At 35.3% G+C, this 121,896-nt stretch overlaps 1 long non-coding RNA gene across 2 annotated transcripts; it reads left to right on the top strand.

Moving 5' to 3' along the window:
- The first annotated feature begins 20,195 nt into the window (after positions 1 to 20,195).
- Positions 20,196 to 68,266, top strand: LOC131424775 (uncharacterized). Of its 2 annotated transcripts, none has more exons than XR_009228309.1 (4): positions 20,196 to 20,542; positions 21,756 to 21,816; positions 29,331 to 29,439; positions 61,921 to 68,266. It is a non-coding gene; the product is annotated as an uncharacterized LOC131424775 (long non-coding RNA). The 2 variants fall into 2 exon arrangements; XR_009228310.1 differs by lacking the exon at positions 61,921 to 68,266 and adding an exon at positions 55,988 to 56,832.
- Positions 68,267 to 121,896: the final 53,630 nt, after the last annotated feature.

The raw sequence follows: 121,896 nt of genomic DNA, 5'->3' as shown, positions 1-121,896 counted from the left end.
TAGTGTACTTCCATCTTCTTAGTGATAAGAAGGAAAGTCCCTGAAAAAAGATGCAAGACTGCTCTTGCCCCACACTAGGGAAAACAATCAAAATGTTTAAAGTGGCAGCTTGGATAGACAGTGGAGATGTGAATCCAAATGAGTCACTTTTGAAATAGAAGAGAAACATAATACTGTCTTAGCTGCTAGATACTTATACTTCATGTTTGTACAAATTAACACGCAATTTATAGTAAAGAAAGTAGAGAAAACAATGGTTTTTCCATTATCTTTTTCATGTGTGAAGTTTACTACACAGGGTGGGCATTTGAAAACAAATGACATTTGATTAAATTTAGTTGTTAAATACTAGACTTTGCTTAGTAATCATAGACATTTTTCCTTATTTTCAATAAACCATACCTAAACATATCAAAAATATTCTTTTGAGGTGAGAGTGATTCTTGAATAGTCTCAGATGTATTTGACAGGAATTTGTTTCCTTACTGTGACTCTTGTTTGCACTTTTCTTTACCAGGATAGGGTCATCTAAGAAACTGGTACTCATCAAGTTATATGACTTTTCAGTAAGTAGATAACTCATAAATTTGCAGTTTGCTAAAGTGGACAGTGAATGTAAATTGATTATTTTATGGAGACATTGAAGCCTCTGATAACTTTCTGTAAAGATGATTTGATATAAGTAAAAAGCTTTGGCAGAGCTGATTTATTTGCCTCCATTGTTCTTCACCCTCTGCACCATAGGCATTAAAAAATTACTTGAGTGCTAACTAAATCTAGAAATGGCTGTGTTGAGGGTGATATGGAAAAATAGCTGAGCTGAATAAAAAGTGTATAAGTATTTCAAAATAAAGTGTTTCTGTGTCTCCTGGGCTTTGGTGATAAGAAATTTGTCTGAAGCAAATCTCAACAGGTTATAAAGTAGAACTGGTTATTTTCAATGTCCTGGCTCACCTCCAACCTGAAATTGCTTTCTCTTCTGTGCACTTTACTTTCGTCTTTTTTTTTTTTAACACTTCACCCATTTTGTTGTGTATTACAGTTAGTGGTGTAAACGTCTATCTTTTTTGATAGGGCTTGAGGTCTGTATAGTAGATATCTGATTTCAACTCCAAAAAAAGTTGGGTTACAGATAGTAGCCTTTCAATCAATGCTTTTTGAACTGAATCTTGAAAAATGCCTAGCCTTTCTCAAGAAATGAGCGGACTGTTTTGAACCTAGGATGCTATTCCAGTTTTGTTACTTGCTATCTGAGTTTCCTTGGAAAAAAATTATTCAAAGTTTCTAAATCTTAATTTCTTCAGGTATAAAATAGGGTAACAATAGTACCTGTTCATCAGAAGTATTGAATGAAATCATTTATGTAAAGACATACAACAATGCTTTCAGCCACATGAGAAGTCACCTGGAACTTGAATCAAGTAAAGCATTTTATAAATTTAATTTTATAAATTTAATTTTGGTAGTGGTATCTTCATACCGTTATCGTGGAATACTTAGCAGGGTTATAGATTACCACAACAAGAAGAAAACCACTAAAATCCAGGACTGAATTTTTTTTTTTTTCTTCTTCTTTTGATACTAGGAATTGAACTCAGGAATGCTTAATCACTGAGTCATATTCCCAGCTCTTTTTATTTTTTTTTATTTTGAGACATGATCTCATTGAGTTGCTTAGGACCTTGCTAAATTGCTGAGGCTGGCTTTGAACTCAAAATCTGCGTGCCTCAGTCTCTGAGGATTATAGGCCTGCACCACTGCACCCAGATCCATCTTATTTCTATGGGTATTTATCTAACCTTCGCCTCACCAAGAAGCATTTCTATGTTCCAGTTTCTTCATTTATAAATAAAGTTGTTTGGACTTGATATCTCTCAAACTTCTTCCTGTTTAACAGTTTTATGACTATTATTGGTTTTAGTCAATGAAAGGGTGTTTTTAAACTAAAAGTTAATGTATTAATCTTCAGGAGTAAATTACATATCTATGATAGATTATACTTGATTAATAGTTAAACATTATTAAGGACTTACTGAGGCCACTGTAATTAAATAGTGTTTTAACTTACACAAATTTTAAATAAGAAAGTAAAAGTAAGATACATAATCATTTTATACGATCTGATTTTTTTTTTTTTGTCTGCTTAGCAAAACGTGAAACTGAGTAGATGATTTAATCAGGCAAGGTTATTAAACTAGATATTAGTACAACTGAACAAAATGCCACACAAATTTAATATATGTGTCATCTTCCAGGAGAATATTTAGCTAACACTTTGGTGACTTTGAATCTTTTAATGCCTTTATTTGAATGACTGATGTATACTTGAGATATTATTCTGGAATTCTCTACTTGATCCAGGTTCCAGGAAAAACTGACACTTAAATCTTTATGACTAGAATGTGGAACTGACCCATTCCACGGGGTTGTTCTTAAAACCCTGGATTAGAACAGATTATGATGGATCTTTCTTGGCTCTGAATCACATCACAAGACATGAATGATTAAATCTTTTTATTCCAAATACCATGCAAGTATAACCCTTTTCTTTCCCTCTGTCAAATTTTGACAGGTTAACATTTAGTGCTGTTTCCCATTCCTTGCTCCAATTCATTCTTCAACCTATTGCAATCTGATTTCTTCCTTCCTATTCATTTAAACTGTTTTGGCAAGAGTTAACAACCTCAAAATTGTTAAACTCTGGTGGGCACAGTGGCACATGCCTGCAATTCCAGCTACTCAGGAGTCTGAGGAAGGAGGATTGCAAGTTTGAAGCCAGCCCCACCAATTTAGAAAGGTCCAGTTTCAAAATAAAATATTTTTTTCATTTCACTGCTTTAGACAATATGGCTACATTAGCTTTTGTTAAACTTTTATAAAATAGACATCCTTTGCCCTGTGCCTTTTTTTCCCTTCCATTTCTCACTCATTTGAGGTATTTCACTATTGTTAGACTTTAACTTCATCCTTTCTCATATTCTTAAACATAGAAAATCCTGTGAACTGTATTTCTTATTATCATTCTAAACTACCTTTGTTTTTTCCTTAATTAAGGATGTAGCTTCTTGTATTCATTACAAAACCATTCTCTGTTTTTCCCTTTGCCCCGTAAGTAGATTATATAGACAAAAGGCAGAGTAAGTTTATTAGAACAAAAATCACATTATTTTTCAAATCTGAATTTTTAATGGCTTTCAGTATTATGTAGTGTAAAAACTGAAAATATACCATGATCATTTAGGCCTTTCTTAATTTGGTTCCTATTATTTCTCTGACATCACTTCCTTTTTCTTTTTTTTAAAATATATTTCTTTTAGTTTCAGATGGACACAATACCTTTATTTTGTTTATTTATCTTTATGTGGTGCTGAGAATTGAACCCAGTACCTCACACATGGGAGGCAAGCGCTCTACAGCTGTGCCATAACCCCAGCCCCTCCACAGTCCTTCTTGATTGATGTTTTTTATTTACATTTCCCCTTTGTTGTTCCACAAATATCCCAGATGTACTCTTACCTTGGCTCTTTGCATTTTCTTTTTCTTGGAAAACTCTTTCCTAAGATATTTATATGACTCACCTTTTCACTGCTTACTTAAGTTCTATGCTCAAAATCACTTTAAAATTACAAGACTTCCCGACCACTTTTTTTTATTTAAAAGCTCTCCCTCTCCCCTTACTTTGCTTGATTTTTCTTCATTGTATTATACTGTTGACAGCTGTTAAATACTTAGTCTGATTTTTCTCTTCCTGCTTCCTGAAAAACATTTCTACTTAATCATCCCACAGACCCCTTGAATTCACACGTCCAAAACTGAAATTCATTTTATGTGCTGGTAGTACATGACTACTTATAACCTGAACAAAACCTGTGGCTTTATGCTTCTATGCAATTACTTATGTTATTTTTGCACCTGTAACACTCTACTTCACCTGATAATTTCTACTCATGCTGCAAGATCAGATTTCATTTCTTCTTGTAGTCTTTAATAAACATAATTTCCACCCTGAGAGTCATTAATTGTTCCTCTTCTGTTTTCATAAAACCTTGAGCTTATCTTTAAACACTGTATGTACTGAATTATAATAATATGATTCCTTTAATTATCTCTCTCCTTTAATAAACTGTAAGCTTCTTAAGGATAGAGATTGTGTTGTACATATCTTTCTATTCTCAGCGCTATAGTATTGCCGGCATAGAAAGCACTCTAGGAATGTTCAGTGGTTGATGTTTCCATAGGTAATAATTACAGAGTTGGACTAGAAATCTACTTCTGACTCTATATATTTCCTTTATAACTTTGTGATTCTTCAGAAAGAAGAGTCCAAAGGCACGTTTTCAGGTGTTGGTTTTATTCCTGACTATCAGTTAATTTTTTAAAAATTCAGTTTCCTGATCTTGAAAATGAGAACAATAATATTTGTTCTACCTAGTTCCCAGGGTTGTTTTGGGACTCAAAGGAAAACTACAAAGTGCTATGTAGAGGTACTGTTTTTAAGATAATCATGAAAACAGGAAGTCATCTTATTGGTATATATTAAATCAACTTCATTTAAAACCATATTATTTGATGTTTGGTGTCTTAAAATGACAAATATATTTAATTTATCCAAATTGATGCTATTTTGTTATTGTTACTTCCAGAATGACTAATATGCTTGATAAATTTCTTATAAGTAAATTAGAGCTTGTCTCTAAGACAGAGTCCTCAGGGTTCACACTCAGAAGCCAATTATAGATGAGCACATGTTCTTGTATTTCTGCTGGTGGCTTATTCTTCCTGAATGGATTCCCAGCAGGAAGCATGTTATATTGATTTCCTATCTCTAACAGGTTGTTGTATAGTTAGCTTGGAAGATATACATGGTTGTAGGAATTAGTAGTATTTGTTGGAGGAAGCAGAATATCTTTATAATAAGTTCTCTTTGCAAAAGCTTTATAAGGAAAAAAAATATTGTGAAAGCCCTGACTAGTGATTTTAAGTGCATGTTTCATATAGTCCTCTAGTGGATCATTGGGTGGGATAGAAAGTAGAGCCACTCTTGCTTCCACCATTGATTCCTAGTCCCCCATGAATTCTTAAGGGAAGGTCATAGCGTTCTCTGATTTAATGGATGCATATACTGCATCCTGAAGTAAGGCACACCCTTTCCTCATAGAATATTTCTTCTGATGTTGCAATTCTATCTTCAACAGGATGTCTATTGTATGAAGCCCTGTGCTTTTTATATATACCCCTTTCCCTTTTAAGTTGGTACATTATCTACATGATTCCTTGTTTGGAATGCTATGTTTATAAATTGAATGATCTGTACCTCCACAAATAATGGGCTTGGCTGAAGGAGAGGCAGTGGGAAGGAAAGGCTCACTGCAGCTCCGTAAAGGAAGGAAACTTTATTTGGAATATGTATATTTTCCTGTAAGGAATAATTATCAGTACTTCCAGGGAAGAATAGGCCTATTACAGTCAACTGGTCATGGGGACTGGTTGATTTCCTTGAAGACTGGTTTAATGTCAAGGAGTCAACACTTGTTTTTGTTGCTGACAGATTAGATACTCTAAAGCAGTTAATATTGGTCTTGATAAGTGGATTCCTGAACTGTGGGATCAAAATGTAGCCTCCATTTCTGCAACTGTAGTCATTCTTTTCATGTGCAGATTTTGTTATTTTTACGATGATCAATGGTGGAGGCTAGTTAAAATAAGTTGAGTTACTTTGTCTGCTTGGTTATTTTGTAACTATTTCATGGTGAATAATTTCAGTGATTGTTATTAAATGATGTTAAAATTTTCATGTGGGAATTCCTACTTTTATCAAATGAGAATATCGTTGAATTTTCTTGAAAAGCAAATATAAGCTAGATGAACTTGATAAAAACAACCCTTTCAGTACTCTTGACCGAGAAACAAGTGCAATAATACTAGAAACATTTGTGCTTGAAAAGTTGATGAAATTTGGATAAAAAGTCTCAAGGTTTTTTTTTTTTTTATAACACAGGTGATAGAGTTAATATAATTCTGGGTACAACTACATATAAATGTCATTGTCTATTCTATATGAATATCAAAATGCTTCTCATCTTCTATATACCTTATAGATAAAAGTGCATTTACCATTTCTACTACTATATACTCTTTGTCTTACATCCTACTAATTTGCTTTACCAACAAAACTGCAACAGGGTATAGCCACTAAGATTGGGGCTACTACTTGGTGCAGTTTGTGGTAGTATTTAGTCTTTCCTCAAGGATCCAGTTGGGAAAGTCTGAGATTTGATTTTTATTGTTGTTCATTACCTTGGTTTGGTTAGGTGAATTTTCAGAGAAGTTTTCTGGGTCTTAACCATTATGATAACTCTTACTTCAGAGGCCAGGGACCAGTGGGGATTATATCCACTGGTGAGTATATCAATCCCTTCACTCAACTTTTAAACATCTCTGGAGCACCATCATTCTATTAAGTTCTAAAGTTGCTTTTCAACTCTGTCCAGTCTTCCTACTGCAGGAGATAAGGGTCTCTTTGTAAACTACCACAGGAAATTTCTGGCTTAACTTTAGTCTTTAGCTGTTAGTTACTCCCCTAAATTTTTTCATAGCATCACTATTTGTTAGTAACTATCAGTGAACTTCACTGTTTTTGTAAGCATTTGCATCTCTAATCTCCCTCTTCCTACCTTTAAAATGTCTGAATTCTTGCACTGCAGGGACATTTCCCCAGGTCATTACCCACAAAATCTTCAAAAATTAAGCTTCATCTTGTGCCAGCAACTGTCTGTGCTACATTCTACTCAGGTTGTGGCATTCCTTGACAGCGAGGAGGAAGTGAGTTAATCTCCAAATCTTTCTTTCTGCCAGTTTTCTTAAACTACTGCTCTTATGGGCTGGGGTTGTGGCTCAGTGTAGAGCACTTGTCTCACACATGTGAGGCACTGGGTTCGATTCTCAGCGCCATATACAAATAAATGAATAAAATAAAGGTGTATCAACACTAAAATACATACATACATACATGCATACATACATACATACATACATACATACATACTACTGCTCTTACCAATTGTGTAAGTTCAAGTTCTCCAAGGGGCAAACATCAAGATGGTATTATATGTGCAAAATATTTATTTAAGAAAATTCCAATGAAGGATATAAGGGAGAAAGTGTGAGGGGGAAACCTTGGACCATAATGCAATTGTGACAATGTGAAAATGAGTGTAGTAAGGAGGGTTGGATAAGAAAAGCTGCAGACTACAGTGGAGTTCTGGTTGATGAAAAATCTTAGAGCAAAAGTGCCTATTAGAGGTGTCCTGTCAGGATCTTAGTACCCCCTCATTGGTTGGGGTTAGTCCTTATGGGAATAGGATGAGCTTGAGGTAGCATAGTCTTGGCCTGCTGGGGTGGATAGGAAGTGTGGCAGCTAGAAGCTGTAGGTCAATTATGCTCCTTGCAGCAAGTTCTCAAGAGGTGAAATCTATGTGGCACACTTCCATGGTCACCAGAGGAATCCCAAGAGGCTAGGAAGAGAAAGGAGTAAAAAGAAAATTTATATATGATTGAGTTGTTTTATTTGATATTATAATAGTAAATTTCTTTTGTAATATATAAATCAACCAAGACCATTTAAAAGAATTAAAAACAGCTGTTGCATGAATAGAAGTATATTTTTCTGTCTCCTCCTTCCAGATTTTAAACTATATAAAATAAAGTTTAAAAATGAGTAAGTCCACAATTACTCCGAAGTACAAGAAGGGAGACTATAAGAGGGATAGAAATATGTGGAATTTCTGATATTCTTATATTAATAGGAAAACGTAGGTCAAGAAACACTTAAGAGTGGAGAGAGGTAAAATTGGTTCTGGAGAGGGCTCCATGCCTGCAGAATGCAGATATGGAGCTGGAAGTTCTCTGGGGCTGCCCCATAGGTCACTGGTATTTGATGTTGAGTGCACTGTCAAGAGTTCCTTAGTTCGTTTCTTTGGATGTGATACTTGTCTTTTACACAGGGCAACACTAGTCATCTAGGCACTGCTGTGCACTTCCTGTCCATGTTTACACTCAGCCCACATTCTTGAACCTGCTTTCTAGCTGAGGGCAAATGCTTCTATTCATAGCTGCCCACAAAAACTGTAGTGGTGTGGCATGGGTAGTAAATGCAGTTCCGATGACTGATATCACCCTGAGTAGAGAGAAAGCACCCACATTTGAAAGGTGAATTCTTGACATCACAGTCAGAAGCAAGCAGCACCTCCCTCCACTGCCCTCCCCCAATCAGTGGAAGCAGATAATGGTTTAAAAGAGTCATAGACACGTGAATAATGAGATGTGTAAAAGAAACACTGAAGGCAAGCAAGTAATCAAGTATTTCCAAATATTTTCACATAATCAAATCCATGAAAATTCATGGATAACATAAGAAGAAACAGAATTAAAGAATGAGTCAGACTTTAAAAAGTATAACTGGTGTACATAAAGAGATTAGAGGTAAGTTAATTCAGCAGTGAAACAGCAAAAGATTATTAAAAGTAATCAGAGATCATCAAAATAAAAGGCACAACAATAAGGGTAGATAATAGAATAATAGTAGATTAAGATTTACTTAGTGATTAATCAAACTAGACAAAGGATTTCACCTAGAATTCAGCACAAAGGAAAAAAAGGTGAAAAGTAGAAAAGAAAAATTGATGTAGGTTTAAATTATTATATCCATCTAGAGATTCTATAGGTAGAGAACATCGTGTGATAGTACCTGCTGTTCTGTATGGTCTCAAACACTGCTGCTTATTTATTTATTTGCAAATCCAATAGATTAAAAGTTGTGAAAGTTTTTAAAATGCATATTTAATTTATATGATGAATTAATGAGGTGGAGCATCATTTCCTGTATGGAGTATATACATATGTTTGTGTGTGTGTATATATATATATATATATATATTTTTTTTTTTCCTCTGTTACCTATTAGTGACTTTTGACTTTTTTATTTTTGTGTTTTTTATACACTGATATACATCTTCTTTGTATGTGAGAACTAATCCTTTGCCAGTCATATAAAATGTGAACATATATCTTAGTTTGTCATTTAAAAAGGTAAGTTATGATATATGTTAGCTTTCTGTCACCATAACAAATTCTTGAGATAATCGACTTATAAAGTGAAAGGGTTTATTTTGCCTAGCAATTTTGGAGATTTCAATATAGGATCAATTGGCTCCATTGCTTTTGGGCCTGTGGTGAGGCAATATTTTGTGATGAGAGCGTGTAGCAGAGCAAAACTGATCACCACATGATCAGGGAGCCAAAGAGAGGGAAGAAGAGGAAGGGTTGGATCCCGCAATCCCCTTCAGGAGTGTGCATCTAGTGACCTAATGGCCTTCTAATAGAGCTCTACCTCTTAAAGGTTCTGTCACTTCCCTAAAGTGAGTTTTGGGGAGACATTTAAGAGCAAACTATAGAATGAAGTATTCCAGAAGACTTGTTTTTCTCATTTATTCTAATATGTTGATATTTTATTAAATGTTTCCTTAGTCATATATGACTTTCTTAAGAACTGATATTATCTTTTGCCTAACTCCCCAGCCTAAGTTACATTTTAAAAACTCCTAAGAACCCTTTTAAAAACTCCTTCATAGTTTTCTTTTTTAACTTTATATCTTAAATTAATTTGAGAATTTATACTTTACTACTATTGTATTAGATATTCATTATTTTCCTATATTAGAAGATGTGCGTTGTGTATTTGTATTTATGAGTATAAAAATGTTTTCTCTTTTTGGTTTCATTGATCTATTTGCTTATTTCTCTCCTCTAGTTACCAGAACTTTAGGTTCACAACTGTTCATGATATTATGCTTGTTTTACAAATTAATTTCTGTGATTCTGTATTTATGCTCTCTAGAATCACTGGAATCTTTGTCAAGTTTCTCCATGAAGTATACATTTTGTTTTAAAATACATACATTAAAACCACAGATGAACAGTTATATAGTTTAATGAGTTAATATAATGTGTTTACTGTTGTAGCTACTACCTGAGTTAGGAAACATGTTTTTTTTTTTTTCCTGCCATCTTAGAATCCATGTGCTCTATTCCATCCTAATGGTACCAATATTAACCACGATCTTGATATTTTTTACTGATCACTTTCTTAAATTTTATTATAGTTTTATTACCTATACATGCATTCCTATATTATGTTATTAGACATTGTTTGCCTATTGGTTATGCCTTCTACATCTTTTAATATATAAATCCTCTTTTCATTTTTTTCTTTGAAATTCATTGGTTGAGAAACACATATCAATTAACCTACAGATTTCCCTTCTGGATTGTGGTAATTTTATACTCTACTGCTGTAGTGTTCAAAACATTCCTTTGCCCTCTCATTTCCTGAAGAATAGCAGCTAGATCCAAGGCCTTGATGAGACTAAGTTTGCTCCCTTTGGTAAATCTGTTGTTGATGATAGTGGTTTTTCCTCAAGATGCAAATAATCTTTGGTCTCTCTCTTCTTGTCTATTTCACTGTCTCTCAATCTTTCATTCTCTTTCATGTTAGCAACCATTGGTGCTTAATGCCTTGACTAATTAATTCATTAGGGGTTGCAAAATAGTCAAGATTTTATATTCATTTTTCAGCTAGAAAAAATTTCCTGAAGCGATGCTTCTCTTCATCTACTATGTAGTGACCCAATGGAACACAGTAGTATATAAGAAAAGCTGTGTAGATGCTTAATTATTTGCCTTAATTTACTAATTTCCAAGATTCTGAATCCAATCATCTTCTGGAAACTCACTTGTCTTTTTGTCCTTATTATTAAAAACTAATTTGTGTGTTTTGACCAATTGGTGTTATTACCTCATTGAAGCTCAAAATGATCTATTTTGGGCCAGTAAAATTTTTTTCTTTTTTCTTTTTTTATTAGTTGCTCATGACAATACAATGATCTTGACATATCATACATTTGAATCAAATAGGGGTATGAATTCTCATTTTTCCAAGTGTACAGGTTGCAGAAAAAAATTTTTCTGTCAGATCCCGAGTACTTCTGTACTTTCTCTAATAAGTTTCTGATTGTTTACCTTCTATCTGATTTGTCAAGATGCTCTAGGCTTATCTTATATATTCTAAGTTCTAGAATCTATCTTTGTCTAAAAAACCAAATTCTAGTTAATTTTAGTGGAAAATTTGACTTCAAGAATAAAATCTAGTTAGGGATTCTGCTTTATCTTAAGATGGTGATTGTTTCTAGGCATTTATTAAGTTATATGTAAACACACCTGCAAAACACCCCCACAGAAATATATATGTATATATGTGTGTATTTATATGGATATCTAAAAATAATATACTTCATATGCCTATATTGATATTTTGAATTCAATGTCACTGTACAGGGATTATTTTTGGAGGGTGGTGGAGTACTGGGGATTAAACTAAGGGCACTGATCACTGGGCCACATACCCAGCCCTATTTTTCGTATTTATTTAGAGACAGGGTCTCACTAAGTTGCTTAACAACTGGCTTTACCTTTGCTGAGGCTGGCTTTGAACTTTTGATCCTCTTGTTTCAGCCTCCCAAGCCACTGGGATTACAGGCATGCGCCACAATGTCTGGCAGGGAGTTTTTTAAAACCTAACTTCTACTAAAAAACACAGAAGATGACAGAATTATTTCATATTTTTATTTTCTTTATCCTGTGTTTTACATACCACTTTCTAATAAAAATAATACTAATATTACCACTATTAGTATGATTATAAAACACAGTTATATAAGTGATTTTGAACTCATACTATCCTATTCCTTGTTCATATTTTAGTAATTGAATATACCTACAATATATGGGTATATAAACATTATGTACAATATTCTTTTCCCTTAAACTCTCCTAGCTCTAAATGTAATTATAAATATAGTGCTCACCATCAGTGCTTATATTGATATGTCTCTAGCTATTTTGGTTGCTAAAATTCTCAGAATGTGCTCATGAGAATATTCTTGAGTTATTCAATATTTAATAAATGTTTGACTTATACTTTTTATATTTGAAAGTCAATTTTCCTGGATATAAAATCCTTGACATATGTATTGTGTCAATGAAATTCTTGAATATGTTATTAGGTATATTATGTATGTTATTATTTTCTCTTATGTCATAAACATTATTGTCCAAGTCTGATGATAGCCTAATTTTCTTTTCCTTTTAAAATGATTGATTTTTTTAAAGAGAGAGAGAATTTTTTAATATTTATTTTTTAGTTTTAGGTGGACACATCTTTATTTTATTTTTATGTGGTGCTGAGGATTGAACCCAGCGCCCCGCGCATGCCAGGTGATCGAGTTACCCCTTGAGCCATATCCCCAGCCCCAAATGATTGATCTTTTAAGAATTACCCAAAGGATTTTTTTTATTTAAAGTTCAGTAATTCTATTATAGTAAGACATTAATGGTAGTAGTCCAAGTCTAAATTTTCAGGTACATATGTGGTTTTTTACTATATAGTTTCCAAATTTACTTCAAGAATGTCTTGAAAAAATTCTCCTTACCAAAGCAAAATCAATCAAGCAAACAAACAAAAGCAAAGAGAAGAAAAGAAAAAGATCCTTGAAGAAAAGTTTTGAGGTTTTAGTTTTTAGTATTTGTTCTATCCCATTGCTTTGGTTTTTTATTTCAGGGATTTTTGAGATCAAAATCTTGATGTCTTTCCAAGATAATGTCTTCAATATTTTCTCTCTTCACTGTAACTTCCTTCTAATCACTTTCTTTTTATTTTTGAAAATTTTAAACTACATACAAATAAAGTAAAATTCATCTGCTTTTGTGTATAGTCCTGTGGATTTTAAGAAATTCATAAAACCTTATAATCATCACTACAATTAAGAACATTACATTGTTTCCAGTTTGAGGTAAGTATAAATAAACCAGACATAATAATTTGTGAATGGGTTTTTATGTAATATAAATTTTTGTTTCTCTTGGGTAAATGTATAGGAGTAGGATTTCTAGTTGACATGGTGAGTGTGTTGTGACAGGTATTCTGCCACTAGAAAGAATTAGGTTAATGTGAAAAAAGAAAAAGAAATTAGTATTCAAGGAAATGACCTAATATTGTTAGTAAGTTCTTGGTCTCAATTATTTCTAACATCCAGGAGTTTGTCTCTAGTTGGTTGTCCAATTGTTGCTTGAATTTCATGAAATAAACTAACATCCTTTAGATAATTCTTTTTTGTTCCTTTAGGCAATTCTAAATAAATATCCATCTCATGCAACCAAAGTAAGACCTCTGATAACTTTTCATAGGCCCCTTAGAAGGAGCTAGCCACTGTGCTAAAACTCTTACATGCATTTTATAATTTGCATGGATTATCCAGCCTATTGGTGGCAATGAAAATTGAACTCATTGTTATGAAAAAGAATGAGGAGAAAAAATGAAAACTAAATAATTTATATGGAAATGACATGTTTACTAAAGATTTATAAATATGCTGTCAAGATTTTCAATGTATTTCTTGTTTTTGAGAAATTTCACTACAAATGGCATCACTGTTTAGTATACACATTTCAATGTTGATAAATAAGATACAAGAGTACTTTGCACAAAAGAACAGGCTACATTGCTATGAATTCATACGTACATATGTAGATTACTTCTTTTATGTATGTTAATAAATAAAATATTCATGAACTGAGGCCTTAAAATGAAAGACTTAACACTATGATGACTAAAGCACTTTTCTATTTCCATTAGTTTTAACAATATTGAGTTTGATATTCCCTTGGGGACAGATGTTTAAAATATAAATGATATAAAAGACCCCTGAATATGACCATGACCTTTATTGAATTATTTAAGATACTTTGATATCTTTTCCATTTGGGGATGAATACTCTCTTTTCTTAAATAAGTATAGGTGATGCATGCTTCTGGATATGGGAAGAGGGAAAATATAATGTGTGGGTTAAAGGGCCCAGGGAAGGCTTCACTGAGAAGGTGGCACTGGATCTGGTTATTATAAATTGTTGGTGTCAGGAGACCATTGGCACTAATGAGAATAAATTTATTAAATTAAATTATGATGCAATGTACTAAACTGGAGTTGAGACAATAGATTCTCCTTCAAAAAGTTATTAAATTTCTCCTTTGAAGTAGTTTGAACATCCCATTGAAATCATCAAAATCTAAGTGGCTATATTATTATTATTTAAAAAAAAATCATGCCTTCTTTAATCCTTCCTCCTGTCACCATGATAGAAAGCAACTTCTAAAAAAATTTTTCCCCTACAAAATTTATGATTGAATATTTTGTATTGTATTTATCTAAGATTCTATACTGTATCTTTACTTGTATTTGACTGACATAAGTTCCAGCAAGAGAGCTGTTTTAAAATTTTAATGACCTCTTGGAAAAAATAATAGGTCATTAAAAGCGAACATTATTTACTCACCAGAGATCAAAGAATCAATGTGGTCACTCAGTAAAATATGCTGTTAGGCTTAAAAAATGACTTTTAAATGGCTTTTTAGAGTGATAAAACAATCTCCAAAGCTATAAGAGTATACTTTAAAGCAGGAAAAAAATATCATGGCATTTAGAAGCAGTAGGAAAAAAATAAAATATAGCATATTTGTAATTGATTACAACAGGCCCTCTGACATTTCTGTGTACTAAGGGGCTTGCTCATGAAGCCAATGCTAAATAGAGAAGTGCTGCTGATTATTTATGAAATATATAAGAAATAATGATTCATCCTTGGCATAAATTCTGAATTAATTTCTTTTTTTTTTATAGGTATTAGTATAGTATATTTTCTTAAACCTTTCCCCTCCCTTGTAGGCATATACATTTTTTTTTCTTTTTTTTAATTTTTTATTGTGGGTTGTTCAAAACATTACAAATTTCTTGACATATCATATTCCACACTTTGATTCAAGTGGGTTATGAACTCCCACCTTCACCCCATACACAGATTGCAGAATCACATCAGTTACACATCCATTGATTGACATATTGCCATACTAGTGTCTGTTGTGCTCCGCTGCCTTTCCCATCCTCCACCCTCCCCCCTCCCCACCTCTCCCCTCCCCTCCCCTCCTCTCTCTCTACCTCCTCCACTGTATAACCCTGAGAGTCTCCTTCCATTACCATGCAATTTCCCTTCTCTCTCCCTTTCCCTCCCACCTCTCATCCCTGTTAAATGTTAATCTTCTTCTCCTGCTCTTCGTCCCTACTCTGTTCTTAGTTACTCTCCTTATATCAAAGAAGACATTTGGCATTTGTTTTTTAGGGATTGGCTAGCTTCACTTAGCATAATCTGCTCTAATGCCATCCATTTCCCTGTAAATTCTATGATTTTGTCATTTTTTAATGCAGAGTAATACTCCATTGTGTATAAATGTCACATTTTTTTTATCCATTCGTCTATTGAAGGGCATCTAGGTTGGTTCCACAGTCTTGCTATTGTGAACTGTGCTGCTATGAACATCAATGTAGCAGTGTCCCTGTAGCATGCTCTTTTTAGGTCTTTAGGGAATAGACCAAGAAGGGGAATAGCTGGGTCAAATGGTGGCTCCATTCCCAGCTTTCCAAGAAATCTCCATACTGCTTTCCAAATTGGCTGCACCAATCTGCAGTCCCACCAGCAATGTACAAGTGTACCCTTTTCCCCACATCCTCGCCAGCACTTGTTTTGCTCTTCTTTTTCTAGGATTTTGAGATGAAGTATGAGATCATTTATTTGTTGGTTTTTTCTTTTTTTAAGGAATGAACTCCAAGCAATGAATTTTCCTCTTAGAACTGCTTTCAGTGTGTCCCATAGATTCTGATATGTTGTGTCTGTGTTTTCATTTATCTCTAAGAATTTTTTAATTTCCTTCTTGATGTCTTCTATAACCCATTGATCATTCAGTAACCTATTGTTCATTCTCCAAGTGATGTATGCTTTTTCCTTCCTTCTTTTATCGTTGATTTTCAGTTTCATTCCATTATGATCAGATAAGATGCATGGTATTATCTCTACTCCTTTATATTGTCTAAGAGTTGCCCTGTGACATAATATATGATCTATTTTTTAGAAGGATCCATGTGCTGCTGAGAAAAAAGTGTAACTGCTTGATGTTGGGTGGTATACTCTATATATGTCAATTAGGTCTAGGTTATTAATAGTGTTATTGAGTTCTATAGTTTCCTTATTCAACTTTTGTTTGGAAGATCTGTCCAGTGGCAAGAGAGGTGTGTTGAAGTCTCCCATGATTATGGTGTGGTAGTCTATTAGACTCTTGAACTTGAGAAGAGTTTGTTTGACGAACATAGCTGCACCATTGTTTGGGGCATAAATATTTATGATTGTTATGTCTTGTTGGTGTATGGTTCCCTTAAGCAGTATGTAGTGTCCCTCTTTATCCCTTTTGATTAACTTTGGCTTGAAATCTATTTTATTTGATATGAGTATGGACATGCCTGCTTGTTTCCGAAGTCCATATGAGTGATATGATTTTTCCCAACCTTTCACCTTCAGCCTATGTATGTCTTTTCCTATCAAATGTGTCTCCTGTAGGCAGCATATTGTTGGGTCTTGTTTTGTGATCCATTCTACTAGCCTGTGTCTCTTAATTGGTGAGTTTAAGCCATTAACATTTAGGGTTATTATTGAGATATGGGTTGTTCTTCCAGCCATATTTGTTTATTTCTGTTACTAAACATGGTTTGTTTTCCTCTTTGATTATTTCCCCCCCCTTTACTGTCCTACCTCCCACTGTTGGTTTTCATTGTTATTTTCCATTTCCTCTTCCTGTAATGCTTTGGCGAGGATGTTTTGAAGAGATGGTTTTCTAGCTGCGAATTCTTTAAACTTTTGTTTATCGTGGAAGGTTTTAATTTCATCCTCCATCCTGAAGCTTAATTTCGCTGGATACACAATTCTTGGTTGGAACCCATTTTCTTTCAGTGTTTGAAATATGTTATTCCAGGATCTTCTAGCTTTCAGAGTCTGTGTTGAAAGATCAGCTGTTATCCTGATTGGCTTACCCCTAAATGTAATCTGCTTCCTTTCTCTTGTAGCTTTTAAAATTCTCTCCTTATTCTGTATGTTGGGCATCTTCATTATAATGTGTCTAGGTGTGGATCTCTTATGATTTTGCACATTCGGCGTCCTGTAGGCTTCTAGGATTTGGGATTCTGTCTCATTCTTCAAGTCTGGGGGTTTTCTCGTATTATTTCATTGAATAGACTGCTCATTCCTTTGGTTTGGAGCTCTGTACCTTCCTGTATCCCAATGACTCTTAAGTTTGGTCTCTTAATGTTATCCCATATTTCTTGGATGTTCTGCTCATGGTTTCTTAACAGTCTTGCTGAGCTGTCTATGTTCTTTTCCAGTTGAAATACTTTATCTTCATTGTCTGATGTTCTATCTTCTAAGTGTTCTACTCTGCTGGTAGTATTCTCCATTGAGTTTTTAAGTTGGTTTATTGATTCCTGCATTTCTAGGATTTCTGATTGCTTGTTTTTTATAACCTCTATCTCCCTGTATAGTTGATCCTTTGCTTCCTGGATTTGTTTGCGTAATTCGTTGTCGAAGTGATCTTTCATTGTCTGATTTTGCTGTTTAATGTCTTCCTTGATACTCCAGATCATCTGAAGCATGTATATCCTGAATTCTTTATCTGAAATTCCATCTGCTGCAGCTGTTACCTCTTCTAAAGTTGCCTTGACCTGCATTGCTTGTGGTCCTTTCTTTCCTTGTCTTTTCATACTGCTTGCGTATCTTTCCTGCAGGTGCGGGCGGCGGCTCTGCTCTCTCCTTATTCCAATTGGGGTGTCGTGGCTACCACGCCGGCAGGTCACTGGGCCTGTTCTGGGAGCTGGCGGCGGCTCTGTTCTGCCCCTACTCCAATTGGGGTGACGAGTGTACCACGCCGGCAGGCCACCGGGCCTGATCCGCCGGTCGGTTGCAGGTTTGCCTACCCTGCAGGCGCGGGCGGCGGCTCTACTCTGCCCCTACTCCAAATGGGGTGACGTGTCTGTCGTATCGGCAGGCCACTGGGCCTGTCCCGCTGGTCGGTCGCAGATCTGCCCACCTTTCGGGCACGGGTGGAGGCTCTGCTCTGCCCCTACTCCAATTGGGGTGTCGTGACTACCCCGCCTGCAGGACGCTGGGCCTGTTCTTGGCACGGGCGGCGACTCTGCTCTGTCACTACTCCAATTAGGGTGGTGTTTGTACCACACCGGCAGGCTCCTGGGCCTGATCCGCCGGTCTGTTGTAGGTCTGCCTACCTTGGAGGCTTGGGCGGCGGATCTGCCCTGCCCCTCCTACCACGCCTGCGGACCCCTGGGCCTGATCTGCAGGTTGATCACTGGTCTGCTCACCCTGCGGGCACGGGTGGCGGTTCCGCTCCGCCCCCACTCCAATTGGGGTCACGTGACCACCACACCGGCAGGGCCTGATCCGGGCGTGGGAGAAGGATCTGCTCTGCCCCTACTCCAGTTGGGGTGACGTGTGTACCACACTGGCAGGCCACTGGGCCTGACCTGCCAGGCTGTCACAGGTCTGTTTACCTTGCAAGCGCGAAGGGCGGCTCTGCCCTGCCCCTCCTACCACGCCCATGTACCACTGGGTCGCGGGTCTGCCCACCTTGCGGGTGTGGGTGGCGGCTCCGCTCCGCCCCCTCTCCAATTGGGGTCACGCGGTCACCACGCTGGCGAGCCGCTGGGCCTGCTCCGGGCGCTGGCGGCGGCCCGGTTCCTCCCCTCTGGCTCGAGGACAAACTGAGGAGACTCGGGTGACTGTGCCTTATCCCCCCTACCAGGAGACCAACTGCTTATGTCACCACTGGTATTGATGAAGTTCTCTCCTCCGCCGCTTTCTGCTGACATCAGATCTCTGCCATGTTGGTATCCTATGCGAATGGCAGCATTTCGTTCCCCTTGCCGGGCAACCAAAACAACGGGTGAGTCCTGACTGGCCCTTAGCAGGACCCGGACCGAGACGCAGTTTCCGCGGGCTCCTAGCCCCGGTCCAGGGAAGTTCCGGGAGCCGGAACTCGGCCGCTCCGTGCTCGGTGTAAGCTCCTATAAGTGTAAGCTCCAAGAAGCAGTCCCCGTGGGCTCAGTTCTGGGAGCCGAAATTCGGTTGCTTAGTGCTTGGTGTATGCTCTGATAGTACAGGGTCCAAGAAGCAGCCTCTGCAGGCTCCGCAGCCCTGGGCCAGGGCGGTTCCGGGACGGTTCTGGGAGCCGGAACTCGGCCGCCCCGCGCTCGGTGTTCGCTCCGATAAGATCAGATTCTAAGAAGCACCCAGGCGCTGAACCCTAGCAATCTGTCTGCAAGCCGCAGGCGAATTGCAGCCTGAAATTACCTGTTCTATGGCTGAATGAGCTACGGTCAGTCGAAAACAGGGAAGGTGACGTCAGTTTACCAACATGGTGGCTGCTGGCCTCCTCTGTGGTCTGACCGGTGTGGAGAACCGAGATGGACCGCTTCCTTCCCCCGTCTCGAACCCAGAATTCAGCCCTGAGTGCGGTGCTTGCACGGCTGGCAGAAACTGCAGCGCTGTAACCCTGCGTCTCTATCCCAGTGCGCGTTGCAGACTCTAGCCGCGGGGCGATTTGCTGAATAAGCAGTTTTACCCTCCGTGCGACAAACCTCTCGCGTTTGAGTCCCCGTAGCCGATCCTCGTGCGATGGAAATCCTTCCTCCAGGTTCTGGCGAGGGGAGTGCATTGCCCCCGTGTGCTGCTTCACTGTGTGGGAGTATGACAAGTCAGGACGGCTAAAGGATATCTTGTTAGGAATTTCCAGCAATAGTGGGGTGCTCCGGAACCTACTCAAAAATTATTTGGCAGTACTGGGGATTGAACCCAGAGCCTTATGCATGCTAGACAAGCACTCTATCACTGAGCTACATCCCCAAGCCACAAATGGATTTTTGAATGGATTCTTTAACTACATGGCATACATCTTTAGTTCTAATGGTCTTGATATTTTATCTCCCTGACCCTGAATGAGGGAGCATAGTCTATGGCTCCTATCCGCTTGAATGAATTTCCATCTGTCTTCTCAGTGTCAGCAGAGTATAGTGATTGTTCTAGGAAACTCATGCAGTACAATACCTCCCCTAACTCATCCACTTACCCTTCAGGTATGCCATATCTTAATTTTCACCTACCCTTTGTGTCTCACTGTTTAGGAGAGTCTTTTTGGATCCTCAACATGTCCTACAGCATTCCAGGAAAGATGATGGAGTGGGCATGAATCTCAAGACACTTTTCTGCCTAGACTTTCCAGTTGTAATTTATACCTAAAAACAGTGGCTCCTTTTAGCAAGCATCATACTGCTAGTCGGCCTCATTTTAGAAATCCAGATATGGAATGGAAATTTTCTGTCTTCATATTCTCAATATTTGGTGGTTATTCTGGACTCCACTTCTCTGGGTATCAAAGCTTCAGTGGAAGAAAGATGGACTCAGGGACAACAGTTGCTTAATCCTCTCTAAGCTATTTCTTCCACCTCATAAATGCCTATCCAAAGTTCTGGACAACTGAGCTTATGTAAGCATACTTCTTCCTTTCACCCTCTGTGGTTTATAAACTAATCTGATATTTTTTCAAAATGTTTCAGTATAAAACTTAGGTGAGAAATACATTTTCATATTAACCTAAAAAATCACACTCTAAGCATTCTAACTAATTGCAGTGCACTCATTTCATTTCATTAGAAAAAAAATAATGCTGATTTAGATCCAGTAAATTGATTTCCTGACCTGCTTGTGGCCTTGACCAACATTTTGATAAAGCAGAGCTATATACCTTTATTCTGAGTGCCTCTCTACTCCTAAGAAGCAACACTAGGTTTTTAGAAACCTTGTAGACATTTTCTCCTTCTGAGTAGATTGGGCTTAAAAATAGAAAGAGCATTGACCATTAGAACTAAAGATGTATGCCATGTAGTTAAAGAATCCATTCAAAAATCCATTTGTGGCTTGGGGATGTAGCTCAGTGATAGAGTGCTTGTCTAGCATGCATAAGGCTCTGGGTTCAATCCCCAGTACTGCCAAATAATTTTTGAGTAGTTTTTTGTTATTGTTCTATATCCCACTCTCCACCTTTGATAATGAATATTTTTAGGTACATGAGTACAGAGTAGTAAGAAAAATGAAAGAAAGAATCTGCCAAATTTATCTGCTACACATAAATCAGACTCAGCAGCACATAATATTAAAATGCCACAAAACCTGAGAGGTATTAATTCTCCCAACTGTTCACAATGAACACTAATCTTCACAGGAGTTATCTGACTTGTCCAAAGCCAATGCCAGAGTTTGTTAGAGCCCAAACTTAAACCCTTGGCTCTTGGCTATCATCTAACCAGGTAATACTGTCCAATCTCTTCTTTCAGAAAATTGGCCAATACAAGTACATAGAGTGTACTAAAATGGGTGGTGTTGATTCCACATGATATGCTTAATGATACGTTTCCCCCCTGACCTTGATGGGTCTGAGATTGAAGTATTCATTATGGTAGACGCAGTTTCCCTAATTTTCTATTTTCTTTCTGTCTCTCTCTCTCTTTTTTTTTTTTCGCCATACTTTAGGTGGAGCATGCTGCCTCTACTTCTGTGGAATCACTATTAGGCCTTGGTCTTAAGGAGTCTTAATGACTTGTGCTATAAAACAAACTTTTGAAGATTAAACTGATTGTTACTTTGCTATTTGGCCAATTCACTCAGTAATATAGTATCATTCTCTATTTTTCTCTTCTTAGGGAAGACATATTTTATACACTGACATGAAGGTATCTGGATAGTTCTGATGATCTACTTCAGGTATGGGCAAAGTGAGGTTTATTTGAAAAAAATATTTATCTTAAGAAAAAGTGCTTAACTCTTTTAGAAAGTGATTTATCAATATGTGTCAAAGATTTTTGAACTACATGTTAGTGTTTATCTCAGAATTGTGTCTAGTAACAAAATACTACATTTGATAAAACTTAAATATTAACATAATTTGATGAAATAGATTATGATACTTGTATAAAATAAATTATTATTAACCCCTGAAATATGATACTAATGATCAGTGCCCAAGAATATGGAGAATGTTTGTGCTTTAAAGGTTTTATTAAGGACATATGAAATTGTATCCTCAATATGAAATTAAATATATAAAAATAATTGCATAGAAAAATATAAGAAGGGGCTGGGGATGTGGCTCAAGTGGTAACGCGCTCGCCTGGCATGCGCAGGGCGCTGGGTTCGATCCTCAGCAACACATAAAAATAAAATGAAGATGTTGTATCCACTGAAAAACTGAAAAATAAATATTAAAAAAAACATGTTCTCTCTATCTCCTCCCTCTTTCTCTTTAAAAAAAAAAGAAAAATATAAGAAGAAATAGATCAAGATATGTCTACCTTTGGGAGATGGAATATGGTGGTCATATTTTCTTCTTTCTGAACTTTAATTTCTTTCTTTAATTATCATGCATTAAATATACTGAGAAAAACATAAATTAATGTAAAAGAATGATAAAATATGTAAAATTGATTTAAAATACTGAAAGCAGAAAAAATAATCAAGTTTAAAATTTTTAAGATTTTTATATTGTGTTTGAGTACAATTGCATTCGAATACAATATTTAAGGGAGTTTCATGAGTTGGGGAATTAGTACTTTTTCAGATGGCATATTCTGTGATGTAAAGTCCATGAATCACAGCCACTATTAGTAACACAAAATATAAAAAGAGCTATTGAATAGAAAGAAAAGATATTGAATAGAAAGAAAAGATATTGAATAGAAAGAACATCAATCTTTAAGGAACAAGTGAAATTATTATTTAGTATTTTGAGTGGGCAGAGTGTTTGTTTATGTCCTGCTGCTATTTAAAATTTAGGACTATTGTTATTAAGTTCAGAATAGAGGGACAAGTTGGAAAAAAAAAATGAATAGCTCTTTTACCTCCTCTCTGAGGAAGTTACCTGCAATCAATCCTGCTAGAATGAGCAGCAGATACAAATAGATCTGCTTTCTTGAATTCACCGACTGCCTCCACAGTCCACACTGCACAAGTTGAAGCAATCTTCCTTTCAAAATATTGATTTCCTATGGAATTGTCATTTGAAATGATGGATCTACAGTTGGGTTGGGACCTAGAGAAAGCCTATGGTTGTGTTTGTGTTGCAGGCATGAATCTTGATAGGCTTTGTCCTCCACACAAAGGACAAAAGGAAAGGAAAGAAATTTTTAGAGTTGGGAGAAAGATTAAGGAAAATACTTTAATCATCTTTCAATTTTATAAAACAACTTCTAAACTTATGACAGAATTATTTTGAACCTATCATTTCATAGTAGATAGTTTTTTTTTAAAAAAAAAACTATTATTCCTAAAGCCATAGTAGTCATACTTACAGTTATGTAGTTTTCAACAGAAATACAGAATGTTTTACTTTATTGGTTAGACTATTCATTTGCATAATTTTCTTTTTCCTAGAGGAAGCCTGAAGGCTGACCCTTGGGTCAGAATGTTAACAATCCTTTCCTAGTAAGTTCTCTTTTCTAGGAAACCTGAAGCCTTGCATTTGAGAAGGGAGGGCCTGCTTTTTCTTTCCTTACATCTTAATGTATTTGAACCTTCTCCCTTTCCCCCAATCTTCTTTTGTGTCTTCTTTTGTATGATATGGATTTCATCCACATGGATCTTCCCTTTTTGTAGTATGTCATTGCTTTTTTCTGTCACAATTCAGCTCAGTTATTACATTGTTCCTTTTATTTTCATGTCATTCCTCCCTTGTTATTTTTTACATCAACAGCAGCCCAACTTCCTTGGTTTGGGGTTCACTAATTAGACTGGTTACTTGCTTGACATGGATTCCTTTTCTATTGTCCTAGGTAGGCATAAAACTATTAATATATCCTTTTCTCCTTAGACTTTAAGAATAACCCACAATGCAAAGTGTGTGCATATGAGTAAATACTCATGTATTTAAGTATATGCTAAACAAATACATTAAGTTCATATCCTAATTAATATATAGCTATCATCAATGAATACAATATTATTATTATTTTTTTTTTTTTTTTTTTTTTTTTTAATTTTTTATTGTTGGCTGTTCAAAACATTACATAGTTCTTGATATATCATATTTCACAATTTGATTCAAGTGGGTTATGAGCTCCCATTTTTACCCCATATACAGATTGCAGAATCACATCAGTTACACATCCATTGATTTACATATTGCCATACTAGTGAATACAATATTATTAATAAATACATTTTCTAAGAACAAAAATTTGGCTTTATTATTAGACAATAGTTTTAAACTATTCTATAGAGAAATTTTCGTCTAAAAGTCACTGATATTTGTCCCTATATCAAGTATAATAAGTCAGATTAAATCATTTGTAAGTGATGGAATATGATCACCGAATACAAAATATCAGGTACTCACAAGAATTTTAAAATTTATGTATCTATGTAGATTGAGATATATCTGTCTATATCTAAATTTATTGCTCTCTATATATCTAGAGAGATATTGAGAGATGTCTATCTATGTATATCTACATATAGAAATGGATATATCAATAACAAAGAATCAGAGTGGTCCTTTACCCTAAGAAAAAAATTACCCAATATCGCCAGATGATTGGGGTAGCTTGATGAGCTGAGTTTAAAGGAGCTGGATGCAGCAATAACTAAGAAAACGGTGAAGAAATCATGCAACGCACGAAAATGAGTTTCTAAGATCAAGGGCCGGACTGCTTAGTGATCCCAAGGGTCAGCTACGCACTGAGCAGCATTGGAGAGAGAGAGAGAGAGAGAGAGAGAGAGAGAGAGAGAGAGAGAGAGAGAGAACCCAGAATCCCCCTATTTATTGGGGAAAAGACATTGGATAGAATATTCCACCCAAATAAGGCAAGGGGTAGGGTTTCAAAGGGTGGAGTCTTGCTTGGTGATGTCTTGTGGTCAGCAGATTGATTGACATCTTGGCAAATCACACCCATCTCAGGTGCTTTGTGGGATCACAGGCAGAGCTAGAGGAAAGGCACACTTGCTTCTCACAGCCCAAACAGTGCGTAATGCCAAACAGTCCCCTAATATGCTCAAATGTGCATAGCTCACATACACAGCCCATGAATGGCTGGAGACAACCCAATGTCTCAGAAATTTCTGAGATCACATGGTAAATATTTGAGGAGACAGATATGTTTAATTTTATTTAAACATTATGCAATGTACACATATATCAAAACATTCTATGGTACCCCATTAATTTGCGCAATTTTATGTTATTTTTAAAATAGTCGTTGATGGACACACAGAATACATTTATTTTATCTATTTTTATGTGGTGCTGAGGATTGAACCCAGTGCCTCACACATGCTAAGCAAGCACTCTACCACTGAGCCACAACCCCAGCCTACAATTTTATGTTTTTATGTATCAGTTAAAATAAATTTAAAAATTTTTATGAGTACCTATTGTATAGTATTCAGTGATCATGTTCCATCACTTACAAATGGTTTAATCTGATTTATTACACTTATATCTTTCTCTTTCTCTTTATCTATCTATCTATCTATCTATCTGTCTATCTGTCTGTCTGTCTATCTATCTATCTATTTTTCTATCTATCTATCGAGTTGGGGAATCACATATTAAAGATTTATATCTCTCACTCACTCTCTCACAATGAAGATACATTGAAAATAGGTGTTTCTCCCCTTCTCTAGTTTGTTGTTTTTAATCTAATTTTGACTACACAAAATCATATCTAAACCTAGAATTCTGTTGTAAGTGGAATTGTCACTGAGTGATATTTAAAAAAAATAACATAACAGTATGAGCTTTAGTACACAGACTTCTGTTTTTGTCTTTTTGAGGCAAAAATAAAGCATCATATTTAATAAAACATTTTGTTTCTTTCTTTTTTGTTGGACATATGAAACAATGGGGTAAGTGTGAAGTTGAATTATTTGATTATTCTTAAGTGATATACATAATAATAGGGAGATCAACTATTAAAATATCCTGAGGATTAAAAGCATCTTGTATACATGTATTTGATACTCAGTCACCCAGAAAAAAGAGTAAGGAAGGGTAGAGAGAGAAAGAAAGAAAGAGAGAATGAGAGAGAATGAGAGACAGAGAGAAAGAGAACATAGCAGAGAAGGGGAATCCTTTCCTTTCTGTGGTGAATGAACAAAAACCTGTAGTTTGAAACTCATTTCATAACCACCTCCAGCTTATTTCCCTAATTTGAATCACAGCTTCGACAACATTGTCAAGCTAGCAGCAACCTTACTCAACCTTGTTTTGTTTAGGGATACATTACATATATTTGTTGTTTTAGAGAATATACTTCATTTGGAGATCAGACTAGGATGTGTGCTGGGTAGATGAACGTTAGGTGGAATAAAACATAAAAACACTGACCTGGAGTTGTGATTTTCTGATTCTGGCAATCAACTGAATATCTGAAATACTGTAAAAACGGAGTAATCATTTGAGGCATGCTTGCTGCTGATACGTTGTCATCATGGCAGCATCTTATATTGAACAAGGGGTAATTTTTGAATGGGGATGACTCTTCCAATTTGGACATGAACACACATCAGGATTCAGGTGCTCACTTCAGTTTCTAGTTAGAGAAATTTTAATTGATCAAAGATCTATCTATTAGGAACATGAATCAAACAGATTTTATAGTAAAATAATTTCTGCTCTAATAATATAATCTAGCATTTTTAAAAGATTCTTTTAAAGATTTAAAAATATCATGTTAAAATTAAAAATAAATGAATGTTTTCAAGCCAGAATTCATTCTTCCAATCCTGGTTTAAAATTATTAAATCATTAATTGGAAGTTTTATTTTAACAGTACTTTTAAAGTAGAAATCTGTCCTCTATCAAGACAGTAATCCTGTATTGAAATTATCTTACAAATAAAATTTTAATTAGACATAGTACAAAAATGAATATGACATTCATTTTCCATATATATAGACAGAAGGATTTTTATGTTACTTCTTTCTGTGCCTGTGCATTGTTAATAGGAAATTAGTGGCATTTGCTAAAATACTCTACTTAGACCCCTTGCGTTCATTTTTACAAAGTAAGTAGTTTACATTTGATGTTGAGTAAAATAGGATAAGTTTTGTTGCTGGTAAATAAAACATGTACCATTTCTCACTCATCTTTGTTGACACAATTTGAATTTCTGATATTTGTCTATCTTATTTGCCAGTCACTGCTATTTATATTAGTAGGCAAAGCTATTTTCTATTTAATTTTGGTATGAGCACTATGCAAGAATAATTTTGAGTTTGGTATTTATGCACTCTGTTATGCAGCAAACAAAACTCCTTTTAGAGAAAGCATTTCAAGAGAGAGAAGTGATAGTGAAACATTTGACAATTCTAAGAGTAAATCAGATTTAAACTGAATTTTTGAAAACTGTTGCACGTCTAAATTCTTGAAGATGCCTCTTGATAGGCATTATAATTGAGATGCTGGTGAGTATAACTGGAGTAGCAGGACAATTTTTGATAATTCTTGGATCTAAGCCTTTAGCTTATAAATATTGAAAACGTGTTAACATGTATTGATGTTTGGTCATGAACTCTGGGGCAGTAAGATACATAAAGAAGACACTGAATACATAATAAATGAAAAAGGAGCTAAGCTTGCTCTTAATTGATGTACTTTCATATGGATTTTTTTCCTCACATGGAAAAGTATTTTTATTGTGAATTTTTGAAAAGGAGCTATGGAATTGTTTAATGTACAAGTTTTCCAAACTTCAAAAATTTATGAATAAAATTTCAGAGTAAACTTCTTAGTTAATATAGTATAATAAGGATTCTGGAGATCACTTTAGTCCTATTATCGGTATTATTTTCTAGCTCAATGCCAGTAATCTATTTTGCAGACTGAGTTTAATGAACTTTTAGGTGAATATTATTTTATGTATTATCAAAACCTAGTAGAAGACTCCCCCACCATCAAATGTTTTGTCTTGTACACAGCAGTAAAAGATGTATGAAAATGATTTGAGAATATGAAATTTTTGAAGTTGTACATTCTGTTAAAAAATAAGGACTTAAATTTCTCTAAACAAGGAGCAATATGAATGTATAGAGGAGGCAGAATTCTTCGTGAACAACAGTAATTAAATATGTGTGTGTGTGTGTGTATACACACACATATACATATATTTACCAATGGAAAACTTACATATCTTACAAATTTTTTTGATTGGTCAAGGAAAAACCAAGCTTCTGATAGTGGAATGAAGTTTTGACTAAGGTCTTGTCTTCCTATCTGCAAAGAGTTCTCTGAGTATGAGTTTCTAACAATATGGGTAATCAGAAATTTTGAGAAGAAAAGAAAAGGCTAGTCTTGCAGGACGTCAAGAAAGGGCATGAACAAGCACTAGACAAAAAGAACACACAGAAAAAAGACCCCTAATTGGATGAATACCCAGCTTGTCACAAAAATGCTTAATGATGGAGTAAAGATAAATTTGTCAGTTTCTCATGTGTTGAATATTCATCATATAGTCTATGCAGCTGTATCTTAGAATGCCATTTCCTTTTGATAAAAACATAAAGCAGATTATGCTACTAGTTTATTCTTAGGAAGTATATTGTATACCTTATATGCCAAAGTGAGCTATTGAAGAACAGCTTTAAATGATTATTTTGTTATTGTCAGTATATTCTTTTTGCCATGTGATCAGACTGGTGGCACAAGGATTACCCAATTCTTTTTTAAGGTAGGCAAAACATTATTATGTAAGTGAGAATATCTCTAGATGGTAATACTGACATTGCAATTGATATTTGTTCAGTGTGAAAACTAATACAATATTTAAAGGATATCTGCATGTACACTTTCAGGTATGAACATTGTTCCTGATTATCCATTAGTAAGGGAACTGGTATTAATTATTACTCTAGTAGAATTTGCTGTCTAATACTAAGTCTACTCTTATCCTCTTAGATGTAACAACATGTGTGATTCAAATTTACAGAGCTTATAATGTCTTAGAAGTAACATTAATAGTATCTTATTGGAGTTTGTAATTCTATATCTTAAAGTGATTTAAATGACCACTTTAAATTTAAAGATATCTGTTCATATATTGCTTCATTTTTTGTGGAAAATATAATATTTGACTTTAAAAGGGGACTTGTAGTGCAGGTGGCAAAGATTTTCTCCCATTCTATAGACTCTCTGTTCATGTTCTTGATGTTTCCTTTGCTGTGAAGAAGCTCTTTAGGTTGATGCCATACCATTTATTGATTTTTTGATTTTACTTCTTGTGCTTTAGGAGTCTTATTGAGGAGGTCTGTTCCTGAGCCAATATGATGGAGAGTTGAGCCTACTTTTTCTTCTAGTAGGCACAAGGTCTAATGCCAAGGTCCTTGATCCACTTTGAGGTGAGTTTTGTGTAGGTGCAATATAGGGGTTCAATTCCAATCTACTACATATAGATTTCCAGTTTTCCTAGCACCATTTGTTGAAGGGGCTATCTTTTTCACCAATTTATGTTTATGGTGCCTTTGCCTTGTAAGAGATAACTGTATTTATATGAGCATGTATCTGTGTCTTCTGTTTTGTTCCATTGGTCTTCAATTCAATGCTATTTTTGTGCCAATACCATGCCATTTTAGCTACTGTAGCATTTTTGCTACTATACTATACCATTTTTGCTACTATAGCTCTGTAGTATAGCTCTGGTATGGTGATACCTTCTGTATTATTTTTCTCACTAAGGATTACTTTGGCAATTATAGACCTCTTATTTTTATTATAGACCTCTTATTGTTTCCAAATGAATTTCATTACTGCTTTTTCTATTTCTGTGAGGAACATCACCATTAATCTCCAGGATATACAAAGAACTCAAAAAAGTTATCACCAATGAAACAAATAAACCAGTCAATGAATAGACAAAGGAACTGAACAAGCACTTCACAAAAGACAAAATATGATTAGTCAACAAATACATGAAAAAATGTTTGACATCCCTAGGAATTAGAGAAATGCAAATTAAAACTATACTGAGAATCCATCTCACTCCAGTCAGAATGGCAATTATCCAGAATATAAGTAACAATAAATGTTGGAGAGGATGTGAGGAAAAAGTTATACTCATACATTGCTGGTGGGACTGCAAATTGGTGCAACCACTCTGGAAACAATATGGAGACTCCTCAAAAACCTTGGAATGAAACCATCATTTGACCCAGCTATCCCACTCCTGGGTCTATACCCAAAGAACTTAATATCAACATACTATAGTGATGTGGCCACGTCAATGTTTATAGCAGCTCACATCACAATAGCTAACTATGGAACCAACTTGGGTGAATGGATAAAGAAAATGTGGCATACATACACAATGGAATATTACTCAGCCATAACGAAGAATGAATTTAAGGCATTTCCTGGTAAATGGACGCAACTGGAGGCTATCATACTAAGTTAAATAAGCCAATTCCCCCAAACCAAAGGCTGTATGTTCTCTCTGATATTTGGATGCTAACTCATAATAAGTGGAGGCAGATGTGGAGAACAGGACTTCACTGAATTAGACAAAGGGGAATGAAGGGAAGGGAGGAGGATGGGAATAGCAAAGAAATAATTTTCCTGTGTTCATGTATGAATACACATCCAGTGTTAACTCCATATCATTACAACTACAAAAAGGAAGTTATATTCCATTTACATATAATATGTCAAAATACATTCTATTGTGATGTGTGACTAAAAAGAACAAATAAAAAATTTAAGAAGAGAAGTAATGGTGATTCTACTAGCATTTGTAACATATAAATATATGTATTTCCTATCAAGTATTTTTCACTTGCTTGTCATGACATTTTGTAGTGGGTTAAATGTTGGCTCCCATAAGATAAATTCAGGCCCTAATTCCTGGAGTTTGCAAATGTTATCTTATTGGAAAAAGGGTCTTTCCAACTGTAATTAAATTAGGGATCTCAAGATGAAAAAAGTCATCCTCAGTATTCCAGGTGGACCCTAAAACTAAGGACTAGAGACACAAAACACAAAAGAGGAAGCAATGTGAGTTAGAGACTAGAGTTGTATGTAAATAAGGACAGCCACAGGAAGCTGAGAGGGAAAGAATGCAATAACCCTGGAGACTCCCAAGGGGAGTGAAATCCCAATACACCTCAATTTCTGACTTCTGGCTTCCCCAACTGTGAGAGAAAAAAAATTCTATTGTTTTTGGTCACTCAATTTGTGGTAACTTATTATGACAGCCACAGGAAACTACTCATCTCATTTTATCACAAACACTTTCTCATGTCATCATTAATATATTATATTGTAACAAAAACAAACAATCAGAAACATATAAAGGAGGTGGCAATAGGGAGTGAGAGGTTTGAACAGAAAAACTTGTGAAGACACGGCAAAAATCAAAAATTTCTACTCATAAAACAAGAAATTTCAAAAATACTTTTTTTCCCTTTCTTATTCTATTTTTTTCCCTGATATTACTATTTACTGTTTTCTACTTGTATAGGGTTATTTGTTTAGGAATAGACCTTTTTTTTCTTTTTTCTTCCTTTCTTTTTTTCTTTTATTGGTGCTGGGGATATTGAACCAATGACCTCACATATGCTAAGCAATTAAGCAATAGACTGTTTCTTAACCCTTTGGTTAAGTTAGTTCCAGGAACTGAGTGACAAGAGAAGTTAAGATGTGGTAGTTACAAATCTTAGGAAACCTTTCAACTTCACAAGGAGGCACAGTGCCTTTTAGTCATATGGAGAATGCCCTGAAATCCATCCTTTTCTTATATGTAGGCTCAAAAATATTATCACAGCATGAAATTATTAATGTTATTTGCCCAAGGTGCAATTATTAATGCTATTTCTTACCTGAATATATGAAAATATTAAGTTTTATTTTTACAACAAAGTTTTATTTTTACAACATGTAAAATAAGCCATCAGTCATTTAAAGACATCTTAGGAAGTATGCTGAACTAATATATATAGAAAGATTATTTCAATTGCATTCAAGAAAGTAATTCAACTATTTATGTTCAATAGTGGCTTTCTGTATATTGAATTCTCACATATCATCTTTGGAATGTATAGTCATTTTTCTTAAAAATTGATGAGGAACTCATGAATTATATCCATTGAAAGTCAGACTTATTGTTCTTTGTAAGAATAGAGATTAAATTCAGTATTATATTTAAAAATCAGATTAAGTGAGAAGCACTGCCTTTTCTATCTTGTTTTATTTTAGAGAACATTATTTTCTAAGAGAAATTGAAAGGATTTTATCAATATTGGCCCAGATCCTGTTAGTAACCTCTGTCTAATAGTAAGATAGGTGGCAGATAAAGGGTTCTCTTCTTTTAGATTAATCTCCCCTTTCCCCCATCCCTAGCTATCCTCTGAATCCAATTTTATTTATAAAAAATAGAAATTGCTTGTTATTGTTCTCAAGGTAAATGTAAGAGTTTTAACATTTGTGAATGAGTCCTTTTTAGTGAAAAGATTCTACTTCTTGCAACTACCATCCCTTTCTGTCCCCTTACTCACCCTTCAATTATTTTATATTCTAATTATATTGAATTATTAACCCATGCTACTCTGTATCTCTGTAAAATTTTATAAGCATAGAGAAGTTCTGGATGAGATGCAATCATGTGCAAACATGATGTCATTTGTCTTGAAAACTGGAGGAGTGAGTGTATATTCCATGCATTTATTTTTTATTTTATTTGTTTGAGAGAGAGAATTTTTTAATATTTATTTTTTAGTTTTTGGTGGACACAACATCTTTATTTTATTTTTATGTGGTGCTAAGGATCGAACCTAGTGCCCCATGCATGCCAGGCGAGCGTGCTACCGCTTGAGCCACATCCCAGCCCTGCATTTATTTTTTATTCGATTTTTTTGTTACTTGCGATTTAACCCAAGGTCACTTTACCACTGAGCCATAACCCCAGCTTTTTTTTTTTTTTTTTTTTTTTTTGTGATTGAGGGGGGTGGGGTCTCACTAAGTTGCTTGGGTCCTTTCTAAACAGTTGAGGCTGGTCTTGAACTTGTGATCCTCCTGTCTTGGTCTCCTGAGCTGCTGGAATTACAAGCATGCACCACCATGCCTGACCACATTTACATTTTAGAATTGCTTGTCCTGAGAGGAATAAAAAGAATGGGTATGTGGTACTAAGGGAACCAGCCAGTGAAGTTCACAAACAACCTTGAACTCAACATGTTGTCCATCATTTGTTCAGATCCCTATTAGGATCATCTGAATTCTATGGAGAACAATGCAAAGAGGGTGGAAGGAAGGAAGGAAGGAAGGAAGGAAGGAAGGAAGGAAGGAAGGAAGGAAGAAAGGAAAGAGAAAGAGTGAATCTACAGTCAGCATTTCCCTAGAATCTATGTTCAAAAAAAAAAAAAAAAAAAGGAACCACAGCACTGTTGCTTTTTGAGTCTTCTCCCTTTTGGGAACTAAACAGCACTCCTTGTAATTTTGATTACATGAGGGCTACACTGGTGACTCCCAGAGAAATGTGGTTCACTATTATGTGATGATACTCTGAATCTCTTGGTACCAGAGATGCTACTGAAAATATACTTTTTTTTTAAGTCTATATAAGATAGTATGGTCTGGGCACCATGGCTCATGTCTATAATTCCAGTGACTCAGGAGGCTAAGGCAATAGGATCACAAGTTTGAGGCCAGCCTCAGCAATTTTGCGAGGCTCAAAACAACTTAATGAGATGTGTCTCAAAATGAAAATTAAAAAGGCTTGGGATGTGGCTCCGTGGTGAAACACCCCTGGGTTCAATCCCCCCCAACCCCCCAAAAGACACTAGGAGTTCTTATAGATGTTTGATGGATGTAGTAGTAGTGGAATTGGTATGGATTGAACATTCTGAATTAGATAGAGCAAAGATACCAGGAAATTGTGACTGCTGTTTGTATTTTCTCTTTTAAAAAGTTCAGAAATTTCACATGCTTTTGAAATTCAAATGCCTTCCCTGTTCATACATACTTCCCTTCACCTGTAGGACAGTAGCTTCTGATATGCATGTGGAGGTCAGTAGAATATCAGTTCCAACCCAGTTTTCTCTTAGAACAAATCCTGGAGGGCTCATCATTGGTCACAGGTTTGGTTTGGTTTATTCAGTTTTCAAGATCACATGCTACTTCTTTCAAAAAAAAGTCTTTCTCAACAACCTTGTTCAAGATCCATAGAGATTTGACCATAATCTCCTTTGGGCTATTTTTGTATTTTGTATTTGCTTCTTCACAGTTGCACATTTTATATACATTATCTTCCTATCTATAGTGTCTCATTTCTACTGTTTTCCAAGTCCCACCCGGTATCTGGCACATACTATAAACTTAATAAATGGTTGAATGAATGAATACACACACTTGTTTTAGTCAGCTTTTTTTGCTGCTGTGACTAAAGGACCCAATCAGAACAATTATAGAAAAGAAAAGGTCTATTTAGGGGCTCACTGTTTCAGAGGTCTCAGTCCTTAAGTAATTGGCTGCATTCCTTGGGGCTTGAGGTGAGGCAGGACATCAAGGAGCAAGAGTGTGGCAGAGGGAAGCAGCTCACATGATGATTAGAAAGTACAGTGAAAGAAACTCCACTGACCAGATACAAATACATACCCCAAAGCCAAGCTCCAATTCCCGCCTCCTCCAATCACACCTGTACTTCAGTTACCACTAGGTTAATCCCTATCAAGGGATTAATTCACTGATTGGGTTAAGTCTCTTACAACCCAATTATTTCTCCTCTGAATTTTTTTGCATTGTCTCACATGTGAGCTTTTGGGGGATACCTCACACTCAAACCATAACAACACTGAATGTTACTTTAACACCAGGAATATTTGTTCAAGCATTATTCAACTTGTAAAGTAGGCATTTTACCCCTTCAGTACCCACTATCTGCTTTAGCTCTTTTTATCCTTCTCAAATATTCAAACCTTGATCTTCTATTCTAATAGGCAAATTCATTCTGAAGGGTTTTTTTTTCTTCTTTTCTTTCCAAACTTAAATATATACTGTCCTGATTAATAGAATCTTGCTAAACAAATGTATCTTTTCTGAAATACTTACCTATGTTGCTATGTTAAATGGCTAAAATGTCTTCCTTCAATTACCATTTAAATGTTATCAAATGATGAAATTTCACTAGAAATAAAGTATGTTAACTCAAAGACCTAAGTGGACTTAGGTTCGGTTTTGTCCCTGTGGCAAGCTTGCTGATCAGATTTTTGATAGGGTGTATTGTTCAGGCATTCCCTAAATCACATCTCTTAATTTCTTATAATGTCAATTCTTCCAAATTTCCTCTAAATTAGTCAATTGCTTTGACTCCAAGATAGCTTATGGCTCACTGAGGAAAGGGCCAGATGTTCCATTTTGTTTCCTAACTCACTTTACTACCCCCATGTACACATGAGAACTCTCACATTTGTCATGTAACATCACTGAGTAGGATAAGATTAGTGGTAACAGTTGCTAGAAAAACCAGTATAAAGTAATTATTAAGAAATATCTGTTATTTGTATTCTTTCTTGTTTTTCTTGATAAAAACTAACAAATGAAATCAAACAAATGAGGAAAGAATCTTTTTATAATGACATTATAAGCTGAGACCTACTGGTTTCATGCAGAACTCTGCTTTGTGCACTGAAAGAACTCTAGAGGCCTGATGCAGTTATTGCATCCCATTAAACAAGAGTACAGTTCACAAACTTACTAGTTAATGATTCAATAAAACTGAGAACATAAACGTGTCTATAAAACTACAAAACTTTCTCATCATTATTATTTTCACTAACTAGCTCTGATTTCCAACAATGCTTTTAATGGTAAACACTTTATTCTTTCATTTCACATACTGGTTATAGAAATGGGGGCATACAGGCAAGTGGCAATGCGATGTGTGGGATAAGATTTTTAAAATTGTTTAATCCCCATTCTCTAAGGAAAAAGAAGAAGGGATATTAGAAATCACCAGACATAATTTTATAACTCTGCACATCAGGAAATTGGAGACGTTAAGTGGCTTTCTGTTTATGGAGTTGGAGCAGACCAGAAGTCAGGTCTTGACTGGGATAGATTGGAGCCAGGACTTTTGTCTGCCTCTCAGGCCATTTATCTTTCCTTTACATCATGCAGTTCCTGACTAAGACACAGAGTAAATGGTCTCTTGTGGTATCTGATAATGCAAATATGGCTAAGGTGCTCTTGAAAGTCCTTGGTGCTTACTTCCCTGTAAAATGGAAAAATGAACCTAAATCCGATTGCTTATTTTGAAGTATTTTTCTAAAGAAATTCTTGGTGGTGGGCATGGAAAAATAAAATCTTTTTGCTTTTTTTTCTTCAGTACTGAGGATTGAACTTGGGTTGCTTTACCACTGAGCTACATCTCTAGGTCCTCACTAAGTTGCTGAGATTGGTCTCAAACTTGAGATCCTTCTGCCTCAGAGTTGCTGGGATTATAGGCATGTGTCACTGTGCCCAACTAAAATCTTTAAAAACCACAGTACATACCAGGGACTAATGTATATTTTTTAAAAGAAATAATTTATAAAACACATAATCAGACATTTTCTAGCTGCATTTGGAAGGGGTGTTAAAATTTGAGTGCATTCTGTTTTCTTTCCCAATAAATATTAAAAAGGAACCTACAAAGTGCCTTTGATACAATAATAACAGTATGGGTATGACCCTTGGCTTTATCAGACCTACAGTCTGGTGAGGGATATAGGTAAAGCAGTAGGTAAGTATGGCAAAAGATTGTGAAAATGTAACATTATAGGGAAAATATAGTTGTCATATGGATATTTAGTGATGGAACCTCTTCTAGATGTGGAGTCTGAGAAGTTTTGTCAGTAGAAATGACATTCAAGTTAAGAAGTCAAGAATGACAAGAAATGAACCTAATTAAAACAGGAGTTGGCTTGAGATGGACAAGTGTTCCAGGTAGAGGGAGCAGAAAGTGGAAATTTTCCAAATTAAAAGAGAAAATAATTTTTTTTTTGTGGTGCTGGGGATTGAACCTGGGACCTTGTGCATGCTAGGCAAACACTCTACCAACTGAGCTCCATCCTGAGCCCTGGGAAAATAATTTTCTAGGAATTGAGAGAGGTTCTGGATTGCTGAAATATGCTTCTCATCAAATTTTCTTTGACTATATTGATTGTAAGCACCTAAGGTTATTTTTTCTTAGGGTATACATATTACTCACCAAATGAGTACATTTTGCAGGCCTGGGCATTTAGGTAACAATTTTGGTACTTTATTTTTTAATGAAGGAACAGAATATTAATCTCCAGATATATTGGGTTTTTTATTATCTTTGCTCAAGATGAGTGAGCTTTCATATGATTTAAAGCCTATGAAACATGAAAAGGGAAATCTTCTTTATCCTGAATTTTGTCTATTGTCACTTGTAACTTAGAATGCTGACATTATGCTCAAAATCCATGTATAACTCATGATATATAATTGTTAACCTGTTTTCAACTCCTAAGATTCCCAAACTTTGTTGTATTTATTTTAGTTCTTTTTTAAGTACAGCAACTCAAAACCCTACTTTTTAAAATATTTTTTTTTTTAGTTTTAGTTGGACATAAAACATTTATTTATTTATTTATTTATTTATTTATTTATTTATTTTTTTAATTTTTATGTGGTGCTGAGGATCAGACCCAGTGCCTCAGATATGCTAGACAAACCCTCCTCTGATGAGCCACAACCCTAGCCCTCAAAATTATACTTAAATGTTTGAAAGTTTCTGAGAATTCTGCAACAATGGAATGTCATACTCAACAATTAAAAGGAAAAAAAATAAAGAAAGAAATGTAGAAAATAATTGTAACCAACTTATGTGTATTCAAGCAAATTGGTAATGAAAAATTGGTCTATTTATGTTTCCTTGAATGGAAATGTCTTGCTCCCTTCTGGAACAGGAGGGAGCAACCTATATGTTAGGTTGTTCAATAATAAAGTGATTATGAAGATTCCTAATGCACAGGTTGGTGCCAATAACGTATAATTATTATTAATAATTATAATTGTTATCATTGTGAATATAAATAGCTAATATCTAAGTCATGTTACTAAATATAAAATATTGTGCTGTTTCTGTGCACTAGTTCATTTAATTTGCATAGCATTCTTATGAGGTAAGCACTCTTTACCTTACAGTTAAGGAAATTGAGGCATAGAGCAGTTGTATACATTGCCCCAAATCACACAGCTAATATATACTGAGAGGAAGAATTTGAATACAGGATGTCTGAATTTTGTACCAAAATGAATCTGTAGCTGAAGATAGTAGCATCATAAAAGATTGCAAAAATTGTAAATAGCAGTATGTCAAGAAACCACTAGAGTATGACATTAATTTAAAGGATAAGTTTTTTTGGTATGATGGACTATGTTCTTATGGGTGTTTTCAGGATACTTATTCGATTAAAATTAACTTGCAGTACTTGTGGATGCTAATAAGCTGCCCTGTTTACCTTTAAGCTGAACTTTACAAATGGTTTTGTACCTTTATAACCTTGACATTTATTAGGGTTTGAAAAGTGCTATTCACTTTTGGAAAAAAAAAAAGAGTAAATGTACTCCCAGTTAGGGTGCAGTGAAAAGAAAATTCAGTACTATATGGGCTAAGTGTTTGTGTGGTTCTTTATGGCATAACAAGCATTTTTATGCTATTTTATTTTATTATTACAGGTTTCCACAAGAGACAGAATGGGTAATAGACTCCACAGTCCTAACACAGAAATAGACTTACTGAGTGAAGGAAGGATTACAACTTAAAAATTGAACTCTCATTATCTTCTCTATATGCTGCCTTTCCTTGTATAATTTATAAGGAATGTATAGAGAATAATAAGTAAGAAGCTGAAACTCTCCATTAGGTAAGCTAGAATGTGAGAATATTCCTTAACTGATTAGCATTGCTGAATATTACTTGGTTGATAATGTCACTCTAGACAGTGACGTTCCCAATTATCGCAACTTTTATTTATGGCACATGGCAATTTGCCAGCCCTACTCTTATGTCAGTAGAAGATGCAGCTTCACAGACTTCAGTTCTCCCCTTTACCGTATCTGTCACCACTTTAGAAGAACAGATGCTTATAGAGCATTGCCTTATAAGCCCTCAGGAAATCTTGGGAAGCTCCTTCATTTTCTCATAGAGAGAACCCATTGACTTTCAGCAAGGATTTTGAAAGAATTTGTCCTTTTAGCAAATAAAGCTATAGTAAAATGTTTTGTAATTAGGAGGAAACTCTCTTTTCACCATTTTAACACTATTCTCTATTTCTTGATAAAATTTGTATTAAAGGAATGTATACTGCATGTTAGAAGATTCAACTCTTGGTCAAAAGTTTTCCACAATCTTATTAAAAAACTCAAATTAATTTAATTAAGTAAATAAGGGTGAGACAAGTGACAAAACAACTGAGTTGATAAATAATGGGCATGAACTGGCAGCAAAGACATTCTGAAGGAAATCTTGGTAACAGACCCAAGAAACAGAGTTAATATAAAACACCGGAAATGATAATTCTCTGGAGATATGTGGCAAGTGAAATCAAACTGAAGAAGGAAAAAAAAGTCCATTCTCATTAGCCAATCAGATGCTAACTTGATAACATTTTTTGAATTAAAACAGTATTAACATTAATTTTGTAATTATCATACATTATAGAAACTTTGTAATTTTCAAATATTGTCATAAAAAGGTATTTCCTTGATTAAAAGAATATTCATTGTAAAGCAAAATCATCCATTGTTTTAACAAAAACATTTGGCTCAATGCAGACCTGGAAGGCAGCAACTTGAAGAAAGTAAAATAACACAGTGGTTGATAGGCTGAATTGAGGCACTTTGAGAAAGAGAGATTGAGGTCTACCCAGGGCAAACACTTCATGACTTTGGTGAGGAGGTCTGGACTCTGCTTCAGAGATGTGGGCTCTAATCAAATTTGTTATAACTGGGTTTAGTTCAGCTCTAGTTTTTTTAGTTACCCTTACAAATATCTATCATGGATCTGCCATAGACTAGCTATGTGACCTTGAACTAATACTTAACCTCACTGAGTCTGTCTCTATAGCACAATCAATACACTTCCTGTTCTTTTTAGGTCTTAACAGGGATGCCTGAGAACGAATACTATAGCAAATGTGAAGTTGTTTTGAGTTTCTCAGAGGAAAAATATGTTGTATACTGGAAATTATTGTTATTATTAAAGTTAATGATTATTATTAACAGGAAACTGTGATAAACAGCACTTCCAATCAAGTTTTGAGTAACTCTCAGTCAAAAATCAACAGAGTTCAGCTGGAGTTAACGTTATGATGATTCTGTTGGAATAGAAACAAAGTTCAGGCATATTATTATTATTTTTTCTAGGAAGGACATTGAACCTTAGGTTGATCTAGAACCTGAAGAAATGTTTTCATATATTATTTAAAAAAATGGAATTGAAAGGTACTCAAGTATCAGATAAAATCTATTATGTTAGATGAGACTTCCTTAATTCCATGACTGCTAACTGGCTACAGTTTTTATTATCTTCCTCCACATACCCTCCCTCCTTCTAGTCTCCTCAACATACAACTGTGAAATAATTGTAAAAGATATGCATTCAACAGTCTCAACTCAGTAACATATAAACATGTAGCATTCAAATCTTTCTAATATCTTGTCAATATTTTGTGTTCCTCCATGCACTGATAAGGCTGAGGAGAGCAGATACATGGTATTTACAGAAAAATACATCAGTACATTTGGTTAATTTGGGGAGTGGCATAATCAACATTATAGTCTGTCTACTTTTAGTGCTTATTCTTTGACTTGGGCTTGCTGAAGCTCAGGGTATAGCTAAGGACCAGCTTCTCACATGAGGGAATTGAGGCTCTTTATGTGGAATTCAGGGCACCGCTGTGGTTGGCCATGGCTCTACTGGCTGCCTTGTTACATTTGGTGCAGCCTATTTCTAAATGTTGGATTCCGGGTGTGACACTTGAGATATGTGTTGACACTAAAAGGGCATTGATTCTATAGCCTTCTACTTTCAGAAATCCTATGGGGACCGTGCCAGCTCTTTCTCCTCACAAGCCCTCATGGTTGGTTGTTTTCTGGGTGGGCTGCTAGGCTTGACCACCAAGTCTAATTCTGCAGCCTTGTTTAGCCCCTGACAAAATACCACAACCCCTACCGTGTAACCTCAGCTCAAAAAACAAAATGAAGAGATCAATTTTTACCCTTTTCCTAATTGTTTGCAAGTCCTGGTGCTCAACAAATAGTCAGTTCTATAATGAGATGCCTTGAGATTGTGTACCTATGCCTGCAAAGGTGAGAATAAAGGAAAAGAGTTCTAGTGCTTTATAAATTCTCACCTTTAATATTACTTCCACAGATACCCCTTCTCTCATATATTGATGCTCTTTATAGTTTATTTGGTGAGAAATTTTGATTTCATTGGAAACTGTTAAGGCCAGGTAATTGTCAGAGAAAATGCTTCTACATTTCTCCTCCCTACATTTCCCTTGAGTGGATCTGCATCTTTTAGAAATGAACTTTAAGGAGTTATTTATATCCATCCTCTTTAGTTTTGCAAAACAATACATAAATATTTCATGGTGAAATCTACATCCTAAGATGCTAAGAAGATATCTGGGAGAGAAAAAAGTCTAGGTTAACCAATTAGAAACAATATTTACCATTTTTTGAATACCTATTATGTTACAGAAATGTGTCATATATTTAAAACACTCACACACCTTTCTCATAAATCAAAATGTAATCATTATTTTCCCTATATAGCTGATTTAGAAGCTGATTCTAGAAATCACCATATTCCTAATAAAAGGCAGAGGAGATGTTCAAGTTCAGGTTTGACTAGCTTCAAATTCTATATTCTTTCTGCTGCTGTAATTTATCTCTTAGTCTGACATTTCTCTAGGTTGTTCATTATCTACACCCTGTTCGTTAGCATAGGAATTGCCTTTACCTTGTAAGTCTTGGAAGAGCCATATCCACCTCCCCCTATAGAGAATGGAAATATTAGATACTCACTTCCCTAATCTTCCTTGCAGCTAGACCAGAGATATATAACCTACATACTGTCAAGTCAGATGTACTTACCACAGAATAGAGGGCACTTCGAGGAGTTCTCTGTCAGCAGTAGCTGTTGTAGAAAAATTGAGTTTCAGGGTATAAGAATAATGCTGTTAGTCTCTGAATCTAAGGCTCAGGGATAACAATGCTGGTAATGAAAAATGCAAAGTCCACTGTCTTGAGATGGTAGGTACAATGTCCTGTCAAGCAGGTCAGTGGCCTGATTTGGGTCATAATTTTGGCTGGGTAAGTCATGCCTCTGTTTCCCTAATATTTCCCATTAGTCTGAGATCTATTTAATATTCTTGTAATAAATACCTTCCCTTTTAATAATTTTAAGCCTATCTTCTTCGATTTTTAATTTGTATTTTCTGGGTTTGAGGATTATAGAGTTTATCAAAGAACTAGATAGCATTACTATTGGATATATTTTACAAAGGATTATCCATATTTCCTTATAAACTATGATTTTTAGGATATAAAAATTTGATCATTGCAACATACCTGACAAAATGCAAGTGCACAAATGTTTTTTTTTTTTTTTCTTGCATCCTCAGAAGTATGAGCTTTGGAACTTATGAAAAGAGAAACAAAATAAAAATTTCAAGTGAGTAATTTTATGAAGTGATGTCCTTCACTTGCCATCTGTCTAGCAATATCTGCTCAGTTCAAGTATTAACTCACATGAAGTATTTCCTACTTTTTTATTCCTTGTCCCCTTTCTAACTACAAATCTCTTCTTTGGCTTTACCTTCACATTATTCTTTACTACTTTATTTTATTGTGTTTTGGTTTTGCTGTTAACATCATTCCTTACACACACATGCACATATTCTTAATTTAATGGTTCCTCGAAAGCACATAAAGTCTTCTCATTTGCATTATTTTCTCCAAAGTCAAGTCCTATTCCTGGTACTGACTAGGCAATGAATATTTATTTGAAGAAAATAATAAGTACTGTAATTTTGGTATGAAAAATTCCCCAAATTTCTTTTTCTTTTTTTTTTTTTGCTTTAGTCAGATTTCAAGAGAGAATTCTCTGGTTGATTTATTTATGTGGTTCCTCATTAAGCTTTCATGATTTACTTGTCTTCTCCCCAAAACTTAAGTTCCTTCCTTTCCACATTTTCTCCCACTCTCAAACCCCTCCATGTAAAACTGCATATAACTCTTGCACCCTGTATAACAAGATAACATAGTATTCGTGACTATTGTTTCAAACTCTAAAGTATTTTCTGAAAAGTATTGATATTATTATCAGCACATTTTAAACTACTTTGTCCTTTTACTTTTTCTGATCTCATTTCATTGTAACTGTGTTTAATCCATTGACATAGGAGGAAGTTTTTTATTGTGCAATGACAGATGGTTTGTGTTAGTTTTTTTTTTTTTTTTTTTTTTTTGACATTTTAAGTATAATGTGATGAAGAGAGAAGTTTAGATTGGATGTAGACATGCCTTTGACTTTATATGCTGAGAGCCTGCCTTCCAAAGTTCTGAGGTACAGTCATTATCCTAGTCTGTCGTGTAAAACACTATTTGTGTTATCTGTCTCAGAATTCTGAATTTCAAGCTGTGAAATATGGGGGTTCCATTTTGTAACACTCCCTTTCTAGAACCTACTCTTTATTTTCAAAGAGAACAAGGGTTGTAGTGGAAGAAAAGAATGAGGATAATAATGGCTCCATTTTTACAAGCACCCTGGAAGGTTTTTGTGATGTAACTTCTGTAAATTTAAGTAAAGGCAGGTGAGAAAGACCCAGGGGCTCCAGCCACACAAGGCTGCCCTACATGTACCTACTGTTCCATCTAACCCTAACTCTCTTCTAGTCTTTTAAAGGAGAAAAGAAAAAGACATGAATAGTGCCTGTCTGTTGTACTGTAGCCTAGATAGAATAAATCAGAGCAGAAATTATACATCTGGGATTTGGAAAACATTCATTATAACTGATCATAGAACAAATTGACATGGACTGGTGAAATGTTCTGGCCTTACAGTAGATTTAAATACATAGAGCAAATGCAAGGACAAGCACTAGTGTGACCTTGATTTCCAGCCAATTTCTTTAAATATCCTTTTATGATTTCTTCTACATTTTGAGTTTTTTAAAAGAAATAACCAACTGAGCTCCTTCTCTAGAAAAAAAAACTATATTAAACATTAAGTTATATAAAAAAGATTATCTTCAAGTCATTTGCAGTTTAGTAGGGGGAGGAGTCAAAGAAATATGCCAAATTGTAAGATTTTTAAACAATCATCTTATGTTAACTAATAACCTTGTGCCTCAAATGATTATAAACACTTTAACCATGTGATCTCCTTTAATCTTCCTAACTCTTATTATTAGCAGCATTTTACAAAGAAGGAAACTGACGCATGGTAAGATTAGGCAACATGCCGAAGATCACAAAACTAAAGAATGATAGAGCAGAATTATAAAACCAGACAGTTTGGCTGCCAAATATGTGTGCTACATGACCCTGCTGTTTTATACAATAACAAGAGATGACACAATGCAGTAGATACTAAATTAATTTGTATTTCAGAGGTGGCAAAGGATGATGTGGGACAAATCTCTTTGTTAGTGTCTGGGCTAAGCTCTGTTAGCCTGAATGTTGTTTATAAACATTTCTTTATGTTTTTAAAAATTTTAGTTAATTGCCAGTAGTTGAAAATAGAGGGATTTTATTCATAAACATCCAGATTTGGACTTCTGATAATTCAGATGATTTGGATATCCTCTTCCCACATTCTTCTGAGAAAACATTGAAGCTGAGTAACTTCTACTTACTTTTAAAGTAGCATTTCCCTTTAATTTGCCATAGTCCTTATTGCTCCCTTTTTAATCCTATGTATCAAGTGTCAGTTGCCATTCGCCATTCTTTTCCTTTAGTGTTTTTCCTTTTTTGATAGAATTAGGGAGGAAAAGTATTTCTTTTGTTTATGTCTATATTGCATGAGAAAAATTAGAAATATATGTAGATATAAGATGTTTAGACTTACTCACTCATGTTACCTGCCAGATTTGTAAGCCTAAGGTTATTAAAGTGGTCATCTATAACACAAGACTCACTTGGGCAGTAAAACTTTGCTGAAAAAAAAATAGTATATTTACTTGGGTCTGAGAGAGTTGGTGAAAATTTGGTAGACAGAATGAGGCAGAGTTAAGTATGTTAGGCAAGGTAGGAAGGTTAAGTGGGTAAAAATCACACAGCCATTTTTACAAAATGAAGGTTCAGTAGAAAAACAAGCATTACTCAAGTTTTTTACTTGTGATGGTTTCTAAGGTTGAAATGCATGGAATGCTTAAGTACATCTGAGAATATTTTAATGGAAGGACCAATCATGTTTTCAAAGTCACAGATACACAAAGGCATTTACACATGAACATACACATACTCAGATATATACACCTACACAAACACATGTGCATCTACATATACTCATAATACACATACATATACAAATGCATACCCATATTTACCCTTTGAATTGTCTAATGGCAATTCATGAAACATAGGTTAATACAATTGCAACAGTAATTGAATTGCTAAATCATAATATATCAAAAGATAATAGGTATCAGAATTAGCTTAATTTCCTTCAGGTAGGCACCTATAGCATCCATATGGTAATGGATAAAGGAAGGACTAAGAGATGAGCCATGATGCTTTAAAGATAAATGACCATCTTGATGTATGACCAGCCATTTTATGGTCTGGCTTTCCAAGTCACTGACCAAAGGTTTTATCCCTGGCAAAACCTTCTATTGTCATCTTATTTTTATTAGACTTGAGTGCAACCTCCTACCACCCTTGCTCCATAGGGAAAAAATAAAGTATTAAAAGATATAGTTTTAAATAAGTTGTTAAACTGGCATCTTTCAAAATGATAGAAAACAATTTCAGAACTGTGCTTGAGTGCATTTGACTGCATATCTTTATGTCCAGTAAACCTCACTGAGCATCAGTTTGCTACACTTCACTGTACTAGAGGTAGCTCTTAATGCCATAGTCCATTCCAATTTATTTTATGCCAGGAAATTAGTACTTCCTAAACTCCAGAGGCACAATTTCCAGGCTTATGTATTCTGCTTTAAAATGTCACATCTAAACAAGAAGCAAATATTTGGACTCCCTTTTGCTCCTCCCCTTTCCTATCTTTAAAAGATTAGCTATCAGAGCAAAGTAATTTGTGGTAACTGTGCAAATCCTTAAGATGTAGCCTGGCTGAGCTACTTCTGTTCAAAACATAAAATATTTCTTAATAAACTGCTTGAAGCAAAATAGAAATTTCACAGGTGTTAAGTCTATTTTCTCTCTTCAGATGTAACTGTTGATTTCAGACATGCAGATTTAGGACCCATGCATGATAAAATTACTGTCCTGAAGGTGCATAATAACAAAGAAACATGAAAGGTTGAAAGCATATGCAAAGCACATATGAAACCAAGTGCTAACCAGGTTTTAGAATTGAGAAGTCTCATAGAATTTGATGCAGGGAAAAGGGCTTAGATATTTTGGGATCTTGTGCTGGAGCCACTAATTTTTATTTGTAAGGAACTCCCTTCCTTCCTTCCCATCTCTCTCCCTCTTTCCTTCCTTCCTTTCTTTATTCACTCCTTTCTTCCTTTGTAAAATTAGCACCTACTCTGTGCCAGTCACTTTAGCAGAAGAGGGGAGCATAAGCACCTTGTACTGGTTTGCTAGGGTTGCCATAACAGAATGCCACCAATTGGGGGATTAAATAAGAGAAATTTATTCCTCACAGTTCTGGGATAGAAGCCCAAGATCCAGGTGTCGGCAGATTTAGTTGTCCTGAGACTTCCTCTCTTATTGGCTTGAAGGTAGCTGTCTCCTTGCTGTGTCCACACATAGCCTTTTCTCTGTGAATAGACATATCTCTGGAGCCTCTTCTTCTTGTCATAAGAACGTCACTCACAATAGATTAATGCTCACCCTTCTGACCTTATTTAAGCTTAATTACTTTTTAAAAGATCCTGTTTCCAAATACAGTCGCATTCTAAGATACTGGAGTCTAGGACTTCAACATATAATTTTTTGGGGTGTGGGGGATACAGTTCAATTCACAGCACACCTTAGGTAAGGTCCCTGTCTTGGAAAACCTTATGATATAATGGGGGTGGGGGTGTTATGGTTTATATATGAGGCATACTCCAAAAGCTCATGTGTGAGATAATGCAAGAAAGTTCACAGTGAAATGATTGGGTTATGAGAGCCTTAGCCTAATCAGGGCATTAATCTCCTGATACAGGAGACTAAAAGGTAAGTACAATGTGTTTGGAGGAGGTGAGTCATTAGGGGTATGCCTTTGGGGTATGTATTTTGTCCTTGGAAAGTGGAGCCCTTGAAGAGTTGGCTCTCTCTCCCCCTTTCTGCTTCTTGGTAACCATGTCCCCAGCTGTTTTCCTCTGCCACACTCTTTCACCAAGATGTTCTGTCTCACCTCAGGTCCTAAGGAATAAAGTCAGCCATCTGTGGATGGCTGAAACCATAAGCCCCAAATAAACTTTTCCTCCAAAATTGTTCTTGTCAGGTCTTTGGTCATAGCAGTGAAAAAGCTAACTAAAACTGGGTGGAGGGTGTAAATAGAGAAATAAACAAAAGGATAAATCCCTGGGTCAAAGTCATCACTCTACCTCTGAATTTCTTAGCAATTTTCCTGCAAATGCAAAGGATACTATGTAGGATTCCTTACAACATTCATAATATTCTATTCCAAGTTTGTGTCTAAAATTAGGCTTAAAACACAAAGTAAAATACATATGGAAAATGGAACGAGGGGCTGTGACCAGGCAACAGATAGTAACTGCTCTTTCTAGGGGTAAGGATGGAATTTCACCTTCATCATTCCTCTTCAGTTTTGAAGAATGGTTCCTTGTCTCTCACATGCTATAGGGAGTTGATGATTATTATCTTTCCATAACCTTCCAAGTTTGAATTCTGACAAAAAGGAATAAAATTTTAAAAATAAAATAAGTTTCCAAACAAAACACTTTGCCTTGGATTTACGCAGACATTTCATTGCCCAGATTCAATGAGTGTTTCCCTGAAAGAATTCCAAAAATATGTACTACCATATCAATAACATAGCTTGCTTCCATCATAATATAGATTGAACACAAAGGAAATCCTTAGTGTTGCATATTCAGTGACAGATATGTAAGGCTTATTTTCATAAATCGTGATTTTTCTCTGTGAAAAATGACTTCCCTTTTCTTCCTTTTACCTTTTATCCAGTATGAAGTAATTTAAAAATCCATTAACACATATTGCCATGTTAATTGGATGATATTCTTCAAGGTCAAGAAACTATCAATAGATATTGAATAGTGACTATAAATAAACTCATCACAGTAATTAGATTTGTCAATTAAAATTGGGAACAGCTAACTCTTTATGACTGGATTAAAGGTGGATCACTTTGGGAAAATAATTTTGTTCAACATAATAGATGAAGATTAGATGATGATCTCATATGCAAGTTTGACCCCGTGAATGAAATAAAATTTTGATTTTTTTATATCAACAGATTCAGAAACTCCTGGAAATGTGGATACTAATGAATTTTCTCAAAAATATGAAAAAGTAAAACTATTGGATAATATTTACCAAGAGGGTACTAACATGTTAAAATCTAACATTAATTAAGACCTTGATCTATGCCAGGTTGTGTACTAAACTTTTAAATGCATCATCTCTTTCATTCCTCATGAAATCTGCATGAGGTATATAATTATCTTCTTTTGCAGGTAAAACTTTTCCAAGGTCACTTACACTACTAATAAGTGATGGATCTGGATTAAAATTTAGGTTCATCTGACTCCAAGCCTGATACTCTCTGCACCTCTCTGCATGTGCATGACTAGATAAATATTTTAATTAGTTTCACTTTGTTCGCTATCCTCTCCAAGTCAGAAGGTTTCTGGTGAAGGAGAACAATTCTTGTTTTTAAATTTCATGCATCTGAAAATGTTGTTCTGAAATCCAGGTCTCATATTTATGGCATATTTTTCTTTTTTTAATCTGGAATTTTGTTGGTCGCACAGAATTATATATTTTCCCACAGGTTTTCTCATTAGAAAAAGGCATAAATTGCAAAGCAACTTTAGCATCCCTGGTCTAGGAGTGTCAGATATTTGGTGCATGGAAGAGAGGTGTGATTATCAGTTCTGTGGCTGCCAATCTGATATATTCACTCAGCAAATAATCAGTAAGTGCCTCTTGTATGCCGAGACTGATCTAGGTGCTATCAATATAGCAGTGGAATTTTAAAAGAAAGTATCTGAACTCAAGGGCTTATATTCTGTGGGTAGAAAAACAACAACAACAACAACAAAAAAAAAAAAAAAAACAGCATGTAACCTCGGATTTGTCTGACCTCAAAGTGCACACTTTACCATGAAGCTATTGTGCCTTCTCCTATCTGCTGAGACAATTTTATTTATTTATTTTTTAAATAAATGATTGTTAGTGGTCCGAGGAACTTTTGGGGGTTACATAGAGTATGTAAGTAATAGCTGGGGAGTAACATGCTAAACTTAGATTAAACTTGGTATATCAAAGTGTCACACTAACACAATAAGGAATGGTTCATAATTTATAATTGTTACAGTAAAATGCCTGGAGTATGTGGTCTTCCAGATCTCCAAGAGGAGTAGCACTAGAAACTTCTACACTGAGTGAAGTGTCACTGTGAAGAATCAGTGCTAAAAGTCAATGGGAATGCCAGATTTTTATTTATTTAGATAAATACTGTTATTGATCACTCAATGTGTTAGGCTGTAGGAAATGGAGACCAAAGATGACAAAGAGAATATTATCCCCAAATAGTCAAGGTTTAGTAGGAAAAATTACTATAAAATAATTAAAACACTATTTGCTAAACATTATTATATAAATGTGTGTGTGTGTGTGTGTGTGTGTGTGTATGTTTAAGGAGATCAGGGAAATTTTCATGGTGGGGTGATATATAGGTTGGATAATAAAGGTTCACTAGAAGTTTTCTAGGGAAGAGATGAGGGTAGGTCTATGAGGGTTTTCCAAGTAATTACAAGCAAATATTTGAAAGCATGACACAATAGGGCACATATAATAGATATCAACTATCTTGGCAAGGATAGAATATTGACCATAAAGGTCACTGAACTGAGGCTGAAGAGAATAGAATGTGTGCTGTGCTGGAATGGCTTTTGATCTCACTAGAAGAAGGTGAACTTCCTATGCTCCACAAACTGAGAAACAGATGCCGCAGGGAATGTATGGTTGTTGCTAATGATACAGACCTGGCCACTTTTCTCAATTGCCTCAAGGGAAAAACAAAACAAAACCAAAAACCTAGAACCCTTGATTTAAAGACACTAAACACAGCTATATTATGAAGAACACAAAATCTAGGAGGCTTAATATTCATATTTATTTATTGAAATATAATATGTATCTTAGAGAAAAATAAAACTCAGTGTAGTGATGGTGAGTTTTCACTGTTGACAACCAATATCCATCAAGGAAAGAGCATTAGCTGCTCCCCGAAAACCCTGTGTTCATTTCCAGTTTCTGCCTCCTTCCAGTAAGAAGGAATACATCCTGTCCTGATTTCTAATGGCAGAAGTCAGTTTGACCTTTGTGTTTACTTGACACACAAGGAATCATATGGTATGCACTCTTATGTATGAATTCTTTCACTCAGTATAAATCTTAGGAGAGTTAAGAATTTGTATGTATTTGTAATTATGGATTATTTATTCCCATGTTGGATAGTGTTCATTGTGTGAATACACTACATTTTATTTATACATTCTGCTTGTAGTTGGCATTTAAGTTGTTTAGAGTTTACCACAAATAGTTGTGCTATGATACAAAACTGTCTTTTCATAAACATACGAATGTATGTATAAGAGCAAAGTTATTCTAGTTTATATAGGTTTACTTTTTTTTTTTTTTGGCACTGGGCATTAAAACCAATGGCACTTTACCACTGGGCTACATCTCCAACTCTTATTATATTTTATTTTTGAGATGGAGCCTAGCTAAGTTTCTGAGGCTGGTCTTGACCTTGGGATCCTCCTGCATCAGCCCCCCTGAGTCATTGGGATTATGTGTGTGCCACTATGCCTGGATGTATGTTTACCATTAAAACACACAGTTTTCCAAAGTAATTGTACCATCTGTACTCATACTAGCAGTATATAAGAATTTTGGTTGTGGCTCAGCAGTAAAGCACTTGCCTCGCACGTTCGAGACCCTGGGTTTGATCCTCATGGGTTTGATCCTCAGCACCACATAAAAATAAATAAGTGAAATAAAGGTATTATGTCCAATTACAACTAAAAAATAAATATTTTTTTTAAATTTGGGTTGCTACAATTCTTTCCAAAAATTTTGTATCTTTTTAATTTTAATTATTCTGGTGGGTATTTCATGGTAACTGATTATGATTTTAATTTGCATTTCCTTAAGGAAATTTTCATAGTTTTTATTATTTGGATATTCTTTTTGTTTAGTGTTTCTTCATATTCTGTCCATTGTTTTATTGCATTTTTATGTTTTCATTTTTTTTCTTATGGATTTGTATGAGTTCATTAGATATTCTGGATAATAGCCCTTGCCAAACGTCTATATTGAACTACCTTTTTTCAGGCTGTGTGTTGACATAAATACATTTTTAAACTTATATGTAAGACCCAAAAGAAATTCTGCTCACATCAGTTCACTTAGGGTTATGTCCCAGTGAAGAATGAAACCTCACTTATGGATTTGCTCCAGTACCACTTAAAGGCTCCACAGTCCCTTGCCTGTCCTAGCCTCAAGTTCTCTATTGTTGATGTTAGAACCAGCAAGATTTGAGAAGCAGCAAATAAGCCAAGTCCACATTGTTTGCAAAAATACTCCATAGGCTTGGGATTATTATAGAGTTCTATATAAAAATAAAATTAGTGCTTATAAGAAATGCTTATGTAGTTGAATTGAGGGCCATATTTTAGGATGGTTAGGAAGTTCTCACCCACAGCCAGAGTGGTTTTTAGGAAGATGTGCCCTTTTTGTTATTAGACATAGGACATGTTTGTAATTCTGTGAGGACTGCATAAACATCATTATGCTAAACCTGGTCTTGAACAGCATGTGGTATTTTGGCACATACCTTCTTCTCTTTATGTACAGTGTAAATATCTTTTTATTTGTTTTACTCCCTCACTCTTTAATCTTATAACACGGTTATAAGTAGCAATTTATTTTTTATTTTGTTGTTTAAAGATTTTATTGGTGTATTATAATTATGCACAATAGTGAAATTCATTATAACACATTTGTGCATGCACATAACATCATTTAGTCAATTTCATTCCCCAATACCTCCTCTTTTCCTCTCATCCTCTCCTTTTCCTCTCATCCTCTCTGCCCCTGGTTCCATTCCTGTACTCTACTGGTCTCCCTTCTGTTTTTGTGAGATTTACCCACACCACATTTTGTTTTTCCTTTTTTCTCTATAGTTTCCACATATGAGAGAGACACTTGACTTTCTGAATCTGGCTTATTTTGCTTAATATAATGCTATCAAGTTCCATTATCCAAGAGGATTAAAGTCAGTGTACATTAGCAATACCTGCATACCCATGTTTATAGTAGTGCAAGTTACAATAACTAAGTTATGAAACCAGCCTAAGTGTCCATCAACAGATGAATGGATAAAGAAAATGTGGCATATATACCCAATGGAGTTTATTTAGTCCTAAAGAAGAACAAAATTATGTCATTTATAAGTAGCAATTTAAATCCTTGAAGGATTGATTACTGGTTCATGAAGCAAGCTCAGGACTGAGAAGCCCAGAAGTGGCCAGGACCTCAAGGTGACCAAGGTCTTGGTCAGCTTTCTTCTTCCTATACGGCTGTCTTTAGTGCTAAGGTCATTGTTCTCAGGGTCACAAAATGTCTGTTGCTGAACCTACAGAAAGAATATTCCCTTCCAGGCTGGAAGAAGCAAAAAAGCAAAACAGCAAAAACCATTTCCTAGTAGCTTCCATATTTATATTTAAAATCTCTAGGAACTTATGCCTGTATTTTATGTTCTGAATTTTGTTGTCTGGCCACAAAGAGCTCTGAAGGAGGCAGGAAAATGAAATATTTTTGCTTTTTAGCTGCCACTTTAGGGACAGTAAATATAAGACAGTTTTTCATTTGTTGATTTCTTTTCCATTGCTGGGTATGTATGTGTATATATATGTATGTATGTATGTATGTATGTATCTATCTGTTTTCACAAGAGGGTTTTGACTAGGTCATAGTACCTTTGTCTCCTTTCCCCCTTTTTTCCATATTTTATCATGAAATTTTTATCATTATTAAAATAAAGAAGGCTTATTAAAGAATATTTGAAAAATAGCAAAGAATGAAAAATTATCCAATAGTTAAACAAAGAATCACTATGAATACTTAAAGTGTATTCTAGTCATTTATATAAAACAATTTCTGTGTGTAAGGAGTACTCATTGGTTTTGGGGTGTGGTTGCTTTCAGGTGTTCTCAGTAGACAGAGGTACTTAACACACACACACACAGAATGCATCCATATATCTACATCTGTCTGTATATTATTAAATCAGTGAGTCCATCCTGATATGTGTATTCAATGCCAATACAACATTACTTCTCATTTTCTCTTTTCTGCATTTGTCATTTTTTTTCCACCGTAAGAATCTGGCCCCTTTATTCTCAGCATACATACTTACTCAATCTCTCTAATATCAAACTTCCCTCAGCGTCTTGCCCCACTTTTTTTTAATATACATTTTTTAGTTGTAGGTGGAATAATACCTTTATTTTTTTAAATTGTTACGTGTTGCTGAGGATCAAACCCAGTGCCTCACGCATGCTAGGCAAGCGCTCTACCACTGAGCCAAAACCCAGCCCAGCATGTTCCCTTTTTGCCCCTATGGGTGACTTCCTCCTCTGCTTAGGCTTCAGTACCTTGTGCCAGCCTGCTCTCTCACATGAACCTAAGTTCTCTTCCTACTGAGCTCAGACACCTCTGTGGGCTTTCCTATTCCTTTCCTGCTTTTGAGAAGGAGTCCTTCTCACAAACAAATGCCCCAACTTCTCACTAGCTCATGAGTCTACCAGTTACCCTATTCTGGAGCCTATTTTGCTTGGACCTATCTGTTAAACAGTTTGGGGACTGAATTATTCAGAAAGGGTAGGGAATGAAAAGAGAGAAGGAAAAGAAAATAAAAATTGTACATTTCTAGTTTGTGCTGTTTTCTGATACTATAAGTTTTCTGATATGATGTCTTATATATTTTCTTTATGTAAGTCAATCTCTTTTGTTAATTTATTATATTACTTTTGAGCTTAAAATATGATATACTAAAGAGAAATTGAAAATGATGATATTTTTCATTTTTTTTGCATTTGAGTATACAATCAACCATGTACTTATTTTGTCATTTAATATGGGTAAAGACCTATGCTAATTTCAAAAATTATTGCTTTATTATCTTCATTTTCTAAAAACTTATTTTCACTTCTTTTATTTATTTTCTTTCTGCTTGGATTGACTTTTCCTCTTTGTACTTTGGTTTCAATGTTACCATAAATCCTGCTTCCAAAGATCACAGTCTCTGCCAGCTCCTCCCTCAGTGCCCTTTATGATCCTCTGTGTCTTACTCTGAATGTTCTCAGACTATGGAGAACTCCCAGCCCTTGAATAGTAGCCAGCTAGTTTTTCAGCAATCATGCTGCTAAGTTATTAATAGTAATTAATGCCAAATAAATCACATTTAAGACTCATCCTAGGAAAGGTTATGGAAAGAAGACCCTTGAATTCTCTAAGAAGATCCTCTAGCCTTAGCTTCAGTATGGAGCAGGATTCAACAGGATTATTTTTTTATTCTTCTCTGTAAGGGAACTGGCTTGGCTAAGCAAAGTATGCCTTGCTATTATATTAGACTTCTACTCCTGGGCATGCTGATTAGTAAAGAGTTCCCATATTAAGTGAAATATGTCACCTGATGAAGAGGTAATTTTAGAAGTGTCAAAAGCATCTGAGAATCTGAGGATACGTCAATCCTGCTTATTTTTCTACTTCTTTTCCTCAGATGAACTGCAAATAAATGTTTGGTGTTAGAAGCAGCCATGGATATGAATGGCTTTATATTTATGTCTTAATATGAGACCATGAAACAACAATTACTCATGTCATGTAGATTTTATATGAAAACATCACTCAGATTTTCTCAATATGTGTCTGATGTTTAAAATTCTATGGCGTAGTTATCCGATCACAACTTATATAACTAGTGATGTAGGGACAGTTTAAAGAAAACGAGTGGGAAGGACTAAGATCAGTGAGTCACTTTTCTTTCCTCTTAATTCTCAAGTGAATTCATCTGCAAGGGAATTTTGTTTTAGGGGGATGTTTATCCTGAGTGCTAAGAGAAATCACTAAAATGATAAGGTTATAATGAGAACATGATTGGGGATGGGGAAAGAAGAAGAACATCTATTTGTGAACTGATTAATTTTCAAAATATGTCTTCAAGGTGAAAGTGATAAGCCAACCCTTTCCCAAAATTTCTGGAACATTTAGTCAACTCTTCATTGTAAGGGACCAGTGGTGTGGATAACTAGCAACGTGTGGATAGTTCCCAATGCTTTTCTATTATCATGGGTGAAGGTGGTGGTTGGTTTAGGTTGTTTAGCTGACAGAGGAGAAGAGGGAGTCTCCTTTCTTCTCAAACCTTTGACACTCCTTCATTCCTTTTCTTCATTAGAAGTGATAACTTTGTTTCTTATTTCACAGAAAAGAAGTAATCAGAAGAGAATTTGCTATCTTCCTGTAATCACATCATTCACCACCCCTACATCCATACACGTGAACTCTACTCTGCCTCCTTCACTGTGGACGAGCTGTGTTTTGAGAGATGGCAACACTCTCCACTCCTCACCACCCCACTCTTTGCTGTTAAGACTCCTTTCCCTCTGGCCTAACCAAGGACATTGCTCCAGAGTCTCTCTCCTCTCCTGCTTCATGTCCTGTTTATTTTTAACCAGATTATTTAAGTGAACAACTAATATGCTTTTCTCCATCTTAAACACAATTAACAGAATCAATAAAAACCCTTTACCACATTTATTGGCTCTTATTTAGAGTAGAAGTTCTAGAAAGGGATGCTTGGTGCATGTTGTAGACCATTTGTCTCCATTCATCTTTGAAGGCAGTTGCCAACCTTGAAACAGCTTTCATTAGGATGCCTTTTATGTGAATAAACGAAATGGTCAATTCCTGGTCCTTATCTTACTGAGGCACAGCATCATTTCACATAATAAAGCACATTCTCATTTTTAAATCATGTTAAATGATTTCTAGGATGCTTCTTTATCTTGTTCCATGCATTACTACTGATTTCTTCTTAGTCTCTTGCCACTGCTTTGACCTTTAAAATAAGAGTGAAATACCCTATCATATGTTTTATTCTCATGCTTTAAATATTACCTGTATGCCAAGGACTTATTTGCATGGAAACTCTCTACTCAGGTATAATCAGCTTTATTTTCCCTTTACCTTCTTGAGGTCTCTGATTAAGTGTTGAGTTTTTAATAGTCTTCCCTGACTTATCAATACAGAAGAGCATGCCTCTTCTTAGCAAACCCTATACCTCATACTTTTTAAAAAAACAACAACAAAAAACAATAAAAACTTTTATTTTGTCCTAATCAACATGTGCCAGTGTGTGTATTTACTAGCCAATATTTATATGAGAATGTGAACTTGCTGATGTCTAGAGTTTTTACTTGCTCAACTGCTGAATCCTAACACTCAGAAGAGCACCTGCCATATAACAGATACTGAGCAATTATTTATTGAGTAGATGGATGATTGATGGTAAAGGAAGCAAGTAGCTTCTTCCTTTTCTTAACAGCTTTTACAGGCTGAAACTGTATTATATTTGAGTAGTAGAATAGCTGGAGAAGGACATGTGTAGAGAATAGGGACCAGAGCTCAAGTGCCAAAAAACAAACCAAATCCTTGACAAGGAATTCCAGTGCTGATTGGTGATAAAATGTAACATGAAGTTAGATTATAGACTTTTTGGCATCAGAATAACCAATGAGGATATTCTCATGTGCAGGTGGACAAACCAGAATTTTTTGTCAGTAGAGAAGAAAACCTGAGATGAACCAGGTAAGAGAAGCTATTATCAGGACCAACTCTATGAATTCTTCAAATCCGTTTGTCACAAATTATAACTTTTTCAATAATGTGTACATTTTTTAAAAAGATAAAGGACTAACTGTCTGTTCTTAGGATGTATTTTTGGCTTACAGAGAGGCAGGAGAAAAAATAACAACACATTATGTATATGAAAATCAACAGCTGCAATGTGATGAAAATAAGGCAATGAGATTTTTAAATTAAAAATATTCTAATTTCAAACCTCCTGTCTCTCACTATTAAAAAAAAAGTTCTTTAAGGCAACAAGATGTGGCTATAAAAGTTCAAAATCAGTTTTAATCTTAGCTATCCTACAAAACTACTGGAATAGCAAAATGGGAAATTACTTATGTTCTTATTTCAGTTTCCTTATTTGTATATTAAGGTTGCTGGACTTGATTAAAGCTTGTAAATTTATTTCTTCTTCTTGTCAACTGTGATGCATTTGTAAGAGCAACCTGGAATGCTATATGGATAAGCATTTGAGGCCACACCGAGGCTCAGTTAGAAAAGAGAGCTGAAATTGATTAGTGCTGTCTGCCTAGAGTTTAGGAAAGATAAATGGCAGCGAGGCTGTATTGTGTTCATGCTATTCTGGACTATCCAGACTTTATGCTATTTTTCACTTCTAAAATTCCATGACTGAGAATGCCTAGTATGTTAAGTATAATCTTTGCAATAAACATAGTGATAAAATTTATATGTAAGCTATCAAAACATTCCTTTTAGTTTATTTTTTAGAGACTGAATGTTTGGTAACTATTTCTTCTAAAGGTACTGGGATTTATATCCTACTCATAATATTTTTATATTGTGTGCTAAGTGAAACATGGAAAGGAGTATACAAGCAGCATATAGAAACAGTCGTGATATTTTTGCCACCAAAAAAATTCAAGTTAGCATCAATGAGTAAAATTCACATAAATCCGGTTTTAGTTTAATTCAAAATAAGTGTACAGTTTTGCTTATTGATTTTGCCTCATAATATGCCCATAGGAAACATGATTTTAACATCCAGGAAGTGAAGCATTTTGACTGCAATCTTTCCAAATTATGGTAGAAACATCTAGAATTGAGGAGCAAAAATGGCTGATCTTCATTTCACTTCTTGGTTACACAGCAGAACAGTGTGTCTAAATTAAAAGAATATCCGAGTGTGACATCAGGGGATGTATGTAGAGATATTTAGAGATATTCAACTTTAATCATGGACCTTAATTATAAGATGCAAATGTGATCTGCTTCAGTTTGTGTTTCTTGACGCAAATCCTTTCTGCCCTCAATCCCAACATACCATGTAAAATAAGGAAATTTTGGGTGACTTACATGGATTTGGTATAACTTCATTTTTTTTTCAAAGAAATTACAAAAATATGGTGCAATTATATAACTTGCTGAAAAATGGCATTATATTTTAAGTATTTTTTAGTTCAGTAACCTAAGTAGTCCCAAGAGAGAAACATCAGTTTATTTATGGAAGTAAGCCTGTGTTTTTAATGTAATGATAAAAGTTTGTACTGCATTTTATCATCAAACCTGGCTGAATTTGGTACTTACTTTCATTTTTTGAATGGAAATAATTTAAATAGGACTTGAATGAATGTGCTTTGAAATACATTATTCCATGTAAAATCCTGGAGTTATTTGTGGTATGTAATGGTCTGAACTCATTTTCTCTAATTTCTGATCTTGGATATGTAATCAAGGGATTTTTTTTTTTTTAAACTGGGAAAGGACATTTAAAAATCAACTAAATCCTCTCTTTTTCCTTTCCTCTCTCTCTCTCTCTCTTTTTTTTTTATTTTATAGTTTACGTGATTTCTGTATTCATTTTAGTCATTCATTTGCTTTGTTTTCCCTGCTGTCTGGTCTTGCTCTTACTATTTTAGAATGTCAGCCAAACACCTGATTCAAAGTGAAATGTTTGTTAAATTAACCGAATATTGATTTGCTTCCATGCCCTGACCAAATTGTCTGATTTTAGTCTGGAATTGGTTGAAAGTTTTTCCACTTAGACTATCTGAGTTAGTTTTTTTAGTAAGCTGATTTGATTAACTGAGTTTATTTCACACACATCTCTGTAATCTCTAGTAATTTCAAGGTGACTATGGTGTGTAAAAAGCTCCTGGGCTTAAGTTTAGTTTGTTTGCCTTTTTGTTTTTTCCCTTTTCTTTTTACAAAAGAGTCATCTCTTCCTGGTAGGGTCCACATTTTGTTCAGTTTTCTTTCCACTTATCATCAGCATCTTGAACAATGCTTTGTACCCAATAGGTTTTTACTTGAGATACAGGAAAAGGGTCTTACCATAAACTAGTACCTCAATGATGTGGTTTTCATACAAATTATTTTGAGTCCTGATTGAATTATTTGGATATTCTTCTCAGTTCTTTCATAGTCTTCCCAAACTTTGTCCATCTTTGACCATTTGTGAACACCTAATGTTATGTGGATTCCCATGACAGTTTTTGACAGTTACAAAATATCCTAGTGTCCCAGGACCATTCTTTTTCTTTGCATTTTATAAATGCATAGGAATTCCTAAGTTTTTCATTACTCTAATATTTATAGATGAAACTTTCTGAATAAAGGGTGTCTTAGAGAGATTTAGGTAATTAAACCCTAGGTTTCCTTTTTCAGTGATGAACTACCACAGACGAAAGAAGAAAACACTGGTTTAAAAATGCACCTCCCTAAAGTGAATGTGGGATTTTGTAGTCATCATGAGGAATTCAAAACCAGAGGCAGACAAACCTCTTCATTTTACATATTACTAATCAAGGAAAGATTAAGAGGATTATCCAGATGCCCAGTAGTTAGTAACTGAAAGATCATCACTCTAGCCCAGCGTACTCTTGACTCCACTGTCCTGAGGGGTAAATCAGAAGTGCCTCAGATTTTCAAGTCTCCCCCATCACTTTTACTAACTTTCTACTATCTAGAGTAAATCATAAATGTCCCGTGTTCCTCTAAGCCTTTTCCTAAAACAAAAGAAAAAATGGTGAAAGGTGTGGCTAAGCTGGGTGGTAAAGTATGAGAGGATAGGTTCAGTGCCTAGTGACTGGTAAAACATTGACGACCTCACACATATTTATCTAATGTTTTCAGAATTTAAGACAACTTCACCAAATTGCTTGGGTATTCACAGCATAAAGTAACCACTCTCCTAACCATCACACTTCACGGCAATTGTTTTCTTCCTTATTCTGTTACACAGGAGTACATTCCAATTTAGGGTACTTTAACTGTCAGAAATATCAGAAAGAGCTTTTGCACTTTAAGCAATCTTCCCAAACCCCTGTCCAGTAGACACGGGGAGAGCGATTTAGAAGCAATCTTTGTTTTGCTCCCCATTGCCCTTTCACCTGAGATATAGCTTTCAGCTAATTAGCTCTTTCTGACATTGTGATGAGAGTTATACTGTGCTCTACCCAGAGAGGTAGATTGTGTGAGGTCACAGAACTCTAGCCTTGCTGGGATTTATTTTAAAAGCCGTATTTTGTTTAGCTACTTGACATCTAACATTTCAGTTGCCCAAGTGCTCATGATTTCAAGTTTCCAATGAACTGAAACTTAACCATTATAACTCTTAGGTCAGCCTCTTTACTCTGTTTCTGCCTCTTATGGTTAGGTATTGTCCCAGGTTGTAATGAAATTCATTTATATTTTGCTTTCTAAATATTTAAAAAAAATATTGATTATCAACATAAAATCTGCTTGTCTTACTTCTATAGACACTTTGCCAAAAATTAAAAAGCAATGAAAAAACAAAGTCCTCCTCAATATTTTTAGCATAAAATGTGCTTTAGTGATAATAAATCATAGGTCAGTGCTCTTCTAGACCTTCAGAGTTGAATGAAGCCAATTAATGTACAATTACGGGCAGCAGTGTTTTATTTGAAGGGTCTCTTATAATGAAACTTTTTAACAGGATAATTGTAGACATTTGCTGCATGTACCTTAGTAAATACATAGCCAGTATTTGCTAAGATCTTCAGAGCTTTTACAACTTTACACAAAAGGACATATTGGCAATTCTGTTTTCCTATATAATAGGCAGACTATGCAAAATGCTGCTCTAGAATTCAGCATTGTTATAGAAATGCTCAATGTCACCAGAGCGATTGACTCATTCCACCTGGCTTTCAGACATTTGGAGAAGAAAAACATATGTACCTTAATTGCAAAATGTAGGCTTAATGAACATGCGGGCGTTATGTTATACCAAATGCAACAATCCACATAATGGCAAGCTACTTAAGAACATGTCACAATGTTTGGCTTTTAAGAGGTTTGCCTTTGGCAATGTTTCAGAGAAGAATGTGTTCCTTACATTTGCAGTCCTGTGAGCCAATAATAAAGTGTTCAGCATATGAAGCTGGTATTTATTTTAAATTGCTATGTCAATATTTTTGTTTAAAAGCAAGCTTGATTCCCTGTGTGGACTTTGTTGAAGCCTTCTATCGCTGCTTTTTATTTGAGTTTGATTTAGCTTCTTTTCCCCCTGATTTTGTGTTTTGCAGAATGACTTGCTTGAAAGCCTTCTGATTGGGTTGGGGGAATAAAGTTGCTGTGTGAATTTCAAAGACCAGAAAATGTAAAAAGGAGCAAACACTTGCTGAAGGCATCAGAGAAGTGACTGCAATCAAGCAGTGTTGGTGTGACCTTGAAGCTTCCTAGAATAGAGGCCACATTTGGAATAATGGAAGCTGTGCATTCAAATGCCTCTGGATGACCTCACTAATAGAAGCCCCTTATTCCTGCTGAGATGTCTCTAGGCCTAACACCAGTGTTTAGTCATTCCTAGGAATCCAGAAAATCAGCCTTTTGTTTTTAGAAATACAAATGGAATTATGCCATTGTTGAATATTGCATAACTGATTTAATCCTAATGTGATGTCAAAACAAATTTCCTCAGAAGTTAAGGGAATGCCTTATCTACCACAGATACAATTGCTTTGCAGATGCCATGTATGTACTCTTCCAACAAATTATTGGGCAGTTCTGTTCATGAACTTTCACAATTCTCCATCCCAAATATTTCTGTGGGGTAATTAAAATGATCTTTTCATAAAGGCAGTATGAAGCAGTATGCATCATCTCTACACACTGAGCTGAAAAATATTGTATTCATAAATTAAATTGGACATTTTGAAAGGTTAACACAAAAAGCTACTTTGCTCTTGGTAATCAATAAGGAAAAAAGGATTTCAGGTAATTAAAATCTGTGAAGTGAACATTTCTCATTTGGAACCTATTAAAGGAATATAAGCAGACAGAGGCAAGAGATAAATATGAAAACAAGTGATTAAAAATGTTTCGTTATATATTGGCAAGGGAATATAATAACATATGGGGCCTGAAATAATATAACATGTTGTTATAGATAGTATAACATTTAAATTATATGGTATAAGTTATGCATGTACATTACTTAATTTAAACATTAGACCGTAATTTTTTTTAAATATGCCTGTTCTGTATGTTAGGCTATAGTTTATGTGTTGTTTAAGTCTTTCCAACTGAATGCTTGGTATAGAAACCAGCATGGCTACTTGTTAGAAATGCAGAATTCCAAACCCATACCAGGTGAATCAAAATCTGTAGTTTAACAAGTTCTATGGGTGATTTATAAGCACATTAAAGTTTGAAAAGCATGGTTTTGGGTGATTGCCCCACAGAAAGTTAAGTTGCCTCTGAAAAAGTCAGCTATACTTCCTTCTTAAGGCCCAAATCAGTAATTTTGTGGCTAAATGTGAGGGCAATAACTGAATCTACAGAAGTTGTAACAGTCAATGTATGTGCTAGAGCATCTGACTTTCTATAATGCACCAACTAAAGGAAACACTGAGGGGCATGCAGACTCCATGCTCAACACCACTGGCTTTTGAGTCCTGGTTGCACAACCTTTCCTTTGATCTACTGGCAATGTTCTTTCCTCTTACCTGTCAAAGTTTGATCTTTGCTTCCAGGGTGCAGTTTTTTGTTTTTGTTTTTTTCTTAACCCAAACTCAGCTTCTTTGGAACATCCAGCCTATTGACGTTTCCAGGGACAGTTGAAGGGTTGACTCTCTTTGGGGTCAATTTTAAACTAAGAGCACTTCTGGTCAGAAGGCACCTTTAAACTGGCTCTGTGGTGCAATGGATAATACATAGGTCTCCTAACCAACCACAATGTGGTCATTAAAAAAAAAAAAAAGTGCCAGGCATGGCAGTGCATACTTGTAATCCCAGCTACTTAGGGGCTAGGATTGGCAACTTGTTGAGAACTTGTGTCAAAATAACGATAATAATAATAATAAAGGCTGCAGATATAACTCAATGGTAGAGCACCTCTGGGATCTATCTCTAGTACTGAAGAAAAAGAAAGAAGAAAGAAGAAGAGAAAGAAAGAAAAGCAACAATAAAGCACCTCTGGGTGACTGTCTCTCACACCAATGCTTAGTGTTAAAATCAACCAAAACTGCATGTTCTCCTTTGCTGGTCAGTCCTTAGATTTCCTGCCTTCCTCCACTTAAACTTCTAATCTTAGCTAGTACAACCACTCTGGAAAACATTATGGAAATTTATCAAAAAAACTAGGGATGGAACCACCACATGACCCAGCTCTCCCACTCTTTCGGTATTTTCCCCAAAGACCTAAAATCAGCATACTACAGTGAAACAGTCAATTTAATGTTTATAGCAGCACACTTCACAATAGCTAAATTATAGAATCAACCCAGATGCCTGTCAACAGATTGCCGCAGTCCGGCTGCAGCAAAATAACCAGGGGGTGACAAGCAACTTGTGTACGTTGATACAGCAGGAGTGGGAGCCGTTTATTACAGGACAGGAGCAGTATTTATACATTCCACACAGCTTATCTAATTAGCATAAACTAGATACATCAGACAACCAATAAGGAATCTCCACACTTAATGGCTCGCTTTTGTTACTTCTCAAACCACTCCCTCTGGCATTTTGCCAGGCACCATCCAGACTTGTTTAGGAACTCTAACATTCCCCTGGCAAAATGCCAGGTGTTATTTTGACTTGTTTACAGACTCTAACAACAGATGAATGGATTAAAAAATTGTTTTATACACACACACACACACACACAATGGAGTTCTACTCAGCCATTTAAAAGAATGAAATTATGGCATTTGCTGGTAAATGGGTGGAAATGCTAAGTGAAATTAGTCAAACTCAGAAACTCAAAGGTAGAATGTTTTCTCATATGCGAAAGAGTAAAATAAAAGAAAGCAGGAGGGAAGTGTAAGATTACATACGGGACCAAGCAAATATAAATTAATGAGTGAAAGGAAGTTTAGTAGAATGGAAGAAGGAGAAGGGGAGTGGGGAGGTAGCACGAGAGGGGAAGGAGGAGATATGAACTGAAATCAATTTCCATGCACGTATGAGTTTGTCGGGATGAATCCAACTACTATATATAACCATAAAGCTCTAACAAAACCTACAAAACTAAACAAACAAATAAAACCTTCTAGTGTTAGGCACACAGCTTCTGCTAGATAGAGCATACTGCAGTATAAAATTTGTTGTACTTTCTCTTCAGTTTACATATAGGTCTCATGACCTTAAAGTAACATGTTTCTTTTTAGTTTTAATATAACATTACAAAGATGTATTTCTTTTATGATACAGGAAATATAAGGATTAACATATATGGTTTCTAGATAAATATTAATTTAATATATGTAAGATTATATTTCCCACTGAGTAGTAAGGCCCTTGTGCTATGTGATGTGCAGCATAAGGATGGATTATCAAACACATGGCCTAGTGCACTTAGCGCTCAAAACTGCAGTGTGGGTAGGCCGATATATAAGTACTATTAAAATAGAAGTGACAAGAAGGGCATTAGGTGCTCAGAGTAGGAAGAAATCATATCTGGCTTATATTTAGAAAAAAAGTCTCAAAGAATAGGCAGTATCTGAGCAGAACAGAAAATGGGGTAGGGAAATGATATTCCCAGCCCAAGGCATAGAAGGAATATAGACGCTAAAAGAGATTTATGTAAGACATACCCAGAACTATAATGGACACTTAACAAAACTGAATATATGCAAAGGCAAATGGTGGGAGACAGAGAAATCTTAACACAATGTGCTAAGTGTATGAAGTGGATCTCTGGAAGAAGCATAGCTTTTAGTGATAAAAATGATAGAAAAAAAGTGCAAGGACACAAAATCCAGCAACCTAAATGTCTGATTACTAATGGCTGGCCACGAAAAGGCAACCATTAGCAATGAAGAAACATATATGAAATTGTTCTCTGTCATTCTGAGCAAGGTTTCTCATCCCGAGGAGAAAAAGTTCTATTAGAAACCAATGGCATCATTTAGTTTATCTGTGAGCCATACAGCTCCTAGACAAAACAATACATAGACAATATGATTGACTGAATGATCTATGGACTCATAATCCAGCACACCTATTGACTAAACTTTGCAGCTTGGGACAAATTAAACAAATAACTGGTTCTTGTGAACCAGAAGAGAACAAGTAAGATAGGGCTGAATATAAAATAGTGTAAGGGAGGTAGAAATTTTCTGGGACTTAAAACAAGAATTATAATTCAAATTCTGACCTAATTCATGATGTGACTTTTGGCAAGTTACTTTGCCTTCCTGAGCTTCACTGTCCTCATCCATAAAATCAGCATAATTTCTAAATTCCCTTTCTAGCTCTAACATTCTCTAGATCTAAAATTCACGAGGAAATTTCTGATTAATATAGGTACATTTTGCTTGATTTTCTACTTCTTTTGAAGATCACAATAAACAAACCAATTCTGATTCTGAGACTGTGCCACACAAGGTGAGGAGATGAGCAATTTGAATTTCCTATTATCAAGGTAATAGAAATTTTCTTGAATCTATATCTGTTATTTTGATTCCCTTGTGGTTCACTCATGCAGTAATGTCCAACTACTCAGGTAGTGGTGGAAGCAGCTCAAAGTCAGAGTTTGAGAAGAAGCACCAATGTGTTGAGAACTCATATTCAGGATTGCTGATGTTACAGAGTTGGGGCCTTCCAGGAAACTGAGGCAACAAGAAGACCCCCTTCAAACCCTTATTCTTACAATTAAGTCAGAAAGGTTTCCAACATGTCACTCAGAGTAACAGGCCCAAGTTTTATTGAAGGGATAGGAAAAGGGAACAAGGACACTCTCAAGAGAGAGAGTGTGTACTGTCATAGAGAAGAGGGACAGTATGCCTCTCCTGCACTCCATTTTTATTAGGGAATCCTAGAGAAATTTCTTGAAGATCCTGCCCAGGTCTACTTCTTGACTTTTTACTGACAGCAGCGTATCCTCAGACATTCAAGTACCTATTGCCATGACAATTCTAGGTCCCCTTGGCCCATGCTGAACAGTTCTAATTGGATTCTTTTTTCTTTTATTTTTTTGTAGTTGTAGATGGACAGCATGCCTTTATTGTATTTGTTTATTTTTATGCAGTGCCAAGGCTGGAACCCAGAGCCTCACATGTGCTAGGCGAGCACTCTGCCACTGAACTCCAGCGACAGCCCCTCTAATTGGTTTCTTAACCATAAATTCTTACAGATTTTATGATTAAGAGTAATTATCCCCATCTTCCAGAATCTGGTCTGTAAAAAGAGTCACAAAATTTTTCCCTTCAAAGCAGTTTGCATTCCTCTTATCAACATTGTTTCCTGACTGCATTTCCTTCTAGATAACAGGTAGTTTGCTGAGGAAAGTGACATATTCTATCCACTTAGGCCAGGCAGGACTGTAGGTAAATTGCTTTTTGACAAAGACAGCATGTATGTGTGTGTGGCGGGGGTGGGGGGTGCTGCACAGTGGTACCATTTCACAGAATTATTCTTTTAACCTTGTGTTCCCACCATCTTCATCTGCAAGTCCCCTAACATTGGGAGGATCAGAGGAGGGTTAGGGTTAGAAGCTATGATATGGGGTATTCTTGGGTGAGTCAGTAAGAATAGGACATGATGTTGGGCATCCAGAAAAATATCCAGCCCCTAACCTTTGCCTGAGTTTATTATTCTCAAACTTCAAAGGAAATATATTTTGGAGTTCATACTTTGGAAGATCTTAAAATAATTTGCGATTAAGACTTGTTTCCAGAGTCAAGTGGTTTATGCAACACAGGGAATGTATGCCAATCAAATACTATATCTTAATGAAATATTTATAAAAATTCTGGTAGCTGTAATCATCTCTAATTATATATTTCTGCACAGTTTTCTCTGAAAAGAAAACTGAAAAATGGGAAAATGAAAAAAAAGTTGTATTTTCATAAAGTTATTCACAATTAAGGCCAAGTGAATAAAATTCTTGTGTTTAAATGTCAAAGTAAAGACAATGCTAATTTGACCTTCTTCTATTTTCATGTGAAAGCTTGTGAAGTTTGGGTAGGATAAAGAGAAAAGCACCTTTTATTCCCCAAAGCTTTTAAAACCTGCCTTTAGTAGGCAGTGTGTCTTCTTTTTGTGATCTCTAGGTTTTATAGTCTCCTTTATCAATTGTAAGAGGTGTGGAAGGCTAGTTTATATCTTTCAGAAGGGACAACTGGGTCAACAGGTTGAAAGAACTTTGAAAGTTATTTGTATCTTTGCCAGTCACTGCATTGTGTGGGAATCACTGGAGCTGGTGTGTAAACTACCTTTTGAATAAGAGGTAGAAAATGGAATTTATCAGGGGACAATGCCCTTTGTTTAGAAGGAACAACAAAAGACGAATAAAAGGACACAGCCAGTCTTCTGTGTTTACTGTCCTGTTTTTTTCTAGATAAAAAAGAGGATAATATTCTATCTTGATTGTGCACAGAGTCCTTAGGTACTTAAAGGAGATGGAGGAAGAAGAGAAATGAAAAAGAAATAAAGCAACCAATATGTTCTTGAACTGTGACTTCTAGCAGCTGCATTTGAAAAAAACATTACATTTTGTGGGTATATCCATGAGGCTTATCCATTATATGTGCAAACACAATCTGATTAGTATTTGTTATAAGCTCGTCTTGTCTGCTTTTATTACAGACATCACCTTCAGATGTGGGGCCACTGCAGCTATTAAATCAGGAATATTTAGCTATTATTTGTAATAAATGTCAGCAGGGCTGAACTGAAGCCAGCAGGAAATGTTCAGGGCAGAAAACACACTGACATTCATTCATGCAAATTTGCACCACTGGTAGAATTAATCATAAAGAGGGAGGGTAGAGCATACAATGCATTTATATTACTGGTTTGGCCAAGTCCCTTCTTGCTGAATATGAGAGTAATAATGAATAGAAAGCAATCTTCTGACAAACAGTCCCATGTGAAGTGCAGGCAATGAGATTAATTTTCCAAAGCAGGCATATTTGGGTTTAGTGTAGACCAACCATCCTTTCCCCACACCCTCTCTTGGCCTCTGCAGCAGTATTGCAGTGTCCTTTTTCCTGTTTAAAAGACATCTAGATTTAGCATGCATATTACTGTTCCTTCTTAAAATCACAGGGACACTTTAAAGAACATTTCAGGAATACATCTGCGTGTGGAACCAGTCCTATCCTATTAAAAATCTAGGTGTTACATCACACTGAGAAGATGTAGCCATAGGAACTGGTTGTTGACTATGAAGAAATTGTCGCTCTGCCTCCTGATTGCCATGTCTTGAGCTGTTTCCTTTTCTACACCCCTTCCCCATGATGTTCTTGGACCCCAGGGATTTGGAGAGAGACTTCTGAAACTGAGCAAGCCAATGCACATCTTTGCTTACAACTCAAATTATCACCACCTCCAGAGCTCACATTCCATAGAGCCTCCCAAAATTCCAGTCTGGTCAAGCTCCCATGTGGTTTCTCCTCCAACGATCCTCCTGTCCACTCTGCGGGTCTGATGGAGTTCCTCCAGGGATTGAGCCTCAAAATCTCCTTCAGTGGCCTTTTTAAATCTGCCTCCTTTGGTCGCCTCCATTGTCTGACATTACAAGGGTCCCTGCCCTTCTACCCCACCCTCTTTATTCTAGGTGGCTGTAAGCAATTATAAAATAAAAATCAAGACTACAAGAAGCCTCTACTACAAATCTCAAGAAATGTAAAATCACATGTGGAACTAGAAGACAAAATGACAAAAGAACAAATTTTTCATCTTCCTGATTTAGGGTACCAGATTTTTAAAAGATAGCAAAGACAAAAAAAAGCAAGATATTGGTCTGGTTTGTGCTGATTATAATTCCTAACAGAATTCATGCTGTATTATTTCATACATTACCTTCTGGGAGGACCCACTGCCAACAGTAATGCATGGCTCATCAATTGAGTGGACTAATTAGACTCTGTTAGGTTTTTCCACATAGTCCTTCAGATCCACCTCAATGCATACAATTTACCATCCATAAATCCAAGAGGCTTGTAACTGAAGGTGTATAGCTTGCACTTTTTGGAGGGGAGAGGATTATATGAAGGAAAAACTTTCCATCACTGAAATTAGATACAAATGTTATATTATATTGGATTTAATTGTGTTGTTCTGCAATGTTATTTTATTTCATCTCCTGATATTTTTCAAGAAAAAATAAAATTACATAGTACTTTAAAAAAAAAAAAAAAAAAAAAAAAAAAAAAAGAAATTGTCATTCTCCAAAAAAGGAGATAGTTTAAATCCTTTTAAATTTGCTTCTATGTAAATGAGGTCAAACAACCCATATAACCAAATGATTTAATCCTAATCACCATAATCACACATAGCTATCACTAACATTGAAAATGTTAAAGCATATCATTTAATTCTGAGTAAGTAAAGTTAATACCAGAAAAGCGGTAACACATTTTTTTTTACAATGGTGAGAAAAATGCAAGATGAAAACATACCTTTAATTTTTTTTTCTCATTTTCTCTTTGTATAAAATTATTATTCACCAGAAAACAAACTCCTGAAAGCAGCCGACATAAAAATTACAGGGGAGGGGCTGGGGATGTGTCTCAGTGGTAGAGCGCTTGCCCCGCATGTGTGAGGCACTGGGTTTGATCTTCAGCATCACATAAAATAAATAAATAAAACAAAGGTATTGTGTCCATCTATGACTAAAAGTATTTAAAAATAAAATTAGAGGACATTTCAAAGATATTAATTATTCTTGTGTTTTAGTCCTATGATTTGAATAAAAACACAAATAACATGAGATAAAAATATGCTTCAAGAAGTTAACACAAAATGCTTTTTAAAGTCATATACTAATATTGATAAAAATTGAGGAAAATCTTCTGGAATGTTTCACAGATCATGAAACTTAGTTCGAAGTAATGCTATTCTTAAACATTGTCATAGTTTCCCTACTGCTTTAAAACATGTACTTATTTACAGAATACATATTCAAGCTGAAGCTCTTTTCTTAATAATTCCAATTCCTGATGGGATCATATTTTTCACATTAATTTCTTTTAGCTTAGATATTAGAAGAGAACTTTTATAGAAAGGGGCATTTCTGATTAAATGAAAGTTGTACTGACTTAATATAGTAACTGAGTTAAATGACTTTTACTGTAATTAGGGAGATCAGTAGTAGCATCAAGGCGAGGGGTGGGAACCTGTTTTTACCTCTGGGGATGTCTGCAGTGTCAATGGAGAAGAATAGAGAAGGTAAAGGTGCATTGTAAATTCAGACTTTCCAAAGCTGAGCTACTCTTTAACAATGTCCTTGTGATATAATGATTGATTTTGTGACTCTAGCTACAGAGCATTTATTGAAAATTCAGAAAAATTTATAAACACAAAAAATATACTCAATATAAATGGATAAAAACTATGTAAATTAATGGCAATGGTATAGTAAATGCCTATCTAGAGGGAAAATTGACTAGGGAAACATTTTCATTGCAAATATATAGACTATTTTGCTTTATATTATTATTAAAGCTGAGTCAATTTTTTGACTTTCATTTCCTAATAGCCAAAGACAAAGGAAAATGCAATTCTTATGTGATTACAAATATTGGGGGAAAAAGATGTTTTTATGAGTTAGATAGGCTCTATTTTGGTCCCATAATCCAAAGTATTCAAGTCCTTGCATAAACTCCTCCCCTTGAAAATGGTCAGGACCTGTAAATTCTTTCCAATAAGATTCAGCAAAGGAATGAAGACACATGTGATTATGTGTGAATGATTTCCTTACATATGATTATGTCATTCATATTGCTAGGGTTCTGAATTATCTCACTTCCTGACTTTGAAGAAGAAAGACGCCATATTGTAAGCTTCCATATGGACAAGATTAAGTGGCAAGTGTAGGGACAACAGCCAACCAGCCAGAAATAAAGACCCTCATCAAGGAAGCACAAAAAACTGACTGTTTCCAACAACCATGAACTGGAAAGCAGATCATTCCTCATTTGAACCTTAGATGAGATTAATGCCCTGGGAGACACATGTATTAAAGCCCTGTGAGACCCTGAAGCAGAAGACCAAGCTAAATTGATCAGGACTTCTGGTCCATAGACATTATGAGACAATAATGTCTTTGTTTCAGTCAGTTTTTTTTTCTTCTATGTCCAAAAGGTCTTAAAAAGAATAATTAGAGGAAGATAAGTTTATTTGGGGGCTCACAGATTCAGAAGTATTTTTCCTAGATAGCCAATTCCATTCTTAGGGACTCTAGGTGAGGCAGAATATTGTGGTGAAAGAATGTGGTGGAAAAAGCAGCTCAAGGCATAATATCAAGAAGGAGAGAGAGAGAGAGAGAGAGAGAGAGAGAGAGAGAGAGAGAGAGAGAGAGAGAGAGAGATCCATACAAAATATATACCCAAAAAGCATGCCCCAGGGAACCACCTCCTCTAGTCACATCCTACCTGCCTTCAGTTATTACACAGTTAATTTCTTTCAGGAGATTAATTCACTGATTACGTTAAGATTCTCATAACCCAATCATTTCACTTCTAAGCTTTCTTACATTGTTTCACACATGAGTTTTGTGGGATACCTAATATCTAAACAGTCTTGTTATAAGCACTAACTTTATGGTAAAAATATATTTCTTATAATTATAGGAAAACTAAAGTTTTCTTATAATTATACAGCTGCAAATCTATAAATACATTATAAATAACAATATTTAAATAGGTTATATTTATAATTATATGTATAATTATAAGAAATCTTTAGTTTCTCTGCTGTTTGTGTCATAAAATAGTTGCTTATTTTTATTTATGTTTGGGACCAAAGGATCATTCCATCTTCCATATTAAATGTCTGAAGCTCCTTCTTCTCTTAAAAACTTGTTCTCTTTATTCTCTGAAGGCATTTAGTGCACTTTCCTGTATATTCTTTTATCCGTCTTGAGGCATCTGTCTTCTCTCCACACATACTTCCCTCACCAAAGATTACTCATTGCTTTCCCTACTTCTTTTCTAAAAGAGTATGGTACTGCTTTTAGAACAATAAGCATAGCACAACTTATAAAGAAAAATTTTATAAGAGAGACAATACAATAGAAAAGACATATTTATGTACTCACCTCTGTTCTTGGTGTTTACATATTCGTCTTACTTGAATAAACAATTTTTTTAATGAGAAAATTGAAGCAGAGATAGGTTAAATAATTTCTTCAAAGTTACACAGTTGTTAAGTACAAACTGGAATTCAGTTCCAAGTGATTTGGTTTCAGAATCTGTACTTTTAATTACTATGCTATGCTATATCTCAAGTGCTATAAGTAGGGCAGTACAACTACTAGAGTGGGTGTGATTGGATATAAAGTTGAGTCTGTTTTCTTGTGATGCTTACGAATGATGAAATGCACTAAGCAATTTAATGTTCATTGTGAAAGAATGATTTTATGAAACAATAAATGAATCAACCTCCAAATAATAAAAGGGGATTCAGAGTTGTGTCTGGAATTTGAGTAAAACAAATGATCCCTTGTAACAAAGGAGGGACTCATTCAATCACTTAAAGAGGTAGATAAAGTAGAAGACTCACCTTCCCTTAGTAAGAGGGAGTTCTGCCAGCAGATGGCTCTAGTACTTGAACTGTAGTATCTATTCTTCTTGGTCTCTACTCTGAGAGCTCATCCTCCAGGTTTTGGACTTGCTAGGCTCCATAAACACGTGAGCCAATTCTTGAAAATAAACTACTTTCTACCGCTACACCTGTCCATCCTGTTGGTTCTGTTATTCTGGAGAACCCTGACTAATACAGTAGCTATGTGGTGCAGGGGAGGTTGGCCCTCCTTTTCAATCAGAGAGGGGTAGAAATGAGATGTGGGGGGAATTCCACTGGAGACATTTTGGGAAATATTTCCTCAATGGTAAAAGGAGATAAAAGAGATCCTTCTCTTTTATCACTCTGGACTTGGTTGGCTGCTATAATGCCAGAAGCAATGTAATTCAACTTAAGGGATATGGGAAGGTAGACAACATAATCAAGGCAGTAAGTGTAGGATGGCAAAGCAGGAATTGATAAATTCTAGGTGCTTGAGATATGTATCCTTTACTGCTAAATTAGTCACCAAAGAATCCTGAGCATAGAACTTTCTGATATGCAAGATAATAAATATCTTTGTGGCTTAAATCAATTACAGTTGAATGTTTATTTGCTTATGAAAATTCCTGATGGATGTTGTTACCTGTAATAGATGTCTTTAGGGAGTGAAATTGATTGCCTTGCCAATTGTAGCTATTAGTTATTGATTATTGGTGAAGTTACAACCTTATAGGAATATAGATAGGCCCAGGAATTTAATGCATTTGAGTCAACAATAGGGAATGATGGAGAGCTGGGGGGTACTTGAAGAGGGCATAATTGTCTAAAGGGTCAGCTACTAGGTGCCTACGAAATGCTCACAATTGAAAATTCAAACCTGGCACGGTATTTTCAAGAGAAACTGAAAGTGTGAAATTTTCTGCGAAATCTCCCAATTTTTGGATGTCTGTAATAAGTTTAATTCATATGAAAAAAATATAAGGTGCTAAACAATCAAGGTTTATGATTACAGTCAACCTATAAAATTCTATTTAATAGAAATTAATATAATTTAATATAATATAATATAAGAAATTATATTAAATTAATATAATTTAATATAATTTCTTGTTTCATTTTATGTTTTTTATTTAACATCGTCTCCTTTGTACTACATTTTAAGAAGGACTAAAGAGAAGAAATGTAGAAAACATTTTAAGATTTTTTTTCCACCCCCTGATCAATATGTGTTTTTCAAGAGACCATTTCTTTACAAGTATCTTCTATGATGTTTAGTTTCTTCCCTCCTTCCTTCCTTTTTTCTTTGAAATATGTTTGCTGCCTTAAAGACATAGTTCATCTAGATTTAAAATTTCACTTAGATGATGATACAATGATTTTTATAGTACTGTAATTCCATTTATTTGACACTGGGAACATTATTTAAGCTTATGAAAGTTATCTTTCCCATCATTAAAATATAAGAGTTGAGAATGAAAATCAGGAACATTCTTTTCAACTTGAAGAATCAATTGTTTCTGTTTGCTAATGGTAATAGCAGACAAATAATTATTTTGGGAGGAGCTAATTATACTCTTTGTAATTCTCCAAGATCAGGAATACTACCTTTTAAATAATTTATAATGGGATCAATTTATGAATTCATCTTGGACTTTTTCAGAGCTCCCACTTGAATAACATTTCTGGGATAAGAGATTTTATATGTTCAGTAACCACCAGGTAGTGTAGTATTTGCTTTTACTGATCTTCAAATAATGTTTTTTTAAAAATGAATCACAAATATAAAAATAAATGTACACATAACTTGTGCTCATAAGTGGGACTGTACCACCCATGTAATATGTCTTTTCAGAGTTAAACATATAAAAGTATAATGAAACAGAAGCAGCAATTTTGTTGTTGTCCACTGAAGTAATGCAAATTAAATAGCAGTAACATCTCATGACATGATAGCATTTATCAAAAAATGATAAATTTTCTCTCTGTTACAGGTTCCCCAAGACCATGACAAAGGCATTTCAAATTTTCATTTTTATTTATTTTTATTTCTTTTCAGGCTTGTAGCTAATTATGTCAGATTTTATACATCTACCATCTATGTGAATAGAAAAAATGTATGTTAAGGAGGAATAAGTTTAAATATGTACACAAAATTCAATAACTAACAAATATGACCTAATTCTTGAGGGAGTTATACTGAAATCATAGAGTTTCCAACACTGAGCCTTGGCATTCACAATGAATTGTAATTTGTTTATTCTTCATTAAATTTGGAGTTCTCACCTGCTTGAGAAGCCTTTTTAAAAATTGTTATATAAAGACTTTGTTTCCCTTTGTACATTCTAGGTGTTTAAAGACCATTCAAGCAAAATAAAAATTTTAAAAGTAACTACTGTTATTAATTGATTTATTTTGAGGTTAAATATTTAAAATTTTTAATCTTTTGAAATCTTTTTTTTTTTGCTGTGTATAAGATTAGGAAATTTTTAGAGATACTAGAAGCAGTAAAAGTGGAAAATTTTATGCATGTTAAATCTAAGTTAAGAGCTCCCACACTTAATTCCTCAGCTGGCAATTCTAAACTAGAGCATTTATGTTTGTTAAAAATTGATTTTTACCATGGCTAAGAAGTTGATTTATTTTTGTTTGTCTTAAACCACTCTTATGAAAAGGAGTGAAAATGAAGTGTTTTGTGAAATTTATATAGTGCATCAATTTTATTTTTTTGGCAGCTGTGATTTCTCTGGTTATTTGAATATTAGCTAATTATCTCATATGGCTGTGATCTGAGGTACTTAAATCTTTTCTGGTTGAGGTAGAAAATATGTCAGAACTCATTAAGAAGCTAGCCGTACACTATATTGATTTTTATAAATTGCTTCTTAAATTATAGTTCAGCATGACACACACAAATGTCACTGAGATCAGGTATTATTTGGCTAAAATTAATATATTTTCCTAGTAGTTATTGTCACAGCTATTCTTTGACACTGTGTCCTACCTAATCATTGTCTTTGGTAAATTACTTGAAGTATGAACTTTTGTTTTTCTTTTCTTTTTTTCTTTTTTTTAAAATTTTTTTATTGTTGGTTGTTCAAAACATTACATAGTTCTTGATATATCATATTTCACACTTTGATTCAAGTGGGTTATGAACTCCCATTTTTACCCCGTATACAGATTGCAGAATCACATCAGTTACACATCCATTGATTTACATATTGCCATACTAGTGTCTGTTGTATTCTGCTGCCTTTCCTATCCTCTACTATCCCCCCTCCCCTCCCCTCCCCTCCCCTCTTCTCTCTCTACCCCCTCTACTGTCATTCATTTCTCCCCCTTGTATTATTTTCCCCTTTCCCCTCACTTCCTCTTGTATGTAATTTTGTATAACCCTGAGGGTCTCCTTCCATTTCCATGCAATTTCCCTTCTCTCTCCCTTTCCCTCCCACCTCTCATCCCAGTTTAATGTTAATCTTCTTCTCATGCTCTTCTTCCCTACTGTGTTCTTAGTTACTCTCCTTATATCAAAGAAGACATTTGGCATTTGTTTTTTAGGGATTGGCTAGCTTCACTTAGTATAATCTGCTCTAATGCCGTCCATTTCCCTGCAAATTCTATGATTTTGTCATTTTTTAATGCAGAGTAATACTCCATTGTGTATAAATGCCACATTTTTTTTATCCATTCGTCTATTGAAGGGCATCTAGGTTGGTTCCACCGTCTTGCTATTGTGAATTGTGCTGCTATGAACATCAATGTAGCAGTGTCCCTGTAGCACGCTCTTTTTAGGTCTTTAGGAAATAGACCAAGAAGGGGAATAGCTGGGTCAAATGGTGGTTCCATGCTGAGAGCCACCGCCGAGTCTGTATGGCCCCTGGCATTTTGCCAACAGTATTGATTGACAGGCGAGGCATTACTATCCGCGTCTGCCGCAACTTTTGAATTCTCGAACTATTTTGGAGTTCTCATGGGGATTTCCGGGGATTCCCTGAGAGTTCCCATTGGTTGGGGAAGTGCAGGAGGAGGGATTTCCGGGAGAGATATTTCCGGCTGGGGGTTCCTGGACAAGCCTCCTGGCGCGCGTTAGGGAGGATTCCCCGGGAGCTGTGTGAAGTGTTTTCCTGCAGTTTAAAAATAAAGTTTGTTCCTGCTTCAGTGGCTCGTGATTTGTGCCCAGCAAGACTGCGGCAGTTCCATTCCCAGCTTTCCAAGAAATCTCCATACTGCTTTCCAAATTGGCTGCACCAATTTGCAGTCCCACCAGCAATGTACAAGTGTACCCTTTTCCCCACATCCTCTCCAGTACTTGTTGTTGTTTTACTTCATAATGGCTGCCAATCTTACTGGAGTGAGATGGTATCTTAGGGTGGTTTTGATTTGCATTTCTCTGACTGCTAGAGATGGTGAGCATTTTTTCATGTACTTGTTGATTGATTGTATGTCCTCCTCTGAGAAGTGTCTGTTCAGGTCCTTGGCCCATTTGTTGATTGGGTTATTTGTTCTCTTATTGTCTAATTTTTTGAGTTCTTTGTATACTCTGGATATTAGGGCTCTATCTGAAGTGTGAGGAGTAAAGATTTGTTCCCAGGATGTAGGCTCCCCATTTACCTCTCTTATTGTTTCTTTTGCTGAGAAAAAACTTTTTAGTTTGAGTAAGTCCCATTTGTTGATTCTAGTTATTAACTTATGTGCTATGGGTGTCCTATTGAGGAATTTGGAGCCCGACCCCACAGTATGTAGATCATAGCCAACTTTTTCTTCTATCAGACGGCGTGTCTCTGATTTGATATCAAGCTCCTTGATCCATTTTGAGTTAACTTTTGTGCATGGCAAGAGAAAGGGATTCAGTTTCATTTTGTTGCATATGGATTTCCAGTTTTCCCAGCACCATTTGTTGAAGATGCTATCCTTCCTCCATTGCATGCTTTTAGCCCCTTTATCAAATATAAGATAGTTGTAGTTTTGTGGATTGGTTTCTGTGTCCTCTATTCTGTACCATTGGTCCACCTGCCAGTTTTGGTACCAGTACCATGCTCTTTTTGTTACTATTGCTCTGTAGTATAGTTTGAAGTCTGGTATCGCTATACCGCCTGATTCACACTTCCTGCTTAGCATTGTTTTTGCTATTCTGGGTCTTTTATTTTTCCGTATGAATTTCATGATTGCTTTCTCTATTTCTACAAGAAATGCTGTTGGGATTTTGATTGGCATTGCATTAAACCTATAGAGAACTTTTGGTAATATGGCCATTTTGATGATGTTAGTTCTGCCTATCCATGAACAGGGTATATTTTTCCATCTTCTAAGATCTTCTTCTATTTCTCTCTTTAGGGTTCTGTAGTTTTCATTGTATAAGTCTTTCACCTCTTTTGTTAGGTTGATTCCAAAGTATTTTATTTTTTTTGAGGATATTGTGAATGGAGTGGTTGTCCTCATTTCCATTTCAGAGGATTTGTCACTGATATACAGGAATGCCTTTGATTTATGCGTGTTGATTTTATATCCTGCCACTTTGCTGAATTCATTTATTAGCTCTAATAGTTTCTTTGTAGACCCTTTTGGGTCTGCTAGGTATAGAATCATGTCACTGCAAATAGTGATAATTTAAGTTCTTCTTTTCCTATAATTTATAATTTCCTTTAATTTCTTTCGTCTGTCTAATTGCTCTGGCCAGTGTTTCGAGAACTATGTTGAACAGAAGTGGTGAGAGAGGGCATCCCTGTCTTGTTCTAGATTTTAGAGGGAATGCTTTCAATTTTTCTCCATTCAGAATGATGCTAGCCTGAGGCTTAGCATAAATTGCTTTTACAATATTGAGGTATGTTCCTGTTATCCCTAGTTTTTCTAGAGTTTTGAACATAAAGGGATGCTGTACTTTGTCGAATGCTTTTTCCGCATCTATCGAGATGATCATATGGTTCTTATTTTTAAGTCTATTGATGTGGTGAATAACATTTATTGATTTCCGTATATTGAACCAGCCTTGCATCCCAGGGATGAATCCTACTTGATCATGGTGCACAATTTTTTTGATATGTTTTTGTACCCGATTCGCCAGAATTTTATTGAGGATTTTTGCATCTAGGTTCATTAGAGATATTGGTCTGTAGTTTTCTTTCTTTGAAGTGTCTTTGTCTGGTTTAGGTATCAGGGTGATGTTGGCCTCGTAGAATGAATTTGGAAGTTCTCCCTCTTTTTCTATTTCCCGAAGTAGCTTGAAAAGTATTGGTATTAGTTCCACTTTAAAGGTTTTGTAAAACTCTGCTGTATACCCATCCGGTCCTGGGCTTTTCTTAGTTGGTAGTCTTTTGATGGTTTCTTCTATTTCCTCAATTGATATTGGTCTGTTTAGGTTTTCTATATCCTCCTGACTCAATCTGGGCAGATCATATGACTTAAGGAATTTATTGATGTCTTCACTATCTTCTAATTTATTGGAGTATAAGGATTCAAAATAATTTCTGATTATCTTCTGTATTTCTGAAGTGTCTGTTGTGATATTGCCTTTTTCATCCCGTATGCTAGTAATTTGAGTTCTCTTCTTCTCTTCGTTAGCATGGCTAAGGGTCTGTCGATTTTATTTATTTTTTCAAATAACCAACTTTTAGTTTTGTCATTTTTTTCAATTGTTTCTTTTGTTTCGATTTCATTAATTTCAGCTCTGATTTTAATTATTTCTTGCCTTCTACTTCTTTTGCTGTTGTTTTGCTCTTCTTTTTCTAGGATTTTGAGATGAAGTATGAGATCATTTATTTGTTGTTTTTTTCTTTTTTTAAGGAATGAACTCCAAGTAATGAATTTTCCTCTTAGAACTGCTTTCAATGTGTCCCATAGATTCCGATATGTTGTGTCTGTGTTTTCATTTATCTCTAAGAATTTTTTAATTTCCTCCTTGATGTCTTCTATAACCCATTGATCATTCAGTAACCTATTGTTCATTCTCCAAGTGATGCATGATTTTTCCTTCCTTCTTTTATCGTTGATTTTCAGTTTCATTCCATTATGATCAGATAAGGTGCATGGTATTATCTCTACTCCTTTATATTGTCTGAGAGTTGCCCTGTGACATAATATATGATCTATTTTTGAGAAGGATCCATGTGCTGCTGAGAAAAAAGTGTAACTGCTTGATGTTGGGTGGTATATTCTATATATGTCAATTAAGTCTAGGTTATTAATTGTGTTATTGAGTTCTATAGTTTCCTTATTCAACTTTTGTTTGGAAGATCTGTCCAGTGGTGATATAGGTGTGTTGAAGTCTCCCATGATTATTGTATGGTGGTCTATTAGACTCTTGAACTTGAGAAGAGTTTGTTTGATGAACATAGCTCCACCATTGTTTGGGGCATATATATTTATGATTGTTATGTCTTGTTGGTGTATGGTTTTCTTGAGCAGTATGTAGTGTCCCTCTTTATCCCTTTTGATTAACTTTGGCTTGAAATCTATTTTATTTGATATGAGTATGGACACTCCTGCTTGTTTCCGAAGTCCATATGAGTGATATGATTTTTCCCAACCTTTCACCTTCAGCCTATGTATGTATTTTCCTATCAAATGCGTCTCCTGTAAGCAGCATATTGTTGGGTCTTGTTTTGTGATTCATTCTACTAGCCTGTGTCTCTTAATTGGTGAGTTTAAGCCATTAACATTTAGGGTTATTATTAAGATATGGGCTGTTCTTCCAGCCATATTTGTTTATTTATGTTACTAAACATGGTTTGTTTTCCTCTTTGATTATTTTTCCCCCCTTTACTGTCCTACCTCCCACTGTTGGTTTTCATTGTTATTTTCCATTTCCTCTTCCAATAATGTTTTGCCGAGGATGTTTTGAAGAGATGGTTTTCTAGCTGCAAATTCTTTTAACTTTTGTTTATCGTAGAAGGTTTTAATTTCATCTTCCATCCTGAAGCTTAATTTCGCTGGATACACAATTCTTGGTTGGAACCCATTTTCTTTCAGTGTTTGAAATATGCTATTCCAGGATCTTCTAGCTTTCAGAGTCTGTGTTGAAAGATCAGCTGTTATCCTGATTGGCTTACCCCTAAATGTAATCTGCTTCCTTTCTCTTGTAGCTTTTAAAATTCTCTCCTTATTCTGTATGTTGGGCATCTTCATTATAATGTGTCTAGGTGTGGATCTCTTATGATTTTGCACATTTGGCGTCCTGTAGGCTTCTAGGATTTGGGATTCTGTCTCATTCTTGAAGTCTGGGAAGTTTTCTTGTATTATTTCATTGAATAGATTGCTCATTCCTTTGGTTTGGAGCTCTGTACCTTCCTGTATCCCAATGACTCTTAAGTTTGTTCTCTTTATGTTATCCCATATTTCTTGGATTTTCTGCTCATGGTTTCTTAACAGTCTTGCTGAGCTGTCTATGTTCTTTTCAAGTTGAAATACTTTGTCTTCATTGTCTGATGTTCTATCTTCTAAGTGTTCTACTCTGCTGGTAGTATTCTCCATTGAGTTTTTAAGTTGGTTTATTGCTTCCTGCATTTCTAGGATTTCTGTTTGTTTGTTTTTTATAACCTCTATCTCCCTGTATAGTTGATCTTTTGCTTCCTGGATTTGTTTGTGTAATTCATTGTTGAAGTGATCTTTCATTGTCTGATTTTGCTGTCTAATGTCTTCCTTGAGACTCCAGATCATCTGAAGCATGTATATCCTGAATTCTTTATCTGACATTCCATCTGCTGCAGCCGTTACCTCTTCTAAAGTTGAGTTGACCCGCATTGCTTGTGGTCCTTTCTTTCCTTGTCTTTTCATACTGCTTGCATTTCTTTCTGCTTGGTGAAACTGTTGTGTTTTTGAAAATTTTTCCCCCCTATACATTTATATTGCTCTTGTATAGTTGACAAGTCTCTCTTGCAGGGTCGGACGGCGGTCTGCCTACCTTGCAGGCGCGGGCAGCGGCTATGCTCTGCCCCTCCTCCAATTGGTGTGACGTGTCTACCACGCCCGCGGACCCCTGGGCCTGTCCTGCCGGTCGGTCGCAGGTCTGCCTACCTTGCAGGTGCGGGAGGCGGCTCTGCTCTGCCCCTACTCCAATTGGGGTGATGTGACTACTGCACTGGCGGGCCGCTGGGCCTGTCCCAGGCGCGGGCGAAAGCTCTGCTCTGCCCCTACTCCAATTGGGGTGACGTGTGTACCACGCCGGCAGGCCACCGGGCCTGATCTGCCGGTAGGTTGCAGGTCTGCCTACCTTGCAGGCGTGGGCGGCAGCTCTGCTCTGCCCCTCCTCCAATTGGTATGACTTGTCTATCACACCCGCGGACCGCTGGGCCTGTACCGGTGTGCGGGCGAAGGCTCTGCTCTGCTCCTACTCCAATTGGGGTGTCGTGCCTACCACCCCGGCCGGCCGCTGGGCCTGTTCCACTGGTTGTTCGCAGGTCTGCCTACCTTGCGGGCATGGGCGCCGGCTCTGCTCGGCCCCTAATCCAAATGGGGTGATGTGTCTGTCTCGCTGGCAGGCCACTGGGCCTGTTCCGCTGGTCGGTCGCAGGTCTGCCTACCTTTCGGGCGCGGGTGGTGGCTCTGCTCTGCCACTACTCCAATTGGGGTGATGTGTGCACCATGCCGGCAGGCCGCTGGGCCTGATCTGCCGGTCTTTCGCAGGTCTGCCTACCTTGCAGGCATGGGCGGCGGCTCTGCCCTGCCCCTCCTACCACGCCTGCGGACCGCTGGGCCTGTCTGCCGGTCGGTCGCAGGTCTGCCTACCTTGCAGGCGCGGGTGGCAGCTCTGCTCTGCCCCTACTCCAATTGGGGTTACGTGACTACCACGCCGGCGGGCCGCTGGGCCTGTTCCAGGCTTGGGCGGCGGCTCTGCTCTGCCCCTCTGGCTTGAAGACAAAGTGAGAGAGACTCAGGTGTTTGTGACTCACTTTCTTTACCAGGAGACCAACTGTTTCTGTCGCCGCTGGTATTGATGAAGTTCTCTCCTCTGCCACTTTCTGATGACATCAGATCTCTGCCATGTTGATATCCCATGTGAATGGCAGCATTTCGTTCCATTTCCCGGGTGACCAAAGCAACGGGTGAGTCCTGACCAGCCCTCACAAGCCCCGTCTCAGTCCTGTTGCCACTGCCTATGAAGGCTTGGTTGGTATTTACCTCCACAGCATTCAGCAGGACCCGGACCGAGAAGCAGTTTCCGCTGGTTCTTTATCCCTGGGCCAGAGCAGTTCCGGGAGCCGGAATTTGGCCGCTCAGGGCTCGGTGTATGTTCTGATAGGAGCAGGCTCCAAGAAGCAGTTTCCGCGAGTTATTTAGCACTGAGCCTGAGTAATTTGTCTGCGAGCCGCAGGCGAATGGCAGCCTGAAATTACCTGTTCTATGGCTGAATGAGCTGCGATCAGTCGAAAACATGGATGGTGACGTCAGCTCTCCAAGATAGTGGCCGCTGGCTTCCTCTGTGGTCTGACTGGTGTGGAGAACCGAATTGGACCGCTTCCTTCCCCCGTCTCAAACCCAGAATTCAGCACTGAGTACGGTGATTGCACAGCTGGCAGAAGCCCGCAGAAACTGTAGTGCTGTATCTTTGCGTTGCTATCTCCTGGTTTCCCAGCGCACGCCTCAGACTCTAGCGGTGGGGCGATGTGCTGAATAAGCAGCGTGACCCTCCGTGTGGACAAATGTCTCAAGTTTGAGCCCCCGTAGCTGATCCTCGTGCGATGGAAATCCTTCCTCTAGGTTTTGGAGCACCCCAAATTTGCTGGAAATTCCTAACAAGATAGCTTTTAGCCGTTCTAACTCGTCATTCTCCCGCACAGTGATGCTGTACACAGGGGTAATGCTCTCCCTTTGCCGCCATCTTCCTGCCTCCTTGTTTTTATTTTCATTGAAGGTTTGCATTGAATAAATTGTGTGCATTGCTATGCTACAGATGTCAATCCTGGTTCCTAACCAATTATTATCCTTCTCAGTTCATTCTTACCTGTTCATAGCTACTTTTTAAGAATCTGACTTGAGCAGGAACTCTGGTTTCTTGATTTTGTTGATTGTCCAGAGAAAGGCACCAGTAGCATAAGAATTTTTGGTGTGGAAAGGTATTCAGGGTCTATCGTAGTCTTTATTTTGGGAATTTGAATTGGGAAATAGGAAAATAGTGGGTAAGAAGTGGAGCTAAAAATTGAAAGGTATCATGAGATGGAATTAAAATCCCGAATGATATTTATAAGCCAAAGTTCTGAGGAAGCAGAACTCTGCCGAAGTCAAAAAGGGAGAAAGGATTGCACACCTGCTTCTAGGTGCATGAATAGGAATAGTAAAGCATGTAATTGGCAAGAAACCAAATTAAGATAGCACCAGAACATTGACATAAAGATTCTGACTTTAATTCTTCTAGAGACCAAAAGTTACTGATTTTCTGTAGGCATGTATCCTAGTTTCCATCTCATATAAAACAAGTACATCTCAAATTTGTAAGAAGAGAATTATTCATCTTTTTCTATCAATGAAACTAATTCTTTAAGAGAAACTTATTTAGGTCTTTAATACTTTAAACAAAGTCTTTCTGCATGAAGCAATGATGAGAGTTAAAGAATCTCTAGTAATTTTTTCCTGTATTTTAGCGGTTCCTCTTTATCACCCACTGAGACAACTCTGTAGACTCTACCTCACACTGCATACAGTTTAAAACCCACAAATTTGAACTAAAGATAGGCATACATCCATAGACAAGTGATAAAAAATAAAAAGGTGACTGAGATACACAGAGACATTTTTCTTTCTTTCTCTTAGTGGGTTTGGATCATTATTTTATCATGCTTCTATGGCTATGAAACCCATTCTTTCCAATCTCTACACGTCTCCCATGAGAGCACGAGATATCATGTAATTGTGTTCAACTCTAAGTTTGATAACTCCAGCTTAAACAATATCCCTGAACTCCAGAATTTTGTGTTCAATTGCTTATCAATTATCTCTTTTGTCTAGCTAATGGACATCTCATTAATTAGTTGGAAAAGTTAAGGCATTAAACAAAGCACTATGGTTATATTTAAGAGAAACTGCTTTAGGCCATCAACACAATAGGCTAGATTTGGAAATTTGTCTAAAGTAAAGCACCATTAAATATTATGTTGAAGTTAATTTTAATTTATTTCTTATGTACTGTTGATCATGTTTAATTAATTCATAGTTTTAATTTTATATTTATATAGGGTATTTATATCTGATTTTAGTTTTAAATATTTAAATTAACATTAACATAGTTTGAATTGATACTGGGGATATACAATGCTTTCTTTTGATGAAAAATAAAAATTGTCCAGTAGAACCACTGATAGACACACCATTGATATTATATATGTTATTCACAGAGTATTCTTTTATCTATAAACATCTTAACAGCAAAAATCAGACATTTGGAATGGGAGTTGTATGTTTTTGATGGATAAAGAAGGATAAATTGATGAAGCCTTTTTGATATGTCAAAGTAGAAAAACACTTTAAAACCAAACCATGAATACAAGATGTTCCTTCTATCTACACTAGTTTTTGATCTTATCATATCCTCCAAGGGAAAGGTCATGATTAAAATGACTATTGGAAGGTTGTTTGGCAATATGAATATAAAAGCTAAAAGGTTAAAATTTTTGAGGTAACATCAATTGCCACAGTTTTAACATATGTTGACTTGCTGAAAATATTTGGTTTACTGGCACTGGATTGTTTTCTAGGAGTACTTGCTTTTTTATGTACCAAAAACATGTTAATTTATCTTTCTTCTACCTTCTCTTTAATAATTGTGTAATAGCAAAAGGATGGACTGTGTATAAGTGGAGAAAGTTAAAAGTGACTAGAGATCAAACAGGGGAATTTTAAAATAATAGAGAATTCCATTGACAGTGACAACAAAAAAATGAAGCTTCTTCTTGCTACTGGTATTGGCTGCATCACTAGCAATATTAATAAAATAATCTCCAGAATTAACTCACAGGAAGTGTTTCCACTGTTATATGTTACTGTGGAAAGGTTATTTGTGGATAAATAAGTAAGATTTATTAAACACTAACTTTGTCAGAGTCTGTGAGAGGTGCTTCACATATAATTTTGCCTTCACCCAAAGTCTGTGTTGTCACTGTTTTGAAGTCTATGAAACAGAGGTATTAAATAGTGAAGTAATGTTCTCTGGGTCAGACAACATGTATTGGGCTTTGGTTTCAAAGCCAGGTTTGTTTGCTTTTCAAATTCAAAGTGTTACAATTATATCCCTTTAACAAAAATGAGAAAAATGATTATGGGATATCATGCATTTAATAAATGTTTAGGCCAATGTTCTTGTAAAGCTAATTCTATATTCATGCTATAATAATACTTGGAACATTGCCTACATTTTAATTTTCCAAGATAACTGAAGAGTAAAATGCACTTTCGTATCTGTAATTTCTGGGGCATCAAAATACAACAAATAATAGAATTATTTTTTACTGTCACTTTTTAGAGTACTGTACATACTTAAAAAGATTAATAATGACAGAAATACCTGACTGTCATTCTAAGAGAGTTGTCTTTCAGAATCCGCAATGATATATTTAATATCCATACAATATGTATACCACTATACTAGTTGCTTATGATTTTCAACATTTTTGGTATTAATCATAACACTAGTTGCCATAGTTGGAAACTTTATTGGAGCTGTATATCAATTTGAGGCCTACTGAGTTACTTCCTTCAATTCTCCAGGATATAGTATTTGATTCTTTTGAGTCATGGTTATCAACACGGAAAAGCAATTCCAGTATTCATTTTTAGGACCCCTGTGAACTCTGCAGTTATCAAGGAAAAGGTGATGGTATGTGTCTCCAAAATGATCAAATAGTGATTACAGAGCACAATCCATTCTCTTCCCCCACCCCCATTGAGTATCAGTTCCTGGAAGCCTAGGGTCAAATTTAAAACACATTTGTTATAACTAATCCTTATTCCTGGTTAAAAATGCCTTATTATCTTTACTTTTTTTTAAATTCTCTTCTAAAACTTATTTTATTGTTCTGTACTGTATGTATATTTTTGGTAATATATTTATATTTTAGACTTTCTCCAATTGTTTTTAGAAATCATATATTCTCTTTCTATTGAATAATATAACATCACCTTGTGTCAAATAAAAATAAAAGATTATTTAGTTATTGAATCCATAAAGCTATGGAAAATTATGACTAGGGAAATAATTTATTGAGTGTATTAGTGAAATTTATCATTGTCTTACCATACTCCATACATAATGATACTACCTTTCAAAAAATTATGTAAAAAATGGTGCCATTGTAAAATGATTTTGGATTATTCTCTTAGCTACTTGAAAATGTGAAAAGGCAAACCAAAATGTAGATATGTTTAAAAGCTGATCTTCACCACTAAGAGGAAATAGTGGCTTTTGACTCCATTATTTATTACACAGAGCAGTGAACGGGTGGTTATTGTACAGCACCAAACATTCTGTGGTGAGATTTGCTGTAATAGCACAAACCAACAGGTTTAAACTTTAGAAACGACCTTTCAAAGGGCAGGCATTCAATTTTGACAAAAATGATCAACAGCAGGCTTGAGGGTAAAATATCAAAGTTTTAAACACCATAATTAAGTAGCTTATTTAAAAACAAGATGAGAGGCACAAACTGTTCTTATTTTAAAAAGCAAACAAATGAAAGAATAATATCAGGAGTATAAAACTAGCAATGACGGGAGATGAAGTGCCTCCACAGACTGGCCCTAAAACATGAATTTCTTGGTCAATCAGCATCTATTGGGAATAGGAGGTAAAAGGAAACATCAATCTTTCCTTTAAGGAAATTTAGCATGTAATAAACATGATAGAACTTACATCACTTACATAAATCGATGTGCAAGTAAAATTTCACTCTCTGAACTTATTTGTACAAGAGCACTAAACATTTCGAAAAGACAAAGTCTTGTGCATAAAATAAACACAAATGCAGATATAAGTTGCTATGTCTCTATATACTCCAAGGGCTATAGTTCTATCTTCTCTCTCTCTCTCTCTTCCTCTCTCTCTTATCCCTCCCTCCTCCCTCCCTCCCTCCTTCCCTCCCTCCTTCTTTCTCTGTTCTTATGTAAAACAAAACAAAACAAAACAAAACAAAACAAAGCTAAACTATGAGAACTCCTAGGACTACAGTTAGATAGCATTTATCAAGCATCTACAGTGTCTGCATGATATTTCATTAAAAGCTGTGTGGTGGTGAGAAGATGATGGTTTGAATGGGAGAATGCTAATTTGAAGTTATGTAAATGGCTTTTGTCTTTATCATTGAAATATTTGAGATTACAGACATGTAAGTGAAAGTTTATGCACCACAAAATTGTCTTCATTCACCTTCCTACTTGTTTTTTTAGGCTTTCTCTTTCTTCCTTAAAAAAAAAAAAAGAAAAAAGAAAAATCTTTCTTCTTTTATTTCCCACATACTTAAGCACTGAGTCCAACGTGGTTGGAGTGAAGGAAGAATATGTCAGGATCACTCAATGTGACGGCATTTTAACTTTTCTTTTCTATTGACCTCAATTCTTGGTTCTTGATCACAATGGATACACCTTTGTGACTATTCTTAGCTAAATATGGAAAGAAGAACTTGATCATTTTGGTCTTCTTAAAGATTGGACCTTAATCTTTCCTGATTAAAGAAAGATTAATTTGAGGGCCTGAGCAAGAGTAGAGAAGGGTTGTTCTCCTATGCCAACTAACTCTAAACTTTGGTTTTATGGATGTCCTAGGTATTTGGTTGTTGTCCTTCAGAGATATTTTCTGTGCTAGCATGTGAACCTGTCAATAGGAAGCTAATCTATTTGATCTCTTAAATAAAAGTGAATGGTCTCAAGGACACCTGCTTATAGGGAACACTATATCAAATTGCCTTTATTAACTTATTTTATAAATTGAAAGACTGAGTAGCAGAGAAAGTTTAATGACTTTCCAGCATTGCTCAGCAAGTCATTGTCAAGGCAAGGCAGACTCTGTAATTGAATGGAAAGTCTAACAATCAGGTAACTGTGTATGTGCGATTTTTGCCCATGCCTCTTATGGGCTCCATTATGTTTTCTGTGGCCACTTGTTTCTTTCAGCTGGCCACACTTCAAAAGCACCAGCTTTCAGATGCACTAACTCCAGGAGTGGCACCATAAACAGCATTTGGCTCATTATTGACCTGGAGACCCTGGCTCTGTAGAGCATCCCATGCACACAAATGTGCCTGTGATTGACCCACAAAATGCTGTCACTCCATGAGGGCCAATATTCATTTGATTGAATGAGTTAAATGGGCCAAGGTAATGTGCATCCAGAAATCCACACTGTATTCCTCTTTTTCAAATCTATGACATACTCTTGTCAGAATAAAGAATTTTCTTTCCTTTGTAAGATTTCTCTCTCTGACTTCTCCATGTTTTGTCTCTGTTACATTAGTTCTGAATGAGCTGTAAATGGGATAATGTGGAGCATAGGAAAGGTGTGACGTGCAAGGGGGCAGAGCAGGGAAGCCAATCCTTCTCACAGTGGATCTTCTAAAGATTTGTTCAGTCTTCCAGGTGGCTGGCCCAGTCATCAGTACTAGCACTTTAGACAGTGTACTCTTCCAGCTGCTAGTACCTCTGTCATGCCTATTGTTACTTCAATGCCAGCGTGACAGGGCAGTGTTGGCAGATTTTTTTTTTTTAACCTTAGGTATAATGGCCAAGCAAAAACAGTTACATGATAAATGAATCAGAGCCTTGTCTTATCTCTCCTTGGAAGGAAATGCTTTTTTCTTTTTCTTCAGACAAATGAGGGTGAAATAAGGCAGGCATGTTGCAGGGAAAGAGATGAATCAAAGAATTTCCTTGTGTTTCAATCAATACGAAGTGCTGCTTTGACATATGTTTTCCACCGGGAGGGCAGAACTGGGGTTGTCATAGAATAATTAGAGGCTGGTACACTGAGCATTGTATATGCCCTCCAACTAAATATCACAGGTAGTTAAGGCTTCTTTGCATGCCTCTGTGGCAGGGATCCTCCTTCCTGGTGGTGATGGAGAAGTGTCTACAGATGTTTTCTGCAGCTGTCTCCCAGTGGGGACTCCCTCTTACTATCTACTTTCTCTTATCTCCTGCTTCCTTTCTTAGTTCCCCTGTCTACCCATTTCCACCTAGTAAACTTTTTGTGGCTATTTTGTCTCTCACACCTACTTTTTAGTTCCCTTAATTCTACTCAATTTTGCCCCCTCTTCTTCCTTGCACCTGTGATCTGGCAAAAATACCACCTGTTCTTTTTTAGATTTCTCATCAAAACTTAATTTTGGGAAATACATTCAATACATCACCATAGTAACTATATTTCTGAAGATTAATAGCTGAGTACTCAAAAGAAGAACACACACAACACGCACATAATAGAAATAGGTATCTCTAATTCAATTCCTCCATTATATGCTGATTATAAGCTATCCTTACTGCATTCATTTATTTAGTAAATTTGTACTGACTAAAAGGACCACAGGTTTAGATTTTGAAAGAATTTTTCTAATGTGCAATAAAATAATACATGGAAAACTAAGCAATACATCTGTAAAAATCATAAGTCGGTATATCATTACTGAAGGTATTTTTGTTGCTATTGTTGTTTGTTTTTGTTTTTGCTAAATGAGAAACATTATGAGAAAGAAAAGCAAAAGTCTGGAAGAAACTGTTGGACCAGACAGTTCTATTTTATTCTATTCTGTCAACATGTAGGTTTTTTAAAAATTCTGTGCACAGATAGCATATACAGTATCTTAAATTTTTTATAGAAAAATTATTTTTCTTTTACTTCTATTTATACTCTTTCTCCTCTGTGTTTTTCAGTAAAACTTCTTGCTGTCCCATTCCATTTCTTCCATTATATTGCTTGCTTCCATTCCCTATATTTCAACACTTTCAACCAAATTAAACAGCCCCAGTTTCGTATAACAAATTTTTAATAATGGCAACTTATATTACTTCTTGTAGTCAAAGATAATCTGGTTAAGTAACAAAGATTTATTATACAATGTTTGTATAAAACATATTTAATAAACATAAGCATTTATTATACATGTCCTTTAGTACATGACATTTAGTTAACACTGATGAGGAACCCTTAGGATGCATCTGTCAGTAATTATTAACATATCCTTAGTTTCTGTCCCTCTGTCTGGTCTTAGAAAAATAGAAGACATATAAACCTGTTAAACACAATTGGCACCAGTCATGCTGGAGCACAATAATATTTATGAATGTTGAAGAACATCTTCCAGCTTGGTTCTTACATTTAAGAATCAATTCTTTAAAGAGAAAAGAAAATCCTAAAGTATATACCTGGATTCTTAGAAATGGAGACAGAGAAAAGATGAAATGGGTGGAAGTAGGACAGAGGATGAAAATATATGTCAAATTTGGAGGTATTAAATAATTTCATAAGTATACATTATTTTTGGATAGCTTTCATTATTTTGTTAGAAGATGTTGTCTTCTTAATAGCTATGAGTTGATTTATATTTTCACTCTAGTTTCTCTTCTGGGTCAGAGTCACAATTATGAATGCAAACCAGAGATTTCTGAAAATATTCCAAATGTAGAACCATACTTTTGGTATTTTTTGTTTTTGTGTTAGAATAATTTGAGGAATGCCTATATTTGTAAGTTCTGTGTGTATCTAACTATTTTCTTTGTCATGATATCTGACAATATATTGCTGAGGATGTTTGTAACCACTAAGAATTATCTCATTTTTATTTTTGATGGCTGAGAACAGAAGAGAACCAAGGATAATTTTTAACAGTGTTCTATACCCATAATTAAAAAAAAAAACTAACTAAATAATTGGTGCCTTAATTTATGGAGGAAAATTTAGCACACTTTATAAAAAAGAAAGAATATTTCAAGGGCAAATAAAACTTTAATGAAAATTCATTAAATATTTTGAAAGTACTTTTAAAAGTATTTTTTAAAACAGGTACTTACAAAGTCCTTGGATAGAAATGTGCTTATTTCCAGATTCAGACACCTCTCTGGCATCATTACATGAAGACTAAAGGACTATCAGAGCCACTTAACCACTGAGGGGAAAGAGACTTGAGCTGAGCAAAGTAAACAACTCTCTCCACTCTAAGGGATTTTCTTTTTTAAAATCAGACATCTATTTTCTAAGTTTGTAAAACAAAGTTTCAAAGTTTGTTTCTCCTGTGAGTTCCTTCACAGAGCTTTTCTCCTTTTATTCTTTACTCTGAGTGAGTGGTGCCAGTTACTTTCTGGGTATGATGCTTCGGTCAAGGACAGACTGTACAAGCTACTGTGGTCCCATGAGGTTGTACCTCCTAGTGGGGTCTCCACCATCTTAGTTTGCGTATATCTGTTCTATGATGCTTGCATAATGACAGAATTGCCTAACTACATGTTTCTCAGAATGTATCCTTGTCATGAAGTGAGACATAACTGTATATATTTTCATAAATCATTTCTCCGTATTTATGCTGCAAAACCAAATTTACATATGACATACATATATTTATTAACATACATTAACACATTAACAGCTCAGATAAACATGATCATTGTATGTCCTGCTAGAAATATTTTCTTAAATATTTTAAGGGGAAAAAAATCTAGGAAATTATTTACAAAAAAGAAGGAAAAGGATCAAGATATGAGAATTTATTGGAGTGGATTACTTAGAATTCAATAATTATAACAGAATAGTTTAATGGGAAAGTTTAAAACAAGTGGTCTACAATCCATCTCTACAAACAATTTATTACCAGAATACCAGGATAATTTATTATCTCCCAATGAAAGGAAGCTAAGTGACCTAGTTCAATATCATTGTAAACATGCTGATAATTCTCCTGATATTACTATCAGCAGGATCCTTATCTATGGAATGCTCATAAAAGTGTGTCTCTCTTTAAGAATTGTCTATTAAAGATGTTCTGTAGGAAAGGCAGCAGAATACAACAGACACTAGTATGGCAATATGTAAATCAATGGATGTGTAACTGATGTGATTCTGCAATCTGTATACGGGGTAAAAATGGGAGTTCATAACCCACTTGAATCAAAGTGTGAAATATGATATATCAAGAACAATGTAATGTTTTGAACAACCAACAATAAAAATTAAAAAAAAATAAAGATATACCACCTTATATGTCATTAGGAATTTCAAACTTAAAAGATGACATACCATTACATTCCTACTAGAATAACCAGATCTAAAACACTGATACCACTAATTGCTGGCAAGGATGTGGAATAACAGAAAAATTTCATTCATTGCTGGTGGGAATGTAAGATACTTCATCACTTTGGAAAACTGGTAGTTTCTTACAAAATTAAGTATACTCTAAGTAAGTGATCCAGCAGTCACATACCTTGGTATTTATAAAGTGAGCTGAAAACTGATGGGCACACAAAAACCTGCATGTAGATATTTATAGAAGACTTATTCATAATTGCCCAAATTTGAAAGCTACCAAGATATCCTTCAGTAGGTGAAGGATAAACTATTGTCCCTTTGGAGAATGGAATATTACTCAGTGCTAAAAACAAACAAACAAACAAAAACCAACAAACTATCAAGCTATAAGAAAACAGAAACAAAACAAATGCATAGTACTAAAGGAAAAAAATCCATTCTGAAAAGTCTAGATATATGATTTAAACTATGTGACACTCTGGATTAGATACTTTTGGATCAGTGGTTGCCAGAGGTTGGAGGTGAGTGGAGGGTTTTTAAGGCAATGGAATCATTCTGTATTATACTACAATGGTATAGTCTAATGGTATTAGATAAACGTTATTATACACTTGTCAAAAATCCCTAGAATATGCAACACCAAGAGTGAACCCTAATGTAAAGTACTTGGTAGTAATTATATGTCATGATCAGGGTTACTGATGGTAAAAATGTACCATTGTAGTATGCAGGCTTGGTAGTAGGAGAATTTGTACATGTGTGGGGAATGGGATGTTTGTGAACTGTCTGTATTGTCTATGCAATTTTGTTGTGAACCTAACACTGCTGTAAAAATTATGTTTATTATTTAAAGGAAAAAAAGCCTTGTTGAGGAAGTGATTTAACTGACTTAACAGAGAAGTCTGAGAAGATTTTGTAATTCATGGGAATTCTGAACTTTGAGAGGATAAAAGAGAAAAGCAAAAGAAGAGCCCAATTTGCCTTGTATTCTGAGATGTGTTAAAGAATAGAATTGCCTAAATGAGTGTCAAAATAATTTCATACCATCTACTATGTAGCAGTAGAAATCTAAGTCTAAAAAATTAGTTGTGCTGGAAAGAAATCTTCACTTTTTCTAAATTATTTTAACATACTCTAAGACTTATCTTTTTCTCCATAGAAGTAACTTAATCTAAGTCAATGCACAATTGTCATCTTTTGCCTGAAAATGATTATATGTTCAAGGGGCCCGTGAAGAACATAGGCAATGCACTGAAATTGGAACACTTTTTGGTTATTGTTATATGTTCATCTCATTGAGTCCTTGGTCTTTGTTTTTAAATGTTGGTTAGTTTTTCAGGTCACTGCTATATCATGTCTTGATTTTGGCTAATAGATCTCTCTCTCTCTCTCTCTCTTAAATTCTTTTAGTTATTATAGACACAGTACTGTTATTTAATTTATTCATTTTTATGTGGTGCTGAAAATCTAATCCAGTGCCTCACACATGCTAAGCCACAACCCCAGCCCTAATAGATCGCTTAAAGTCTGCTAAATCCCCAGTGTTTGTTCTCTTGCTACATCATCCTGTAGGCAAGATGATGTTTAATTGTTGGAACTACAAGGTGGTCTTAGGCCCATTGTCCTCTATCCACCATGTAGCCATTGTTCCCCAGACACATCTGGTGTGTAAGGATACTCTGGGGTCTTCCCACCTCTCTAGGATCTACTAGGAAATAAGGTAGTTTCCCTGAAATCTGGACTTCCCTACAACTATTCAGAATTCTTGGTCCAAGATGAGCAATACATTTGGTAAGTACAGAAGAATCTCTCTTAGGGACACATCAGTATCTAAGATCTTATTGCTTATTCTTTGAAAGGAAGTTGAAAAGTTTACTTTTACCATCTATATTTTTATTATCTTTGAAGCTCCCTAGGCCTTAGGTTTTGACACTTTTAAGCTTACTATGTTGTTCTGTCTCAAACTTTTTGTGAATGTCAAGGGTTTAGCTGCTCAAATGGGAGAAGTGTTAAGGAGAAACAAAAATAGAAGAAATGACATAATCATTTGTATTCTCTTACCATCTCTCATGTAAAGATGAGGGAAATGAGAGTCGAGGAGATTTAAAAATAGGGGGAAGGGGCTGGGGATGTGGCTCAAGCAGTGGCGCGCTCGCCTGGCATGCGTGCCGCCCAAGTTCGACCCTCAGCACCACATACAAACAAAGATGTTGTGTCCGCCGAAAACTAAAAAATAAATATTTAAAAATTCTCTCTCTCTCTTTTTAAAATAAATAAATAAAAAATGAATAAAAATAGGGGGAAGCTGGGCACCGTGAGACATGTGTGTAATCCCAGGGACTCCAGAAGCTGAGGTAGGAGGATCACAAACTCAAGGCCAGTCTCAGTCATTTAGCATGACCCTGTCTCAAAATAAAAACTAAAAAGGACTAGGGATGTAGCTCAGTGGTAGAGTGCCCCTGGGTTTAATTTCTAGTACCTTTCAAAACCAAATTAAAGAAAAAATTAAAAGGTGGTAAATTCAAGAAATACAGGTAAGACTAGTAGGCAGGGAGTTCTACTTTCTCTTTTCCATGATGTTATAGTCCCATTTCTAAAGAAAGAAATGTTATCTACTAAGAATAGTAATGGCAAACCTTTATATATGTCTTACTATGCCAGGAATACCTCTAATAAGTATTTATGAATTATCTCTTTGAATCCTCACAACAATTCCAGGAAATAAATATATTTTCTTCACTTAACATATAAGGGTGCTTAGAGAGATGATATGGTTGGAATATTAGACCACACTTTTATATAGGGTTAGAATTACATGAACAATATGTTGCTTCACACAAATTACCCTACAACATGGCAGCTAAAAAAATAAACATTTTACAACGTTCCTGATGTTCAGGGGAATTCAGAAGCAACTGAACTAGGTGGTAATAGCTAAGGATTTTTCATCACACTGCATTTATGTTACAGGCTGGGTCTGCATTCACCTGAGGGCATCATTTGGCTGCTGATTTTACTTCCAGGTTGGGTTGCTTGAATGTGCTGGCTTCTGGCAGAAATCTCAGTTCTTGGCCAAATAGACTTCTCCATAAAAGTGCCCGAGTGTCTTTGTGACTTGGTGGTTGGTTTTCAGAGAGAGAGAGAGAGAGAGAGAGAGAGAGAGAGAGAGAGAGAGAGAGAGAGAGAGAGAGAGGAGCTGCAATACCTTTTATGATTGTTCATGTTTATGTGCCCCTCCCAAATTGATATGTTGATACTCCAACCTTCAATAAGATGCAATAGGATAGAATTATGAGGTGGAGTCTTTGGATGGTAATTAGATCATGATAGTGGAGCTTCCACGAGGCATTCATGACTGTGTAGAAGACGAAAAGAGCTAGTTATCACTAGATCTACATGTAGTGGCAAAGAGAAGACCATCTCTGCAGCCTAGTTAAGGAGCCTCCCCAGATACTGAACATAGTAGACTTTCAGCATCCAGAAGACTGAATGCATCCGGAAGCTTGCTGTTCAAGCCACCCAGTCTATGGCAATTAGTTGTTGCAGCCTGCAGTGAATAAAACAATGATCTAGGCTGGAAAGACACATCTACCATTTTTATCTGTTAATCTTTTATTAGAAGTCAATGAACACTTCATGTTCAATGGTAGTACAATTAATTAGTCTCCATGTTTTGAAAGAAGTGTCAAAGAATATGAGGGCATGTTTTAAAACCACAAGAATGGGCGTTCCACATTAATCATGAATGGTGAAATTTAGTCTAGTTTGAGTTATAATTTGTTCTTTATAGATGTCTGTGAAAAAAATTGTCACCATAAACACATCCAAGTTGACTTTATTATAAAGAATATATTGTATACAATTAAACCAATTAATCCCCATTCTGTGCTACTATTGTAATCTAAAATGATAATAGCTTTGTTCTTTATATTACTTGAGAAGAATTTTTTTTATTTATAAACATAACAATTTCCTGTGCCTGTGGTTGTCTCTGATGTGTTTTCCATTTTCCTTCTTGACATATTGAGGTCCGTCCCTGTAGTTCATTCTTCATCCTGAGTTACAATCATAGATAAAGGGTAGTTTATAGGTTCCAGGTATGCATACATAGGTTTATGTCTTAGAACATGTATGGATTTTATAATCTTGGGTACAATAATAGTCTAAGTTTCAGTTCCCTCATATGTAAAATGGGGTTGATAATAATGCACAAGTCATGTGATTGTAACTAAATGCGGAGACTGCTTGAAAATTACCTGCCTAATATGTAAGTGCTCAATATACAGTTTTATAATGTTGTTTTTTTTTCCTGATTATTTCAGAATAGAATTGGAAAAATACATGCCAAGAAATACCCACATTGCTTTTTAAAAAATATATCTAACTTACAGTGACATGAGGCCATCAACTCCTTTCTCATAAGTGTCATGATATTTAAAAAGAGACCCCTCTGCAAATAAAGCTTTAAACCAATCAGCTGTCAACCACCTGATTTTCAACGTATTTATATTCCTCTAGGATTATACCAAATGACTTAATTGACTTTATTATTCCTCCCTTAAGGTCAGTTGGTCAATGACAGTAAAATACTTAATTGTGTAGAGTTACAATGAAATTTCCCAGGTCACTCTGGTTTTATTGAGAATTTGCCTTTTGTTTTCTCATTTAAGCTTTGCTCTACATTAAGTCAGATGTCAGATAACTATGTTATCCATCACTGTGGCAACCCCTTATGTGCCCAATAACATGCTTGGAAATTATGTACATTCTTTTATGAAACACTTCTATAACTGTTTTCATTGCACATGATAAACAAAGCAATATGCAAATTCCTAGGTTGAGAAGTGGAATGTACCAAGAGCCACAATTGATTCTCTTTTAGAAATTCAGGAACCATTCAAAGCACTTAGTCCCTGGGATTTTTTTTAAGATGATAAATCTTGAATTGAATCACTAGGAAAGTAAATAATTTAAATATTTTAATTCAAATAAGTGTATACCATCTTCTTATTGTGAACACCATCACTGTTTAATGATGACACTGGAATATTCTGTTTTATGGAAAGTAATGAATCACCCAGCTATCTGTGAAGGCAGGGTATGATAGATGTGACAGTCCACAGAAGATTCTGTCAGGTAATTTGGCTTCAATTTACGTAGACCAGCCCAGTTCAGTGCTTAAAACTACATATCTCTTCAGCATATAAATGAGCATTATTGTCCAAAAGAGGCTCTACAGCTTTTTCCATGTGGGCTGTTTTTCCAGAGAACATAGTGTGAAAGAAGTAGATTTTTTAAAATGTGATCTATTTTTTTATTCTAATTTGTTATACAGCAGAATACATTAAAATTCTTATTACATATATAGAGTATGATTTTTTATATCTCTGGTTGTATACAAAGCATATTCACACCATTCGTGTCTTCATACATGTACTTAAGGTAATGATATCCATCTCATTCCACCATATTTTTTGCCCCCATGCCTCCTCCTTTCCCCTCCCACCTCTTTGCCCTATCTAGAGTTCATCTAATCCTCCCATGCTTCCCCTCCCAACCCCATTATGAATTGACTTCATTATAGCAGAGAAAATATTCAGCATTTGGCTTTTTGGGTTTGGCTAATTTCACTTAGCATTATATTCTCCAACCCCATCTATTTACCCGCAAATGCCATGATTTTATTCTCTTTTATTGCTGAATAAAATTCCATTGTGTATATATACCACATTTTCTTTACTAAAAGAGCTTCTAAGTTGGTTACATGGTTTAGCTATTGTGAATTGTGCTGCAATTAATATTGATGTGGCTGTGTCCCTGTAGTATGCTGTTTTTAAGACCTTTGGATATAGAGCAAGGAGTAGGATAGCTGGATCAAATGGAGGTTCTATTCCCAGGTTTTCAAGGAATCTCTATACTGCTTTCCATATTGGCTGCACCAATTTGCAGTCCCACCAGCAATGTATGAGTGTGCCTTTTCTCCAATATCCTTGCCAATACTTATTGTTGTTTGTGTTTGTAATAGCTGACATTCTGACTAGAGTTTGATGAAATCTTAGAATAGTTTTGATTTGTGTCTTCCCTTCTAGCACTGTGGATCCAAGGCATTATCATTTTTATACTATAGGCTTATAGTGCCCCTTTAGGGTTCCAATACTTCTCCTTTGAAGGGTAGAACAATGTTAACAATCCCAATATAAACAATATATCACCTAAAAACAAATAGTTGCTAATAGATGTTTACAGTTTGGTCATAAGATACAGAAATGGTGAATTTAATTATTATCTATAATATAATTAGTAGGTTTGTAAAAGGGTTTATAGTTTCTGATAGTGGACAAAGAACCAGAGTTAGGTGTAGAAAAACATGCTGAGGAGGTAGGAGGTGAAGATATAGAGTTATTATATCTTAGAAAGTGTGAAAAAGAAATCTAAAGAAGAAGGTTAGTAGCAGGAGAATAGAGAGGAAGTAATTTGGGGTAGACAAGTAAGAGGGAAGAAAGAGTAGAGTACATAAAACAAACACACATATATATTAAGAAAAAATTTAAAAATGTTAAAATAATAAAAATTGGAGAACAAAACAAAACAAAAAAGAATATACAACACAACTGTAATGTATTATTCAGTTGTCTCAGACCTAAATATCCTAATTCATGCAAAGTACTTGATTTCACATATGGTGGGGATGTGACGGCAGGAGAATAGAGAGGGAAAAGAAAGAAAAAAAGAAAAAAATTCTCGAAGGAAGAAACAAGGATTGTTTTGGTTGGAGATCCATATCTTTCCTGTTCCTCTTCTCATCCAATAGGTGGGGTTGTCTGTTGTTAGCTGGTATTTCTGCCCTCAGGTTGGTGAAGGTAACCAGGGAGGGAGAGTTGGTCCTGGGTAGAGCAAACCTGGAAGTGGGGTGTGGCACCCACCTGTCCCCTAAGGGAGACATGCATGTACCTCAGGTATCTCTTTTTGGGCTTGCTTTTGTGATATGAATGCCTGGTCTTATCTCCGTATCTCACCTGAAGACTTCCCAGTACTTGGCTCTGTTAGTCTCTAAACTGTATCACACTCATCCTCTTCCTTACTACTTTTTAATAAGGGACCATTCTCACCAGGGCTCTTGTATGTGGCACTTTTGGTGCACTCCACACCTACCCCACTGAGAATTGATTTTTCTGTTGTTGTTGTTGGGCAGTCACTATGTCAGGTTAGCCGTTGCTGAGGAGAAAGGGGAGTTAGAAACTGGGTACTTGGCCAGCCAGAGTTGCCCCCAGTAAAGATGGTGATGAAGGTAACCCAAGATGGAGGTGGTTGCTTTCAGTGATGAGGTGTCAGGTTGGGTGGGGGGACCCGGGCGATGACACTGAACAATGAGTTCAGAGACTGGGTCTGTGGCATGCAATGTGTGGCTGTGGCTGTTTTCAGAGCCTGTGTGAAGTTCCCTGGTGCAGGCTGGCTGTATCACATTGGGGACTATCTCCGTTGATGCAGAGTCCCAAGATGGAGGCAACTGGGGGAGCCCCACATCAGTTGATGGGGGGTCTACACAGGAGTGTTGGCTGGAGATGCTCTGCATGGGTAGCTGCCAGGTGTCCTGCGTGGGGACTGTGTCTGGGATTTCTGCTCGGGTGGTAATTTTAGTGTACTTCTGAGTTTGGGACTTTTCACCTAGTTGGAGCTTTGGTGGAAAACAATACCCAAAGTCACTTTACAATTTTCTTTGTTCTAAAAGTGTAGACTAGAATTTAGTACCCTGTACACATTAAATAAGTCCTGTCATGGCAGGGGTTTTGCACAAAACTTCAAAGACTATGTTAAAGGAAATAAGGAAACTATAACAGGGACTTTTACCTTCCGATCACTTGGATTAGAGGAATTCCTGGGAAAAGCTCTGTTCTTCGAGGTAATCTAGTAAACTTTGAGCTGCATTTTAGTTATATTTTTTGGCAAACTAATAAAAATTTCTGGATATTTTCCTTACATACAATTTTCTAGACATCATTGACTTGTGATTCAAAAATAAGATTATATATGATTGCATTTTGAGAATTTAAACTTTCTGTTTAGAATCTATTCTATAGGTTCTGTAATCATGCACAGGTCATTTGCTAATTTCAGAGTTTAAAATCTCAGAATAAAATTATGTGTTACATTAATTTTACCCTATATGGAAAATTCATGGGGGTTGTTACTGTTTTTTGTTTGTTTTTGGCAGTAGAGATTGAACCTAGGGGCACTCTATCACTAAGCTACATTATCAATCTTTTTAGTTTTTTTTTTTTTTTTTTTTGAGGCAGTGTTTTGCTAAGTTGCTGAGGTTGGCCTTGAAATTTCTAATGGAGTTCCTGTGTTTTGATCACAAATCTGTGTCTAGTAATTAGGTTTATTTAGGTCATTATTTTGTACAGCATCTAACACAACTTGCATATCATAGAAACTATATTGATTTCTATTAAATGAATAAATTTGCCAAACTTGAATAGTTTTTACCTGTTACTATCCTTCTTGTAATATGATAGAAATATATGATTTTTAACCTTTTTTTTTAAAGAAATACATACTTGCTTTGATCATTTAGTACTTTTTGGAGCATCAAAAAACATAACCACTAGGAATTGAATCAGTCTGTCCCCTTTGGGTCCTCACATTATAAAACTCTTTGTGTTTTACTTTTTTAAAATATTGAACTGGAAATGATCATTGGTTTGTGTTCATGAGCTGAACAGTTATTTAAAACCATCACTTGTCCTCCTCATAATACAATTAGTCATTTTTTACACTTAGATTTTTTGGTGACAGATGGTACAATTGCTCTGGAGAAAACACCCTGGCTTTTGTGAAATATAATTTTGTAGAATTTAATGTGTGAGAAGTGAATAATGGTGATGATAAATATTATTTTTAATAGCTTGTTCTTATACACTAGCTTTTCAACAGAAAGTAAGACACATATTCCCTAGCAATAGAATCTATATATTTTTATTAATCTGTAAGTAGTTTTGCATATTTTATCATTTTTAACATCACCTTTAATCCTCAAACATCCAGATATAAACTTAAAACTTTTGAGCGCTTAAAGAAATGAATAGTGACTTTCTTACTACAGTTAATAGTTTATATAGTATTTACCATTTAATGAGCAATTATAAAGCATCAAGAATTCTGCTGATGGATGATAATATATATAAGTTGATCCTCATAACAACCCAAAAAAGTAGGTACTGTGAACAGAGAGGCCTAACACTCTTACTTTCCTGAAGACTATACGATAAGTGGCTCAATAAATAAGAGGCTGAGTTTGGCTTCCCAATTATCCAAGTTAAAAGTCCTTGTTCTTAATTCTTATAGTTAAATAAACTTCCCTAAAAACAAATTCATTTTTCCCTCATCCAATTGTACTCTCTCTTTCACATCAATCATAGGCCAAAATCACTGAAGATAATGTGAATGTACTGGCTATATTCATAACCTAGTTTTTTATTAATAAATGTTTTTGAGTATTAATAAATACTCAAAAATAATTATTGTGGGGCTGGGGATGTGGCTCAAGCGGTAGTGTGCTCGCCTGGAATGCGTGTGGCGCTGGGTTTGATCCTCAGCACCACATAAAAATAAAATAAAGATGTTGTGTCCACCGAAAACTAAAAAGTAAATATTAAAAAATTCTCTCTCTCTCTCTCTTTAAAATAAATAAATAAATAAATAAATATTGTGTGATTGGATCTTACTTTTCATAGTTTATAGAACAATATCCTGACTCTTGTTTACACTGAAATATGTTGTTTTATAAATGATCATTCTCAGAGGAGATTCACTCTGATCAAATAGTTTCATGCCGCTACATGAAGCATACCATTATTCTGAGGTATAATTTAATGAAATTCTTTTGAATCATAGTAATATAAGTAGCTAGTGCATTAGAAAGTCCACAGACAAGCATATTTATGGAAAAGGCAAATGCTCTGATGTTTGAGGAAATCTATATTTTTTAAATCAGTTCTCACATTCACCCTTAGGTTGGTGCCTGCCTAGATTCTCCATGCTTCTGTAAATGTGTTGTTTGTCTTAGTCCAATTTACTGGCCAGATGCCTGGGTCATAAAACCACCATCACCACCACCACTCCTGGTACTAATTAGCACCCCGTTTGTCAGCTTCAACCCAGTGGTGAGGGCTTGAGTGGTTATAAATACTGTAATACCTTTTCACCTGTGAAAGTAGCTCTTCCAAAGACAAAGAAGAAAGCACAGCAGGCGGGAAGCCTGCATTATTGCCACCTGAGCTGTTTCTTTCTCTGGACAATTTCAAGCTTTAACATCTGTTCTGAGCACTACATTTATTAAACTAAATAACAAAATACATTCATCTGTATATAATAGTCCTCCCGGGGGATACAGAATGGGATTTCCTTCTTTTTAAAGAAAGTGAAACACAGTTGACAGAGTCTTGTGTCTGTTTAATGTCAAGAAAAGCAACCTGGGATATGGGAAAGGAACTTATTAGGAAGGATTTTTTTCCTCTTTTTGACCGCAGTCTGACTGTTGCTGAGGATATGCTTATGTGTATTCTCCTACAATTTTTAATTACTGGGTTTAATTGTTGGCAGGTGGGTAAGAGTTCTGTTACATGTAATGCTTAATTGTTTATCCTTTGCTCTTTGTTCAAAATTGAATGCATTTTGGAATGCATTAGTTTGAAAATGAGACTCAAGAGGTCTGTGTGGTAATGTGTTCTTTTCTCTGCTAGAGGACAAAATAAACTCAGATTATAAAGTTCTAATTCTTGCAAGGTCAAAAACTTTCCTTGCAAGTAGAAATAATACAATTGCCAATGAATACATAGGTCATCCACTTAATAATTTTAATAAAAGTAAAAAATGGCAAAAAGTAGTCATTTTTAGGAAAACATAAAAGTTCATTCTGAAACCAATGTAGAAGGCATCAATAAGTATCCCCACATTTCTCTTCCCCTTTCTTTTCACAGTTATGGCCTTGACCTTACTCTTTCTCTAACCTTATCTCCTTTTCCTCCTAATCTCCTAAAGAATTCATCTAGAGTTTGAACATACTTGCTTCATTCACACAGCTCCCAGGCCTAAACCTCTAGCAGGATACAGAGTTCAAAGGAAATTTCTTGGGTTTTAGAAAAGAAACTGGGATAATGAAAAAGTCTAAAAGTCATCAGAGGTATAAAAATAAATGGGTTATAGAGGTTTAGAGAAAGGTCCACCCAAGATGTGGTTCTGGGTTAGGAATGGGATGACTGGAGTGTTAGAGGCAGTAGAGAATAGCAATTAATATGAGAAGAAACCTTAGGAAGTGTGGAGTGTAGGTTTATTTGGTTAACACTAGAAGAAAACATACTGTAAGGATGTTGATGAAGTACCCAAAATGAAGGAAAGAAAGAAAAGCAGGTTCAGATTTCCTGGTTTGCACCTGCTTCCATGATGTCTGTATTATGTATAGGGTCATTATCACATGTGTCAACAGACACACTATCTCTCACTGTAATCCACATATGATTTTATGTTTATGTAGCACACATGACTACTACTATCTGCTCAGCATCTAAGTTACAAATGGAAGCTTGATTCTTTATAAAACACACCTGTTATATGAAATGCAATAAAAATACTGAGTGGCACAAATTGCCAATTTGAGTTTAACAAAAGTCTTTTTTTGACACCTTAAATAGAGAAGTGCTATATTTCATGTGCAAAAAGCTTCTAACTATGAGTTTTATGAACCCAATGTAAAGAACAGGGAGGTCAAGTTTGTCTGAAATAAGACATCTAAATTGATGATTTGGGTTGCTAACCTGTTATAAAGAGGATTCCTTTTCTTCTTCTCCTTGTATTCCTTCTCCTTCCCCTTCTTCTTGATTAGTCATAGATGCAGGAAACAATTAGATCACCTATGTAGACCTGACCTCATCAGACAAAATCTGACCTTTACTTCACATTCTCACATATTTATACTATTCTGTTTGAAATGATTAAACTGATTCTTTGCTATCTGCTCCCATATCTTTAAAAAGCATCTGTATGTTTCACTCCAGTTTAGGGCATTAGTTATTGAGTTTTCACTAGGAAAACTAAGGATTTAATTCTATTTTTACCTATCACATGTGTACATTTTCCTTCATACATACTTCTAAACAATTAAAGTATAAGTTTGTGTAGATCAATATTATATATAAGGTAAATGCTATTCATAACTGGGTAATGTAGTATTCTTTAAAAATTTAATTGACAATTATCACATATATTCAAGGTGTATAAACATTATTAGATAAACATCTATATTACATAGTGATTGCCACCATCAAATTAACATATTTATCATTCTTTTGCTGTACCTTAGAACCCCAGAACTTGTTCTAACTGAAATGTATATTCTTTGACCAATATCCCCTCATGTTGCTTACCCACCAATTCCCAAAACTCTCTTTTCTCTCTGTTTCTGTGAGTTTGACTTGTTTAGAGTCTGCCTATAAGTGAGATCATACAATGTCTTTTTGCGTCTGGCTTATTTCACTTAGCATCATGTCTTCCATGTTTGTCCATGTTTTGTTGCAAATCATAGCAGTTCCTTTTATTTTTTTAAGGCTGAATAATATTCCTGTGTGTGTGTGTGTGTGTCCATTTGTCTGTCAATGCATTCTGAGGTTGTTTCCATATCTTAGTTATTGTGAATAATGCTATAGTAAATATGCAGATGCAGGTATCTCTTCAACACACTGATTCCATTTCCTTTAAATATATACTATGCTTTTGTTACTTTTCTGTTTTATACAAAAGTGGGAATAGGATGCTGGGAATATGCTACGAATAATGAACATCACTCTTGACTACTAGAAATGGGTTGGAATCAGGGTTACAAAGAATTATTCCTCACAACTTTGAAGGTACTACCCCACTAAATTTAATTTTAATTATTTGTTTAGAGATTTCTAAAGCTGTTTTAGTAATTGTCCCTTTATTTATGCTTTTTTTCCTCTTCTCTGGAAGCCTGAAGAATCCTCTCATCTGTTTTGAACTTCCACAATGATGCGTTTCATTAAGCTGGGCATTCAGAGAATCCATTCATTTGGAAATTCATTTTCTTCAATTCTTTAAATTGTTAGATTTATTTATTTAACGAATTTTACCCTTTTGTTATTTCTTATTGAAACTTTTCTTGTTTGGATATTAATTACAATTTTTTAAACATTTTCCTTATCTGATATTGCCTGTTTCTTTCAAATTGAGTTTTCAAAATTTGATTTCAGTCTTCTTTATTTTAGACTTTCCTAAGATATATGTTTACATTTGCAAGGCACCAAAATGCTGACTGAAAACTGCGTATAGAAACTGGCTAGGCTGTTTTCTCTAGGAATTCCATATCTTTAGGTCTTTCCTCAGGGAAAGTCCACACTTCTGAGACAGCTATCATCCAACTGGCCCCCTGGAGGGCTTGCACTTGTATTTGGAATCCAGGTTAGAAAAGAGTACTCAGGGTGAGGGATAGGTTATTGACTTATTATTTCTGTTTTACTATGTGTTTTTGCTTTCACCTGTCCCTGTATGTTTTAAGCCCAGATGTTCTTTTTTTTTAACTCTCTGTGAAAATAAGCTTCTGACAGTAGGGAACAGTGGGGAAGCATTTCCCTGGTGGTAGGAAGATGGTAGGATGCTCTACCTGCTTCTAATTCAGATTCTCCAACCATCCTTCATTTCTTTAGTTCTACTTTCACCTCTAGGGGCTCCAATTCCTTCTTTTTGTGAATTCTTCATCTGATTGATTACTTTTTCCTTTGTCTATGACTAGCTCACTACTTTTTTAAAATATATTTTTAGCTGTAGATGGACACAATACTTTTGTTTTATTTATTTATTTTTATGTGGGGTTGAGGATGGAACCCAGTGCCTCACATGTGCTTGGCAAGCATTCTACCACTGAGCTCCAACCGCAGCCCCTCATTACTTTTTTTAATAGTACTATTCCCCTTTGAAATGGTTATTTTCTCTAGACTGGGACTACTTTTGGAATATTATTCTTAGGAAATTATTATAAACATTTCCTTCCACACTTAACAATAAGGAAAAAAATCTTCAAAAATTGACATATGTAGCTATATGACTCTGATTTTCTGATAAACACTAAACCTCAAACTTTTATTCTATTTGTATATGATTAAAGCATTTTGATCCATTGCACCATTTGGAACAGCATTAAAAGGCAAGGCAACTTGATTTCATGACAATTCTGATAAAGCTAAGAAATTTAGCCCAGTTCTTCTAACATAAGGAGAGATACCAGCATGCTGGAGTGATAATTTTCAACAACTCAAAAGGAAAATAGCTTAGATTTTAAATATTCTGGCATAATAATTTCCTATAGCTACACAAATAAGCAAAAACACATTATTTTTGAAATGAGATTTTATTTAGTGAATGCCAATAAGAACCTACTTCCTGTATCTCATTGAAAAACAGTTTCATCCATTTGAATAACATAAAGTGTGTTTTTTTCCTTCTTAATTTCTGGCACTAAAAGATTTCGCAAACATTGTAACTGCTGCCAGTGTAATAAATTATGACACATGCAAATTAAAATTATACTGAGTATTTAAAAGGAACAGAAAAGAGAGATGTACACACACCTTTAAAGTATTAAGTTGATTCAAAAAGGATTCTTCCTCTTATCTTAAATACATGGAAAACTTCATAAAATGTTACCTAATGTTGTTGTTTACATGGCCACTTTGGGGGGAGTGTGTGAATAAATAGTTCTTATTAAACAGCCTGTGCATATGTGTGTGTGTGTGTGTGTGTGTGTAAACCAGTGATACTTGAGAGATTAGATTCAAAAACATTTCACAAATTTCTAGAATTTATGTTAAAACAGGCTGAGTCTGTTTCTGAAGAATTTAAAGTATTAGTATTTTAGAATTCTGAGCCAATATACCTATGAAGAAAAACAGTCTGCATTTGGTTCTCCACTGCTTCATCTTTAGTCTACTTAGTTATTGGTTAAAGAGAACAAAATATTTATTTTGCTCATACAGATGAATTAATATGAGTGAGCCAGAATATCAGGTTCTTGTTTTGCTTTTGCTTAGGGCACTTTTATTGTGAGAAGAGTTTTGTTTCTTTAAAAAAAAAGTTTTGAGAAGTGGTTCTCTTCAGTGGGATCTTTTATTGTAGTTAGAATTCCTGAAAAAGTTTGACGTACAATATTTTACACACAGTGGAGACCAAAACAGAAAAAACAAAAATATAGGCAACTATCCTCACACTCTCAACAGGTCATTTACTTAGCACTTTCTCATATGAATCACAGTACAGAACCAGGAAAATGTTAATAAATAAATAAATAAGATCTTCTGGTTGCCAATATAAATGCCAATGTGCCCCATTTCATGAACTTTGCTTAAAAAATTAAGATTCTTTGAAAGCAATTGTTTAAATTTATATTATAAAAATCCAATAAGGTTATTTTCTGATTGCCCCATGGCTATTTAAAAAGCATTGTATAAAAGAGGAAAGAGGAATGTAAAGGGCCAAACACAGGTAAGCTGAAGGGCCATGCAGTATGCAAGTGAGGGAGGATATGAGCTGCTAAGGTTCTATGATCTCCAAGTGCAGCCCCACACAGTTCAGAAAAATGATGGTGATGATGGTAACAATAATACGACAACAGTAGTCATCTCCTGATCATACCATATGTGCTAGGATTTGCTTTATGTGAATTTTTATAATTGATTCTTATAATACATCTGTGCAATATATATTGTTTCCCCAATTTTTAAATGATTGTAATGCAGGTACAGAGAAGGTAAGTACTTTGTACAAGGTGAATTTTTAAAAGAGGCAAAATTAGCTGGGCATGGTGGTGCACACCTAAAATCACAGCTCGGGAGGCTGAGATAGGAGGAACACAAGTTAAAAGCTAGCCTCATCAAAAGCAAGGCATTAAGCAACTCAGTGAGATCCTGTCCCTAAATAAAAATACAAAATTGGGTTGGGGATGTAGCTTTCGATGGTTGAGTGCTCTGAGTTCAATCCTGGATACTCTTCCCACCTTAAAAAAAAATGAAAAATCAGGATATGCCTTCTACAGCTATGTTATGTTCTACTGAATAAATTTCACTTGATAGCTCCAAGTCATCAAAAGATGTTAAATTGTTTTCAGCATTTTTTGTTAAAAATATTTAAAAAACCATAGTGTATGTGGAGAAATAAGTGTCACCTTTCTAGACGATTCACTTGTTAAGAATCACTTATTCACTTTTATCTAAATGCAGGGACATATGAGGGAAAATTGAACAAGACCCAGTGACTAACTTCTCAAGGATAGGGAGGAGATGGTTGATATGTATTATTTAGTAAATCAGCAAGGGTCTGATGAATGACATTTGGGAGTCCAAAGACTAGGATGGCTGTTGCAGCAAAAACATTAGGGGCTGCTATTGAGAATAAAAAAGAGTTTCTAAATTGTCCAAAGGACAATTTGTTTTAAAAGGTAAAACTTTCAAACATAGATGAATTAGAATAAAATTCAACAGCAGGAAAAATCCTGGAGTGGTTAGTGTAATCCCTACCACTGGGTAAACACAGGGAAATACATATTTTTTTCTATGAGTGAATAATATCTTGGACAATTAAAGAAAAATAAGCTTATGCTCCTGATCAGATGTCAGTCTCCATATATCCTGGGTATCATGAGACTTGTAACCACACCATAAAGAAGTCTTGCTATCTCAGCTCCCAAATTGTGCTAGTCTTTTTGACATAACTGATTTTTACCAAGTTAAAAACCACTGGATAAAACTTAATGCATGTGTGATCAAGATGCACATAATTGATAAAAACTTGCATAACAATTGTTAATTTAAACAGATCATGAAAAATCATAAAAGTAGGCAACAAAAGCTAGAAATAAGTCAGTTAGGAATGAATACTTAACAAATGTGATTTAAATTGGCCAAAGTCATAAAGTGTGTGATTTAACACTTTCTTTAGACAGCATATGATATGTAATCATGCTTTAAGTAATTCAGTGAAAACAATGAGATTCTTATTGTAGCAGAGCCTTCTGTGTAAAACAATGCAGCACATGTACATTAAAATCTATAGGTAAGTGTGATTCTAAATGACTTAAGCCCAGAGGTTAACTTTTTGGCAAATAGGTTTAAGATTTTATTTCTGAGAGGAATTTAGATGTACTGTGTATTATCCTAAACAGTATACAAAGTTTGAAAGTAGATACTTGAAGTTTTTGGAAGTGTCAGATTAGTAGAATATATAACATATACCCACATTTATACCCGAATCCCACTACCTTATGCTATTTATTTTGTGACTAGTTAGTTATTTGTACTGGAAGTGTTTATCATGTGCAGCTGTAGTAGAAGCTAGATTGAGTAAAAAATACAATAAGGAATTGCTTGTTTTTCTTTGAGAATTTTTTAGGAGTAAATGGGTCGATAGTAAATAGAAATATTCCTATTATTTTTGGTCAAATTGGACCAGAAAAAATAGATATACATTTTTGCCTTGTGGCCATTTGGATTTAGAAATAGCATAGATTATATCATTACCATAGACAAAAATATATTTAGTGTAATAGTTCTCAGTTTAATCCAATCTGTGTGCCCCTTCTTTATCCCCAATATATTATCATAAAATTATTCCTTTTGTTTCCTTCTCCATATTCTTATACACTTCTATTCCCCTCAACCTAACTTTACAAACACTAATTTACAACATGACTAATACCACTGACCACAGGTAAGTGAAAGATTGCAAAGGAAAACTGTGGATTGGGTGGACTACTATATACTCTATTCATGGCTAGTAATTCCCAACTTCCTTCCTTCCTTTTTTCCTCATTTCCTTTGGCCAATCTTAAAGCACCTTCCAGCAGAAAAGGAAGGAGTTTTGTGGTTAAGCTTGTTTGGATTTCCCAGTAACAATGTCTCAACACTTAGTAGGCATCCAATAAATGTTTGTTGAATTGATATGAACCTAATGGCAAGCTAGAGTTTTGAGAAAATTAAAAGTGTTTTAAAGAGACCTGAATTATGCTCAGAGAACAGATTAGACCAGGGGTGAAGTGAGCTTATTAATCTTCCCTTCGACTTGTAGTTAACTTGACGATGGCTGTTAATCACTTGCTGCTATTTGGAAGTTAATAGCAGACATGTCCTTTTCCTTGGTGAAGTTAGGTCTTTCTTCCTATAAATGTTCAAAAGCTGAACAATAAGACTTCAAAGGACAGTACACAATTATTTATCTTTCAGAAAAGTTCCTGTGCTATTTCATCCATTTTTTAAAAATTTTATAGGACTCTGAGGAGATTATTAGGAAGAAAAGATGGCTGTATCTTTGGCAATTTAATGTTGCTGCACTCTCTGTTTCAGATCCTGTCCCATGATGAACCAACTAGTTTCTGCTCTCTGAGACCTTTAATGGCTTGGTCAGAATGTTCATCGATCACCTTTATAGAATCCTGATGCTCTAGATTGCCCTGTACCTTTAACCTATAGCTAGATCTGGATCAACCCTTGATCAATTTATACTCTTTATATGCTCCCAGGCTATGGATTATCTATAAAGGGTCACTGGACTATGTTGACTTGACTGGCTATAACCTCTGATGCACTTTTTAATTCATTGCAAAAAGCAAGACTTTTCATTCATCTATTAAATTTCCCAGTAACAATTTATCTAAGTTTCAAACTGCTTTGAACTATTACTCTCATTGGACAAGCCCATTTTTGGCAGGTTACCTCACCTCCCATTTTCCTAAAAGAATAGACAATATCACTTTCATCACATCTTTGCTGATGTTTACTCTTGGCTACTTATAAATACCCTTTGTTTATACTAGTCTTTATTCCCCGATTCTTCTACATGTGTTAAAAATATGCCCTTTCTTTCTGAAGGTGGCTGCAACCTTTTCAGAGCCTCTGCTCATTTGTTTTTCTCATGAAGAGCATCTTCAATCCTTCTATTTCCAAACTTTTCTTACTTTCAGCCTGTAAGTATGCAAAGTTCCCATTCCCTTTATTGCCCAAACTTTGGATTCAGAATTAATCTGAGTATAATCTTTATGATTGTATTTTCTGACTTTAAGCCAATGTTTACTTAGCTTTGACATCTTGAATGTTCTGAAATCCTCTCTAAATTTGCTGACAAGATCCTAATTGACAAATCTAACACTTTTTAAAATTTATACTCTCTGAACTCTTTGTCTATCATCTTGTCATTAACATTCTTTTGTCTTCTTTTGCTATATCCATGGAATGGTATTTTTCCTAGCAGTAGATTCTTCCTACAACTCTCCCTCCCACTTCAAATTTAATTTCATTTACATCTGCTTGGAGACCTTATACTAAAATGTGGTACAATATTGTTTAGGATGTCCCTACAATGTTTGAAAAACAGGATGAGATTGAAACATCACATCCTGACGTTCAAGGGCAGCAACCCTGGTATCACTTACCTTCCCTGTCTTACCTACTAACATATCCCAACAGAGAATCTTTGCTTTATCAAAACTATTTTTTTAACTTTACTAAAATAGTTCTCATGGTTAGAATATATATTTTTTCTTTGCACCACTTAACATTTCTATGATTGGGAAAAGTTACCTTTGAAAGCTACCATGAAGTTTTTGATAAAATTTCCAAGCATCTATAATGAACAGAAAAATTACTGCTTGCATTGGAAGATCTTCTTCCTTTTATGAAGAGAGCTAATATTCATTGACTTCCAGATAAGATATCCATGGCATGTTGGTGTAAGCCAATGAATATCTAGGGAGTATTAGAACTGAGTAGGCTAGGGATGACTTAAATGAAAAACACAGCCTGTACTCAAAAAGACATCACAGCTAGCTAGTGCACCAAGACATCATGCTTAGCTTTACCTTGTATCAGAAACCTTTACCAAGCTTGAAAATAGTAACCTTGTAAAAAATTAATTAAAATTTTCCTACTTGTGGTAGCTAAGTAGATGTTTTATCGGTATTCTAAAAATCATAGCAAGTTCATTTTTTCCCCAGTAAATGACACTTTTGGCTTAGAACATAAAATTTAATTATTTTTCATGATGTAGTGACCCTTATCCAATTCAGTCTAGAATATGGGAAAATCCATTTAAGGTGAGTTCATAATTATTTTGTCTAAGTTAATCAAAATCATATCCACTCATATTTAAAGGTTTTTAAGAGAATTGTGTATGCTCAAAGAAAACATGTTAGATCTGTATTTACTTGAATTACTTGATGAAAACAAACAGAATCCTTCAAATTAAAGATGTTTTCCCAGATACGCTGTTACTATAATTCCCCATCTTTAATAGATTATTATTGTTTTCAGGTGTTATGCTTCTTTAAATATGTATTATTTATTACTTCATGACATCATATTCTTGAGGAAATAGGAGTCCTCCCAATGTATGTGCCAACTATTGACATGGATTATAAATGATAACGGCTTGCATATTCAGTTTAAAAAATGTATGTACTGTTATTTTTTAAGTTCCTTCAAATATTATATAGTTTCCAACCATAACTAAAATTACGATAGTGAATTGCAAGAAAAACTGAATTTTTGTTATCCAGCTACTTTTCTTTGTGAAGAATCATGATTTTAATGACTTAAAATGATAGATTTTATAGAATCATAAATACACTATCTTAAATTTTCATGCATTATTTAGGCTACATGTAGTGTGAATGAAGAACATGTTTATATATGAAACATATTACATTAGTATATATTAATTAACATATATAAATATAATTTGTTTTATTTTATGTTATTCTTTGGAAAATGTCCAGATTAGTTTTAAATAAACAATGTCTTCTCATGGAGTAGATTAAAAAATCCAGGCTATTTCATGGCAATTATTAAGACACTTCCTGAAATAATTCAGAAAGAAACAATCATTGAAGAGTTACATCATCAATGATAAAAATTTAAAACAATAGGTTCTTATTTCATACTCTTCTGAGACTGATGTGTATCAGTGTACAGGTCACTAAACTTCTTTATGGTTTGACTGCTTTTCCAACTATCCAGTGAGAATATTTGTGGGGATAATAAAACACAAATACTGCCACAAACACTGTCTACAGATCATTATCTTAAGATTATGTAGAGTTGTCACCTATAGTTGGGGTTGGCCTTGAAAGAAATGTGAATTTTGTGATCACTCTGTAGTTTTAAGGTTTAATAATGATCTCAAGTTTATCATCCTATGGTCTCCTGGGATAAAATTTTTTGATTTCAAAGGTATTTTGGTGCAGGAGAGGGGCACAGATTTTATGTCCCATAATGGTGACTATTTCCTGATGTTTCCCCTTCACTGAATGTCAGATCACCTTCCTTACTTCTTACATAAATGAATTTTTAAAACTGAAAGTCAGCTTTTCTTGATATAGAACTCCTTTGGACAATAAATCCTCTGACCTGAACCCAAGTATCATCTCTTTGATACTAGATATTTAGTGAAACATTTCTTGTATGTCTGAAAAATCTATAGCATAAAATCTTTGAAATTAGCATTTCTCCTGATAGAAACACAACTCAATAAACACTGAAAAAAGCTGCTCTTGTCTAAATGTCTAAATAAACACAGAATATTTTTTAAAAAAATGGTTTTCAAGTCATATTCTCCATTTTCCTTTTGGTATTTAGCCAGTGCAGAATAATTCACTGCCATTTTGTTCACAGACCTGCTGTTCTCTACCCAGGATTTTCAAAACAAACAGGTCTTGCAGATTACTAGCCTACTCTTCTGTCTGGTATCATTTTATAACAGCTTGTCTTGTATGCTAAGCACACTGTATTCCCAGTATATTTGTATAAATTATTATTATAATTAGGTAATTTAATTGATAATCTATGAATTAATGTAGTATGAGAGTGAAAAGAGTTGTTTCCATGATAAATAATTGCAATGCTTTGGAAAGTCTTGTAAAGGTGAATTGCTACAAATACTGTTTTCTCTCAAATTAGGTGTGAGTCAACAAACAAACAATTGGAGAAAAACACATTAGAATATAGAGATTTGCTTTCCATAGCATTTTAAAATTCATTCCCACTTAAAAGATAACAAGTAGAAATTATATATGTTGACTTATACATATAGTTAAAGAAAGTGGGGAATTGCAAATGGCACATTCACATCCACACACTTGTTAAGAAAACATCTTGTCAAACATAAAAAAAAATTATACACATTTTCTTTTTCAATTTCCTGGCCAATTATTGTTTTGAATAACATAAGACCCTGTCTAATGTAAATGCTTTAGTCCAAGTATAAATCTTCTGCTCATTTTAACTTGGAAACTATGATCCTCACTGTAGGTAGAAGATTCTGTCTTTAAGTCAAATTACTTAGCATACAATGTACTATTATGAGCAGTGTTGCTGCTATCTCCCCTGTCCTTTCCCACCTTTCCCCATAATTCTGCAATGATAGCCACATCAGACTTCTGATTATTCACTAATCATGTTATAGATTTTATGCCCCTGATCATTCACCTTGGGGTTCTGTCAGCCTCCTACCTAGCTGATCTATCTTCTTTGTCCCCTAGCAAAGTCCTCCAATATCCCAGCTCAAGTATTCACCTCTTGTGTGTCATCCCTTTGTTTTACTGAAGTATTTTGCTATACTGCTGTCACTCACATTACATAATCGTTTTTCTTTTAAATGCAGCATTTGTCTCAGAATGTAAGCTCTTTTATGGGGAGAGAGTATGTATTGATTATTTCTGTATCCCCAAATCCTCCCAAATACTAGGTATTCAGTAAATGTGTATAGAATGAAGTAACAAAGAAATAAAATGTGTTTCACATTGAAGGTTAAACTAACAAACTACAATCTTCAGAGAATAAGGGCTTCCTCAAATGATGCTGAATTCCTTTGTTATTTCACCTCAAGCTGCTCTATTTTTTTTTCTGAATTCCTCTGAATTTATTGTCCATACTTCCATACCTCTTGTTAATCCTAAATCCACTGTATTTCAATTTCAGCAACTGCAAATTTATGGGAGATTTTTAAGAAGATGGTAAACAACTTCTGACAGGGAATTCTAATAGGAATTGAACTATCAGATGGTGGGTTTGACCAGATTAAATTTAAGGCTCTCTTTTGCCCTGATATTCTGAAAGCTCTCTTCTAGTAGGGTATTAGTCTTCTCACAAATTTATGGTGCACTTCACATCTCACCATATGGACTGTCTATTCTGTAACTATGATTCTCTTACGGAGCCTCTTTCATCACCTAATTAGTGATACACAAGAACTAGTGGGTTAGTTAGTTATTTACCTTCTGCTAACTAACAAGTTCACAACCAAGGGAATGAACTTTACAAGACTGGAAGTTTGTCCTGGTAGATGGCTAGACTTGATCACATATCTCCACATATTATATATTGTTGTCCGAGACAAACAAAAATGATAAAACTGTGTGTATGTGTTTACTACTCTATAGCCAAAATGTACATGAAAGAGAGGACAGCGTACTTTTCTGTGTACAAAAGAAGTAACAAGAATATGGGAGAAACAAATACAAATACCTGTCACATCCTATGTGAAATGTATTTAGAATATCTTGGGTGAAGATATTTAAGGCACCTTTACAGGTAGCCATGGAAGCTAGCAGCAAGAGCTTTGACTCAAGGTTAGCAATTCTTTAGGAAAAAAAAATGATTATGAGGGCAGCAGGGTTGTCTGGACTCAGGTTGAAGGCCACTTTTCTGTAACATGTCTTTTCACACACTCAAAAGATTTCCTTACAGTGTAAGAGCAGTCGCTTTGATATTGATGGGGAAACTAATAGGACTACCACAACTGTAGACATTGCCCAGGTACCAATATTTATGGCAAGTAACATTCATTCTCTAATAGAGAATTCTGCCAGTCCTGACAAACGAATGAACATATTATTTCTTGGTTGATTATTTCCTAAAATGTGAATCTAGTTATTCTTCTACAGCAAGAGGTTAAAGACTTTTTAAGGCCTCTTTTCATTGTGATTATTCATGACTGATAACTTTATTTCTCCAGAGAAATTCTGTTGAAAGATAATTGGTTTAGTATTTCAACCCTCAAAGTAGGAATTTAGTCATATAACTTTCCATTATACTTACAGAAAGTCACTAAGTTTCTGCAGGGCTTTGAGATTTCACTTAGTAGGGCTATCAAAAAAAATAAACATTTTGAAAAAAGATTCCTAGAAATCTAGTATTGTTTGTGATGTGTGCATATGTATAAGAGAGAGAGAAATGGGGGGAGGGAAGGAGGGAGAGGTGTGTCTAAAACAGTAAGAATAAAAAGTGTAGTACATCAAACATCTGTAAAGTCAAGCAGGACAGAGACTAGAAACTAATGAACACTTTTGAAAATGTAATAAAAAAAACAATTGAGGGTGTGCAAGCTAGAAGCACAGTTATACTCTTTACACATGATATTGCTGTTCATTTGTTAAAGTTCTTGTCAAACAAAACTACATATATAAGACACTTAAAAATGATAACTGACATTAGAACCAGCTATTGGATGATGGGAACCAGCCTCTTTAAACTTCCCTGTTAGCAGTGTCTGTAACCTGCCACTAGCTGTGGTTGTTTCAATTTTATGTCCTTGAATTAGAGAGTGCAGCATTCTGGTAGATAAAATTAATTGATGAAGTTTAGGTATGTGATTTAATGCACCAAAAATGAGTCACATAGAGGACAGAAATTAATATATATTCATAACAAAATTACCCCTTGGCTCATTGACAGCGGGGGAGCACAATAATTCTATGATGGAGAGGAATTCAGGTTAGAGCTGAGGGACTCTGCCAGTTATACAATTACCTTGTGGCCTGAAGGGGCCAGTGTCTTGCCCTAGGCAATACTATCACTCTCAGGTATTCTAAAGCTCTAAACAATTCACTCAATTCCCTTCCAAAATTGTATGCATAGATGATAATCCAGGGGAACTAGGGAGTCCAGATGCCCTATTATTAATATCTGGCATGCAATATTTCATTCAGAAAGTAATGACTTTGGTTCCTTGGACCCTCAGCAAGAAACTAAAACAAATGTGACTACACTTTATAATAAGTGACAAATCTCCCCTTGCTCCCTTTTGGGATTCATTGTAATATCATTAATCAATGCTGATCTCCTGATAATAAATCTTGACATTCCCTAGAATGTGAAAATGCATCATTCCTCTGTTGTCCAGTATCCGTATGCCACTCTCTTGAAAAACAATCAGAAGGTTCTAGAAAAAGCGTTTGGTTTAAATTCAGTTATTTAACTTTCTCACTTTTGAGACCATCATGACTACCTTGGGATCTCATTAGGAGCTGTGAAGATTGCTTTGTCATTTATCTATTGTCCCTGGAAGGAAAATAAAACTCCTTCTTTTTGATTTTGAACCTGTATTCCAAGAATGTTTGTTTTTACAATCTCTATATTATGAATATGTATATTGCCTGTTCCAGTATCCAGAGCAGATGATGGACATAAAAATGGAGAAAAAATTTATGTCCATTTGGTCCACTTCCTGATGGGAACATTATCCATCTGTTCTTAATAGACTGTAATCAGCCCTATTTATTTTTGATTTTTTTTTCTGAAAGAAATTGACAAAGACAAAAAAAGATGCTTTTAGAATTTGAGATAAATAGCTTCCTCATCATAAATCTCTACTAGATCTAATTTGTACCATGTCACAGATCCCATCATGAAAGCAATATCAACCGATTAAAATAATGCTCTTACAATCTGCAATCAAAACAGGAACAGTTGGCATTTAATGTCTGACTCTCATATTTTCCAAATATATTTTTATCAAGGTAAAATAAGTATTGTCTACTTATTAAAAATGTTAATGATTTTATAAAATAAGGTTTAAAATGAAAGCTTTTCTTCTGTATCACACCAAAGTCCTGATTTCTTGAAGAACCACATTCAGTTTTTTCTAGTGTTTTATTTCTTATTTATCACATGTTTTAAATTAAATCATTTCTGTGTATATCAATTTAAACTTCATGTCTTCTAAAGTTATCCCAATATAGTTAAATTGTAGCACTTGATTAGATTAATATTTTAATATTTGTATACTTATTATATAAATATTTTGTTATGCCAAGGATTATACTCTTATAATCTATGCATTTTTCCATTGCTGTACTTTTATTTTTGCTTTTCCTATAATTGGAGATTGTCTCAATTGTTTATTGATTTTATTTTTTAAATATATGACAGTGGAATGCATTACAATTCTTATTACACATACAGAGCATAATTTTTCATATCTCTGTATGAAAAGTGTTCTAATCATCATTTCAAACTTATGCAGAACTGTGAAGCACCTCTTAATATTTTTTTATATTGTGAAATATATCAGAGGTCTTATCAATTTCATTTTATTGAACCAGGATCCATCTGATTTGGAGCCTCCCCCCACAGCCTTGCTATATACACAAGATGTCTTGTGCTGTGCCATCCAAGGGTGTTATTCACAGGGACTATGATGTGCACAGCAGCCTCCACTCTACTCTGACCAAGTGTGCAATGCTCCCTTGCACACCCTATCTACTTGATCCACATGGCACTAGTTGTTCTTCAAGTCTGATGCACACTATTGCCCTGATTCTTCCATTTACTATTATCCTGAATATTCTCTTCAGTTTTCTTTCTGTTCTTTTTCCTGTAGTCTGGATTTCACACTTTTTCTTGGTTCTTGATCTCATTTCGTTTGAACTTTTCTAGTACATTCCAAGAAAGCATGCAAGGAATGCAATGCTGGCTTGTTTGGCAATGTCTTCATTATATTCACACTTTCTTGATAATTTGGTTGACTGTAAAATTATAGTTTGTAATCTTTTCCAATAATGTTTAAAGCATTTCCTACTGTTGCTGTTGAGAATGGCTGTCTTCTGTTGTGTCTTAGACCTTTATGTATAATCTTTTAATTTATTCTATTAAAGCTCTTTACACCAGTGTTTCAAAATGTTATTTCATTGTGTTTCAGTATGGGAACTAAACTTTAGTTGTGGGATATATTATTTCTTAGATATTTTTTCCCTTCATATTTTTCTGTTTTACCTGGAACGGCTGTTAGATGTTTGACTTCATGCATTTTTCTTTAATTTCCTTATCTTTTTTTTCTACTTTCCAACTTTCTTCTCTTGATTTCTCTGTTTTTAATTCTTTTTCTTACATTCAATTTAATTAAACCTTTCAAACGTTCTATTGAAATTTGTATTCCAGGTATTTTGATTCAACATTTGTACTTGTTATTTTTTGTTCTTAGGACCCCATTTAAAAGCACACCTTCTTTTTTTGTATTTTTTTTATGTGTGTGAAATAGCTTCACTTATCTTTCAAATAATATTTTTACTGTATTACATTGTCTCCATTTCCGCCATGTAACTTTTATCTGTTCTCTCTCTCTCTCTCTTTCTCTCTCTCTCTCTCTCTCTCTCTCTCTCTCTCTCTCTCTCTCTCTCATTAGAACAGTATAGTTATACATAGTAGTTTGTTTCATCTTGACAAATCATACATGCATGGAATTCAATTTCAGGTCATAATCTCCTCCATTTCCTTCCCCTCTCTCCCTCTGACTCCTGTTCTCCTTCCTCTTCTCTGCTGGTCTTCCTTTCAATCATCTATTTATTTGTTTTTATTGTTTCTTCTTATTTATACATAAAGGTGACCTATCATGTGATATATTCATATATGTACACAAGATGATTTTTAAATAATTTGTTTAAAAAATAAATTATTCCACATTTCCTCTCCTTTCCTGCTGTTGTCTCCTTTTCATGTGACAGAGTTTCTTTTAAGTCTCTTCCAGTTTTTAGAAACCATTCCAGTTGAAGAGAGAAGACTGAAACATTGATTGGAAACTTTATAATACATGTTGTCAGGAGAGGCATTATTTATAAAACGTGAGTATGAGGAAGAAGAACCAGAAGATTCATTGTATGATTCCTGCAAGTCCTATTGACCATTTTCCTGGTCATTATCTCCACAGATTCCTTTACTCTACTGCTAGAGTGTCTTGCTCCCAGCACAATAAGTAAAAGTTTAGTTGAAAGAGAAAACGGGAAACTCGGTATTTAGCACATGCATTTAACTTTATTCTCCTTTTCGGTGTGGTTTTCCCACCCACCTGCCCCATATTTTTAAATTCTGGTTAAGTTCTTTAATGATTGAAACCTTCCATTTCTTTTCCAAAGGAGTATTTTTCTGGCTGTTTGGAGTCTGGGGGGAGAGATGGTCTGAAGAGTCCTAATATATATTTCTGCATTTCAGCCCACTACTTACCACCTTCTCTGCTT

This window comes from Marmota monax, unplaced genomic scaffold, assembly GCF_021218885.2.
Source record: "Marmota monax isolate L192 unplaced genomic scaffold, Marmota_monax_Labrador192_F-V1.1 WCK01_AAM20220418_F8-fsc00006, whole genome shotgun sequence".
Taxonomy (NCBI): Eukaryota; Metazoa; Chordata; class Mammalia; order Rodentia; family Sciuridae; genus Marmota; species Marmota monax.
Note: the sequence above shows the minus strand (reverse complement) of the source record. Positions and strands in the feature narration are given on the sequence as shown.